General features: G+C 38.0%; 2 protein-coding genes across 4 annotated transcripts; one reads left to right on the top strand and one right to left on the bottom strand.

The window, feature by feature from the left end:
- Nucleotides 1-24,095: 24,095 nt before the first annotated feature.
- ifrd1 (interferon-related developmental regulator 1) lies at nucleotides 24,096-30,575 on the bottom strand. 2 transcript variants are annotated; one of them, XM_084112034.1, is made up of 12 exons: nucleotides 30,322-30,575; nucleotides 28,185-28,289; nucleotides 27,999-28,077; nucleotides 27,759-27,883; nucleotides 27,493-27,650; nucleotides 27,337-27,387; nucleotides 26,302-26,480; nucleotides 26,059-26,167; nucleotides 25,019-25,153; nucleotides 24,808-24,936; nucleotides 24,632-24,727; nucleotides 24,096-24,517 (listed from the first exon to the last, which is right to left on the bottom strand). In XM_084112034.1, exons 1-12 carry the CDS (start codon nucleotides 30,350-30,352, stop codon nucleotides 24,431-24,433), a joined length of 1,284 nt encoding a protein of 427 aa, XP_083968160.1. In that variant the 5' UTR covers nucleotides 30,353-30,575; the 3' UTR covers nucleotides 24,096-24,430. The 2 variants fall into 2 exon arrangements, with proteins under 2 accessions (XP_083968160.1, XP_083968161.1); XM_084112035.1 differs by having other exon boundaries at nucleotides 30,093-30,536.
- A 20,686-nt stretch (nucleotides 30,576-51,261) lies between these two features.
- Nucleotides 51,262-139,893, top strand: dock4b (dedicator of cytokinesis 4b). Of its 2 annotated transcripts, XM_084111467.1 has the most exons (52): nucleotides 51,262-51,436; nucleotides 78,559-78,642; nucleotides 83,720-83,760; nucleotides 83,960-84,015; nucleotides 84,773-84,869; nucleotides 85,120-85,268; nucleotides 86,668-86,752; nucleotides 89,414-89,565; nucleotides 92,732-92,813; nucleotides 92,894-92,954; nucleotides 93,044-93,176; nucleotides 94,027-94,115; nucleotides 96,545-96,670; nucleotides 99,067-99,191; nucleotides 99,404-99,566; nucleotides 100,574-100,680; nucleotides 101,774-101,927; nucleotides 102,174-102,271; nucleotides 102,379-102,462; nucleotides 102,548-102,648; nucleotides 104,896-104,977; nucleotides 105,271-105,441; nucleotides 109,783-109,975; nucleotides 110,449-110,576; nucleotides 111,083-111,217; nucleotides 112,194-112,292; nucleotides 112,382-112,476; nucleotides 112,988-113,063; nucleotides 113,168-113,268; nucleotides 113,574-113,632; nucleotides 113,704-113,852; nucleotides 113,949-114,034; nucleotides 114,795-114,890; nucleotides 115,150-115,210; nucleotides 115,595-115,688; nucleotides 116,564-116,712; nucleotides 117,380-117,466; nucleotides 117,815-117,919; nucleotides 118,019-118,160; nucleotides 119,298-119,464; nucleotides 120,974-121,060; nucleotides 121,841-122,017; nucleotides 124,517-124,600; nucleotides 125,247-125,366; nucleotides 125,447-125,571; nucleotides 126,557-126,677; nucleotides 127,078-127,159; nucleotides 128,859-128,965; nucleotides 129,749-129,821; nucleotides 132,607-132,702; nucleotides 133,831-133,892; nucleotides 137,049-139,893. In XM_084111467.1, the coding sequence occupies exons 1-52, from the start codon at nucleotides 51,394-51,396 to the stop codon at nucleotides 137,469-137,471; spliced, it is 5,862 nt and encodes a 1,953-aa protein (XP_083967593.1). In that variant the 5' UTR covers nucleotides 51,262-51,393; the 3' UTR covers nucleotides 137,472-139,893. The 2 variants fall into 2 exon arrangements, with proteins under 2 accessions (XP_083967593.1, XP_083967594.1); XM_084111468.1 differs by lacking the exon at nucleotides 132,607-132,702.
- Nucleotides 139,894-144,179: the final 4,286 nt, after the last annotated feature.

The raw sequence follows: 144,179 nt of genomic DNA, 5'->3' as shown, positions 1-144,179 counted from the left end.
TGGCTATCCACCTTAAAATAAAACCATGCCTGATGTAACCTATAGTACTCATTTGTATGGTAGCTGAACTAGTCTTTATGAGTGGTCAGGTCATGTACAATTGAGGCACAAGTAATAATAACATTTTATAAATTTTGATAAAAAGTTTGTTAACTGATATTCCATAGGAAGAATGCGGTCATACGGTTAATGTTGGCTGACAGTTTTTCATGAGATCATTTATGTTAATTTGTGGAATGGTTACAATTATGCAGTGTTTTAGTAAAATAAATGAATGATTATTTTAAGAAGTCTGCTTCTCTAACTTATTTATATTATGTCCAACTTAAGAGCACTCTGCAAACTGGTTGGTGAGAAGCCAGACACCTGGGACAATTATCTTGACACCGTGATGTTTGACCTGAGAACAAAAAAACACCTTACAACAAAGTTCTCACCTTTTTTCCTGATGTTTGGAACTGAAGCCCGATATCCTTGTGACGTGCCTGATGACTATAAGGTTTGTTTATAGCAAGTGTATATCTGCACTTGTAACAAATAGGTATACAAATTTAAAGTCTGAATAAATGCTTTTATAGTATATTACATATATTAAACCTCAAGTTCTTGATTATTATTAGCAATATATGCCGATATATATTTTTTTAGCATATAATATTCAGAAGATTTTATATAAAAAAAATATATATATATTTGACCAGTTATAAGGATAGTTACTCACAACTCACTCTCACAACTGTTTCGTTCGACAGATTGACAAAAACATCGAAGATATTATAGAGGAGGAAGTGCTGTCAGAGGATATACAACAGCAGGATGAGATTTTCTACATTGATCAAGGAAATGTTGAAAAGGCCACCAAAAAAGAAATGACACCCAAGGCTCCAAAATATGGACAATGCAAAAGAAAATCCCTGCAGGTTTTTCCTGCAATTGCACATGACCCAACAGCTGCTTCAGATCTCACACCAGCACCAGCTCTCACTACTGCCTCTTCACCAGCACCAGTGCCAGCTCTTGCTCCTATACCACCCCCTGCTATGGCACCAGCCCCCTCAGCTCCTGGATCAGATGTAGCAAGCATTCATAAATGTGTGTTTCACACAACATGACTTCTTCTGAAATGTAGTGCATTTACTGCATTCCTTTTGGCTCTACCAGGGGATAAAGACATTTCAGCATACAAGCTTTTGTGTAATAATCAATCCATATTGTTTCTTTTAGATGTTTCTGATGCTTGGAGTGGGATGAAGGCTAATGTTCTTTTGTCAAAGATTGGACCGTATAAAATGTTTTACTGGGACATTTTAAGAACTGGGCCTGGAAATCAGTTGGAAAGTGAGGTAAAATATAGGTTTGACAAAATAATAATTAATTACAGAGTGAATTGCTGTTTAAAAGATCACATTAAGAGATTAAGAAAATGAACATTCAGGTGTCTAAGAGACTGTTGCTAATACTTTTTAAATTTACAGGTGATCAATGGTTACCTTTTCAACTTAATGAAGAAATGCAATGAAAGCTTGGATGAAAAAGCATTGTACATAGACTCTTATGCAATGACTGGTGTTTGGAATTTGGAAAGTCCAAGATTCAGGGTTACTATTATTTTATTTATTTATTTTTTGTTTGTTTTAAAGTCCATTGCAGTTTGATGTACTTATAAAATAATGTTATATGTTTGAATAATATGCTTCTTTTTTTTTTTTCTTTTTTTTTTTAGTGGGATCCAGTCAATTACAATATTATTTTTGGTGTGGTCAATAAAAACCATCACTGGTTTCTGGTTGTAAGTATTTATTTATTATTATTATTATTTCTATTCAGGCATGGCTACATATAACCAGTATTCTCCCAGGCTGAATATGTTTTACAGTAGAATAAATATTTAATGCAAGCCACATAAACTGTATGTGCAGTATCAGAGATGGGTAAAATTATGCCTTTGAGAATGTATTGCAAAACTTGCATAACTATAACGAGACAGGACTGTACAATTCAATGGCAATAATTAATTAATAGTGCAGTAATTTTAAAATGTTTTGTATGTGGTGGCTAGTATAAGATGTATTCCTTCTTCATTTAGGCAATGTATCCAAGAGAAGAAACTGCTTTCTTGCTGGATCCGCTTGGAGAAACATTAGAAAACATGAAAAAATGTGAAAACGCCACACGGTGGGTAGTTGAGTATGGCCTGTATATCAGCTTACTCAATGAACATTTACTCAATGAAAACATTCTCATATATGGATGGTCAGCTTTTTGTACAGATACCCCTCATTATCTAATCAAAGTGTTAACACTGAACACTAAACACACTTATTCACAAATTCTATCATATAGAACGTGTATTTATTACAATATAAAGAAGGCTTCCTGTGACAACAGTAGTGGTGTTTGTGTATGTAAATACCCATGTAAAGTTACAAGTTAATGTCTGAGATTCAATATATTTTTATCTTTCATGCACTAAAAATGTATTTATTCTGTCCCTTAGAGCACTGATGAAAGCAAAAGGAATCAATGTTTCACATTGGAGATGTAAAACATTGCCTCACCCTATCCAACCAGATTCTACTTCATGTGGTGTCTTTGTAATAAAAGTGTGTAAAAAAACAAAAAACCCTTGCTGTAAACACTGTTTATTACAAATTAATCTAATGCATGAAATAATAATGGCTAGACTGCAATTTTACGTTTTAGAAGTAACTAATATCATATGTTTTATATTTTCAGTTTGCAGAAAAAATTTTGCGGCAGGAACCTGTCACATTTCCTGCAGAATTGACCAACATGGTCGAATTAAGATGGGAACTAGCCACCATGATTCTCAAAGAGTCAGGTACATTTTGTGATTAAACCACAGCAGTAACAATTGGTATGTACGGTGGCTGAGAGAGATCAACGCGCTGCAACTGAAGAAAACGCATGCAAAGAAAAACACCCGCAAATTAAGAAAACATCTTCATCAGTTTTACAACACATGTGTGCTCCAAATACTCACGACACAACCAAATACAGAAACGCACCGCAAAAGTTCACAACGCAACCAAACACAGAAACGTGCTGCAAATAGAACAGAACACATGTTTCCAGGGGACCCCAATAAGTGACAAACCCGGGGGACGTGCTTATAGCTCAAAGTCTACTTTTTTATTTTTAAAGAGGGAGACGCACACTTCGATTAGACTGGATAAACACATGCAGCATCTTAATTGTTAAGAAAATTAAACGAAATGAATAAATCAAGCCTTTATTACATAACACTAGGCTATATCATACAGCACCCCTAGTGAGCATTTACTACTTTAAAAAAATGTGGGTCAGGATGGAAGCGGGTCGGGTATACAATTTATTTATTTATTTTATTTTTATTTATTTTTTTGCGGTCCGAGTTGCGGGCGGGTTAGTTGAAAACGTCGGTCGGGTGCGGGTTGTTTATACATTGACCCGCGATTCACTGGTTTGTGTGCAAAAAACGTACAGATATGACATGACATCTAATTTTGTATAGCCACAATATGTTCAATGTCATCAAAATGTCAAGTGAGAAAAGAAGAGTTAACAATCATCTGAAAAATAAAAATAAAAAGATAGAGAAAAATAACATGAGGGTAAGATTTTAATCTATACATCAGTTGTCATGTTATGTTTAAATAAGTTTCATAAGAAATGATAGGTAATGCAGGGTCCAAAGATGAGACGGCAAGTTTTAAAGTTAAGACACTCACACACAGATATATAACACATATTTAAAAAAAACTTTTTTGTATAAATTGTATATTTATTTGCAACAGTTATGTTAACAGCAATAATAAGACATTTCTGTTGTAAGAACTATTCAGCTGATGGACACTGTGCTGTTGTCATGGGAACATCCCAGGTGAAAATAATGAGGAAATTACGTTGTCTTTCGTTGGTCCCTTCAAGTGCGTTCCAAATGGCTACATAATGGCACACTAGTGCCCTGCTCACTCCATAGTCCCCACTTCAAGGGCTCTGCCCTTCGAAGGGAGTAGGGCATACATAGGGATGCTCACGAGCAGTAAGCATGTCCTAGCCGGGTTCGTCACTTATTGGGGTCCTCTGGAAACATGTCCGTTGTGTTCTGTTCTATTTGCAGCACGTTTCTGTGTTTGGTCTCGTGAACTTTTGCGGTACGTTTCTGTATTTGGTTGTGTTGTGAGTATTTGGAGCACACACGTGTTGTAAAACTGATGAAGATGTTTTCTTAATTTGCGGGTGTTTTTCTATTTGCATGCGTTTTCTTCAGTTGCAGCGCGTTGAGCTCTCTCAGCCACCGTAGGTACATTTAAAGAACTTGCTTGAAAACATGAAAATCAGTCAAGTATGATGATAGTGTCAGTTTAGGCACAGGAGATGAAGGAGAGCAGAGAGGATATAAGTGCAAGTACTCCTTTAATAGATCAAAGATGATCCACAACAGGCTTAATCCAAAACAAAGAAAAAGCTATAGTTAGCACCAATAACACAGCGCACACTAAGACAACCACATACAAAGAACTAAAGGAAACACATGGATATATACCCTGCAGAAAAATCCAACATAAACCAGCATGAATTTCATGCTGGTCCAGGCTGGTTTATGCTGGTTAGTGCTGGTCTAGCTGGCGGACCAGCATTAACATGCTGTTCTCAAGCAAAACAGAGATGGTGGAGCTGGTTTACTAGCATGGTCTTGCGGGGATGAGTCTCAGTAGGCCAGTTGTCTCTATGCAAACAGTGTTTTGGGGACAAGCATTGTTTTTGCTTGCATAGTTCTATTTAACACTTTAATGATGTAAAAGAAAAACAATATAAGATTAAAATATATGACGTATTTTAATATATAATTAGAACATTGTAATTTCTTTTGCTCCCTCTGTTGAAAGTAGAACAGGTCATTTTGGTAGCACTTTATTTTACAATACTTATCCACATGTATATACTATAGCAAATACAGTTACTGGGTATGTATAGGTATAATCCTGAACCTATCCCTAATCCTCTAACCTTAAACCATTACCTTTATATTACCAGTACTTTTTTTTTCCAGGTAACTACACTATAAGTACACGTATTGTAAAATAAAGTGTAAAGTCAAACTTTTAATTTTGATTTTGTTATGATTTTATTATTAAACCAACCATTAAAGAATAATACAAATAAAAAAAAAGGTAAAATGTTTAAAAGATTTTGTCTCCTGTTTCAAACGATCTGTACACAAACCAATTGAAACCAGTTAAATAGAGCTTGTGTACATTCCAAAACAAAAACATGTCCAGATATGAAAACAAAGAAAAATGTCAAATAAAAGCATAATCATAAGCAGTTTGTTCAATGAAAGAGATCTAAAATAACAAAATCTTTCAATGCCATAGTTCATAACAACTTGGTTATGAAAGTTCAAAATTGAAAGTTGCTGTACCTTATGGTGTTGACCAGTAATGCTGTGTTTTTCAGCAGGGTATACACACAATATTCAATGAACCAAACAAGAAACCGGTGCAGGGTGTCATGTTTGGTTTTGGCTTCTGTTACTTTTAGTTGGTATGTTCTTATTTGCTGTATTTAGTTCCCTTGCTTTTTATTGCTACTTTGGAAACCAGGAAACTAGAACCCAGATACAACATGAACAGAATAAAAAAGAGGAACATGAATGTACCGAAGACATGTGACAGATAGAACAAAATCTAATGAATAATGGCTGCAGTATCAGCATGTTTGACTGTAAATATGAAGACCTTATAATGAAATTATTGATTTGGTTCAACAGATGACCTAACCAACCTCTGTCATGATTGTGGGGAGCAAAATATGGACGAAGAGTCCCATGAACACCTGGATTGGGTCAATGCCCCACACCAAACATTTGTTATTGCCATTTATATAATTTCTTTATAATTTCTTTAATTTTGCCACTTTTACTTACAGATTTCATGTGATGCCTGCCAAAGGAGGTTCCACTATGCATGTGTGGGGAAACCTGCATTGGAACAAGCATTCCTGTGTGCAGCATGCTCCAGCTAGGTAGGCAGAAAAGCTTTCTTTCTTGCTTTCTTTCTTTCTTTCTTTCTTTCTTTCTTTCTTTCTTTCTTTCTTTCTTTCTTTCTTTCTTTCATTGTAGTTTGAGTATTAAGTTGTTGTTATGAATGTTCTTATGTATGTTCTTATTAGCCGCTTTCCAACCAAGTAGTTACAGGAACTTAGTTCTAGGAACTGTCCACTTCTAAACAGTTCTAAGAACTACTCTCCCCCAAACTCGGTTTTGCTGTTTGCGTTCGCACTGGCCAAGTGGCCATAGGAACTGGTAGGAGGGGTAAGGGAGTGACGCAAGCACAGTGACTTTTATTTTGACGGCGCGACGGACCTTTATTTTGGCGGCGCTGAGAACGCCAGAGCAAACAATGCTTGCATTCTCTGTGTTTATTAGTTAGCAATCTGTCTTACAGTACTGTTTAATATCTTATTAGATAGAACTGTTATAGAAAGTAGACAGTATATGAAAAAAGGTTATTAGCCTAACGTTATGCCGTGTGGTTGATGTCCAGTGTTGCTAGCTGGGCAGATAAACATAATCATGTTTGGCTTGGTCCCCTCAAAGTTGCGTTGGATTTTCTCTTCAGCATAAAGGTTTAGAGACCCATCTATCACTGTTTTCCATGTTTGTATAGTTAGTTTATGGAGTAAATATAGGCTATAATCTGTGTGTTTACATTCTAGCTGTTTTAAAAATGGCGGGTGCTGGTGTTCCGCGTGCGTTCGGTCAATCAGCGTACACTAACGTCACGGGTAGTTCCTATAGTGCTGGTTTAGACCCTACTCTGAAGTAGGACCTAAATTAGTTCCTACAAATGGAGTTCCTAGAACTAAAATCGTTCCTAGTCGGCGTGTTCGCACCGCAGGAACATCCGGGTACTTTAGTCAATAGTTCTAGGAACTGTGAAAAGGTTCCTCCGGTCGGAAAGCGGCTATTGTTGCTTGTAGGGGAATTTACAGTTAAGACCAGATATGATGAATGAAGACCAGGAGTCAGGGATGCAATCTCTGTTTGTAGGCCTCTTTTGTAGTGGTTCGTAGTTTGTAGTACACACTCAATACAGCAGCAATTATACTCTAACACAGGTCACTAAACTACGTCATTACCCCAGGTTGAATTATTCTGATTGGTTATGATATAAGCCAAGTTTCCATAGACTTTTTGCACTGTTTTGTTATCGACAAAGTAAATAAGCGTTAAAAAAAAAAGATTTTTCGAAATTTGCTGTATTTCACTGTTTCCATTCAATTGGCCTTTTACCGGTAAAATGGTGTGCGTAATGACGTCATCTTTGTTGTATCGCTAAAAAAATCTTCCCTCAAGTCGTTTCCATACATAATTTTACATATTTCGCAAATTATATAGAATCTTTCGCATTCAAAATATTTGTAAAATGCAGAGAGTAATGCCAGTTTACTGCTTACTATTTTCACCAATAATAGGCCTGTTACTAAACTAGGAAATATTACTCTTGTCTTATTACTCTTAGCAGCTTGTCTGACAGGACTGCATGTAAATGCCTTTATGGGATGAAGCCTATGGGTTTGGACACAGGGCAGCTCATTTGTAATGTATGCAAAATTTGTAGGTCCATAAAACAGATACAGTAAAATGTTCGGTTATATAGCAACAATCTTTAATGTAAGCCTGCAGAGCTGTCGAGAATGTCAAGGCGCTACATTATCCTCTTCCATTTTGAAACACAACTTTATTATATATTATTAAATTGTATACACACTTATTTTTATTAACAAATGTCATGTTTTTTTGTACTCCATTATAAAGACTTTTTAGATCAATACTTCATCAATCATCAAGCAATATTCAGAAACGGGTGCAGATGTAGCTATTATTTTTATGAATAACTTTTATTAGATTGTAAAAAAAAAAAAAAAAAAAAAAAGACAAAATAAAAAAATTAGGATGAATGAGGTTTCAGAGGTAACACTTCTTATTCTTACCAATAGTAATAAAATCATTTTATTATAAATAATTTAATAATATGAATATAATAGATTTAATGTGCCTTTGAACTACAAAGAAACAATGCTTTCACTGGAGCAATGCCACATATGCGGAGACTGTATATAGGCTAATTCTGTCATGTGATACAATTTATACCATTTATTTGCATTATAGCCATTTTCTTGACATGGTGTATCCAAACTAGTTTTTTGCGACATTTGAAATTTTGACATAAAACGTATACGCTAAAGTTAAAAGGAAAAAGATTGTGTCGCCATCTGCAAAAAATTATCTATAATTGCCATTTCCATTTGCTATATCGGTAAACATTTTGATGTGCTGAACCTTTTTTCACAGAAAAATCATTGGATGGACACCTGGCTATAGACAAACTTGGAAAATCTCAGCAAATAAACAGTCCTAATTAAGCGTCTCCATTAATTATCTGGATGACAACAAGGATCCTGGTTTAGGCACAAGTGACCCACCAAGGTCACAAATCAGCGTTTATAGGTTCCAGTTTGTCTGAAAGATAGTAATTTCAACTCCCCTGGTTGGCAGTTGTTCACCTCACGAAAGTCAGGACCTGTTACAAAGCATACTCACACACACACACACACACACACACACACACACACACACACACACACACACACACACACACACACACACACACACACACACACACACACACACACACACACACACACACACACACACACACACACACACACACACACACACACACACACACACACACACACACACACACACACACACACACACACACACACACACACACACACACACACAGCTTCTTCAAGGATGGAGTTGGTTGAGCACTAGCTCTGATCAGGAAACTTTCCCAAAACATACTGATAAGATGTACTTTCTCTCAGTAAGAGGTTCAGACAACATTCTTCATTATTCTCTAGTGATTGAAGTAAAGTAAATGCTTTAACTGTGAATTGGTCACGTAGGAGACAGGCCTGAGTAACCCTAGTGACATAGGCTGTCATGGTGTTGGGTGCCTCTCTCAAACAAGGAGAGAGCATGTTGCAGTGAGAACATGTAATTCTCTAACTAAATCTCATCAACTTGAAGTCATTCAAATCGTTTAATATTTATAAGGATAAATATTTATTAAAAACTTGATTACAAACCACTGAAAAGGATATATTTGAAGCAGCTGTTGATTCCAGAATCCACCCCTTCAGTCTTCCATTTTAGACCAGTGTGGGGACCAATACCCCACGTCTGGTCTACCAAGTGAGGCTGCTATGAAAGGTGAGAGTAGTGATGCATGCTCCTCTTTCTGGTTACAATTATATTAAACAGACAATATATTTTCCCTTCAAGGACTTAACTGGAACAGAATATCCTACAGAGCATGTGGTGCATTATTGACCTTCAGGACCTTATACATGTCTTATACAACTATGATAAATTTGGGCTATTTTGGTTGTATGAGAAAATTATTTACAAAACATATTTATTCTCTGGAAGTCTAAGTGACAAACACCCACAGGAACAACCAGCCCAAGGGGTAGACAACGAAATCCAACCACGCATCAGTCAGACCAACCCCACACTGAGTCCACACAAGAACAAAAGACTGCACCGTGTATCAGTACACTCAATACAGCAGCAATTATACTCTAACACAGGTCACTAAACTACGTCATTACCCCAGGTTGAATTATTCTGATTGGTTATGATATAAGCCAAGTTTCCATAGACTTTTTGCACTGTTTTGTTATCGACAAAGTAAATAAGCGTAAAAAAAAAAAGATTTTTCGAAATTTGCTGTATTTCAGTTTCCATTCAATTGGCCTTTTACCGGTAAAATGGTGTGCGTAATGACGTCATCTTTGTTGTATCGCTAAAAAAATCTTCCCTCGAGTCGTTTCCATACATAATTTTACATATTTCGCAAATTATATAGAATCTTTCGCATTCAAAATATTTGTAAAATGCAGAGAGTAATGCCAGTTTACTGCTTACTATTTTCACCAATAATAGGCCTGTTACTAAATTAGGAAATATTACTCTTGTCTTATTACTCTTAGCAGCTTGTCTGACAGGACTGCATGTAAATGCCTTTATGGGATGAAGCCTATGGGTTTGGACACAGGGCAGCTCATCTGTAATGTATGCAAAATTTGTAGGTCCATAAAACAGATACAGTAAAATGTTCGGTTATATAGCAACAATCTTTAATGTAAGCCTGCAGAGCTGTCGAGAATGTCAAGGCGCTACATTATCCTCTTCCATTTTGAAACACAACTTTATACAAACACCCACAGGAACAACCAGCCCAAGGGGTAGACAACGAAATCCAACCACGCATCAGTCAGACCAACCCCACACTGAGTCCACACAAGAACAAAAGACTGCACTGTGTATCAGTTCACAAGAAATGAAGCAGATGTTCACAAAATAATTCTCAAGTGCAATGAAGAGGACAGGAAATGGAAAAAAGAAAGACAAGTCAGATTCAGCATGACTAGAGGCGAAGCAAGGGAACAGCAACCATCTGGTACACATCACCACCCTCAAAACACCTCAAGAAAAGCTGCTATAACAACATTGTCAAGGGAACAAGAGACTGAACCTGAATGACTAGCAACAGAGTCAGAACCTGACCCAACACCTGTCGACTCATGCTATGGAATCCTCCAACAACCAGAGGAGGATGGAACCACTCAAGTACCAGAAAGTGACATCTTGGTTGTCTGTCACCCCTTCAAGCAACAGCAAACAAACCACAACACTCAACCTCAACCCAAAGTCCAGTTCCTCAACTTCTGGGCAACCTCATTGAAAAAGGTTTTGCAAGGAAGTTCTACCTCTTCATCACGCTAGGACACCATGTCAAGCTAGTGGACACGGGATCCAACATCACCCTAATGTCCACTCAGCTTTTAGAAGAAATTCAAGAAGAACCAAAAGAACAAGTGGAACCCTCAGACTTAAAAGTGTACACTCATTCAAGCCTATTCCCACACTGGACTACGGTTGGAGCAGGTGGCCCCAATCCACCTGACTGTCAGACGAATGAGCCTAATACACCGTCTACATCTCGCCATTTAACACATACTCCCTCCTTATCGGCAAAGACCTGCTGAATTGCTTTGAGCCCTTAATAGACTTTAAGCACCTAAAGATATGGGCCCAAGTTCAAGAGACTTTTCAATCACAATGCTCCACAGAGGCACAGTGTCAAGTCACAGACTGGCACTCTGTCTGGCACAGTTCTGGCTCACTGAGTGAAAACTCAAGTCCGAGACCAAGACAAGTCCCAAACTTCTCTTCTGTGCGCATTTGAAACCGCAGAACCAGACTCACAGGGCTCTCAACTGATGACAGCTATAGATATTCAAGACACGACAGTACCTGATGCAGAAAGCCTGAAGCTCTTCAGAGCCTTGAAAAAAAAAAAAAAAAAGGCAAGCCTGAACTGCCACATGCCACCAAACATAATTGCTTCCCTCTGAGTCCATGCTCATCGACCATGATCACCTCCAAAACTGTCTGTGCCTTAGACATGTGCTGGAATGACAGACACCTGAGTCACTACTTCCTCTTTGTCCCCAACCTGCCACACGATACAAACTGTGTACTGTCACTGTGAACAAAGTCATATGGGCTCCTCTGTCTCGCCAACTTAGCATTTCAGTCAACCTCAAGAATCTCCAATCTGGTCAAACCATAAGTCCACCTCAAGAATCTCCAAAGAACAGGAGGGCACGAGACCTGCCTACACCAAGAGTGTCAGCATCCGCCTCAACATGTGACCTGGCCAAAACCTCAACCACAAACTAGGCTTCTTCCAACCTTTCCTAAACTACTTCAAACTGGGACTAACTCTAGAAGCCACACCTCTCATGGAAGTGTCATCTCGTGCTGTGTATGTGCTGTTCAACAACTGATCGGCCAACAAAATCAAGATCCCCCAGAGTAAGTCACTTGGGAGGGTTAGGCTCAACTTTGAGCTCACAGTACCTCTCATAGACCACATACCAGCCCAGTTACTGCCAGAAGAGAGCATTGACCTTAGAGTTTTCACAGCACCCCTCAAAACCATTGCCATCACCTCCATCCTGCCAGTGTCCCAAGAAAACATTTGCAGATCAGAACTTACGGATGACGCACACCTCTCTGTGTACGTCATCGCAACACAACCTGTGATAGAACCAAATGAACAGGTGATTACCACAGGGCCTCTCTGATGACCCTACAGTAGAAGAGCCGTATGCAGGGTTCAATGCTCAGCTCCAACAGATCCTGAACGAGGCAGACACCCTCCATAGAGATACTGACCGGCAGGAACTTCACAAGAGTACCAATGTCGCTGATCATCTGAAGGAAATAGATTATGTTCTGAGCCAACTGACAAATGCAGGTACTAAGATTGCCTTCCACAAAGGTGTAGAACCAAAGTCAACTATGTGGGCTTGTGCATCGGACCTCAAGGTATCGAACCACAATAGAGCCGCACCTAAGCTAACATCAAGACGCCCACTAATGTGTCAGAACTGCACAGCTTCCTGGGTGTTTGCAATTACTCGCGACAATTCATCGAGAACTACTCTGACATTGCTCGTCCACTCACATCCCTTCTAAAGAAGGACCAACCATTTGTGTGGTCAGAAGCTCAAGACCAGGCCATGAATGAGCTAAAACAATGCCTCTGCTCTGCCCCATGCCTGGCCTATCCTGACCCAGGGAAATAATTCTACCTGGAAGCTGGATTCTCCAGCCAATGTCTCAGTGCAGGCCTATACCAACTCCATTTCAAGATGCTGCTTACACCAGAGTTCAAATACTCAGACTGCAAAAAGGCCTTGCACTGTTCGTTGTGGGGCATTCAATGTTTCTCAAACTACACTGGTGCCCAAAAAGTCATCATAGAGACATGCCACCAACCTGTAACCTTTCTTAGCAGCCAGTGAATCAGAGACGGCGTGGTCACCAATTCACGCATAGCCACATGGCTGATGACACTCCAAGGATGTGACGTAGAGTCACGCTATGCCCCAAATCACAAATCATCATTGGGCAATGGACTGGCAGCATGCCAAAACTACTCTGATGACACCCCAAATGTATCACCTGAACCTAAAGAACCCCCACAATCAGCACAAACAAAACACAGATACTTTGAGGAGAATGTGTGTCAAGGGATGCCCACAGCATACGTTGATGGCTGCTCATATAATCACCAGGGCAACCTAAAGGGCAACCCCCCCCACCATCACAACAGTTCCAACTGGGCCCTCACACATCACAAAATGCAGAAATAGCAGCCATCCTCATCACCCTCCAGATTGCTGTGTCTCACGATATCAAAGAATTCCTCATCTGTACTGACTCAAACTATGCTTGACCTTAGCTTTACATTTCACATACCCAGATGGAAACAGAATGGGTTCAAAACATCAATAACAAAACTGTCACGCATCAAGATCTCTTCCAAGAATGCGGCGACCTCATCACAAAACATGACATGCTTGTCTATTGGAAAAAGGTCCGTGGTCACTCACGGCAATCAGGCCCAGACAAAGACTACAATGACCAAACCGATGCCCTTGCCAAAGTTGGCATGCTACATGGTGATACTTGGACTTTTGATCCCCTCCCACCCAACCCATCTGTTGGCCTGGCACACAGCCATGCAAAACCCTGCCTCCGCCCAAATCGGCATCTCACCCCAAATTTCCAATGACGACATCATAACTCTCCAATCTTCAGATGCGAACTATTATTAACCACCTCTCTGACTGACAATCAAACCCCATAACCACCTCTGACCTTGCTGCCTCCTCCAACCTCCGGCATCTCAATGCACTTCTGCACAAGCTGCATCTCAAACATAGCATCCTGGTATATGCCCCTGACAAACTCACTACGCTCAAGCTTGTGGTCCCTCAGTGCCAAATGGGGGTGATGCTAACGTATGCCCACAATGCCCACCATGTGCCGGACACCACGGCGCCAAAGCCACCCATGAAACGCTAAGACAAGTGGCATACTGGCATGCAGCAGGATGTAGCAGACTATGTTAAAGGGTGCCTGGTGTGTTGCCAATTCCAACCGGCAAACCCAAATATGGTCGGACTTTTTATAGACTTTTTGTTATAGAGAAACAGTAACATTGGCTAAGTCACTAATCAAATTACCCAGAGAGCACCCTCACATTTATGAAAGGCTGGTGGGCAAACAAAGGAGGAGTGGATATAACTAAGTTTTGTTTTTCTTCCATTAACTGGATGCATAAAATTAGATGTCCAGAGAACTATAATTTATATAATAATGTTTGAAGGAGAAAGAAGCTATGAGGCTGTCGGTGTAACCTAAGTGTTGAGATCAGAGTAGCAAATTGTTTCAAAACAGTTTTAAAGAAATTCCTTGTGAAAATTTGTATTTATATAGTTATATGGAAGATTATGAAAATTTGTCAGTTCTTGTTCAATTTATAACAATTTTGGTGTGGTGGCAAACCTAATTAGTATTTGATAAGTATCACTGCCAAATGACACGTATGAATGACGGTTTAGCATTTTGGACCAGAGTTTTGGACTGGTTCTAAGCAGTTCTAATTGACAAAACATTATTTGGTAATTTGATTTTGAATGCTGTACTTTTAACTTGGTCTGAGTACTGTGAAATTCTTAAAATGGTCTATAAATGGGAGTGAAATAAGTGGATTTACAATGCCAAACTTTAATCGAGGATAGGAAGAATGCAATTGGATCTAGATACTGCTTTGGATGTGACTAGCCTAGCAAACCCCATACATTGTTTGGTTACGGTTGTAGAGCACATGCAGCAGGGCAACTGGGTGATTGTGAGATGGCATAGTCGAAGGACAGAACACTGTTCCTGAATATTAGATCCCTTTCTACAAAAGCACTTTTTGTAAATTATATGATTTATGACATAACCTAGATGCGCTGTGTTTGACAGAAACCTGGTTAAAACCAGACGATTACATTATTTTAAATGTCTACCCCACAAGATTAGCCTTGTCTGAAAGACAAAGAGAAACTTGTTGCAGTAATTTATAGTAATATTCCAGTATTACTCAGAGGTCAAGTTTCATTTTCTAGTTTTGAATAGACTTGACAATTATGTTGGGATTAGTGGAATTGCATTGGCATGGATCAAACCATACTTATCTGAATCTTAAATCTTAAATCTTAAATCTAGACTTAAAACACATCTTTTTAACCTGGCGTACACATAACACAATAATTTATAACATTGATTTATAATATTCAAATCGGTAAAATGATTGTTAGGCTGCATAAATTAGGTCAACCGGAACCAGAAACACTTCCTATAACACCCAATGCTGTTTAATCGTAAGAAGAATGGCATCTATGCTAATATTAGTTTGTCTGTCTCATCCTTATCCAGAGGTTACCGTAGTCAGCCGGATCCGGTCTATATCCAGATCAGATGGTGGACCAACACCTACATATGACCAAAACACACCCCTGAATTTCAACAGAGACCGTGTCTACTACAGAATCCCCTATAAAGGCCTCGTCGACATGACAGCCATTGGCACAGATCCTCAGCAGAGACTACAAGAACCAGACAAGTCCTCCGCACAGACCCTTTATATCTTTATAGATGAAAAGAACTAATTTAATAATTGACTGAATCAACACTGAACTGACTTCAGCTGAACAACAGCCGAAATGCATTATTTTCCTGTTATCACTGTAAAGCTGATTTGAAACAATCTGTATTGTATAAAGCATTATATATATATATATATAAAGATGACTTGACCTTAAAATTTCAATGTCTTTTACAGGTGTAGTCACATTTGTTCTTCCAAAAAAACTAAAACAGACTATAGAGAAGAAAGTCGTATAATTTTTATAAACATTTATAAAGCAAATGTTACAGTCAACTATCACTATGTAGAAATGGAGATTTAGGGCCCTATTTTAACGATCTGAAACGCAAGTATCAAATGCGAAACACAAGTAACTTTGTTGGCGGATCTCTGGCACTGTTGCTATCATACCGGCGGGACAAATTACTCTTGCGCCCGACGCAAATCTTAAATGGGTTAGTCTGAAGTAGCTACATTACTCATAGGTGTGGTTTGGGCGTAACGTGAAATAAACCAATCAGAGTCAACTCACATTCCCTTTAAAAGCAGGCACGCTTGTTCCATGGCGGCTTGCTATTATAACAGCGGATTTGAATTGACACCACAATGATTTCACTGGCAACTGCTGCGTCTGTGTAGATGAGAGAAGCAAAGTGTATGCGCGTTGTGCACACGCTACATTATGGCCAAGCATGCACCCTTAAAATAGCATCTGAACGCGCCACTGACTTTAGACTATGTTTTCTGGAACTGAAGGCTCTGAAGCTTCTGGTAGGTTATTGCTGTGAAGTTGTGCCTTTCCTCTCTGAAGTATCGTACATCTACCCTTCCAACAGGTGCCACATCCAAGGAAGTAGCCTTCAACCTGGGGATTGTCTTCCTCAATGTAATTCCAGGGGTAATGGTGGCAATCATCCCCATACCATGGAATGTACCAAGCCCATCAAGTGTGCAGATGTTATGGTTGACATTATCGGCAGCATATTGGACAAACTGTGTTAATAGGTCAGGAATGTTAGCTCCATAGAACCTGGCTGCATTTCACTCAGATTGGTGCACCTCCTCATATGAGCAGCAAAACCCAAGATGATGAAGAGTGTCAATGAGGAACCGTGAGGCAAAGTGGTGATGTATGCCCAATTCAAACTGAAGTGGTGCTAACATCGCTCTAGGTCTGGTTGCCTGCATCAGTTCTTGTCCAATTTCCGCTACTTTGGCTTGAGTTTTGGTCCCAACAAATAGTGCTTCCAGCAGCAAGTGAAGAGTATCTGGAAGAATTCTGACGGCAGCCTCCGGAGATTCTATGTCATCAACAGTTGGGTAAGATTCATTAGATAGCTCGATGTCTTTGATATCTTGTTTAATGAGCTTTGCTGCTGCCTTTACAAGCTTGATCTTCACTTCATTTGTGTTTGTTTCCTTCTTCTGTGTGTCATAGTAGTCTTGCAGCACCATCTTAGCTGTTGTCCTCATGGTAATCACGTTTGGTTTTCCATCCATCTGAGTGTATATGATCTTCTCCCCAAAGTGTTCTTCCAGCCTCTTCTTCATATAATTATAACTATATGCTTCACTTTCACTGTGTGCAAGCTTCTGCTGCATGAGGTCAATTAGATCCTTTATGGTGATCTGCTCATCATTGTTTTCTTCAATATACTTTACCACCACCAAGAATGCTGCTGTCCTCTCACCGTGTTGAGGGCGGCCAGTCTTCACCCTCTTTGACTCTTGTTCAGTGTCTTTTATATGCTGCAGGTATTTGCTTCTTTGTACGAAAATTCACACTGCAAGTCTTGTGATATACTGCATCTGCTGCATGTAGATCATGTGCATGCAGAATTTGTACTTTCAGAGTCTCTGACCATTCATCACCTCGTTCGTCACATGTTCCCAAAAGTGTCTCCTTGATATCAATCGTCCTGATTTGGTAAACTTCAGATTCCCATGGCCTCTTTCTCTTTTTCCAACCTCAGCTGGTGTGCCACAAAAGAGGCAGTCAGTATTGAAAGAGAATGTCCCAGTAGTTGATCTTAGTGTTTGTCTCTCTCTACTTGGTTCTGAGTCTTGTTGGCTGGTGTCCTTGGCTATCTGTGGTCGTTTAGTATAAGAACATTGACAGTCTCTGTGTACTTTATCACCAGGTACAGTGTGAATGTTGTCTCTCCTTGTTTCACTGGCCTGGTTGATAGATAAACTTCCCTTCTCTCCAAGTATTGATAATGACCCTGCTCCATCAACACTCTGCCTGCAAATGACACACGGTTCATATTCTTCCATTCCAGAAAATGGACAAAAAAAATCCACTCAATTTAAACCTTTATATAGACGGATCAATCTCACTGATCCATGACACAAAGTAAACATAACAATTAACACTGATGGCAACATACAAAGCATATTCTAAAGTATATATAAATATAAGTAGTCTAAATACAAAACAACAAATTAACATAATAAATTCACAATAAAACCTAAGCCACCTAACCCAACTACAATAATTTAACACTAAAAAAAAACACTACAGTACTAATAACAGCAAAGTCTGTATTCTTGGTATGCTACAAACCAGCTCTAAATTTCAGCAATTCTTTTCACATTTTTTGTGGCACCAAAATCTGCATTTTGATTCGGTCCAGTTCCAGATCAACTGAGTTGATCACTTGATGAAAGTGATCAACTCAGTAATTTTCATGGTGATATCTAAATGTTAAAAATTGTACCCTATTCATGTGAGAAAAAAAAAAAAAGAATAGGCGTATAAATAGGCTATATTTGGGTCTTTTTCTAAACTTTCCCCTAATGGGATTCTTCAGGACTTTTTTTTCCTTTTGAACTTTACTTCAGTATATAAAATGAACTTAAAGTATACTTATTTTTCAGAAAGGTTAGTTAACCAGAAAATTGTATTACCTTTGACTTCAACAGAGGGATCTCTCTGTCATGTGAAAGGCAACGCTTCCAAGAAGAGGAAAGTTGTTTGTGGGTCAAAGGAAGTTGAAGCCATTTTTAAGGAATTTCACATCAGTGCCATTGGTCCCCATTGTGGTACTGTTAAAACCCGGAATGCAATTTGCCAGCATTTTTACTGGCCTGGAATGACAGTGGACATTGATAAAAGGGTGAGTATATATGTTTTTATTTTATTTTTTAAATGCATTTATGCAACTGCAAATCAATATAATATAGTGCAACATAATAATATGCTCCCCACTAACATTGTCTAGGCACTGTAAATCTAACATTTTCCCCATTTAAGATTATAATAATACATTGTTAACAGCTTGTTTTTGATACTCCAGGTTGCTGGGTGTGTCCAATGCCAGACCAGGGCTGGGTCCATAAAGCAGGATGCAGATTACATCCCCATCAAAGTATGTTAAGATTTTCCTTTCGATAATGTTACATGTTTTTCAAATTTACAGTTACAGTGTTCTTAAAAATGAAAAGTTATGTGGGCTCTAATTCCACTCTTAAGTCATGTAGATGAATAAATCTGTGCCAGTTAGTGGCCATATTTAATTGATGAATGGATGTATGGATGGATGTGTCAGTTATTTTAAACTGCTGTTTGTTCTTTATTAAGGTGAATAAACCATTTGAGCTAATTGGGATGGAAATAATTGGAAAAGTTGCCCCGACTACATCTGGCAACCAGTACATTTGTGTCCTGGTGGATTACTTCACCAAATGGAGTGAAGCATATCCCATTCCAGCCAGAACAGATGAAAATGTGATGAATTGCATCCTCAAGTTTAACTACCATTTTGGGGCTCCCAAGCGCATTTTGACTGACCTGGGGCAAGAATTTGTCAATCAGGTATATAAAAAATTATACCTTTTCAAATTAAGTTTTAAGTCAGCATATAAGATGGTTCTGCTGTAAATGTAATATTATATAATACAAATTTACACAATATAACAATGGTTAAGATCAAACTGTGCATTACCACGAAAAATTACAGATCAACAAAGCAGTGTGTGCTGTGTTGGGAAACCAAAGCAGTCTTTGTGTAACCTATCATCCACAGAAGAATGGACTTGCGGGGAGACTAAATGGAACAATCCAAAAGTAAGACAGATAAAAATGTTTTGGAATTAAATGGATAGTCCACCCAAAAAAATATAATTCTGTCATCATTTACTCATCCTCATGTCGTTCCAAGCCTGTATAATTTTTTTTTTCTGTGGAACACAAAAGAAGTTCCAACTTTCAGTCAATGTGCACTGAAACTGTTCGGATGCCAACATTGTTCAAAATATCTTATTTTATGTTCCACGAAAGAAAGTCATACAGGTGTGGAACAACATCAGTACGAAGTGGCTATCCACCTTAAAATAAAACCATGCCTGATGTAACCTATAGTACTCATTTGTATGGTAGCTGAACTAGTCTTTATGAGTGGTCAGGTCATGTACAATTGAGGCACAAGTAATAATATTTTATAAATTTTGATAAAAGGTTTGTTAACTGATATTTCATAGGAAGAAAGCGGTCATACGGTTAATGTTGGCTGACAGTTTTTCATGAGATCATTGTTAATTTGTGGAATGGTTACAATTATGCAGTGTTTTAGTAAAATAAATAAATGAATGATTATTTTAAGAAGTCTGCTTCTCTTAACTTATTTATATTATGTCCAACTTAAAGGGGTCATATAATGGTACATGCACTTTTACAAGTTGATTGTACTGAAGTGTGTGTTGCCAGTGCCTGTAGGGCAATTCCACGCAAAACTGTCACATCCATAACGCCAACACAATGCCATTGTATTTAGTTGGCGTTATGGATGTGACAGTTTTGCGCGGAATTGCCCTGTACACAACCATCACAAAATGATAAAAATCCATCCAGTGTTTTTTTTTTTAAATCTTCTTATATGTGTTCCCCCATCTCAAATCAAGCCGTTCGACCTAGTGACGTCACACGGTCGGATGCCCCTCCCACGATTGTTTGATTGACAGCAGCTTTCAACACAGACCCGCCCTCACTCGTGAGCGAGCTGTCAATCATAGTCCGTGCGGACCGGCGTGGTCATTGTTGATACGGTGGAGCACTGTCTATGAGCAGAATGGCGTCTAAGCGATTGTGGTGTTCTGTTCTTGGGTGTAATAAGGAACACAGCAGTCATGTTGATGTTCCTAAATCCGAACCGCTGAAGACGCAGTGGCTGAGTTTTGTTTTCCCCACGATCAACGTCAATGCTTTCATGTTTGCGCGAATCATTTCACCAGCCTGCTTTACAAACGAGGTCAGTGCTGGTTTTGCTAAGAAGCTGCTCCTGAAAAAAGGATCAGTACCAACTATTCGTGTTCCTGCTGCACCTCCAGAAGAAGAAGTGAGTGTAACATTTTATTCTTCTTTATATTAATCTTTGCAAATCGCTTGCACGCTTCACGATGAATGCGGCTGTTTACACTCAGGGTACATTACGGCATGTTTTCTATGTACGATGTTCTCAATATAATTCATAATCCCACGTTTATAATGAACAACGCTTTATGGTTATTGTGTTACAAACTGTGTACCCACAGAACAGAGGGGCGGGGTGAGCAAAGCTCATTATCATTTAAAGACACATGCACTTGAACGCAGTGCTGAAAACAGAGCTGTTTTTGACCAGGTAAAATGAGTATTTTCTTACAATACTAATGAGAATTTTTAATTAAAATATATTACAAACTTTTAATTTAGACCCTAAAGAATCATATTAGCTTGTACAAAAATGGCATTATATGACCCCTTTAAGAGCACTCTGCAAGCTGGTTGGTGTCAGGAAGGAAGAAGACAGATTGGCTGAACCGACTGTCTGCTATCCGCCTCACATCACAGAAGTCAGATAAATCCCAACACAGAGACTCTTTCACCATATATAATCATAGACTGTGTCTGTTCCCTGAACTAGAAAACAAAAAACTTCCAAACCCATTTAAGGGTAAAAATGTAATTGATGTTCAACTAATAAAAAACAGATATTAATACAGATAAACAAATGATAAAGTTCAGTTTGCTGAATATTAGATCCCTTTCTACAAAAGCACTTTATGTAAATTATATGATCACAGATCATAACCTATAGATGCGCTGTGTTTGACAAAAGCCTGGTTAAAACCAGACGATTACATTATTTTAAATGAGTCTACCCACCCAAGATTAGCCTTGTCTGAAAGACAAAGAGAGAGGTGTTGCAGTAATAGTAATTTTCCAGTATTACTCAGAGGTCAAGTTTCATTTTCTAGTTTTGAATAGACTCGTCGAGGTGTGTCGTCACTTAAGCACTCACGTTGACTTCTGACAGTCTCAGTCACACAAGGGGAAATCCCACCATAGGTCAGATCCAAAAGGGCAAAGTCCAGCCAGGCTTTTGCAGTTCAATAGCATCAGCGACGGCACTCCTAACTTCCCATCTCTATACTCTCTCCCCGCACCCGCTATCTATCTATCTTCATCGCCGGCGGCCCTAACCGACCGCGAACGACACCCCCCTCCCCAAAAAAAGGTGAGTACCGCCGTCTTGTTGTTAACAATGTAACTGGAACCGAGCCTCCTTCCATCGTCTTTTGCGCTCCAAACCTTTTTCCACCCCCAGTCTCTCAATATACAGCTCCCGCCCCGGTGTTTCTCATTTCTCAATCAGTCTCATTAATTCGTTGCCAAGACAATATCCCAAAACGCATTACAATATACGTGTAGGTCTTTTCTGGTGCTTCTGTGAAGTTCACTTAATTTATTAGAATTTAGATTAAATTTTATTTCAGCTCCGTGCCTAATCGGACTCCCATATGAACTAATCATAAATATTGGTTATTTATTAATTTAGCTATTTGATTATTCTCTTACACTTTCAATTATTCGTTCATTAGGTAGCCTACCCGATACGTCGGCTGAGTCATGATTTTTATTTTGGGATTAGCCAGTCAGCTTTATCCCGGTTGCAGATAGTTCAAAATGCAGCTGCAAGACTTTTAACCAGTAACGTTAGGCCTACTAAAAAATGGGACCACATTAGGCCGGTTTTGCGTTCTCTGCACTGGTTGCCCGAACGTTATCGAGTGAATTTTAAAATTCTTCTTTTGTTGTGTAAATCATTAAACGGTCTGGTCCCTCCTTACCTCTCAGATTTATTAGCTGAATATCGTCCAGTTCTGTCTCTCCGGTCGTCCAACCAGAGATTATGCATTCCGAAGTCGAAGCTGAGATGAATCATCACTGTCTGTTTTTAAAGAAGCTAAAAACTCCTTTTTGCAAATTGGCATATAATAAATGAGGAAGTTGAATTGCATTGTTTTTCTTCTTAATTATATTGTATTGTCTTATGTCTTCATTGTGCAGCACATTGGACAACATAGGTTGTGATTAATTGTGCTATATAAATTAAATTGACATTGGCATTGACATCTCACGGACACAAATTCGCCAGTTCTGATCATGCTTTTCCACTGCGTGGCACGACTCGGTTCGGCTCACTTTACTTTGGCTCTGTTTGCTTTTCCACTGCAGTTTAGAAAAAAAAAAAAAAAGTGGTTTATAATGCATGTATGAAAGGGTTGATTATTTATTTAGTTTTAGTTAAGTTACCTATAAAAACCTGGTATGTATTATGCTAGTATTTCTTTATGAATAAAAAAAGAAGAATTTGGAAAAGCATACTTGCATACTCTTACTTTAATTACTTAAAATGAAATAAACATTGAAATAGAATACTTTAAGATAGGCCTAGTTGTCAAGGCAACATTTCTAATTTAGTTTAAGTTAAAGTGCTAAAATATGAAATATAAAATAAGACTGCTTTGACTGTAAAATGTTTTAACAATTTTTTTTCCACATAATGTAAATATAGACAATACACCTGTATATCTCCCAGAATGCAATGCAACAGTAAGTGCATGTTTTACATTAGTTATGTTCAGAATAGCATAATGGTCTATTAAAGTCATTCATAATCATGGAAAATAATCTTTGGGTGGTGATGTGAGGTAATGCTATGTAATCACATACGTTCACTTCTTCGTAGAGCTCGTAACTACAGCTTGTAAAATGGGAATTTTCAGAGCTCCTACTTGTACCACCTGACCTCTGCAGATTCATTTAGGCATTGATGGTGTTGCCAAAGAAACAATTCCCAGTCCGAGGACAGCTCTGAATATAAACGTCACGTGTTGTCATCTCCAGATTACGGTAATTACGACATGGCGTGAACGCAGCAATACAGTGTCCTCGTGTCCATGTCAGTGTGTCATGTGGTGCTGACATGTATGCTTTCTTACAAAACATTGACTGGTTATATCAGCTTGAGTGGATCGGTGTCCATGACAACTGTGAATGAAGCAAACAGACAGCAGAAAGTGCATAGGAGGTTCAAGATGTCTAATTTAACCACTTCTTTGAGAAAGGCGTCTCGTATTATTAAAATGAGCCATCCGTCATAACGACACGTACTGAAGAAAACAAACCAGGACTTTTGAATAGGGGAAATCAACTTCATCTAACTTTATTCATCTTTTTGTGTGCTTGTTTGTTTAATGCACAGCCCTGTAACTACAGTACAGCCCATTGTGACATCAACACAAAAGAGTCATAAATACTGTACAATACATAACCTACTGTGAACCAAACACCACTTAAATACAGACATAAATTAGAGTCTAGGATGAATTAGTGAATTTATGGATAGCAAATATTAACATTTAATGTATACGTACATACATGTATATATATAAAGACTATGTAAGGAATGTGAAGAATAGAAACGCTTAAAATGAAAAAAAAAAAATTATGTGCTTTACAAAACTTGCTAAAACTCCCCAACATCCACCCTTTTGTCCCGAAACTTGTTCCTGGCCTTGGTTCGAGCTTTAAACGCCGCTGCATTGTAGAGGTGCTATAAAAAAAATAAAAAAAGGCATATAATTTACGTCACAAGAAAAAACAAATAAATCTTAAAACACAGTACAGTGAAAAACAGCTACATGTGGAAAAGAAGCCGCTTGCTTACTCTCTCCAGTCTGGAGCTCTTCATGGCTTTCAGAGCGGCAGAATCGATCAACATCGGTGGTCCCAGTTCAAACACATCTCTTATGAACTCGTTGGCCTGCGGTCAGAAAATTACACTTCTAAAATCACTTTGAAGATTCCTTTTTTGGATGTATTCTCAACATCTGAGAGCGTTACCTGTAGATGGTAGTTCATCCCGGAGCCTACAAACTCTCTGAAGGTGTCATAAGTCCTCTTCCTCACCCAGCTGTCGATGACCATTCGCTCTGTGCCGAAGCGGATTGTCTCGCTCTGAAAATCCCCTTCCTGTTCCCGACACAGAAGAGACATCGGAGTCTGAACTACAGCACCCACGAGTCTCCTGTCAACTATTCAGTTCCTATCTCACCTCTACTGCCTTGAGGACATCTCTAAAGACAGATCTTTGCTTCCTCTTATCATTCTTGGCTCGATGTTTGTTGCAGTCAGTGGCTAATGCGTTCAGCTTCTCACACAACGACTCCCAGTCGTCATAATCAAACTCCTGTGAAGGGAAAGAAAATGAGACCAATACCTTGTCATTTGCAAATTATTTAATTCACTGAACTATTAAAATCAGCAAATTATACAAATGTATTAAAATGTAATACATTACATTTTTATTAATAAAAATAATAATTACGCACGCTGCGTGAGAAGTTATCCGAAGCGTGCACACGGAAAGCAGACAAAGAGTGAATCTAAATTGAGTCTTCTTGCGCCATGTTTGCATAATTTTGTGCAACTTTGTCAGAGTATCCCAGTAAACAGTCGATTATGTCTTAAGTAAATGTAAACAGTATCAGTATATTGGATCTGTGCATTGTCTTAAAGTGACAGCAGCCTAATATTCCTGATGCTGTCTGTTTTTAATGTTAATCAAACAGCAAAAGACCAAAGAAAGCACTCATTGCTCTTGAATTAATAACTTTTGTCATTTTAAGAATTAATCTTTATTTAATTTATACAGTGAAGATTATATGCAATATTATTTACATTTGATATAAAAACACCTGAAAAACACCGTTTCATTTGTATCTTTGCTTGTTGTATTTATTTGTGCTATTACTTGTAGTCCTTTTGTTCCTGAACATAGCACATACCAAACCGTACCGAAACTGTGACCCTAAAACCACGATACAAACCAAACCTTGAGTAATTTTAACCGTGACACCCCTAATAAATATCCTAATCATTTAATAAAATAACTATTTTAAATCAATAAATTTTTAATGTAAATAATTTAGCAATATTACTGTTTATTTGTGAGAAATTTGAACTGTTACAGCCCTAATAAATCTTAATCTTAAATATAAAAAAAATTAATAAAAAAATTCTCATGTAAATTTATATTATCACTATTATTTATTTAAATAAATCCAATTCATTAAATAATTACACACAACTTACAGGGTCAACATCTCTGATGAGCTCAAACAGGAGGGCGATGGTCTCCCCAGCAGCAATCCTCATGTTGACGTCGTCATTCTCCAACAGACGTGGAAGTTTGGCCAGATGTCTGCAAAACAGTAGCATATGCTTGTTAGAATAAACCTGGAAGGAGGTTGTATCGTAGTTGTAGGTCCCAAAGTCTCCTGAAAGACCAGTACCATGAAGGAGCGAAGGCATAAAACTGTGTTTTCCTGCACTTACTTTTGTGCAATGTCTCTGATGTGGCTGCTGGTGCAGATGGTAAGCAGTAGAGCCCAGGACAAGAGAGCATTCGTGTGGAGGTGTGTGGTCTGAGGATTCACAGAAGGTCTGCTTCCATCTTCTCTGACGTACGAGTGGGTGAAGAGGCTCTCAAAACACTCCATAGTGGCGTACACATCCTGGAGGTGACAATCATCAGGTCTGAGTCGATCGTGAAACCCTTCAACATGCCTGAGTGAGTGCTTAGAAAAAGTACTCAAAACATGTTTACGGTTAACTCCGGAACCACTTTGACTTGATTATTAAATTACATTTTCAACCAGATTAGTCCAGATTCCAGAATGAATCAGATTTGTCAACCAGATGAATGAAAAGTATTGCCTCAAAACTTTAATAGTTCTCAATGATGTGGTTCTCAAGTTCAGCTCACTGATTCAGAGATCTGTTTTCATGATATTTTAGATTTATATTAACAGACACGGTCAACATTAATGTTCACTGTATGGAAATAATCTGCAAAAAGATTGTCAAAAAAATCTTAAGGTCCACAGAAAACCAATTAGCAGCAAATGGGTTTGAAATTACATGAGTACTTGAATTTAAAAGACCATTCTTTGGGCGGTTTACACGACGTTTTCAACTAAAAACTGAAAACTTAATGCGTTTTGGCCGTTCATCTACTTGTCAACTGCGTTTTGGGGGCCTGAAAACACTGTGACACAATGTCTCCATGTAAACTACAAAAACTCGAATTTGTGAAAACAGTGACATCATGCACATGCGTATTGTGTTCAGGCTATAGGTGCGTAATATTTCTTTACAAAGTGACCTTGCCAACTACTGGCCTGACATGCATAATACAGTGTTTTAGTCGTTTTTCGCAGATCTATGTGAACGGGGATAGTTCGGCAACATTGTAGTCTGTATGCAAAAAAAAAAAAAAAACGAAAGGAAAAGAGTTTTAGTTTTTAGTACATCGTTGTCATGTAAACATGCCCTAAGGCTTTTATTACCCACTTGCATTCGAACGCTTACCATGATATCATCTTCTGCTACAAGAGTGCAGAGGCCTAGACTTGTTGCACACTGGAACACAAAGTCAAGATCAACAGATTGTTAGTCTCAAATTTTCTGGATTGCAGAATCATTTTATCTCCTATAAAGGCGCAGTAAAGGAACACGACTGTTTACCGCTTGTCTGGCTTGGATGTTAGCAGCTCCATCATTGAGGATAGTCTTAAATACAGGTTTAAGGGTTTTAAAAACCTCTTCGCTCTCAATCCCAGAACCCAGCTGGATGCACAGAAGACACGCCAGCGAGGCTGCGGCGCACTGCTCCACTCCTTTACCTGGTTTGCAGACGCAAACAGCCAGCTCAACTTTCAGCACTGATGTCATGGCAACATCTGAAGAAAACGGTTCATTTCCAATTATTCAAAATATCAAATTAAACCAACCTTTCTTCAAGCAGCGCTCAATGCCATCCGTGATGGTCATCCTTCTCTCGGAAATGAACTCGTAGAGGATTTTGGTTGCCATGGCAGTCTTAAGTCCATCAAGGGCACCTTGCCTGGTCTTGGCACTAGAAGGGGAGCATAATTACTCAGTTCAGACCGCAGCAGGAAGCAGAAATGACATCTAGATTATTTAGAGCAATCAACTACAAGTTCGATTCTGAAATCTGAAACACCACAAACCTCTTATCCACTGTGCTGTCGATGTACACCTTCAGTTTGTACTGGAAGTCCTCTTGAGCCATTTCTTCACTTTCACCAGCTGTCAAATAGGATGAGTGATAATCATAAATGTTCATCTCTAATATCATGCCACGAAGTCGTCCACAAGAGCCAATGCAGAAATCTAAGGAGACTGTAAATACGCACCTTCCTCTGCTGCACTGGTTCTTTCACTGAGGCTGCTGCAGTGACTGAGGGTCTCGATAGATGAGTCTTCATCACTGAACGGCTGGACATTTCCCTGTTGTCCCCCTGCAAAAACAAACAGCAAACTTTAACCTTTGTTGACGCCGCCTCGTTCTTTAATAACAACAAATATTGCTGTATTACATAGTGACAGTTTCAGATCAATGCTGAACATGTGCCAATAAAACAGCTACAGTCAGACTAAAATGATCAGGGATCATTTATTTATGCACTGTATAATGCAGGGATATGATGGGAGTTTATGCAGAACAGCATAATCTAACCGAATATTCGGTGTTGACATGTAAATGTATAAATCACAGGGATTATACATTAATGTATAAATTATACAGTGATGCATAAATCACAGTAACAGTAAGTAACTCAAAAAAAGTAATTAATTACTAGCTACTAATTACATCTCAGACAGTGTAATTAGATTACTGTACTAATTACCCTCTCTAAAAAGGATTACTTGTTACTTAAAAACAAAAAACAAAAACATTTGAACAATAAAAGGATAGACAGGAAACTGCTCTTTTGATATACAATTGCATAAATTATTCTTGGACCAAAGTATTTATAGGGAGTAAAACAAATGTAAAAACTATTTTTATTTATTTATTTATTTATTTATTTATTTATTTATATTTATATTTATATATATATATAAAATTGATGTTAAATTAAATCCACTATTGTTGAATTGTTCTAGTTGTATACAGAATTTAATGCAATTACATCAGAAGTTTACCATCTTTAAGTTCATAAGAATAGTGTTATTGGAAAAATATTGTTTAACATTTACAAATACTTTACTTTCACTTTTGATCAGTTTACTACATCCTTGCTGAATTAAAGTATTGATTTCTTTACAAAAATTTTATATATATATATATATATATATATATAAAAAATTCTCTTCTTTTTTTCCCCTCTTCATTAGAACAAAGACATTATTTCACATTTTAGGAGCCCTTAAATGCTGACCAACCCTGTAAATGACACTTACAAAGAAGCGTTTTCCAAATAATTTCATGTGGTAATATGTTGTGGGTGGAGGTCATTTTGATCTTAAAGAACCATCAAGTCTTTAAATGTGTGTAGTGAATTCAGCCAAGTGTTATCAGTCCTGCCAAATGCAGATATCTGCAGAAGGTACAAAGTGTATCGTACTGTTCGGCAAGGTCAGAGGGCACTTATGCAAACAAAACAGCCCCTGTGTGAGATTTCTCAGACAAAAGTAAATATGTTTAGTAGATATAGAAGAGTACAGCAGGTATACAGAGAGAACAACGTGTGGGAAGGAGTACAGCAGGGTGCCAGAACACACAGTCTCTTTCTTCTTCTCAAAGGCTTGTGCAAATCCAGCGAGCAGATGGGCTGAGAACATCTAATAACAGACTACAGACTGATTTATACACGTCTACAGCTGAAAAATGTGGACTTCATGTTCCTAGTTCCTTCTTCCTGTCCTCTATTTGGTCCCAAAACAGGCCTGTGTTACATAAGTGTTTCAGCATGGCCTGAAATAACCTCAAACACACACTGACATCTGAAAGATTAAACAAACAATACAGTAGCGTTTTCCTATTTGACATTTTCATAACAGAAAGATCAATTAAATTTATTTATTGACCTTAAGCACAATTATACATATTTTGAGTTGAATCATCCGATTCGATTATTTTGTTATTAATTCCTCATAGTGTAACGTTACCGTATAACTATAATCTTAGTTCCATCTGTTAATCTTTCGTCGTTTGATAAATGCCATTAATATGACAAGCGGTTTATATAAACCCAATCATTTAAAACTAAACATTACCTTAAAATCAAACATCATATTTAAAAACAACACAAACGTACATTTTCGACCGTCCATGGCTCACACTTTGTATTATTCTTTTGTTTGTGTCAAAAGAAAGACACTCCTGGCTGTCAACCAAACCCGGCTGTGTAGTCATGGAAATTGTAGTTCTCTTCCTCCAATTTCATTGCGATTCGACGCGTAAAGAACTACAAATCCCAAAATCCTTTTCGCGCAGCAGGCCACAAAAAACAACCGGTCATTTGCAGACATTCCCACCCTACTTACCTCTGCCGCTCCTTTTCTTGGCCCGTGGCATCTTGCTTAAATGAGTAGTTCCGCAGATGAAAAAAATCAACCAATACACGACCAGTTTTTACTATAATGTCTTTTCAGTTGAGTATATTCCAGTGGCACAGTGAAAAGGAAAGAATTAAAAGCGATTCCGGTGTTACACTTGGAGCGCGAGCGATACATTTTCCCTGACAAAGTAGGGCTGCGTCAGCGCGCTGCCGCGGAGCACTTTTTATACGACCAGTTGTGACGTGCCTAAATAGGCGTTACCTCACGTGGACCTGGATACAGTAGGACCAATCACATTACAGTATACGCCGACGTCCTCACGTATGACAGATTTCCGCCTGGTTTGTATTGGTTGGTTTGTGCTGTCACGTCCTCATGCGGGTTCATGTGTGCACGTTACACAGAACACATGTAATGGCGGATTATTATTATTATATATATCATAAACCATATAAATATACAAACCAGTAGTTTTTTTTTGTTGTTTTTGTTTTTTTTTAACAGGTTTTATTGTTTTTACCTTGTCCCAAATCCAAATATAATGATAAATCCTCTGTTGATGCATGTATCGACTATTTGGCATTTTACCCATAGACTGTAAAATAATAGATTTTTACCAGACAAATCAAATATACAATTGATTTTAACTTTGTGATTAACTTAGTAAGAGTGTAAAAGATGTGTTTAAGAGTTTATTTTATAAAGTTCACAGGACCAAAAGTGTCCATAGTTGATGAAACATATAACATTTCTGTAGTGCATATGATGAAAGTCTTACAGGATAAAAGTCATGAAGAAAATGAATACTGAATGAATGAGGAAGTTTTCATCACCTCTAACCACGTGCAACGGATGATATAACCACATGGGTTATCAGTGCAACAGGTGGACTCAAGGCAATCCTGACATTTTGACTAGCTGGCTGGAAAAAGCACTGTGACCTTTCATGTCTATAAAGCCTTGTTAAGATAAGTCATTACATAATTCAATTGGAAATGGACAATTCCTATTTTTTATGGAATTTTGCTGTTTTTATTATAAATGATTTAACTATGTTCATCATCATTATTATTTTTTGTTAATTCATGTCTTCATTGTCTTTAATCAAAATAACTTCCCCTCCCTCTTGCGGTAACATCTCTTCTTTTCTCTGATGACACGTTTACTGGCACGAGGGTGGGACAACCTGTCACTCACATGAGATCGACCAATAGCAAACCACAATGATCCAACGATCCAATCAATTCCCGATGGACAAAATCCAAGTCCCACCCTACATTTTTTCTTGTTACAGAAACCATTTCAGTTAGACATACATCACAATAGTGAAGAAAACACTATTGCAACTTTGACTTTAAAAATATTATACATAGCCTATTATATTAGTGTTTTACATTTACTTGCCCAAGCAAAACCCCCACCTTGATGTTTTTTGATGCAAGCACTACTAAATAACTGTCTTAATGCATAAAATCAGAGCAGGATGTTTAAAGGCCCACTGAAGTGCCTTGAAATTTTCCACTTAAACACGAAGACGGGGGCGGGACATATGGAAGTGCTCCTCCCCTTTTTAAAAATAGCCAATAGCGTTTAGTTTATATCACAGCTCGGCCAGAGCCGTTGAGCTCGGTAAAGCTGCAGTTTCCTACTAATCTCGAACCGTTTCTCCTCGTAATCTCCTCCATACCGCTTTAAAATATCATTCTGTGCAGAATCGAAATGGGTCTGATACGTTTTCTAGTCTGCGGCATATGATCCGCTCTGTGCTATCGTGTCTCTGGACCGGAGCTGCGGCGGTTCATGTGACGCTAACATGACACCAGACTTCATTTGCCTCAATGGAAAGCATATTTGCATTGTCTGAATTGTTCCCTGTCCCTATATAGTGCACTATGAACATTCACCATGTAGAAAATAGTAAATGAGTGAAGAAGTGACCGATTTATAATGTAGGGGGCAGAGCTTCAGATTCTAGAGAGCATTTGATTGGACAGAAAATCTGATGAGAAGCTGAAGTGCAGTGTGATCAAAATCATTTATCCATATCGGCGGAAGTGAGAGACTGTAAGCTCTGAATGCTTATATCTTCTAAATGTGACTTCTGTCATTGTTTTGGAGCACTCTAGCTTATAGATAACAGTAAGGCTAACATAATCATACTAAAAGCCAAAAAACTTCATTTTTGATTTCATGGGGACGTTAATGTGGACTCAAAGAAAGGACACCACTAGAGGGTGCTCTTTCAAAATAATTGCACACAATAACACTTTAGAGTGATCTGATATTGTTGCATTATGTATAAAGGGATTTCTTTGATGATTCAAGATCAGTCAAATCAGATTTAGGTGACACTTAAATCGCAATCCCACTGCATCCCAAAACTAATTCAGTGCAGTTTTGGTAACAACATAATATGTAATCAAAAATGTTTCATAATCAGAGTGTTTTTCCATCTTATCTGTGGATTATTTGAAAAAGCCGGCCCAACGAGAATATTGCTATTGCTTTGTCTGACCTTTAGACTTCCTGGGAATTAGATTAACATTGTGTAAAAGGTTTATATTTTCATGCCGTTCTCAACAGGTTGTGCCGCACTGGTAATGATGACGTCTTCTTTTTCACTTTCAAAAGCTGTATATTTATAATTGCATTTTACCGTTAAAATACTGTATTTTACAGATGGCTATAATAGCAAGGTTATAAACAAACATTCTTCTGCTAACATGAATAGAATGATCGTTGAAATTTGTATGTTCTCAAAACATTAGCACAAAAATGTTATTTATACGTCGTTCATGGAGGTTCATCTGACATTTTTTAATGTTTCTATACTTTTTTTCAGAATGTTCATTCAAAAGTAATGCCCCCATAATGATAAAATGGTATGCTTCCTCAAAATTTGCATTAACCAGGAAAAGTTTTGAACGTTCAGAAACATGCAAGTTAGCAAAACGTTCTAGAACACATTTTTGTTAGTTTACAAGCACCACAGAAAGGAACTGAAAAAAGAAATTAGTTATGAATGGGTGTTGGGTCTAAATATATATTCATCCCATATGTAAACTCTGTTGAATAATTGATAACACACCCTGAGGGGCTGCGCAGGGGGGCAGTGAATAACACACTACTGTTAGAAATCAAAAGATGGCTCAGTAACTCAACAAGCAGCAGGTTTGATGTTTTTTATTTATTTATTTATTTTTGGTGCTTTTTTATGTTCATTAAAATCATTTTTAGTCAGGTGTACCTGAAGGCATCTCAGCTGGCTGGTAATGCAATATTAACAATGCAAATTCTTTCAGTTAATTCTATATTTAAATAATCTCTTAATGGCTTTTCCTCTGCTTTTTAAAACAACATTTTGATATTTTAGCACCAATTAGCTGTTCTTTTTCTTTTTAAAATGATGTTTGGTCAAAAGCAGTGTGATGTTTCCTAACTGTATTTATTAGTTCACAGATGATATTAGCAACCGCTATGCTTACTTACCAGAAAACATGATGAGCATGAGGTGAAAGGAAAGAACAGATTGCATGAGGTGTTTGCCAATTCAGTGGTGTGTGAAAGTCTCACACCTCCGCACAGGTTAGGTGTTTCAAATGAGCTGATGACCCATACATCATCCTTTCATGCTTTTAGGCCCTTATCAAATGAATATTTTGACATTACTGTATATCAAAGTGCTTTTAAATATTTTAACACTTGCTGCATCACTGGATGGTTGAATCTCTTCAGAAAGGGCATGGTGTAACAATTGGTTTATGTTTATTAAAGTCACCATGAAATTAACATTGATAGTTCTTCATTTTAATGCAATATTCCAGTGTTTATTATAAATGATTTATCCGTGCATCATTATTATTATTATTTTTTTTAATTAATGTGCACTCGTAATTATTAATCAAAACAACTTCCCCTCCCTCTTCCAGTGACATCTCTTCTCTTCTCTGATGAGGTTTACTGGCGAGAGGGCGGAGTAACCTGTCACTCACATGAGATCGACCAATAGCAAACCACAACCATCCAATCAATTATAATGGGACAAATCTACAGTTTTTCTTGTTTGAGAAGTTGTTTCTCTGGATATATGGCACAAGAGGTAAGAAAAGACTACCATAACTTCCATTTCTGACTTTAAAATAAACCCCATATATAGGGGTTTGATCTGAAACATGAGTCTATTATAAGACTATTTTACATGACTATTTTACACATTAATTTTGTTTTCTGTTCATTCATTTGCTGTTAAATTATTAATTATTAGTCCCTAGTGATGAAAAAAATATATGAGATGGGAGGAAAAATTTTATGTCATCTCGCATTTTGTGATCAAATGCAAAGTTTCTCGGGGGAACGCAAAACATTCGTGAGAGAACGCAAAAGTGTTGACAAGTAAATATTTCTCATGTCATATCTCATAGTTTTTTCCTTCACCATGTCTCTTTAGGGGCTCTATAATTTCTCCCCATTTGATTCTACCAGCAAAAATCAAACATAATGTTCTGACAACCTGATTACACTAAATAAAAATACATCAAGCAGGTCTTTACATGTCGAACACACTGGAGTAATGTACCCTGACTTTTTGGCAAAAGCTGAATGTGGTATTTCGATTTCAAATCTGCTATTGTCGTTCAAGAAATAAAATAGAGGCCAGTGAGATTTTTATTCTCTTATGCTTCATATTTCATCACTAGGGGGCCGTGATGAAACAAATAAAGACCAGCTGCTTTTTGTGCTGTCTGCATGCGAGGCGGTGGCATTAACATTTTCATTGTCTGTTTTTTGTTTTGTTGATGAGAGTACAAAATGTTGTCTTGGCAGAAGGTGAGTCTTGGCAGCATTTTCCCGATCATTTTCCAGGTTCCCACTCCTCATGCTTGTTTTTCCTGGCATTGATATAGACACTTAAAAGTTTGGGATGGACAATTGAATGAATTTCATTTCCTCAACCACTTCCTCCTCCTCTCACATTTTTTTCCCCATTCTCCGTTGATGCCTTGATGTACGTCTGGAACATGTTGCCAAGTTTGGTCTCTAAATGCGTTAAGACTTCCTCCGGAAGAGTTTATTCAGCCACAAGGGTCACAAATGTCAAACTTTATATCAGCAAACCAGGAAGGAGGTTTACTTTATCAGATATATTTTGAGTTTTGGGGGTTTGGATTAAATTATACATTATCATTTTCTTGATAAAGCTCTTTGAGTATGACTAAGCCAATATGCTGATCTCAGTGCCAACACTAAATCAGATTAACCGAGATCATGAGATCTGTTCTCCTCAAACTCCTGAAAGAAGGGGTAAATGGTGGTTGCCAATTTTTCACCGTTTTCATTTTAATTTGAATGTTTTTTCACCGTTTTAATTTTAACTTGAATGTTTTCTGTTTTATTTTGATGTGTGTTTTTTGTCATTTCTACTAGTTTTTGTTTTTTAATATGTCTATATATAAAAATAAAATTATTTAAACAAAAAATATAATATATAATTGAATTTATAAAATTATATAAATTATATATATAATTTGTAGTTATTTTTTACAATTATTTTAGTACACCAAGTTTTAACCAACTGAAATAATTTTTAATATTTTATATATTATTATACATATTCTTTTATTTCAGTTTGTTTTATTTTTGTTACTAAATGTCACTGCTTTTATTTGTGTGAACAGATTTTTACAATATTGTATGTATATAAATCATGCCAATGTAGTAAAGCTTAATATTGATAGAAATAGCAAGGACCACTAAAGGGATTCTTCATTGCTGAAACACTTAAGTTTGGTGTAGATAAACTTGTATACACTAGTGACTAGTCTAAGAAATAGATGCCTTGCCTGGGGGATGTGCATGTATCATGTGACTTCACCATGCTATTATGAATTTGCTCATTCAGTCGGCTGAGTACAGCCTCGGCCGTCTCCTGTCTCTTTGCTGAAGGCCAAGGTTACCTTGCTTTGACTGCTCTGGATTGCGTGACTACCGTCATCTGGTGCAGTTCAGCATTTCATGCACTTCTCTCTTTTTTCTCGTCGCTGCCCTTGTCATGTCTTTCTGCTGACCCACAGAAAAGGGAGGTTTATCTTTGGAGTGAGAGAATGAAAAGGCAGACTGATTGATCTTACAGAATAACCACAAATCTCAGCCACTATGCGATCATGTTCCCCGAAACAACATGATGAAAATAAAAATTACGCAGATCTTAAAAACACGTGTGCTTGTAAAAACAATATTCCACACACATTATGGACATTTTCAGCAACATGAAGTGGTCTGGCTCTGTCGAATCTGTACGTTTCTTTCCATTTCTTTGAATACCACATCATTTTATTACATCTGACAAGACCGCCTGTCTGTAAGTAGACCAAGTTGACCACAAGACTTCTGCGTTCATTCAGATCAGGTCTGTGTCTTCTTCATTGACTTGATGCCCCTGTACTGACAGCACAGAGCAGCCCATCACAATGTGCATCCATTTTTAAAGCGCTCGCCAAGACTGCCTTAAATAATATATTCTGTTAGAGAAGGGGGCTGCATTCTTTCATTCAGACTCTCTACTTACAGATAAAGATGTAGTTTTAAAAATGATTCTAAATATAAAAGCATAGCAGTTCACACCGCAACTATAACGATAACGGCACAGAGAAACGATATCGTTGGAATCGCTTACAGAACGTTTTTCTTTTCTTTTTTTTCAGCTGATAAGCAATAAAAACATTGGGCCTCATTCACCAATATCTTCCTAAGAATTTTCTTAACTTTGTATTTAATAAACTTCCTAAGAAATGTCTACGTCGGATTCATGACATGTTCTTAAACAATAGAATTGTTCGCACCTGTGTTCTTAGGATTGATGAATCCCACGTCTTCGTAATTGAAAGCGTGTTCCTAATTAGCATAAGAAAACGCCCCGCAAATTCCCATATAAGGACATGACACTTCAGGGCCGTGTGCAAGAAAAGTTGGATAATGTCCAAATGAGGCATAATATTTGATTTAATCAGCTTAATTGCTGATGTAAATTGCAGTGTTAGTGTTTCTTTGCATACTATGATTTTTTTAATATTTTTTTTCAACAAGTGATCAGAAATACATTACAGTAAAATACTATCATTGTAAACGACTGTAGAATTAAATAAAATGCAGTAACCAATTATTTGGAGCAAACTGTCATCACTCAAATGTGCGTAAGAGGGCTCTTGAGTGTGCGTAGATTTTGTTCTTAGCTAAGAACAAATCCAAGATTAGAAAACATTAGTGAATGTCAGAATCTTCGTAAAAAGTGCGTAAGTGGGGATTAAGAACACATTTCTTCGAAAGAACGATTGGTGAATGAGGCCCAATGACAGCCGATCAGAATCCATCCTGCTTTAAAGAGCTCACGCATTTAAAGGCACAGTATGAAGTTTCCGCTTTTCTCAAACAGCGCCCCCTAGAGTCGCTGTGGAGTGCTTGTATTTAACGTTACTATCTTTCGACCGCGCTTTCTTCATTTTCTTCGTCGACTCTGCCATGATTAACGTCTGAAATGCGTGCTATGTCTTCCATAGAGGCTGCTTCATATGTTGTTGATGTATGTGACGTCATGCCGTAAAGCAAGTCGTGATTATCATGAGATTTGTCGCCCCATACAACCCCCCCCCCCCCCCCCCCACCCACCCACCCCGCGCTTTGCTATCGGGATGATTCGCCCTACTACAAGTTCGTTTACCATCAAAATGATTTTGAAGCTGTTAAGGTACAAATCTTGCATAGTGTGCCTTTAAAGCTGCAGACGAAAATACTCAGTGTGTACTTATATAAACAGAACGTTGTTGTCCACTGGTGTGGACGATAATATCATAATGGTTATCTTTGGAGTTATCATTCTTTGTGTGAACGGGCCTTTAATCTTGCTGTTTTTATACACAACAAAATTCCTATGTGAATATGACCCCTTTTAAGACATCATATTATGTTGCCTAGCTCTTTTGTCCAGCCAATTAATGTTACCTATAGGAGGGCAGGTCACTAGGTTTTGAAACAGAGCTTGTGTCTTACTACAAAAACCCTAAAGATATGCTTAGTTGTGGCAGTTTTACATCTAGAAAACGTCTATAAAAAGATTCTACTTGACCTCTGAGTCAGTGTTTAAGAAATCAGTGCGAGTAGGCGGGGATCGATGTTTATAGCATTTTCAATTGGATTCGGGGATATCCATTTTGGAAACCAAAAAATTCACAAGAATCTGTGAGCTGTTGGACGGATGTGATGCTTCTTGTTATAGTTTCTGTTCTGCTTCTCTCAGGCCGTGACGTCTGGAATAAACAGCAGCAGGGACGCAATAACTGTTAATTGATTAATTTATACAGCAGTAATAATGGAGAAGAGCATGTTCATTTGTGAATGTTAGTTTTCTCAAGGCCTATGTGTTGCCTGGCAACCTGATTTTACATTTAATATGGAAAAAACTATAACCAAGGATGACATCCATCCATTTAAATATGAATTAGCAAGAAATGTTTGAAAATCTCTCTATTGCTCTCTTCATTATAGCTGATAAAAGTGATGTAAATCTCAAGCAGGGAAAATAAATTGAGTGATGCAGAATTATCTTGGAAACCAAATGTAATATACACATAATGAATATGGTAAAGTGAAAAAGACAATAAAAACCTTATTTTCTGAGTGTTTTTACTTGGAAAACTGTAAGTTATTTTACTTAGGGATCTGATATGTTTGACCCAGTTAATGGTATCACTTTTCCGCTCTCTTTTCTCTGGAATTTTTGTTTTGTTTCCTTATTGGCATGGCAAATAGTATTGCCAAAGTAGCCCTCTGGTGCTCATTTTTGTACAAGACATTTGATCTTCTAACTTCATTTGAATGGTACAGAACTTGATACAGGTTTCAGCACTTGCTATGTGAACAAACACACACACACAAAAAAAATACATGGACATGGACATGATTTGAAAAGGTTAATGGTCCTAAAAAATAGTCACTCTTGTACTCCTCCCAGTCACAAATGACAGAATAGGAAATCAGAATTGGAAACCAATTTCCCTAACCTAGTGGAAACGTTTGGTACTGCGACCAAACAAAATCTTACTGAAAGCTCTTCTTTTTTTTTTTTTTTAGATATCAAGCTCAGATTTGGAACACAACTTGTTTAGATTTATGGCTGTGATCTTCTCTAAGTTTCTTCAGTAATAATCTGCCAAGTATCTTCATTGAAAAGAGACCAAACTTGAGTCATTGAATCATTCACTTAATTTGGAACAATTCATTTACCATTTAAATTTGAACAACAACATTCCTGCTCATGTGAATAATATGTTGTTCATTTCAACGTATTGGTGATATAGATGTTTTTAAATGATCCAGAGAATATTATTGTGAAGAATAATTCTTTGTAGAACATGTCTGAAGATCCATCCCTGTGTGTGTTGAGAAGGAGGGATCATCAACTGTGGGTTAGTGTGGCAGTGATAACTTTAATAAAATCATAGAATAAAATTGAATTGGATCATTTCTGCTCATATGTGCATTTCCTAAAGGCATATTATACGTATTTCCCTTCTACCATCATAATCAAACACTTGTATCCATGCACACCAAATCCTGCGCACCACATGCACAGGATTCCGGACGTCCTTTCGAAATACAGCTGTTTTTTATTTATGTGTATGAAAAGCAAGCTGAAAATAGAACAAGAACCCCATTGAGTGTGTGTGATCCGCCGGAGCACCTGTGCCAATCTCCCGGCTTCAGGACCTATAGATGTGGATCTGCTGTAGGCGTCCTGCGTCTGTGAGGCTTCCTCCTCAAAGCTTAAATGGCCTATTTACTTTTCACACAGGCACAATGCTTATGGAGTCCCTTTCCTCCTTGCAGCTGTGTGTGTGTTTATGTATGGAAAGGAACAATCAAGTGACCTTCAGCCATTCATAATAAGCAGTATGGGACAATACACCATCATAGATGTCAGTTTGTTCTTTAAAAAAAGAAGTTGTGCATTTGTATAGTTTACCATGGAAGTGACATCTCTGAAGTGCTCTAGTTTCAAATCCAACCACAAAAACAAGTCAAACACAGAAAAACAAGGAAGTGAAACGAGTTCTTAACCTTGAAGTGAATCCATCCATCCATCCATCCATCCATCCATATCCTAACTCTCAGAATAGTTTTAACCTGTTATTGAATATAGCAATGTTAATGTATTTTGTCTTGGCAGAGATGCGCTGCTGTTGCAGAGCAAGTATGGATATATTTTCAGAGTTTGAGAGGAACTCTGATTGTTGCAGGACTTGCTTACAGCAAGCAATGAACCAGACTATTTAAATGCTGAGCAAGCAATCTCATTGGCTACAGGATCAGCAGAGGCCAATCAGCTTATGCCATGCGGTAATGAAGTGATTGCTTGCAGATGGCTTGTAAAGGACCTATCAGCCTGTGCTCAGCTACGCACATCATGTCACAACACAATTCACATTAAAGCTGATGACGGGTGCACATCCAGCAGTCAGTCAAGCCTGGCGCTGGCAAAAAATAGACCCGTCAGCTGCCGGGAGCCACGAGGATCCTGAAGGTTATGTCACTGGAGCTGTGATGTCAGATGCGTGCGTCATGCGGAGCTGTATGTCTGTCTGTATCTGCTGTCTGTCTACAGGACACACCACCATCAAGGTGCCACAGAAATGAAGAAAATAGTGTAATTTCTATTTATATCGAGGAGGGAAGCAATTTTCCACTCTGAAGAGCAGATAGAGCAACGTTTTCATACACCATGAGGAAAACAAATTAAGCCAGTCACAATTATTTACGGTCTCTTTGGCGGGTTATGTGAGCACAGTCCCAGAAGCTGTCTGCACCTTTGTTAGAGCGGGTTTGTGAGGTCATGAGGCATGTTGCCGTAAACATCTTACTCAATGATGCTATTTTTATCATTGTTATTTGTGACCCGAGAAACCGTCACCACACACCTCAACACTCGAAAAATAAAGTGCATGTTTGGACATGCTTGACAGTCAATATTTTTGGAGAAAACCTCCTACTTCCTCCCACTCAGTATAGCTTATTCTCACCAGTTACTCAAAGCATGCAGAATCTCTCTCACTGGAAAAGACAGATTGACAGATTTATTCCACTGCAAAACCACTGGTGCCTTTATTAAAAATATCTATTTATTGAATTGATATATTGTCAATGAAGTCATTAATAGTGCATTTATCTAAAATATGTATTTGTTTACGTACGGAAATAATGCCAATTAGGTCATTCGTTTTTTGCTTAGTTATTTATTCCTTCATGTATTTATTATGTGTTTGTTTCTTTATTCCTCTGAGGTAATGGCATTGAGGTCATTACTGGTCTCTTCCACCAAAGCAAATATTAGTATCCAATGTCTCTGTTTGTGGCACTAGTCCAGTGAGTGTGATAACTGTCTGTATTTTCTGCGAGCATAGGGCTGTTTATGAGTTATAATGACTCTGTGACTGTTTGCACTGACAAAGCTCATGCTTTATAATTCATTGATAGGCTGGTTATACAGGTATGATTAGAAATGAGCGGTGTGTGTGGGCTCTTTTTCTTTTGTGAGCATGTGCTGTGGTTTTACAGAGGCTGCAGGTGGCTGTTATACTCATTAGTGTAGTTCATAATCTAGTAAAGATTATTTTGTCTACGGTGCATACAGAAGTTTCAGTTTCAGTCTTTCACTTTGTGATCCTCATCTAGACACTCAACGCTGTATTATTTTAGTACTATGACCAAAACATATGGTATTACCATACATGGTAACTGTATCAAAAAAGCACTGTGATAATAATATGGTACTTTGAAATATACCATGGTACTGAAATTACTAAGAAAAACATGTATAGTACCATAGTTTATCCCATAGTACCATAAAAAATGGTAATACCATAGTACATGCTAAAAAAACATGGTAGTACTATAGTAAATGTCGAAATAGCCATGGTGATACAATGGTACATGTCTAAAACTATTGATACCATGGTGCTTGTGCATCCCCTCCGGTCCTTCTCGTCCTGCTCCGAGCGGGACTCAACTGACGTTTCCGGCTTGGGAAGACCGCAGTCTCTAGTGTCTGTCACTAACAAAATGTCTGTCCAAAAACATGAAAAAATATGTAGCGCTCCAAACAGAAAAAAAGTTATTGTGCTACAGGTCCTTGTACTACAGGTGCGTAGAGCCAATGGCATATAGAATAAACAAGAGGAGTGGCTAGCCGCACACTGATCCACTCAAGACTGTTTTTTTTTTTTTTCTGTTTGGAGCGCTACATATTTTTTCTAGTTTTACATGATTTTTTTGTATGCTGCCCTTCCAATTGAAGATGTCGTCGTTTGCTGAAATCAATTTAATCACAGACTCCAAGGCTACCACCTTCACCTACAACCCTGAAGATTTTGAGAATATCCTTTTTCCTAGAGCTGAAACCAATGTTTTGCATTCAGAGACAATTCAAAACTCAATGAAACATTACAAGTACCTTTTGGATAAAGAGATCCGGTACACCTTACATGGTTCAACTCTAAGTGAATACTGGAGAGCAAGCAGAATTCCCAGAGGTCTCAGAATACAAAAGGCACCCACTATTGGTGGTGGAGATTCTGAGTTCTGCAAGAAATGGTGTGAGATCATGAACAAGGCTTCACTGGACCTCACTCACTCTGAGTTCACACAGAGGGAACTAAAGAAGGTGAGAGAAGAAACTGAAGAAACCAAAGCCTCAATTATAGCATCTCATAGTGAAGTTAATTTTAACCAACAATTGGAATTACTGGACACTTCCTTGGTGGAATTTAAACAAGGTATACAACAGAAGAAGATCTGTAAATTCCGCAGAGACACTTTAGATTATAAAGAAAGTAGAGTTTATCCCTGGCTTAATCGCAACAGCACGTTTTCAAGATCCCCAAGGAGGGTACGGTTTGAAGATGAGGCACGGCATACTTCTGCATCCAGTGGTGATAGTGAAGTGGATTTTTTAGACCATGCCAGCGAGACAGAAAAGCATCTAAGAACGCCACGCAAATATCCACTTCGCAGAAGACCACCACCACCCGTCGTGGGAGACGTGGGAGTAAGAGGAGTCACTCAACAACCAGTTCGGAAGAGGGGGACTCGCCTAAAGACAATCTGATCTTCAATCTTACTGGTCAAGAATTACATCCACATGAAGTAAGTCTTCTGAACAAAGGTCTAAGCTTTGTTCCAACTAAAGCTACAGATCCTTTTGTCACCAAAATTGAACTGTTTAAGTTTTTTCGGACATTAAGATTGAAATGTTGGTACAAAAATGACAAAGTTGATCAATTGAATGTGTACAATCACAATGGTCGAGAGAAATTCAAGCCTAAAAGTACTTTTTGTCCACCTGTGTCTAATCCATCTATTGAAACTTATTGTAGGCTAGTGGAAAGGGATGTGACTAATTTATTTGAGCAGACATCATTTAGGAATCATAAGTCAAATTTGACACATTCTGAAAAAGAAGTTCTTGATGAACTATGTAGGAATAAAGACATTGTCATCAAACCTGCTGATAAAGGAGGTGGTTTGGTGATTATGCCTCGAGCACTCTACAATAATGAGGCTCTTCGTCAACTCAATAATACTGATTATTACCGAGTTTTGCCATCAGATCCTACGACTCGGTTTCAAGGTGAGGTCGAGAAATTTGTTCAGGAAGCACATGCTCATCAATTAATTTCTGATAAAGAGAAGCAATATCTGCTAAATCGTTCTCCGACTAGACCTGTCTTTTACATCTTACCTAAGGTACATAAGAGTTTGGTCAATCCACCGGGACGACCTATAGTAGCAGGAAACAATAGTCTTACTGAACCTCTTTCAAATTTTGTTGATTCTGTTTTGAGACCTTTAGTCACTTCCCTTCCTAGTTATTTGAGAGACACCGCTGATTTCCTGCAATGTCTAGCAACTCTGCAAAATGTTTGTTGTGATGCTATTTTAGCAACCATGGATGTGACCTCATTGTATACTAACATCCCACATCATGAGGGCCTACTGGCTTTAGAACATTTTCTCGATTTGCGCATTGATGATGAGGGTCTTCCGACTAAATTTATCACTGAAATGGCTGAAATGGTACTTACTAAAAACTATTTCTTATTTGAAAATCAATATTATTTGCAGGTTGAGGGCACCGCCATGGGGGCCACTATGGCTCCTGACTATGCCAATTTATATTTGGGTTTTCTAGAGGACCAATATGTTTTCAACAATAACCCCTTCTTGGACAATATTATTTTGTTTAAGAGATACATTGATGATTGCTTTGTCATTTATAAAGGTTCTGCAAGTGATTTTGAAACATTTGTTTTGTACATGAATTGTCTTAGGCCCTCCATTAAATTTACATATCATGTGGGGTTTACTGATGTCAATTTCCTGGACACTTCTATATCAATTGTGGATAATAAAATAGTCTCTTCTCTTTATAGAAAAGATACAGCTAAGAACAGTCTCCTTCATGCTAACAGTGCTCATCCAATGCCTCTAAAACGTGGTTTACCTTACAGCCAATTTTTGAGACTTCACCGCATTTGTTCTGGGAGAGAAGACTTTGAGTCTAAAGCCCAGAGCTTGTACATGGACTTTAAATCACGAGGCTATCCCAACCAGTGGCTTGATACTGCACTTGAGAAGGTTTCCATCCTACAAAAACAGGAGGAGAGAAATTTGACTATGAAAAAAAGAAATAAGAATTTTTCATGCATTTTTAAATCCACATTTAGTCCACTGAGTAATGATATTAAAACCATTATCAAGAATCATTGGCACATTATTCAAAGTGATCCCCAGTTATTGAATGTATTTAGTGAACAACCACTTTTTGTCTCTTCCAGGAGCTCTAATTTGAGGGACAAGCTTGTCCATGCTGACACCCACATCTCCTCTCCTACTACTCTTGTCGATGCCCAGGGTAATTTTCCATGTCACAATTGCTCTTCTTGTACTAAGTATGTCAAATGTAAATCATTTACACATCCTCGTACACTAAAAACGTATAAGATTAGACAACTGATTACTTGTAAGAGTACATATGTTGTTTACATTATCATTTGTCCATGTTCACAACTATATGTTGGCAAAACTACACGTGCATTACGCACAAGAATGATTGAACACACAAGTGCCATTAGGAGACAAGATGATACATCTTCAATTTCTCGCCATTTTAAGTCTGCTAACCACTCTCTGTCTGACATGAAGTTCCTGGGCATCGAGAGGATTCTACCTCACAGGAGAGGTGGAGATAGAGATAGAAAAATATTGCAAAGGGAGGCTTTTTGGATCTTTGAACTTAAATCTTTATTTCCTGAGGGTATGAATGAAGAACTTGAATTTTCTTGTTTTTTGTAAAATACATTCTTTCTTCTTTTTTGTGTGTGTGTGTGTCTGTAATGTTGTATTATCATTGGAAGCTGTTCATTTGAAACATATATACTTGTTTGTAATTCTACTTGAGACAATTGAGATTTTGAGATAATTGCATTCAACTGATTGTCCTTAATTGCTGACTTGCTTAAAAAGGGTGAATGTTGTTTGCTAAATGAGCACTGAAGATAGCAATGTGCTGAAACGTTTGCTGGTGTCTATTCTGTTTTTAACCCACATGCACTTTGCACTTTTTTGCACGATGCAATTTGAAAAATAAAATATGTTTTTGTAGACTTCCAGTCTTGAGTGGATCAGTGTGCGGCTAGCCACTCCTCTTGTTTATTCTATTTGTCCAAAAACATGGTAATGCTGTGCTACAAGTTGAAAAATAAACCCTTTATAGACATAAAATCTAAGTTTTTGTTCCTCTATAAGATGTAGATAAGATTTTACATGGTGTGCTTCAGATGTGCTGAGGGTCTCTGGCATGTTCGCCACATGTTTTCATGGATGCATGAAAGGAGGAAAGAACAAAGATAGCTACTCCTCTCATCCTCCTTACATGGCCTCATGCCCGCATGTGCTGTGCCTCTGAGAATCTGGAGATCCTGGAGATCTGGAGATCTGGAGATCTTCCAGCTTAACAAAGGGCTGCACACATCATACCATTTTCAGTCCAATGGAAGTGTGTATACAACACAGTATCTTTTTCAGAGTTCAGAGTGCCATTATTTCAGTGCCACTAAATAAATATGCGTAAATGTGCATTGAAATGTTATGTTAGCTCTTATGTCTTTCTCATCTGCATGATTGATTGTTTGATTGATTTGTCTATTGATTGATTGATTGATTGATTGATTGGTTGGTTGGTTGACTGACTGATTGATTGACACTGAAATAATGGCAATTAAGTATTTACTGGTGACTATTATAATGAACTATAAATATTTAAATATTTGTTTGTTTGTTTAGTCTCATATTATTTATTTATTCTGTGACAGAAATAATGGCAATGGTGATTTCTTTGTTTATATATTTATTCCTTTTTGAATTATTTATTTGTTCCCTAAACCCTCTGAGATAATGGCATTGAGGATATTACTGGTTTATCCCACCAAAGCAAACATTAGTAACCCACCTTTCATTCCCCATTACAATACAATTAAATCAATGATGGCAAAAAGACACAGCAATGTGCCATGTTTATCGTCTATTTTACAGCTTTTCTTAAGCAAGGTAATCATCCAGTCAAGCACTATTGAGCGATCTACAGCAATTGTATCTTAAATTGTGCCTTAACCATCCGGCTATGGTGCAGGACACTTGTAATATTGCAGATCTTGCAGATAGGAGAGAGCGAGTCCTGCTGAGACAGGAGCAGACTTTAAAGCTCCTGCATGTGTTTAGTATGCATGGCTGGTCGGACTCTGTTTCTTGGATTACATGGTGGTCTCTTCTGGCTGTGACAAAGACGCACAGTCTCTGCTTTCAGACCAATGGAAACATACTTTATCATTGTCCACACGGCCAATACATGCACACCAGGTATCCAAGTCCAACTTTGACCGTGTATTTGAGGATTCAGAAACAACACAATTATCATGTCACAGTCTTTCTGTGGGGCACATTTATATTTTATACAACATGTAGTTTCTCTCCTTGAATTTGATTGGCTAAGCTGCTTGTCTGTGTTTGTGTCCGTCTGTGCATTAGTGGTTGGGATTCATTTTTCATTGAGTCTCTCTGTAGGTTGCATTGTTATGCCAGTAGAAGTGTTTTAAATCATTTAATCAACCTATTTGTTCTGAAGCCCTGATTCATTCAGGAATGAAAGCAAGTGACCATCCGAAATCACATACTGTATAGTAGATACTACATTTGGTTTGAAACTTATTGCCGATTTAAAAAAAAAAAAGTATATTCTATATAGTATGAATATAAGAATGAATAAAATTTGTATGTACTTCATCCGCCATGTTGTCACTGTCATATGACCCACGTTATATGTTACAATTGCGTCGCTTTCTCAGAGGTGGACAGTAACAAAGTACATTTACTTGAGTACTGTACTTAAGTACACTTTTTGAGTATCTGTACTTTACTTGAGTATTATTTTTTCTGGAAACTTTTTACTTTAACTTCACTACATTTGAAAGACAAATATCGTACTTTTTACTCCACTACAATTCTGTCAAGGTCCTTGAGTAGAAAGTAACATCAGTCAGTGGATGATTTTGGTTGCAGGGGTTGCATTTTGGTTGGAAATGAAAGTCGGGTTGACGTCAGAACCCTGCATCTGATTGACATCAGAACCCGACGTCAGATTGACGTTGGATATTGATTGAAAATAAAAGTCGGGTTGACGTCAGAACCCGACTGACATTGGATTCTGACATAAACCTGATTTTCATTTTCAACCACAATACAACGTCTGTCCAAAGTTGGAGATTAACGTCAATCTGACATTGGATTCTGACATAAACCTGATTTTCATTTTCAACGTTGGGTTTGGTCTTCTAAATGTTGACTTTTGTCACTTTTTTGGAGCACACTAGCTTATAGATAACAGTAAGGCTAACATATTCATGCTAAAAGCCAAAAAACTTTAAATAGGGCAATATTTGAGGGAACAGCCATTTGGGTGTCCGAAACCATTGTGGACGTTATTGAGTGCACTTATTCAATCTTACATTCAATCTCACATTCAATCCCACTACTGGAACTGTGTTCTAGAAATAAATTTGATATTGATATGAGGGTAGGTAGGCAGGCGTAGATTCAGAGGCATACGGTACTTTAAGTATTACATACAACAATGCAACAATAATAAAACAATGCATTGACATTTACTTTTTACTTTTGATACTTAAGTATTTTTAAAAATGAGTACTTCTGTACTTTTACTTAAGTAAAAATAGGTCTTTACAACTTTTACTTGTAACGGAGTAATATTTGACCAGTAGTATCTATACTTTCACTCAAGTAAGGAAGTTGTGTACTTCGTCCACCTCTGCGCTTTCTGCCATTCACAAATCCTCTCCCGTGGCTTCATGGGACATTAAAGTGTCGATTGAATGTGCTCTCCAGAATCTTGGCGGAAGTAGTCACTAGTAGGTCATCCGGGTCGACTGGGTAAACCCAGCCTGATCTGCCGGCGATTTGATTTCTCCCTGCAGCTCAGGCTGGAAACCTGTACATTTATATACAAATTTGCGGGAACCAATCACAAACTGGCTTATCCACCTGGCGCGCTATTGGCTGGTTTAATCCAATCCAATTCCAGAGCCGTTATGATGCTCGACGATGCTCAATGGCTTCTTTTTAGCAAACAACTCGCTTGAGTGGGTGTAAATACCTCTAACTTTCATGTTTTTTTTTGCATAACCTGCAAAAATCGCTCGATCCCATTGCTGCCTCTGCAAACCGCTGATCAACATGTTTGGTTACACATTTCCCGCCTGGAGTTTTCGCATCACTCTGCAAAGTACGTCACCCGGATCGTTGGTCTGATTGGTTGAAGGACTATCCAATTGTGTACAGAGTCATTTGAACTATGCCCGTTGATCACGCCTCTTGTGCAGTAGAAAATACAGAGCAGACTCCCCAGACTCATATTCAATCTTCAAAGATTGAGCTTGGTCTGGTGATAGCCAGACTATCATCCAGGTACTTTTCGTCTACTGTTTTTCAAAAACAGTGTATTCGGACATACTACTTTCTTGCCGTATTGTTTTCGCATACTATAGTTGGGAAGTATTTGATTTTGAATGCAGCCCATCTTTAAGAGAGAGTCATTGAATCATTCACTCAACCGATTTGTTTCGAAGCAATGATTAATTCAGGGGAAAATAAGTGGCTGTCTTTATGAGTGAGTCGATGAATCCTTCAACCATTGTAAGTGAAAAGTTTAGAGAATAATATTTTATATTAAAAATAAGTTTAAATTACTAAATCAATTATTTGAATAAATAATACACCTAACAGTATAGTACAATAGTAAGTATAAAATACATAATAATATAAAGTAATAGTAACTAAATATTTTCCAAATAATATTTTACTCATTTATAATTGAGTCTTTTTGCATGAAAATATATATGCCTTTTAAAGGATGATAGTATTTGGGGGTCTGTGGCATCAAAAAAATGTAAAAGGTCTAACACCTCACACAAAGCCTTTGTCCTCACTCTCATCCTATTTTCTTCTCTTTTTTCCTTTTTTGTGTCTCATATCAATGGTTTAACCAGCACTTCTCATGTTTTAAATCTTGCCCTTTCTATGTGGAATTATGTATGTTATTAAACATGTGACTGGGGTTGTGTTTGTATTGAACTGGTTTCTTTGTTTACAGTGAGCTGGATTTCCACCTTGACAGTGACAAAGAACATGAGCATTAAAAACACTGTCATTGACCGACCATCGATGACCTTTTATCCTTTCCATAACAGCTGTTATGTGGTGATAGACACTGTACATGCTGAGCTGTTATCGAAGTACAATTCTTTTTTCCAAGCAAGACTGAATTTCATTCTCAATGATGTATTGAGAAAAAAAGAAAATCTTTTCGCCTTTCTGAAAAGATTACTTGACTCATTTCTGTATGCTCTGTACACTTAGATTTCTCATACAGGAAACAGAAGCAGGTTGCAACATTGGATTAGTGCAGATTATTAGATTGGAAATTCAGATAAAATCTACATTTACCAGAACCCTTTCTCTGTCAATGCACACACATTCATAACACAGACAATACTCTGTGTGAGAGAAAGGTTATGACTGAATATGTGTCTGTATTATAAGTGAGATTACACCTCTCTTGTGGATGGAAATATAAAAGACATTATGCATTTTATTTTGCATATTGTCTTGCATCATGTGTGCAGGCAATAAATTATGAATTATTTTTGCTGAGCCTGTAAAGAGATTTTTGAATTATGCCAGGTGCTTGACGTCTTTGAATGTGTGTAAGGGGTGGTAGGAAAATTTGGTAAACCTGTTTGAAAATACTGATTATTTTGACTATTTATTTTTGAAATACACATTTCAACTTGAAATAAATGAATAAATGAATGCTGTGTAAAAAATATTTAATTCATATAAAAAATAATTAAGAAGCTCATGACACAACCCTTAAAATTAAATTAATGTAGCCTATGTGTATATAGCCTACATATACAAAGTAATGAATAACAAAATATTTCATAAAACACAAAATAAAAAAGGTAAAAATCTTAAATACTGTCTGGAACCTCATTCAGAACAATGACTGAAATTACATGGTTCTCATAAAATAAAAACACAAATAAATATTTACATGTATATCAAAAAATGAAAAAATATTTAATTCTGTCTAAAACCTATGACTTTTAAATCATTAAACCTCTCTGGTCTAATCACCACTGTTGTGTTCCGCGCACGTCACGAAACTACATTTCCCATCATGCTAGCCAGTTCCACAGTGGCCGCGCACTGGTTTATAGAAAAAGCGCGCCGCCGCGTTCTCATCTCGTGCAGCGCAGTTCGCTCGAGCGCTCTGAACAATGACTGCGCGAGAGGATGATGCGAAACTGGAGAAATGCGTGATTTAACACCAATACTGTACATTGCACTGTTTCATACGTTTTTTTCAAAACATACACAATGAATATGTGGATTCCTACAGAACACGAGAAATACGGAGTCGGTAAGTTTGCCGTTTAATTCTTCACGCGACTCTAAGCGTCTGTTACTATTGAATCAGTGTACCGCACACACTGTTTGTTTGTTTGTTTTTGTTTCTGATATGGAATCTGCGTGCTTTTTTGACTGCTTTCATTTATACATGTTTGGTAAAGAAACAAGTGTTTCGCTACTTTCTTTGAGTAACTGAGTTTATGTTGTTTAACGCAGTGTGTTGTTGAGTGGAAATTAACGCATTTGATCATACAGTATGTCCTGTATATTGCATTTCCTCTGCTAGATTTAACGTGTTCACCATTTACTCTTCTATTTAACAATTCAGACTGTTGTGAGTGCAACACAACAACTGTGAGAATGTGAATGTGTGATCTGTTGTCATTCATATTAAAACATATGTGAAATGAATTATGTGTTATCCTATGACATTCATGCCAGCATGATTTGAGTTTCGTGAAGTATTGCTCTGCTGAGATTTCTGCGTTTTATCTAGCATATCTCAGTTTACAGTAATGCATGATCACTGTGGTGGCATTTGGTGAGATTAGGTCAAGTAAGGTTTTGCACCATGAAGATAGTTAGTCTATATAAAGGGAAGTATAGATTGCATACAGTGCTAACTGATGACATGTAATCTGGATTACGTAATCAGATTCCAAAAATTAAAGGTAGGGTAGGTAGGATTTTTATAAAAAACTTTTTTTCAAATTTGTTTAAGCTGTCTTTATATACCAATACATAATTAAAATGTAAGTGCTCTGAAAAAGAGAGTTTAAAAATCGAGTGACTGTAGACCTTTTAATCTGCAATAAACACAGCTCATTATTTCCATTCGGGACGAAACAATTGATTGGTTTGGGCGACTGTCACTCACTCTCGCAACCATGGCTACCACCACTGTTGCTAGATCTGCCCATATGCGCGCACCCGTTTGATTTGAGGAGTGCAAGAGAGGCGCGGAACCTACGAAGAGTAAAATTATGGCAGAGAAAGAGCATTCAAAATTCAAAGCACCTGCATATGCAGTCAGCGAAGGCAAACAAAGGCAAAAACTACTTCCTCGGACCCTGGTTGCCCGCACTCTTGAACGACCTCCTCTGCTTCGCCCTCGACCCCGGACCTGTCCTTGAACCGACGATGCGGTACTTGTCTCTGGAGTGTAACGTTAGTCCTCATCAGAGTCAACAATGTTTTCATCATGGAAACTCTTACATGCAAAACACCGTATATGTTATGACTCTTACACGAAATTCACCTTCATCGCAGTGTAACTGATGGTAATGGAAAAACGTGTATCAATGCAACCTGTTTTTAGCTTTGCCTTATAAATATAGCTCTATGCCTATGCTTGTATACGTTCAGAAGGTCTTCCAGGTTTGTGGAATTGCACATGCACACACAGACCAGCCACTGAAAACTGAGACCCACACTGGATTTACAGAAATCTTTTCACTTTTAAGGAGTGTTTTCTCAATTGCATCTAATCAGTCCTGACAAACATTGATTATTATTTTAATTATCACTCAGTGAATCATTTAACCACATATCACTGTCTTTGGAAGGCTTTTGTCTTTCAAACACATTAAAATGTACAGATTCTTGTAATTTCATATTTACATGTAATGCAGGGATTCCCCAACTTTTTTTTGTCAGCTGAATCTCTTTGGCCTAATATACTTTCCTGAAGTACTAGATTTTAAGTTAATAACTTGTTAATAATAAAATGTAAATAATTAAATAATAATATTAAATAATAAAATTAAGTCCATGGTTCTAATGGTCACATGACATGCAGGTAAACAAATAAAACACTTTTTTTTTTTTTTTATTAATGTTTTATTTTGATTTGTTATTTAACAAAACAAATTGTGTGATTTAATTAGCTTTTTATTTAACTCACAAACCCCCTGCAGTTCCATCGTGAACCCCAGTCTAGAAAACCTTGACATAATATAATATTTAATGCACTTCACGTTAAGAATCAAGTCAAGTGCCTGCATTAATGGATAGAGTGATTCTTTACCAATACTTTATTTTACTTAATCAGTTAAAGTATTGGTATCAGTCTATCTGCACTTTGAAACTGTGAAGGATACAACTCCAGAGAAGCTGTAAAATGATTGGACTCTCTCTGTCATTTCATGCCATTTGATTCTCTAGAGTGATGATAATGCTCATTTGAGTTTAACCTGATATGTCAGATTGTGCCTTAAGGGAGGTTGGTTATGTTGATGTAGTCACCAGGCTATCGGTGTCCTGTTGGTTATTTGACAGCTGTTGAAGGAATTCATCAGTGTGATAAATGTATTCAAAGCTTTGCAATGAGACCCAAATCTGTGGGCAAATAATGCTTGTTAGCGTGAAACCAAATGTTTTCTCTTCATGTATCTTGTCTTGGGTCATAGGGTTTTCTCTGAGGATTTTGTAATTTCGCTACGTCCGTTACTTTAAAGTGGGACTCTCATCCCAACAGGGATTTTGGATTTTATATCCAGTGGCTTCACACTTTTGCTTTTGATCTTTCTCCAGAAACAAAATCCATGTTTTAGTGTTTAATTGGAGGCTGGCGAGTGGTGCTTTTATGTAGAGTAATGAAGAATGACTCTTGGCCACTGATGAAATATGAATGAACCCCCACAGTCACTGCAATAAGACGCCAATTAGCCCTCAATTGGATTAATTACTGCTAATTAAATCAAGGCAAAGTCATGTAAGAGTCTCAATGGCCCTCCTTCTAGGTTTTTTTTTACCTGCTAACAGGAACTATGAGATGATCTTTTTTGCCCTAATGTTGTTTTTGACAGTCGTGGCATTTAAGGAAACAGACGCAGACGCTGAATGGGTGGAAATACCCACATTTTTGTCGGAATCTTTTTTTGTGCATTTCTTCCTTTGCTGTCTTCATTTCGCAAGACAAATGTGATTAACTACAAGCCTGAAATAGATCGAGGGTGGAATATGACTAACTTTTAAAACTATTTAAGCTTCTATGGATATTTTCTATGAATCAGCCTGCCTAGTTTTACCAATTTTTAGAATTGCTAAAAAAAGACCCTGTGCCCCCTCATTAGATTTTTTTAATCCACACCATTGTTGAAGCTGATATGTTTTCTCTCAGGCATGACGAAGCACGTCTAAATTTTCTTTTATTGAACTGCTTTGAACTTAGATTTATGTGTGAATAACTGTTTTTCATGCTCTGGTCATATTTCTATAAATTTCATAATGAAAAGTATGAAAATGAAATATAAGAAACAAGAAAAAAATATACTACATTTTGTGTGAATAGTGAAGTTTGAGTAAATATTATACAATAAGTGCATATTAGTTGTAATTAAATTGCAATACAAACTATATATATCTATATATATATATATATATATACATACATATATATCTACATTCCCCCCTCTCCAAATTCTCATAGTGCAGAACAATGTCTGTAAAACAAATACTTTATTTAAATTTAAAATATCTATATATATTATATAATTTTGTTGTGCAGAATTGAATTAATGCTGGAAAAAAAGTCCAGGCTGGTAATTTTGATTTCTGTAGTATGTTAACTTTTTTCATGACAGGAATTTGGGGGTGGAAATGCAAAAAATCCTAATGGTCCCCAAAATAAGGACAATTTTCTGGTAACACTTTAGTTTAGGGTCCAAATGAACCAGTTGCTTATTATCATGCATATTAATAGGATATTGACTGTTTATTAGTACTTATAATGTTTATGTCTTATTCTGCATGACCATGATGTTCTACATCTCTTAAACCCAATATCTAAACTTAACAACTACCTTACTAACTATTATAAAGCAGTAATTACGAGTTTATTGAGGCAAAAGTCATAGTTAATAGTTAGTTAATAGTAATAGTTGGACCCTATAATCTAAAGTGTGACCCATTTTCTTTATGCAGTGTTTAATATCACTTGATTTTTGGTGAGACGTTTCTTTTTTTGAGATGAACCCAGTGAAAAGTGAATGATTTGTAACAGAGCCACCAGAGGGTTGCTGTCTAAAGTGCCCTTGAATGCTCAGTGAGCCCAGAAGAGCTTTGACTGGGATGTTCTGGCGTGTGTTTTCATGGATGTGTATGTGTTCGGCCTGGGGCTAGCCATTGTTTTCTATAGTATCCAATCCCCCTGGGAGAGTGGAGCACGTGATGGGGGTTAGTGCTGTGTGGAAGTGGCACCCAGGGTTAGTGGCCACCCTGCGTGATTCCCTGTGGGATTTGCAGGTTGTTGTGGAAGTGCAGCGAGCCATTCCTTCATTATAGAAAAAATTCTCTGATGACCTGAGCCAAGGGATCTGAGTGGGCGGGGCTCCTCAACACCTCATCACATGTAATTGCCTTGGGGCCACGCCCCCAAAAGAGCTGACACAGTGATTCGGAAGGACCCGCAGGGAGGCCAGGACACAATATCCCATTTCTATCATGACTCAGGCTCCAGATGGGGGAGCATGCTGGGTCTGGAATAACATGCATTCATGTTACATACTAGCACATGGATAACACACAGCTTCTGTGGGATTAGCTAGTGGAAAACATACACTTTTATTCCAATTTGTATCCTTCCAATGTTCTGGCATTTAGGTTTTCCTGTGAAGTTTAAAGGGGACCTATTATTCCCTTTTCCAAAGTCGTGATTTTGTTTGTGGGGTTTGTTTTTGGCTCGGTCCTTTAAAGAACACATTATTTTTCACATATTTAGCAATGTTGCAGCACCTCTCTTCCCAGTCTGTCAGTAACGCTCTGTTTAGTTCCTGTCTCTATGAAGCCCCTCCTTCAGAAAAGCGCAGTGTGATCTGATTGGTCGGCTGGATCCATGTGTTGTGATTGGTCAAGTGCTTCGAAAAGGTCACGCGCCTTTCCATAACCGCAAGTTTCAACACTACTGACTCAACTCAACCAGGCCCGCCCCTTTTTAATGTATACCTTCGGTGGGAATTATTTAAATGAGGAATATTTTGATGTGTGCGTTCCCAGAAGAAAATTCAAGACTACAATGGAGGCATTTCAGCGAGTTCAAAAACAGTGCGCACTGATACAGAGAATAACTCCCTTTGGAGTGACTTTTTGCTTTGTAAATTTGCAGACCTTTTGCATGCTCAAACAGCAACATCACACTAATGAAGGTTGAAAATGTAAAAAATCCTTATAGGACTCCTTTAAGAAGCAGTGTGAGCCTAGAGACTGTAGTCTTTAGCTTGTAAGCAACATCCATCAGCCTTGTTTTTATTTCCACCAAGTGAAAATATGCCATCTACCTGACTACAGTCTATTAGGCTTTATACAATGGAAGCTAATGAGCTGAACTGCGGTTATGGATACATATGCAATAATCAGAAAGGAACGGACTCACTCGCAAAGACAAGATCTTTTCTGAAAAAACAAAATCCCCCATCCTTTGAAACCGAAGCCTAGCTCTTTGTGCAAATCCCGTTATTGATCCTAAACCAGGCACAATCCCCCCGACCTCATAATCCCACTGACCTTTGACCTCCTGTTCAGGGTGCACGCAAACAGGGAGATTATTAATATGCAATTGGTGGCTGGAACGTGGATGTAATTAAGTGTGCTGCAGAATGCCTCATTAATGCAGGTTAAAGGCTTCTGTGTGAATAGGGATCATGCATGAGGGAGAGATGAATGTAAAGAGAAGGACGTTCGTTATCTGTGCTCTTGGCAGGAACAAGAGCTGGTGTCTGGCTCAGACAGTGCTATTGATATGGCTTTCACAGACATCCGTTTAAGGACTAGATCATAATAATAATCAAAAATAATCATTAGTAAAATCATATGACTTCAGGAGACTTTTAATAAAGCAATTTTAATCACTTCTATGATTCTTTTTTAAAATGTATTATTCATATACTTCATTATATTGATAGAATTTTCATGGTTTGAAGTAAACTGTTCATTTCCTAACCATCTTTCTGCTTCTTTTGCTCCCCCATTTGTCATTGTTTGGCCAAACAGGGAGTCCCTCCCCAAATTCACACTATCGGTTCATCTAGAATTCAACATGCTGTGTTCTCTTTGTTGTTTAAGACTTTTGTTGTCTGCACTCAGTTTGAGAGTGTGTTTGAGGATGATAAATCCAGTTGTATACCCAGAGCTGCCTTTAAACCTGCAGTGGCGGCGTCCTAGCAAGCCATATGTTTAGATGCAGGATGTCGAGCGTTCGCCAGCTCTTCCGTGTTCTTCTTCATACCCACTGAGTTGCTCCTCATTAAGTCGCTTTCCTCACGGCTGACACCTGGAGTTTCCTGTATCCCACTGGTTGTTCTTCCTCCGTTCAGATGGTCCTGTGATCTCTGCTCACCTTGACCTTGGTGTTAAACCACTTATGAGAGACGATGTGCCATAAACATGGGCTACAGAGGTGCTGGGGTGTCATTATGTTGTAATTTTGGTTTATGTCAAATGATACGTATGCGTGTAGTGTTTTTGCCATGGGTGTGTACGTAGGTGATGTGTAATAATATATGTGCTTACACACTGTCTGATGTTAATGGAATAGTTCACCCAAATTTTTTAATTTGCATTATTTATTCCATGATGTTGTCCACCTACAGCACAAGTTCATGACAGTTTGCCAATGTCTGACAAGCTCCAAAAAAGCATTAAAAAAAAGGTCCATATGATTTGTGCTCTATATTCCTAGTCAAAATCTCTATTTTTGAGTGAACTATTCCTTTAATAGGTGGTCAGTCTTTCCTTCTGTTCCAGTTGAAACAGATTGGACAAGTTTTTTTTATATATATATCTTTCGTTCCAGACACTTGCACACATGTTCATGTCTCGACAGATTTTCTCTGCTCTGTCCGTAGGGAAAACGAACTGAAAGTGGACCTGAGAGGCCATTAGCTGTTATCTAAGCTGTCAGGCGGTGCGATACAGCATTCGAGTCCTCGCCTGACTGCTGCTGTCAAGGCAACCGCACCAAATTCTCTGCTTTAACATATCTCGCTAAGACTAGCTGCCATACTTTCTCGCGGACTTGATATATCTAGATCACTTTACCCCCTAGTAAGGCCAGGACGAGGGTAATACTCCCTGTCAGGGATGCTATGTGAGTGCAAACCCCTTTTTCCCACCTATACTTAATGCACATCGTCTTACAAGTTGACAGCAGGGCTAATTAACACCCCGCTGATTGTTAATGCATCTCTTCCTTGCCGCGTGGACCCATATTGAACTTATTGATTCGAGACTTAGCAACTTGTGCAATTTCTTCAGTTTATGTACCTTACCGAGTGGAAGATTTGGGAGAGAGTAAATATCTTAAACATGATATCACGTGAAACCTCTTATATTCATGGGGTTTTAACGCCATTTTATAAAGCGGATGGTTTTGACTTTTTTGTTTGGCTTCAGATGTGGTTCATCTATTCTGCAAAGCCAATAACCACATGTAGCACATTAAAAATGGTTATTAAAAAAATGCCCCATGAATACAGTTTACCGTGGTCAGATTGTAACATGATTTCTTGTGGCTTATTGCTGTGGTATGACTGGTATGATGATTGATATATTGATCAAACGTACTCCTTCACTGACTGCAAAGTTTGTTGTTTCTCTAACTCGTGTTTTCTTATGGGATTCATTCGCTTTTTAAATGATTAGCTCTGTTGAAGCCCTATATGCAAAGAGATTCTGTTGGATTTCAAGTAATCCAATAAATCACTTTAATTCCCTTCTCATTATTTGAAGTTAGTTCGTCCAGAGAGGCAAGTTCTCCTTTCTCCTTCTCATCATTGATTGAATGGGGTCTGCTTAGCATTCAGATGGCGGCATCCGACACAGTTTACGAGCATTCAGGGATTTCCTCCTTTGCTTCAAGCCCTTTTTTATGTTCACACACTTTCTTTTGCCCTTTAAACACTTTAATTTCACAAACGAGGCCTTTCTTTGTAATTCTGAAGAGAAATATTGTCAAAAATTTTAGCATGACACCGATTTGTCACATTCCATTGCTAGATTGCCTCAGCGGCATGCATAAGAATCTGTGTTGGGCCCGTCCTTTTGGCCGTTACAGAAAGCAGCCTGGATCAGCTGGAGACCCAGAAATTTGGGGCAGCTCTTCGCCCCCTGGTATTTCTCCACCTGGTGTCCTTATTTGACTTCCCTCAGGGTGCGAATTAAGTCTTAAATGAAGTGCCACTCAGCGACGGCGACTGTAATGGATCTCCTTTGTGTGGCCAAGCGGCTGAATTGGGTTCGTCCTACCCGCTGGGAGACGATGTACAGTGAATAAATGCAGACGGATCTCTTATAATGACGACAGGAGCCTCAAACGTAATGGCGTGTCTTCTGCTGTGTCACGGTTTTACAGAAGAGATAAGAACCAGAATTAATCAAAACAAAGTCAATGGGCTTTTCACCCTTGAAATGGTTAACCATGGGTCTAAACTCCGGGTTATCTTGCTTCACATTTCACACTGCTCACAATTTACCCAAGGTTAACAATTAATCCTGGGTATTCATAAGCCTACGTTTCAAACTGTTCTTTCCTAAACCCTGGGCTACGTTCTTATTTGCATATTTGTGTGGTGTCAGTGTCTTTGATTGGATGTACTATAGTGTTTATAATGGATTTTTCTAACTATACAGGTAAGAATGAAAGCTTTCAGTCAGAATTTGATAGTTTTCCCTCTCAAACACCAAATTTACTATACAATGTGCCGTGTTGCATGACTGTCCAAAGCACGCAAACATGAGTACACGATAGGTTGTCTGTTGCTAAGTATCTAGCTGTGACATTCTGACACAGCATTGTTTCACACTGTACTAGTTTGGCACTGCAATGTTAATCCGGGGGAAAAAAGTGGTGCTAACCCCGCTTCTAAATTACAAGTGTGATATGTTCTTTTACCTGGGGTTAAAAGCGGTGTTAGAATGACGTTAATACGGGGTTAAGCACAATGTGAAAAGCTTTTCTGTTTTTAGGGTAGAAGTGGATTAATTTTACAGAGTAATAGTCAAAAATTAAATTAAAACGTAAACGTTATAGCATATTACAATTCAGAATACACATTTATCCATCCTTAAACTACACAGTACACAATCTTGTTTCAAAAAAAACTAGATTAGTTCTTCTATAAAGATGACAAAGGGGTACTTTTTCCAGGTGATAGTCCACAATGAAACTGTCTAAAGAAAGAAAGAAGCTCACTAACTTGTTTGTCTCTCGTTCCCTGCCGGTCTGGGCTCTCGGGTAGAGTTTTGTGGCTGTAAGCACTAAGGTAGGTTAGCATAATGAGCGAAGATGCTATAAATACTTGAATGTAAATGGGGCACGCTGCATGTCACATACGCTTGACATCTCCAAATAACAGTGGTGCAAACCACAGTGCATTTTGTTTTCTTTGAAACAACTGTTAAATTTAGACCACCTCAAGCAATGTCTTAATTTTGCTGCAATTATATCTGTGTCATATTTTATTTAGCTATATTCAAAGTTTTGTATTAAACTTTGTATATGGATTGCAATTTTCTTGGTTGATTCCGTTTTTGTTTTGTTTTTTTGTAAGTGTGACCAGCCGATACAGATTTTTGCTGATTCAGATTTTCTTTCCCAGAACTAAAATTGATAGCATACAAACAAAAATCTACTTTTCTTCAACGCAAAGTTTTATTTTGAACATTACTATTATGCTTCATGACCACCCCATACCCTCAAAGGGAAATATGTGTTTGGGATGGCCCCTACCAAGCATTACCTGGGACAATCCTAATGGATTACAGAGGAGAGACTAACCACAGCTTCCCATCTGGACGTGGAGTGTTTGGTTTCAGCTGCCATCCTGACTGGACTATAGGTTAATTTGGCATTCTAGTTCATTGCCCAAGAGGAATTCTGGGACAGTTGGGCTTTCTGTCTATCTGGGCAAAGGTCTGGCTTTGTGAAACTAGCCCAACCACAGCTGTTAGTTATGCAGTTTTGGGTGTTTTGGGTGCACTCACAGTACATTAGCTTACTAAAGCTCTAATTCCCATAATGCACCAGGTCTGGCCAAGGTGAAAATGCTTGCACAGATGAGGCTTTGCTGTTTTATTTGTGATGGGAAGGAGTAAAACAGCCCCCCCAATTTTACACCCTTCACACCTTGCCTCTCAGGCTCCACAGTGTTTTCTATCAGCTTTATTTAATTACAGATGTGTTTATAGGGTATAAATGGCTGCTGTTGACCCACTTTGGGCCAGAAACTGGGACACTTTTTTTTCAGCCTTCATTTGCTCCTCTCGATCAATTCAGTTCATACAGAGGCTAGGATGAATAAATTAGTCAAGCTAGTTGCATTTGAATGCACCGTCGAAATTAGGCCTGCAGAAACACAGTTTAGGGTAGGGTCAGAAATTCACTTTCAAACCAAGCAGCTTTCTGTTGGTCAACCTGGCAAACTCACATGAAGCTTTATCACCCTCGTGCCAAAACTCACAATTGTGTGGATTCCTATTGGAATGACTGGATTTCACACACAAAATTTTGCAAAGCAGCCTAAGTTTCTATTTAATTGTAATTTGTGATTGTACATTATGAAAATCACCGGGGCGAGTTGTCACACTTTCTAATATGATGTTATTTATTTGAAAATAAAATGATGCAGGTGGGCACTGCCAATGTGTGCTAAGGTCTCTCATTCCCTGATGGAATCAGGAAATTTGGTCACTCAGGGGAAAAACGAGCGCTATCAGTTTTTCGCCATACATAGGCTGTGCGTCGTTTTTCAACCTTGTGCAGTAATCCTACATGATCCATAAACAGCATATGGCGCTTGGCAAAACAACCAGGCATTCAAACCTCTCAGCTTGAGTGGAATTTGAAACCACGTGCATCATTCAGAGGTCAGCTTTAACATGCGCTTGTTTTCATCTGCTTACACCTTAGACTCATTGTTTCCTGCCACTTTCGGGAAAGGTTTGATAAACAAACACTGTGGGTTTCATGTATGCATAATCCCGAATCAGATAGATTTGTTTGGAGTGACCAGGCAGGAAATGTCCGTATTTGCCCGTTATGTTATTCCTGCACCCCAGAGAGCTCATGAAAATTATGCCGTATAGGAGTCTGGAAGGGGGCAGTTATTGATTCTCTTAAGCTAAAGCAGATGTCCCGGCCGCTCCTGGCGTGCCAGTGGCTTAGGACTCGATGTGGGATGAAAATTTCTCCACAAAAGGGAAAAAAATGAGCGCGTGTGAAGTCCATTAGGCGTGCTTTTAGCACCGCTCCTCTTTACAGCTAAACTTGGAAAAGAATAAGATGTTTTGGACGCAAATCCGCCTCGGAATGCCATGGTGGATGACTGTGGTGTTCCTCTCGGAATTTGTAGGAAACTTAAACCCAGTGTTACATATTTAGCCCAGATATACCAAAAGCAGCTGCCTATCAAGCGTGATAGTTGTGGTTTTACATGTTTATTTCACACTCTTTTTCCCCCTTTTTTGCCTTTTTGAAAATATGCATAATACATGTTTTTATTTTTGTATATAATAATAATAATAAGCAATTTTTTTATAAAATCAAGAATGACAACAAAACAACAACAACAATAATTTTGGGTTGTCTAATTGATTGTAACCATTTAAAAAGTAGTTAATAATCCAAACAGTAAAAGTATTTTTTTATCTGTGAATAATTTTATTTGGTGCTTTTCAGACTAAGTTGTGTCATTTATCATTAGACATGGATGTGTCCGAAGCGAATTCTGATTTTGGAAAGGAGATAACGGGTTCTAAGGAGCCCCTAAAGGGACATGGTGAAGAGATGGGAGGAAAAAATGTTTTAAATGCTTTTGCATTCTCTTGCAATTATACAGTTAAGGTAATTATATTGTATATAATTTGCGGTATATCAATATGCATGGTTTCGAATTCGAAATCACGCGCACTCTGTGTATAGAAGGAGTGTAACGGTTCTCTGTAAAATATTGAACCGTACTGTTCTTCCCCACTGTATGGCATGCACTTGCATCACTGTTAATCTCAGATCTGCTGATTCATCTATGGTTTGTTGAAAAACAACAACGCCTAAACAGGCAGACCGAGTTTTGCTGATGTATTTTGATAGAGACACTGCCTGCGTCATATAAATATCCTGTCTGGGAACATTCTGGCTTCCCGATACATTACAACAGTGTTTGTCAAAAACTTTTTGAATACTTTGTTCGATGCGAGTGCCGTATGCTATAACATGACCAGTCATTTACGCCGTCATCACCCGGGTGAAGAGACAGTGTGCGAGCGCAGGTGAGACCGAAACATCACACACTGCATTCTGTTTACAGGCACTCAATGTTAATTCGGACAGGCACTGGGCAGGGCTTGACGCAGTAAGGACTGCCTGATGGCCCGGGGACCGTTGATGGGACTGTCACTGTCTCGATCAGTGCCGTTCTGCATCATCACAAAAGTTTATAATTTGCACGTTTGTGTTTTTGTTAAGTCTTGCCAATTTAAACATTCAAGCACGAGCGCACACATTGGAAGCATACACACAGAAAGCCGTGTCTCTAACAGCATGCGAATAATAAATTGTTCTCCTGAACATAGCACATACCAAACTGTACCGAATGTGTTACCCTTAAACCGTGATACAAACCGAACCGTGAAAAATGTGAACTGTGACACCCGTATAGGCTGATGCGAATAGACCACACATTTGACAAGATAAGATATTTGTCAATAACCAAAATCCTCTGCCATCCTCCTGTCAGTCATCTCTCCTTACTCTCTTCACATGATAAGTGAAATCTGATGCACTATACTTTAACCGACCACCACAGAAAGCCTAACCATGTCCCTTTATGGGCTCCGTAGGGTTTTCTTGCCTTTCCGAATTCGTAATTCAGCTTGGGGCACATGCTATGTGAAACACATTATCGGTCTATTTCTACACCATTTGTGCTAATGATATGACATTAATGTCATTCTTTACCATCTGTTGTGTTCAGTAAATGTAAGTATATTGTTTTGTATTTATTTGCATGCCGGTACGTCACTCTGTTTGTAATTTTTGTGCCTTGTTTAGACAGAGCGGAGTCCTCTGATCCGTATCGATCTGCAGAAACATTTTGAGCCGGCTGTTTTTGCCTGTGCTCCGGACACTTGCACTTCTTCCTGACAGAACGAGCGTGTAATGCCAAAACAAACAAATGCTGAACGGGCGTTCAGTAGTGGGCGGATCACATTGTGATAATAGCTGATGCGTGACTGATGATGCTTCATGTTTTCCCTCTCTCTCGCTGTTGCTCATGGATGGGTAAACAGCAGCACGCGGCTGTCTGATCATCACTCTGGAAAGGCCTGGAGTTAAAATATACAGATAACACAAATTACAGCTGCCAGCCAACCACAAAACACTCATTCTGCCTCCCTTCCTCCTTTACAGGAGTTTGTGTGTCACTGACTACCGTTATCTTTGTCACAACAGAAATTGAATTACAAGTCTAGATCCTTCTGCACTGGGGGGTTTTAACTTTAGTAGTAGTATTTGGCTTCTTTAGGAGTTACTTCACAACTTATTTTCTTTAGTGAATATACAAATCTAGATATGAAGACTTCAGATGCAAAAGCTTCTAAATGCCATCTGATAATTTCTTCTAGAATGATCATTTTGATCAAGCTTGTATGTTTATGTTCAGTTATTTCACTTTAATGGCAATGAAAATTACCTATTAATTGTCATTAAAGTGAAATTACTGAACCTAAATATACGAGCTTGATAAAAATGCTCATTTTAGAAGAACATTTCAGATGGCACTTCTGGAAGTCTTCATATATTACTTAAACTGTTGTCTATCTGCATGCAAGTATGTCGCTCTGTTTGTTTTTCAGTCATGTTGACGTTGAAAGTGTATAGTTTGCTCTGACCCATAACTGGGGCAGCTGTCCTTAGAGTAATTGGCAGTGTTGCAGTCCAAACACATGCCGCCCGCCAGCCTCACAACACCACACTGGCTGTGCGGTCTGTTGCTGGACATATGGACGGCCGAGCGCTTCACATGACTGATGAGTTCACCTGTTACAGCCGTGCTCCACACCAGCAGCCTCGAGTCCGACTAGTGCTAGTGAATTTGATTTGAGCTCACTGGGCCACCATGTTGGCTTGTTAAAGAGTCTCTTGTTTTGTTGTCCAACAGCATGGACGATTGTGGTTTTTTTTTTTTTATAATCACAGATTTGTTCATTTTGGAGGCTTATTGCGCTGATGATTCACGCTCCAGCGGGTCTCAAGGCCTCCGCTGTGAAGTCTCTGTGCTGTGGTCCACCATCTGGGGCTTAGAGAGAGAGAGAGAGAGATGCTGTTCAGTGCTGTCTCACTCTACTCTGTCTTTTGCCTTTGGTTTTGCGCTGCTTTATGAAGCGAGTGGCGTGTGTTTGTCTGGATTCAGGTGTGTGTTTGTGAAGTGAATCTGCATCACTCATCAGAGGTTTTTTGTCTCTTTCTCTTTTCCTTTCAGTGACATCACTCTACTCTACAGCTGATTGGATATATAGCTTGTCAATCATTTGTGTGAACAGTTTGATTGGCTCAATCAATTCTGATTTTGAGGGTCATACGTTGCATCACAGTATCATAATTAGATTGAGATTGATCGCTTTTCTTTCATTTTTTTATGCCAATCACCCTACACTTTCTGTTTATATATTTTGTTGATCAGATCATTATTTCATAGCACATTAAAATGCAGATAGAAGTACACACAAGATGCATTACTTTTAGACTTCCCTTAGGAAAAAAAGCTGTTGTCTGGCGTAGAAAGCCAGTTAACACGAGAAAAGTCATGCGAGTCCTCTGAGGTGTCCCGGTCCTGAGGCGAGGGTCCCAACTGAAGGGTGTGTTACTAAAACCCTTATATTAGATTTCTGCTTCCTAATTCTTTATGGGCTGCCATAGACACCTTTAGACACTTGACACAAATGCTCAAATTCTCAGATTTTATTATTTTATTTTGTTTTATTTTTCAATATTTTGTTTTATTTTTTTATCTTTTTTATATATTTTATATATTATATTTTATTATATATTATATATTATATTTTATTATTTATTATATATTTTTTATTTAATTTAATTTTATTTAATTTTATTTTATTATTTTTATCAGATGACTGAAAACACCTTCAAAGCTGGTTTAGGGACAGATTCTGACCACAATGAATGGTGTAAATACAATCCAGCTTCTTTCTGTATATGATTTTTTTGTGTGCAATTTTGCTTAATATTTTAACCATAAAATGTGTATGTCATTTCTCATGATGGGCATTCATTTGCTCTTCAGCCCTCTGGGTTGAGACAAGTCACTGATGTTTGTAATAATAGAGGTGATCAGATGTGATGATAAAAATGGTGTTGATAATGACTGTGAATGACAATGATTATAAATGGATTCCTTCCTCTGGTTAGTGTTTGTGTTAACAGCTTAAGGCAGTGTGGGGAGGGGGGTTTAATGAGAGACGACTGATGCGGTCTGTATTCTCTTTCACATCTCCGTTTGGGTGTGGCTGTCGCTCTGGTTCATAGATGAACGCGTGTTAAACAAGGTCACCACAGTGGTGGAAATGTTTCTGGTCATAGTAAAACATTTATTATGCCAGAAAGACTGGTCTGACCAATACCGAAGGCCACATGAAAGCCTTAAACCTTTACTTTTTAGCCTTCCCTTGGTAAACAAGCCTGTTGTCTGGTGCGGAAAGCCTGTAAACACTAGAAAAGTCATGTGATTGTCAGTACTACTGACCGTATGAAATGGAGTTTGGCCTCTGCAGTGTCCTGGTCCAGTGGCAAAGCTTTCAACGGGATGAAAGTGTGTGACGCTGAAACCCTGAGGGAGATTTCTGCTTCTTGAGTGTGTACGGGCTGCCACAGTTTGAAGTTGAACTTACATTATTTTGGCGGTCTTGTCACTAATGCTTTTAATTTAATTTAATTTAATTTAATTTAATTTAATTTAATTTAATTTAATTTAATTTAATTTAATTTAATTTAATTTAATTTAATTTAATTTAATTTAATTTAATTTAATTGTTTGTTTGTTTGTTTGTTTGTTTGTTTGTTTGTTTGTTCATTCATTCATTGATAAATATACCTTTTGAAATCTGCTAGATAAAAGTACTGAAAAAGTATATAAAAGTACCAACAATAATAATAATACTTTTCTATAATTATTTTTTTAATAATCTGTTTACTGCATGCAATATGGCCCTTTAATTAATCAGACTATTGATGAAAGGAAGTATTGATTGTTATTGACTGGTCAGGGAATGTTTAGGAAATATATGTTAAGGAAATGGACAAGTCTGTTTGACTGTACTTAATTTAGCATCTCTCACAATCCCTTAACTGTGAAGATGAAGATGAAGATATGGTTTGTATGTTTCTCCAGCTGTTGTGTTAAGCATGTTGCTTACTGTCTGGTCCACTATTTCTGCTGCTGGAGAGATGGTGATGTGGCTTCAAAATTGGTTTAATCTGTATTTCAGGTCTGAAGACATCAGGGTTTCGTATGGCTAGATTTCTCTTATAATAAAGAGGACAAGTATCAGGAGGGTGTTGAGGAAAATAGAAGAACAGAGAACCGAAACCATTTGCACCTCAATTGAAGGAACTATATGAAGAAAAACGGCGTGAGGAGGGATTGGTTATTTGAGCTCTTTGTCAGAGCACAGTGACTAAACATCACGAGAAAAGCACACACAACAATGACAGAGGATTCTACATAGGCCATAGTGAGTTTAGATATGAATAAAAAAAACTCCACTGTGAAATCAGGATGAATTATCCAGCAGTGCTTTTCCAGCTCTAAGTATTTAAAAGCTTTTATCTAACATTACGGCAGCGGATCGCATCGCAATCCCTACACACACACACACACACACACACACACACACACACACACACACACACACACACACACACACACACACACACACACACACACACACACACACACACACACACACAAACAGGCGCACATATCTTTATGGGGACTCTCCATAGACGTAATGGTTTTTATACAGTACAAACTGTATATTCTGTCCCCTTACACTAACCCTACCCCTAAACCTACCCATCACAGAAAACTTTCTGCATTTTTACATTTTCAAATAAATATCATTTAGTATGTTTATTAACCCATTTCCCTCATGGGGACCGCTGGCTGGTCCCCACAATGGAGGTGATCTCAGGTTTTACTATCCTTGTGGGGCCATTTGGTTCCCACAATGTAATATAAACAAAAACACACACACACACACACACACACACACAGAGGTGGACAGTAACAAAGTACATTTACTTGAGTACTGTACTTAAGTACACTTTTTGAGTATCTGTACTTTACTTGAGTATTATTTTTTCTGGAAACTTTTTACTTTAACTTCACTACATTTGAAAGACAAATATCGTACTTTTTACTCCACTACAATTCTGTCAAGGTCCTTGAGTAGAAAGTAACATCAGTCAGTGGATGATTTTGGTTGCAGGGGTTGCATTTTGGTTGGAAATGAAAGTCGGGTTGACGTCAGAACCCTGCATCTGATTGACATCAGAACCCGACGTCAGATTGACGTTGGATATTGATTGAAAATAAAAGTCGGGTTGACGTCAGAACCCGATTTTCATTTTCAACCACAATACAACGTCTGTCCAACGTTGGAGATTAACGTCAATCTGACATTGGATTCTGACATAAACCTGATTTCCATTTTCAGCGTTGGGTTTGGTCTTCTAAATGCGACTTTTGTCATTGTTTTGGAGCACACTAGCTTATAGATAACAGTAAGGCTAACATATTCATACTAAAAGCCAAAAAACTTTAAATAGGGCAATATTTGAGGGAACAGCCATTTGGATGTCCGAAACCATTGTGGACGTTATTGAGTGCACTTATTCAATCTTACATTCAATCTCACATTCAATCCCACTACTGGAACTGTGTTCTAGAAATAAATTTGATATTGATATGAGGGTAGGTAGGCAGGCATAGATTCAGAGGCATACGGTACTTTAAGTATTACATACAACAATGCAACAATAATAAAACAATGCATTGACATTTACTTTTTACTTTTGATACTTAAGTATTTTTAAAAATGAGTACTTCTGTACTTTTACTTAAGTAAAAATAGGTCTTTACAACTTTTACTTGTAACGGAGTAATATTTGACCAGTAGTATCTATACTTTCACTCAAGTAAGGAAGTTGTGTACTTCGTCCACCTCTCACACACACACACACACACGCACACGGGACGAAAGAATCAGAGAGCCGATTATGGCACAGAATGAGGAGTGGGCAGCTTAACATTATGGCACAGAATGAGGAGAAGTGGGCAGCTTAACAAGTCTGACCTATATTCGCATTTAATCAGAGTCATATATGATTTACTCTGGCCTGCGGAGACACTACTCGCTTCGTCTCCTTCACTTATAGCGCTTTTAGACTGAAAAACACAAGTTTTACAGCTTCTGCAAGGTGGCCGTCTCTCCTGAATCAAGAATGAAAGATGTGAAAGGCTGAAAGGGAATTTAAAGCTTCAGTGTTTTAATTAAATTGATTAAAGTGTATTTTTTTATATATATTGATACTGTATGATTGACTGTCATTTTTTTCCTTCTCAATAAGTGTTTCACTTTCATTCAGGGCAGAAAAATAATATGATGCACTCGGTGGTCTTCAGATATTTCTGCTTGGAGAGGTACAACGCATACGCTCAAAACACTGCTCATCTCACGCTTGACTTTTTCTCCTCATCCGTCTGTGTTTGAAGAAAGAGGAGACTCTATGATAATTCTCTTTGTGAGACACCAAATGATATTTCTCTGACCTTTAGATATCTGAAACATGGATAACAGGCAAATCTCAGCCAATGGCCCACACCAAATGGCTTCATTTATTTCTGAAAAAACCACCAGAGCAGATCTATTCTTTAAGGCCCATCAATGACACAAGCACAATGTAAAGGGAGCGTGTGGTGTCTTTTGAGTGAAGGCACGGCTTACAAAGGTGCCCAAAAACCTAATGTCTGGAGGAGTGCTGAGAAGTGTGGAGTCTCAGGAGGGCTGTGACTCAGATTATTGCTAATACCAAAAATGTGTGTGTGTGTGTGGCTCTGTCTGCATCTGTTGTCTTGATGCTGTGAAGCAGTTCATGAGCTACTGACAGGCAGACAAGCTCTGCTGATTTTAAGTGTTGTGAAGCTCAAGATTTTATTTTATTATATTTAATTAAATGTTTTAATTACATTTATTTTTTATTTTATTTTAATTATATATTTTAGATTATTTTATTTGACCCTTTATTATATTTCATTTTTATTTTATTAAATTTTCTTTAATTATCTATTTTAATTTTTATTATTTTTTATTTTACTCTTTATTTCATTTATTTTTATTACATTTTATTTCATTTTTATTTTACTTTTTATTTCATTTATTTTTATTACATTTTTCTTTTATGATTTCCATCCATCCATCCATCCATCCATCCATCCATCCATCCATCCATCCATCCATCCATCCATCCATCCATCCATCCATCCATCCATCCATCCATCCATCCATCCATCCATCCATCCATCCATCCATCCTACCTTTCCCTTATTCAAACTACTCTACCCCATCTGCTAACCTTCTTGTAGCTCTGTTTGAGATATTGACATTTTAATTTCCACCTCTTGTAGCTTTCAATTATCCTTGCGCCTTCAGACCGAAGGGTTAAGTGTGTTCTGGTGTCACTGTCCAGGCTGAGGAATGTCTAAATGAGCTCATTAATTAACAGACTTGCTCTCTGTCAGCACATGAATCCATCACTTGCATTCACATTACCATTAACAGCGTCTTCCTCTTCAGCAGCTGCGGTAATGAATGATTTCCACAGTGGCCGCTCCTTTGGCACAAGCGTACCAAGAGCCGTGCCAAAGAACCCCGAGCTCCTGTTATGAAGCACAGATGAATTGCTGGTCTGACAGACTGGCGATAGAGTCAGATTCTTACATCATACAGTGTGTATTACAGTGTGGTTGAGGCTAACAGCGTTGATATAGCTGTGGTGAGATTCTCTGCATTGCTAAGAATGGGAAAAGGTTTTTGATTTTGCATGTGGAAGAGCTATTTACATCCGTATCATAAGTCATTTACTGTGGTTGAAAGGCATTTTGGGTTGTGTTCAATTTTCTGGATTGTAATTGCACATCCTTGGTCTCTCAAGTCTTGGAGTGTATCGAATTGAATTGCTTGTTAGTATCACAGGCGATTACATGCCCTAAATCCTGTTTTGTACAGGAAGAAAACGGTTTTACTTGTAATAAATGCTTTAGTACAATCTCTTGCCTAATTGTTTTGCAACTTCTTGATCCCCAACAAACAAAATATTCCCAGTTTCTGCATAATTTATTCGCTCTACGCTGCAGGATGCTCAATGTTTAGACCTAAATATTGTGTTAATAATTCAGTCTCATTTGGCAACACAGTCATGGACAACACAGAACCCAGTGTATATTTGCATATTAATGTGGTAATGAATAATTAATGAATCTAGAGGTTGATTAGCTGTCAGGTTCATGGGTGGATCACAAATCAGCATGGGGCAAGGTTGGTTTAAGTGAGGTTAAATGCACATTAGGGGCACAATTTTTAGTGAACTGCATGTTGATACTGTTGGAATAGCATCAGTTATTTTGGGTGCACGATGGCTAATGGCCGATATTATGATATCTATTTTTGCTGTTTGAATAGTAGGGGCTAAATAATCTATGTATTTGTATATTTTGCATACAGTTAATTATATAGGATAAATAATTAAAGAAACAAATTATAAAATATTATAACATATTTTATATTGCTATTATTATATATAGTATTCTAATAGTAATATATTCTATAATTGATTTCATAATTGCTAATGCATGTTAATATATTTGAGTATATTTACTGTTTTTATTTTAATTTTATTTTTTACTTCAATCAGCTTTTTTATTTTCATTCTGGCAGAAAGAATATTTGATACGTATATATTTGTGTATATTTGTGTATTTTGTATTCAGTTTAATTATGTAGTTTACAGTGAAAGACAATTAAATTAAATTTATTTGTATAGTTTGGTTTATACAAATTATTGTCATTATTATTATTATTATTTGATATATTATTTAAAGATAAATTTTTACATTTTTAATAGATTTTTGCCTTTATTATGAGAGGTGGGAGAGAGGGCTCGAACTCGGGTCGCCCGATACGCAACGGCGCTATATGTCGGTGCACTGCCCACGAGGCCATTGGCGTCAACATTTGATATATTATTTGATATTTTTAATATATCGGCAGTATTTTGGCCACCGTACTGTCTAGGTATTGGCATTGCCGCTGAAAATGACTACTTTGAGCATTTAAAATACGTTTAGGCTACTTTTTGAAACTGTTATTGTAAATGTAATGCTATTACAAAATTGCCTGCTTTTGATTAGCATGTGATATTTAGTTGTTTTTAAAAAAGGTTTCAGTCATGTTCTCTTTTATAATTGGTCCTCGCACTGTAACGTTTAATTTTGTTCCGGCTCCAAACCATCGGATTCTTCCACACTCCACACAGTAAATCTTCTGAGCTCTGTTTCTGTTTCCTGGAAGCACTGAGGCAGATACACATGTCACTTGGCCAGAACTTGAGCGGCGAGGGTAAACCCATCATCCTGAGCTCTGTGTCGTGCTGTAAAGAGCTTAGACTACCCAACTGTAGCATCACACCCTCCGCAGACCTGAAACCAAGTAGCAGACCTAAACCAGATCTGCAGTTAATCCGCACAAACAGTGTCTTGTGTTGAGTTCTCTATTTCGATGTCTGAGCCAAAGGGATGAGGCTTGCTGTCGTAGGACTGTGTCAGCCCAGCGGGATTATAGGATGCGAGAGCATGGCACCCTGCTGAGGATTGGACTGTGTGTTTGTTTCTCTGCCACATTCCCACAATGCACATGCCATCAGTTAAAATCAAAGTTGCTTTGACTTTGCTGCCAACTTATAAAAGATTTTTATTAGGGCTAAGCACCGACACACATTTCACGATTCAATTCTGATTTTGATTCAGATCAATTCAAAACGTATTCATTTGGATATATAATGTACAGTACATGCCAATTGTTCATTTTTCTAGATGACCATCTGATGGTCATCATCAAGCTATAGACATTGAATAAGAGGTAAACATAACGTTACGTGACCTATTGTTCACAAGCTGTTTTATTAACGTCTTTCCGTTGATTGAGCCATTACATGTCACATGATACTTTTCTGTAAGTTGTACTGTATCTTTCAACATACCTTCTGATGTTCATTTTATGTTTATTTCGTGCTATAACTAGCAGTAAAGAGAAAGAGATGATTGGCTCATATGAAGTGGCTACTTCATTATGTGGCTATTTCATAATAAATTGACAGAATTTGAAAGCCAATACTTTGTTTCATATCAAGAGTATCAAAGCCCAAAGCTTATTGCGATTTATTGGATGAGAGGCGGTACAAATCATGTGAAATCAAGTGAAGTGTTGTTCACATCATAGACTATACAGCATAGACTAAAATTACGATTCTTGGGATTTAATAATAGATATGAGTTCATCAAAAAGAGAATGATTAAAATCAATATTTTCAACCCAGTCCGAATGTTTAGGTATCATACACGCACACAAAGGCTCCTTCAACAGTGTGCAAAATTGTGCAACCTTACAAAATATATTTTAGGACAAAATCTAAGCATTTTATTTATCAGACAATCCCAGAATGCAGTGCAACACAAAATGTTTTATGCAAGATGAAGAGAAATGTGAACTGTAAAATGAAGTATTATAAATAAAATATATTAAAATTACACATAAAATATTAGTATAATTGAATAGTAGTGTGAAAATGTATTCAGAGATGATTTTTTTCTTCTTCTTTTTTTCAAGACACTATGGGCTAGTGTCCCAAACACAGATTAGGGATCGTGCTAAAAAGGATTTTCAGTGCAGAATTACTGATGAGATTGTAATTTAGTTCCAGGGTTAATCTGTGTCTAAGAAATCTGCCACTCTACTATAAATATGGATTTACTTATAAATGTTGTGAAATATTATTCATGTTTTTAATGAATACATTGTGTCATCAACATACTGGGTTAAAGTAAAGAGTTATTTAAAGTTGAAATAATCACTGGATTTGCCAGAGTTTGGCAGCAAATCGTTAAAAATATACTATTTTATTTGAGGGACTTGGTTGCAAGGAAACTAAATATCCATGAGCAGAACTGCAATTATTAGCTTTCTCATTTATGGCTGTGACAATTATCAGTTTTGGACCAACAAGTCTTCATACATCCAATGAAAATCTACAAAATTAGTTTACCTTTTTGGAGAGGTAAGGGTGTCTCTCTTCCTCACATTCTTTCTTCAGGTAATTAAAAACCACCGAAAGTATTTTTCGGTCACTGAACAGGTTTGAGCCTCTTTGGCGATGCTCCAGCTCAGTTAACAGCTGCCGTACGGTTACCGGGGAAGGATTTGAGCTCTGTCAAGGACTCCGCATCCAAGATGAATAATTTAATGTGCTGCTGCCGAAAACCTGTATAATTAATTCAACGGACCTACTTTGTTATTTTGCCTTCCAAATTTTAAAGTCAAATCACACAGATAGGATATACAGCTGCCTTCAAAACTCAGGGACAACTTGGGTTGTGAAGCTGTTTGGATGAGCTGAAATTTTGGACATTGGGATTGTGATTGGATGAGGGTTTCAAGGAGATGCACTGAACTCAAGGACGGTTCTAGATGTCATTTCTGAGTAAAAATATTCAGTTAGATCCATGTTTTACAATTTTAGTGGTTCAGTTTACCATATTTACAAAAATGTGAAATGCAATTGTACATTTGAGGAAAATATGAGTGCTGCTTGTCTGTGCAAAACTCCTTTTCAGTGGTTGCCAAGGTGTTGCGATGCGGTTGCTAGGGTATTCTGGGTGGTTGTTATGTGTAAGGATGGGAATTGTAAGGAATTATGGCCCCTTCGTTCCTTTTTTTTATACATACACACACAAAAACTCCTAAGACTCATTCCAATCAATCATAAGATTAGATTTCCTTTGTTTTTGATTCACTCAAAAGAATCAACTCATTGGATTCATTTATTTGGGAATCAGTTACACACTGGTCACACTCTGTGCTTTTGATTGACTAAGTCAACCAACCTATAAGACTCATTTGGTGTTTAGTTTACATGATCATGTTGAATGTTTTAGATTCGCTAACAAGATCCGACTCGGAGTTATTCTTTTGGGACTGCACCGATTGCTATGTTTTTGAATCACTAGAATCGACACATTGAAGTCATTCTTTTGGGAATCGCTGGAATACACTGGTCAAACTGAATCTTTTTGATTCACCAAAAAGAATCAATTCATAGGAGTCATTATTTTTTTAATCAGTTGGACTACACTGATTTGACTTTGTTTTTTGATTCTCTAAAAATAACTGATTGCCAATAATGATTTGATTGGGAATTTGTGAGTGTTTCTGGGTGCTCTGTGCATCTTAGTATGACTAATCTTTTAAAGTCTTACAACCCACACACAGAGGTTCTCAATTGGGTCAGAGGCTCTTTGTTAGTATCACAGATTGGCCTATGTCCCATAAAACTATGAAATCCACTCCACAAATCATCTCTGATTCATCTCAGGCAGGTGAAATAACCTGATTTAACACACATATCCCATAATCCCCTGTGAGTGGAGTGGGCAATGATGACATCATTATAATAGATTTGAGAGCTGTCATGGTGGCTGTTTGTGTGAGGAACGCTGATTACAAGACATATATTATTTTCTCTCTGCAGTTTCTTTTTCATCATTTTCCAGTCTGTCACTTCTTCTTTTCTTCTTGTATGTTTTTCACCATCGTTTAGTCTCCATATTCTTAATTTCTGCTCTCTTTCTTTACTTTTCTTGGCTCAGGGAGCCTTGACTTCTTCAAAGGCTCTTAGCGTACATGCTCATCAAAGCGAGTCTCTTCAGGTGAGTCTCTCTGTTGAGCGCTTAAGGAAGAGAGACACGTCACTTTTATTAAACCTTCCCACGGTGCTGAACTTCAGAGCAAATCTGGCAACCCTGCCCTTATGAGCTTAAGCTGAGGTCACGCTAGGCTTTGAGCATCTGAAATTACTTCAAACCCCACAACACTGCAAAAAAGACAGCTTTTGTGTTTTTTTTGTGCGCTCTTTGAATTCAGCCAAAAAGGTTAATCTGTGACGTTTACATTCTATAAATCAAATGTCTTTGCACTATGCAATTTTGCAGCACAGTGTTTGCCGAACTTCAGCTTTGGTTCATAGCTGATCAAATGTGTATGAATGGAAGAGAGTGGAGCAGTTTTTTTGATTAAATTCATTGTATAAATGTCATGACATGGTTTGAAATGTCACCAGTTTTATTTAAGTGTAATTGAGATACTTTTTGTCCTTTTTATTAGTTTTTAAAATATATATATATATATATATATATATATATATATATATATATATATATATAGTTTTTTATATTTTTATTTCAGTTTTAGTTATTTTAGTACATCAAGTTAAAGGTGCAGTAAACACATATTTGAAATCAACCCAAACAAACACACCCCTCCCTTCATTGCTCCGCCATCCAAAATGCACGAAAACACAATGCATTGGATGTCTCTTTATCATAGCTGAAGCGAAGCAAAATAATACTTTATGAAAAGTAAAGCAAAGATGAAGGACGACAAGGAAGAAAATAAAATGAACATACAGTACACAAGAGTACAAGCAAGAGTTGGTTGTTAATCACCTGCAGTGATTCTGGTTATGTGAAACATAGAAAAACCAATGTTACTCACATATGGAGCAGAAACAACACAACCTCTGCATCCTTTTCTAATATATATGAGTCCTAAAGATATTGCCTGATATTCCTCTGATTCTCTCTTTTGTAAAGTCTCTCAGCCATCTCTCTTTCTACAGTCTTTCTTCAAATCTCCCTCTTGATCACTCTCTCTCCTCCTCCATCATGAATGGACACTCCCCCTACTGCTGATTGGCTCACTCTCTCTCCTCCCCCATCATGAGTGGACACTCCCCCTACTGCTGATTGACTCACTCTCTCTCCTCCCCTATCATGAGTGGACACTCCCCCTACTGCTGATTGGCTCACTCTCTCTCCTCCCCCATCATGAGTGGACACTCCCCCTACTGCTGATTGACTCACTCTCTCTCCTCCCCTATCATGAGTGGACACTCCCCCTACTGCTGATTGACTCACTCTCTCTCCTCCCCTATCATGAGTGGACACTCCCCCTACTGCTGATTGACTCACTCTCTCTCCTCCCCCATCATGAATGGACACTCCCCCTACTGCTGATTGGCTCACTCTCTCTCCTCCCCCATCATGAGTGGACACTCCCCCTACTGCTGATTGACTCACTCTCTCTCCTCCCCTATCATGAGTGGACACTCCCCCTACTGCTGATTGGCTCACTCTCTCTCCTCCCCCATCATGAGTGGACACTCCCCCTACTGCTGATTGACTCACTCTCTCTCCTCCCCTATCATGAGTGGACACTCCCCCTACTGCTGATTGGCTACAAGTGTGTTCTGCTGCTCTGTCCTATCCACTCTACACAGCGTTTTTCAGAAATCGCTTACTGCACCTTTAAACTAAATGAAAAAGTAATGTAAAAGTAATGCATTGCAATATTCTGTTTCTCCCTAAAAAAGTAACTAATTACAGTACATTGCTTGAAAAGTTAGTTGAAAGTAATGTTTTGTTATTTTTGTCTGTTCCGATGTATTCATGAGTGTGCATGTTTAAAGACATTTTAATTCAGTAGTTTTAAATATGTTTAAGCAAAGTAATAATATTGAAAAGTAATGTTCGTTACTTTTCTAGCCCAAGTAATGTTCATAAAAAAGTAACTCAAATATTAATGTGTAAATATATAAAGTAATGCGTTGCTTTACTCGTCAAAAAAAGTAATCTGATTGCATAAATGTAACTTGTAATGCATTACCCCCAATACTGACAGTGGAAAAGACTGTTGAGTTATCGTTATATATGATTGTCATTTTTTGTGTTGCAGTGCTGGCCAGTTTTCGAGGAACGGTGCAGCATGGCTTGCCTTTGGAGATCGGTGACACGGTGCAGATCCTGGAGAAATGTGAAGGTGAATACATGAGTGCTGATGCCAGTCACTGTCGTCAAAAACTATCTTTTACATTTATTTCATTAGTATAAACCCCAGTGTTTACACCAGTTTTGACCGGCTTAAATTGCAAAATGGTTAAGATGGACCATGCTGTTCTATTACTCGCACAAGGTGGTTATTGTCACAGGTAAACTAACTTGCACAACATGAAAGTGCCCAAACCTTACATTATTCTGGTAATTCAGTGATAGTTTTAACAGGAACATGAAGCTGATTTAAACAGGCTTAGCTGGTATAGGCTGTTTTTGCATTTCAGCAGGACTGCTTGATGATAATGTTGGTCACCGGTATATGTTGTTTTGGATGATGGTGTGTTCCCACCAGGCTTCTTAATTAGCTTAACCCTCTGAGGTCTGAGCTGTTTTCTGGGCCCTGGAGGTGTTCTGACATGCTCTGACATTTCTGGTTATTTCTGTTACTTGTGACATGTTCATGGCTAAAGTCTAATTACACTGTATTCAGCACAAACTCTGCTACAATAATATATCAGCAGCATGTATGTAAAAGTTTGTAGTTTTGAGATAATGACATTTATGCGTGGTTTGTGAAAATACAAAAAAAAATTCTCACTGAAATAAGGCCATGAAACCCATACTGATTATTTCTTCACAAGACTTTTGAAAATTGTATGACGTAGCCTAGAATATTTGTTCTAAAACTATGTGAAAATCACCCTGACTGCTCATTCAGATAAGACAATATATTGATTTAAAATTTTTACGACGGGTTTTGTGTGAGAAAGCTCTATGCGGAGGTCATTAATATGTAAGCTTTTCACACCTGAGAAAGACAAAGACCCTCCCCTAACGGCCCTATTAGGAGCTATCAGGCCCTGTCATTCTGAGCAACCTTGCACAATACTGTAAATGAGGAGATTTAAAAAAGAATGGCTTTTAAATTGTTTGGATTTATTTACAACACAACATAATCCAAAGATACACAACAAATCTGACAAAAAAGCACTGATCTGAACAGATCAGACAGACAGAGACCTTTGTGCCATTCCTAAAAACATTGTACATACCTTTCATTTCCAAGGTGTTTGGTTTTCACTTTACCATGTTCATGTACAGAGACTCATGTGAATGTTGAAGTCAGCTGGACTCAGTAGCATCTGGGCCCTGAAAGAAAAAAAAAAGTGAACATACTGATATCAAGAGAAAGGCCTGCACGATTTTGGAAATAAATATTAGATTTTTCTGGTTAAAATTGCTTTTTAAAATTCACAGAATACACACACACACAAATGTTTCCAACAATATATAATATAATGAACACCAGGTTTGTTGTGCCTTGTAGGCATAAGCTATGCGCAGTGCTGGATAAAATAATAATAACAATAACCTATAGCAGTATAAATCTTCCAAAAGATTTCAGTAACAACTAAGCTAGAGAAAAATATATTGATTATCATGTTACTTCAAATGTTTCCATTCGTTATGATGATATGAAATGAGATTTGGTGCGTTTGGTGCGTTCTGCTTTTCAAACGCGATCGCGATCCAAAATATGATACATTCAAACGCGATCGCGCTTCAAAATATGATACATTCAAACGCGATCGCGCTCAAATATAAAACATTATGGTTACCATATACTGTACATATCTACGTTTGAGCAGATATCCACAAACACAGTAACAGTAAACGGGTCTAAATATTATAATATTCCCCATATATCTAGCAACAGTTCAACTGCAATGTGACATTTATGCAACAATAACAAACTAATATGTAAGAATTTCTTACCTTACATCTTTCTTGTCTTCAAATCGCGTTCTTCTTCTTCTTCTGAGGTAAATCCAATGTAAGCTCAGGCGCGTCTTTCAAACTCGACGAAAACTGAAGTGTTTTGGTGTTTTGTTGTTGAGGTAATGAGCGAGTTCGCGTTCCATGTGGAGATTTGCATGTGAATCTCTTTTGCGCGAGTGGGCGTGGCCAAATTAAATATAATGAGCAAGTGTTTGAGAAGCTGGACATCTTGTTGGTTTTATACAAATTACTTAAACAGAGAATATTTGTTTTCGTTTTGAATCCGATCATTTAAAAGTACACACTTAAATGTTTATAAAGGTATATGGCTCATAAATGTGTGACAAGTATTCGCTGAGTTTTGTTTCAGTTTATAGACGTGCTCAAGAAAAAAAAATTCACCGCGACGGAGAGGCAGAACGCACACCCTGTTTATTTTCTTTATTTTACAAAAGCACAATGTTTTGATTTGATTGTAAGTGGACACATACAAAAGTAGAAATATCACAGATTCTTTTTTTATATTTCTTTTTTCTGTATGACCATAAATGACGGAGTAATTTAAGTTTATAGTGCTACAATGTGGAGAAAATCCAGCAAAACGCGCCCGCGCGTTTGCCGACCTCAGAGGGTTAACCAGCAGGACTTCCTTTTCAAACTAGCTTTACCAGGAAGTCCATGCAGTTTCAATGGCTTCATAAGCTAAGTAGGGCTAAAACTAACAATTATTTAGATTTTTGACTAATCTAAAATAGAGTAAATCTGAACTGAAGGTTCAACTGAAATAAAATTAAACCTATATAGTAATAGTAATTGTATTCTAATAGTATGCTGTAGTATCCTAAAATACCACTGCAATGAAACCAATTTATGGAAATACTATTCACTGACCTTCAATGAACTACATACAAATCTATTTATATGAGAGGGTTTGTGTATGCAAAGTTAAAAAATATAATAGAATTAGCGAGAAACCAGCTATAACAAGTCAAAATAAACTAGCGTGGTAAGTCATTCTAGTCTGAGATGGTCTTTTCACCAGGTTTGGCTTGATTTGATAAACTGCTGACACAGACACCTGTACTACCTCTGAAACGGGATGATTTCAAACCAGACTTTTTTTGTGACCCACAATCGACTCCTTCGTTTCCTGTTTCCACCCTTTGAAGACACACTCCTTTGTTCTCTGGGTGCACTCGTTTCCTGTTTTTTTGAGTAAGAAAGCCGGTTTCGGTTGGAAAACACCCAGTAACATTGTGATGGAGAATCTTAAACAGTAGATGTGAAACTACATAATTATTAGTTCCTGACTGACTATAGGTGCTAATTATCAGACGAGGGGTCATGTTTCTGTATTTAGCAGCTATCACACTCTTTACCGAAAGTGCAGAGATGATGCAAGCCCCCTGTTTTTTCACACCTTCAGACTGTGCTTCTCGGCTTTTTGCCAGGAAGCACATTAATGTGTGTGGTGGTTTGCAGTGGGCAGAAGGTTCATCAGTGCTGGAGATGATTAGATGACAGTGGTAGAACAGGACGTCAGTGAGTCAAAGTGAAGCTGATGTTGAAAGTAACTTATTGGTCAAATCATTGCTTAGTCTCAATACACTCTTAAAAGTAAGTAACCTTAAAGGCATCATGAAATCAAAATGTACCTTATTTACTTTGTTAGCGCACATTACTGCAAATTAATAAACAGAAAAAAATTAGTTTGTCATGGTAATCTTTAATCATAATCTGACCATTTGCATTCCTTCTGGAATCGTGTTCCTTCTCTGATGAAGTCAGTTTGACGGCTTGGGTTAAATATCCTTAACCCCTCCCCCCCCAACCACCTAGTTTTCTATGTGCGAGGGATGGAGAGGAGGTGCACTAAACTGAAACCCCGCCCTCTATTCAATATTCCGTTTCACTTGGAAATACGCCAGAGCACTGGAGAAAAGTCGGTTGCAACTTCTGGTTCACGGGTGACTTTAAAGGTTCTGTCAGGCACTTCGTATATAGAACCTTTTAGGGCTTCCCATCATGGGATAATTTATGATTAATTATTTTTGTTTTAATTCTAATTAAATTTTATGAATTTAGCACAGAACAGCCCGTTAAACATGAACGTATTATGCAACCATTTAATACATTTCTCCTTATATGAATCTTTTGGCCTAAAGGGTTCTTTGAACACCTAAAGAATTCTTTAAAATTGAATCAAGAACCCCTGGGTTCTATATAGAACCACACTGAACCTTTTTTATGAAGCCAGTCTCAGACTACAGTAGTTTAGCCTGATTTATCCCCAATTTACCCCTCCCAACAATCTGAGAAATAATATTGTCCAGTATCTTGGGCGGTTATGATGTTCGGACCAGATTATCTATGCGAGTCGCTTACAGATGAAATCTTAAACATGTTTGATATTATCGGTTTGGCCCCGATTTGTCTGTGAGCACGTCAGGGCCAACCCGATAATATCAAACATGTTTAATATTTAGGATTTTAAATCAGGATGATTATGACTGATTACTTCAGTACTTTGTACGTCAGTACTTGCTGTAAATTTTTTCCCTTTGTGCGTGATGCAACCAGATTTAAAAGACAAAGTTAAATGCCTAATTGAAATTTGGGCTGATTAGCATTTTTCATAACAACGGTCCAAAACACATAAAAATACAGGTGTTTAGGGAGCATCTAAAAAATATAGGCTTTAATCTTCTGATTTAATCCTGACGGATGACATCTATGAATGGGAACAAAAACCGGTCCGGTGCACTCTGACCAATGAGAGGACAGTTTACTTTCACGTGACTTGTATTAACAAATCTCATTGCAACATTGTTACAATTTTAAAAAGCTGTTTTGGAACAAACCAAACAATCTACAGGTCTTAAGATGAGACCAAGTTCAGTGGCGTAAATGAAATAAAATATGCCACCAAGTTCCTACAGTATGTGATAATAAAACATGTTTAGAGTTGTGTCTATTGTACATGGTAAATCTTAAGCAAAACAAATGCTACAATTGCCAATTTGTTTCTTAAGATGCCGTATTCAGTGCTACAGAATATGATTGGACGTTTGATATTAAATATCTATATCTGACTTTCAGTGGAAATAAGAATTTTAAATGTTGTTTTCACTGCATTTGCACATACATTTGTCCTTTCTTTCTAAGAGACCATTTCCAACATTTCCTGCTGTGTTTTGTTAGATAACGTCCTTTGAAAAGGCTTCAGTCAAGACACATTAGGCCGATATTAAAGATGAAAGTCACAGAAATGTTTTGTGTTTCAGGTTGGTACAGAGGATTCATCCTCAAGAACCCGAATGCCAAGGTAAGCAACTGTTTCTTTGTCTTTTATCAGGTCTGTCAGTGTCGGATGCTATTTTCAGTTGCCGAAATATCACAGCGACACTGTCAGACGAAACGCACGGATCAAAGCCAGTCTCTCTCTTTATTTCTGTCTTTTTGTTCCCTTGATTATTAGTAGACTTATTCACTTTATTTTGATTTGTTTATCTCTTTCTTTTTAGGGCATTTTCCCAAGCAACTACATCCATCTAAAGAATGCACACATCAAGAATAAGGGGTGAGTTGAAGGAAAGGATGGCAAACATTCAGACCCTCCAAATAGCAGATAATTCAGCTTGGTTGATCTGCTGTTTCTGTATTTACTGTTGTAAATCTCCCCCTATGGAAACTTTAAACTGGAGTTTCAGTGATATAAATAACATTTGCGTACTCGCAGATATCCATCATCTCTGTATAAAGTGCAAACATGCACATTTACACATATGTTCGTTACTGCAATAAAGCCACCTGAACCATTTGCAGTCTGCAGAAAAAGTAATTCCAATGACATTTGTGTTGCACCATTAAACCGTCCGTTTTCACATGACATGATTTGAATTTTTCAATGAGAAAACGTTCAGTGTGACATATTAGATTGACAGTATGTTAGCTTGATTACTGCATTGAGTGCAATCCTTTGTGTTAGCTTGTTAATATCAGAGTGAATGGCAATCAAACCTATGAGAACTCATGTAATTCATACATATCTGGCAATGTTATTGTTTTGCCTACTTCTGTATTCTGCATCCATGCAATATAAGCAAAGTTTGGTTTTCTAGATTTTATGACTTTTTTTAATTGGTGTACGGATATCTGAGACTGGGCTGCCTGAACATAATGCTAAATGAATATAGCGACGGCGAACAGAAGGAAAACGCCAGCGCTCCACTATACATCTGCTTTTTCCTTTGATTAACGTACAGTATAACAAGCGCAGCACCAGATGAGGTGTATCTCATATCTGTTGTGCTGTGTCGCCCACATTTGACTCTCAGGCAGTTTGAGACGGTGGTGCCGACTGAAGACTCTGTCATTACGGAGATGACGTCCACCCTGAGGGACTGGGGCGCCATGTGGAAGCAGCTCTTTGTGGTAAATACTGTTTGGGCAAACACAGCAGTCCGCCCACAGCCACACACTGCCTACGTGAACTCTGGGTACACAGATGCTGATGGGCGGAATATATTAAATGTATTTTAGCTGCTGATGCGGGAGAAACTGTATTTGAATTATTTCTACACCAGGTCATTATATATCAGTGTTGCAGTATTATAGCCCATTATTAAAGTTGCAACTTCAATATTTCAGTGGCTCTTTCCTTTCCTTTTGTTTACGCTAATAGAAAAACGAAGGAGATCTGTTTCACAGACTGTGGCACGTGATGAATGAGATTTTGGACCTGAGGCGGCAGGTTTTGGTGGGTCACTTGACCCACGATCGCATGAGGGATGTCAAACAGCACATCACTGCACGTCTGGACTGGGGCAATGAGTGAGTACAGCATCACCTGTGTGATGCAATAAAGCGACAGGTTGAATCTCAAAACACCCATCATGAACATACTCAAGTCATATTTCACACAAATATGAATTATGTTTTTTTAATATTTTATTCTACATGAAGAAAATAATTGCTTTAAATTTCTCTTACTGTAATTCCCCCCAAAATGTTATTGTTACCATCATTTTTTTTAAAAGTAATATATTTTTATGAATACTTATAAATCAATATTAATTTCCCTACTGTTCAAAAGTTTGGGGTCTGTAAAAGTGTTGAATATTTTATTTAAAGTTTCTTATACTCACCAAGGCTGCATACAATAAAAATAATAAAATACTGTAAAAAAATAATAAAATACAGTAAAACAGCAATATTTTGAAATTTTATTACAATTTAAAACAAGAGTTGTCTACTGTATTATATTTGAAGATGTAGTTTATATATAATGTATTCCTGTGACCAATGCACAATATCATTGTTTATTATAAGCATGTGTTGCAGGTTTGTCATCTGCCTTTTTAAAGTTCAAGCTCTTTAAAGCAGGATGTATTCTGATTGGCTGTCAATGTTTTTATTATTCATCAGTTGGAAAAAAAATCATTCTGAAAGTGATTCCAATGATATTATTTCTCTTTGGCATTATCGTTATAATTGTGGTCTGGATTCTGCTATGCTTTTATATTTAGATTTTTTTTTTTAACTATATCTTTGACCCTGTGTACACCTGGAATTAAGATGCATTTTGGTTGATTGGATCACAAGTGGATGACACTTTGTCGGTTGTCCGCTCTCCATCACTTCCATAGGTAGTCAAAAACGGATTCGACCGGATTGCTTTCATAGTGTAAACGTTCATGTAGTCGAATGCGTTCGAACAGCCACAAAAGACCGCCTACTCTCCGCCTACTGACCTAATGTGTAAACATTATGGGAAGCACTCTAGCCAGACGGGATTTAAACTTTGTCGGCTGAAGACCCAAGTTTGGTTTGAAGAGCTTACCAAGCACAATGTCCTCTCACCATTCCTGATTTTTACCTGATTTTTCAGCTGCTGCTCTCCGTATGTTTTTCCGTCGTCACCTTGCACTTTCATATGTAAATTGCGTGAGCTTATTTTGTCCATTAAATCGAAAGATCTGAAAAAGTCCATAGATTTACCCGCCCATAGAACCTCCCCTCGAAGAAATCAGGACAAAAGTGGTTGAAAGTGGACAAAGGAGTAAACGGGAATGTGTCCGATCGACCAAAATGCATCTTCATACCAACTGTAAACAGGGCCTTTATCGTTATTGTTATAGTTATAGTTATCGTCCTTGCTGTGAAAAGGCTTTAACATAGAAATATGTTGTACGCAGTCTGGTAATGCTGTATGGTTTCCGTCCTTTCACAGGCAGCTGGGTTTGGACCTGGTACCCAGGAGAGAGTTCAGCATGGTGGACCCGGATGAAATCAGCGTCACTGAGCTCTATCGACTGGTACGTCTGTTTTGCTGCGTTACCATACGACCACATTCCTGACTCAAGAGTTTATCGTCTCTGAAAGTTTCCCGATTTAGCCACTTAATCCCGTTCCATTAAACGTAAGAGGCACGTAAGATGAAAGCCTACCATCATCTCGAGTAACAGGCCCTATGGGGAAAATGACAGTAATTCTGAGACACGCTGGCAAGATACGCCGCAGACAATTACAGTCGTCATGGATGTGGAAGTCTGGTTGCCAGCCGGAGGGGTTGTTGACAGCGGGGAGTCTCTGCTGTGATATAATTGAGCTATGCGAAGCACATTGGAGCATTACTTAGGCTAAATGTGACCTGAAATGTCCCCATACTGTGTAATGTAATGTAATAACCCTCCGTTGCCAGACGGACTCCATTATGTTTATTATGGTTTATGTGGCGGGCACACACACTTTTGCCATCAGCTGCGTGTGAGATGAAACACAAGGTGGATGTTCGCAACATGCAAATTGCTGACGGCCCAACATTTTTTTAATTGAACACGAATCTCAAAAAGTTGTAACGGCTTTATTAAAAGATCTTTCAGGTTTTATTTAAAATTAGAACTGGTGTTTATGATGAATGACTATCGAAGCTAAAATGGGTTGTGCGGGGGTAAATGAGTTCTTGGCAACAGTTATTGATTTATTTGGGTTATATTGTGCTATGATGGTCTAGTTTAGCTGTGAGCCTGTGATTGAATAGCAGGCTCAACAGGATGGCGTTTTGTGTGTGTTTAGACGGAGCTCATTACCTTTGACACATACCCAATGTGCTGTGATGAATAGTGTGGGAGTGAATCAGGTCACCCAGTCTCACCACACACACTTTAATTAGTCTTGAGGATTTAGACATTACCACAAATGTGTGTGTGTGTGAAAGAAACTGGGAGATTGGGAGTGGGAAAACTCAGCCAAGAACAATGAATACACAATAAACTGGACAATCTTAGTGGCTTTCACTTTTTAATGCCACATTGTCATTGAGTTTGTCCTTACTCTTTGGTTTAGTTTGGTTGATTGTTCATGATAATTATTACCCCACACACGCTTGATCAGGACACAGGTGCTCTTTGTTTGGAGTTCTTGATGTAAAAGTAAGCGGTTTAAGAAGTCTAGAACCTTCCGTAATCTGACCTGACCTGCCAAACGGGGAATAAAGTCTTTATTGAAATTCCTGTGCTTTATCTTTTTAGCCTATTCATTCCCATTAAAAGCTTCGGTTCATGTAATTTCTTGTAAAGGAGGAATTGCTGCTCTCTTTGGTTCTCTTTCTTCATTTATTAAAGTTGACATGAAAGGGAAGTTGCGATAGTCTTTTCTTCCCTATTGTGACGTATATCCGAGTGAAATGGCTTCTCGAATAAAACAAAATGTAGGGCTGGACTGGCTTTTGTCCATTGGGAATTGATTGGATGGTTGTGTTTTGCTACTGGTCGATCTCATGTGACTGACAGGTTGCCCCGCCCTCGTGTCAGTATACATGTCAGAAGAGACGAGAGGAGAGGCTGCGAGAGTGAGGGGAAGTTGTTCAGATTAAAAATTATGAGGGCATATTAATTAAAAATAATGATGTGCACAGATAAATCATTTATAATAGATATAGTATTCCATACATTTTTTATCTTTTCCAATTTCATGGTGACTTAAATGTACTTAAATGCTTCTGTTTTAAATCACACATCACCTTACAATCAGTTGAAACCCAATTTGTGGATGCAATTGAAGTATTTAACATTTTTACATACCATGTATTGTAAAAATACAACTATTTCACGTGTTAGCATCTCGCTAAATACATTCCCTTAAAATGCATGATTACTTTTATGTTCATGCATTTAAAAACTACTAATGTAGCTACAACTGTAAAAAAACAACAACAACATTGTACTTATTTGAGTAGGTACAATGTACGTCACCTTAAAATAAAGTAAAATAAATTCTGTTTTCAACATGGTTTGTGAGACATTAATTGGAAATGACTGCTAATTTACTTGAATAATTGCTTTTAAAACTTCCAATGCTAATTAAGTGAGGAATACTTAAAGGTTACATCATTAGTATTATACGTTTTTAAATTAAAGTGTGTTCATTAGTGTCTATCTATGTCGTCCTCATGCATACACACAGCATCACAGAGAGAGCATATGCACTGTCCCGTTGGCCCTTTTATATTTCACATCACACCTGTTCACACCTCGGTGTCCTCACACAGAGTGCGGTTCAACGACTACTCAATCCCAAGTGAGAAGTGTGTTTGTTACACAACAACGGTGTGAATGTCCACTTAAAATTAGCGTGTGTGCAGTGATGTGCGTGCACGTGTGTTTGTGTGTGTGTGCGCATTTGACATTGCTCTCTGTGGTCTCTGTGTGCTAAGAAAGGAGCATAATAACTGAAGCAAATTAGATTTGGCCGGCTGTAAAGGAGCCGTGCTGTGAACATGGAGCTACTGGAATTCAATGGAATATTCAATGCATTTATGCTTATGTTATGCACAGTTTTCCTTGCTTTTCTGGGTATTAAAAAGACATAATGCAAAGTTAGAGCTTTATTTGGTGTTTACATGCTTTTTTTCTCTTGCTCTATTGAAAAATGGTTGCATCACACATGTAATAATCTCTATGTGTTGGAATGCATAGATGGAGCATCGGCACCGGAAGAAAGAAACTCCGACTCCTGTCAGCACACATCACATGTTTGTCCATTTGAAGAGTCTGATGAGCTCAAACCTGGGTGAAGAACTGGAGGTCTTCTTCTTTATCTATGACAGTCGAGAGAACAAACCGCTCAGGTGAGCATCTAACTATTCATTCATATGGTTGTGCGATTTGTCAGCTCATACACTACCGTTAAAAAGTTTGGGGTTTGTACGATTTTTTTAATGTTTTCTAATATGCTGATTTGCTGCTCAAGAAACATTTCTTATTATTACCAATGTTGAAAACATTCTTTTGTGGAAACCATGATATTTCTTCTTCAAAATTCTTTGATAAATAGATTTATTAGTTATTTATTTGAAGCAGTTTTTGGAGCGTTGTTGTAAAGAAAAGTCTTCCTTTTGTGGAAAAGTGTCCTGTTTGTGTCCTGAACCAGGATGTGCTCTTCAATCATAACCTCATTACACGTGCTTCCTCCTGTGTTTGTCCCGGCCACTGCCAGACAGATGAAAAACAAATAAACAGTTTTCATCAGGGAAACACACCTGCAGTTGAGGCTGTGAGAGCCTTCAGATGGTGTGTGTGTGTGTGTGTGTGTGTGTGTGTACCTGTTTATATCATCTAATGGTTAATTACAGTCTCTAACCGTTTCAGCAGCTGCTCTGTGGCGTTTGCTCACACACATTGTCTCCTTGTTTTCCCTCTGTTCATTGATTGGAGTTTTTCCATCAGTCTATAGTCATGAAGGAGAATATTAATGTGGCCCTGATCCATCAACGATTTCCCTACCTGGTTAGATGGCTGATTTCCAGTTAATTAATTAGTTTTTTTTTGTTTTTTGTTTCCATATGGAAGGGTGGCTCTCACTTTTTTTCAGACTAGCCTTGTTCCTGCAGCTTCAAATCTGCTCAATGTCCAGCGATGACAGGTCCTGTGGATTTAATCACAGTGCTGCCCAGATTCACACAACTGCAGTGAATAGGGAATCACTGGGGCTGTATCCCAATTTACAATGTAATGTGCTGTTGATGGAGAAAGTACTCACTTCTGAGTATGTAATAAAACTATATGAATATATTTAAGGATATACCATGTTGTTGCGTACTTATATTTTATTTACATGTCTGAAATTAAGCATTTTGCTAAAATAATACTTTTTGGTTAATACATTTAACATAATAGTAAAAAAAAAAAAAAAATGTTTTTACATCCTTTGGCATTTTTCTTTAAAATTATCACTGTCAAATGTCAAAAATCACAAAATGTTTAATTTTTTTAACTTTTTCTATGATTTTGGATGCATAATCCTTGCAAATCAACTATATGGTTTCACTGCACATGTAAATGTATTATTTTATTTAAATAATAATAATAATAATAATACAGTATATGGATACAGAATAATGATAATAATAATAATAATAATAATAATAATAATAATAATAATTATTATTATTATAATTTAAAGTAATTTTTTTCCAACACAATTTTTTTTTTTTTTTTTTTTTTTTTTTTTCCTTTATTAATTTTTCATGCAGCTTAACTTGTACTGATCCCACAGCATTTCTTTGAGTCGAGTGATTCAGTATCAGTCCTGGTGTTAGGCAGCTCATGTTACCAGTTATGCCCATTTTGTCTATTGTTGCACGGACAGCGAGCGCTGGCACAAAAAGACGAGGTTGCTGTTTGTGTTCAGTTTTCTTTAGACAGTCTGAACGCTGCAACCAAAAGCTTTTATGTGTGTGTGTGTGAAGCATGTGGGAGAGAAAGACTCTATCTGTGTTTCTCCTCATTTCTGCTACAGGACATGTACAAAGTGCTGATTGACAGCCTTCTGGGTAACGGCTCCCCCTTCGTTCCCATGGGACCGTTTTGTGGCGTGGTTAATTTACCCAGCCAGACATACAGGGATCACGTTTCCATCCGTGTCGATTTATCCAGCCGTGTCCGGAGGGAGGCGTGGGGGTCGTATCGGTGTCCCATTTGAACTTGTGTTAAAATCCCTGGCATCAAGGGAGGAAATATCAAATTCTCTGTGATGTTCCAGGCGAGAGTGAAAGAGGGCCGCCCGTCTGTGTGTCATTGAAATGCTGGCGTGATGTCTGCAGATAGGAATATCCCAGTGTCCACAGACGCCTCTTCAGAAAGCAATCGCAGCCCTGCAGCTGTGTGTCAAAGGCCGAAACAGCCTTTGTGCTCCTACCTCTGGTGATGGGACGCTGTGATCGCAACAATGCTGAGTTAATTAACATGGTGTTTGTGTGAAGGGCCGGTTTTATGCAAGTGTGTGTGTATGAATGCGTGTATTTTCCTGAGCGGATTGTATGCGTAAGATTTGTTCGATCTCTATTGCCAGCTATTGTTCCTGTTGGGATACATTATAGGGCCGCTCTTCTTTTTATCATGAAGCTGTGAAAGTCATGTAACTGGATTATGAGGTCGGTCGGTTACGGACACACGTCTGTTCCATTATTGCCTTGTATTGACAGCTGGCAGATTCCCTCATGGTTTAAACTACATTTATTTAATTTGCTGGATACATATATTCAAAAACACAGCAGAACTGGAGTTACTTAAAATAAAGCATCTTGATCAAGGGCACGATGGTGTCACCTCGGGAACCACACAATTTTTATTTCATTTTTACAAAAAGTACTGTGACACCGTGGTTGTATCAGATGTATATACCATGGTACATGTCCCAAAAAAATTGTGTGTGGTGGTGTTTTTTATGTTTTTTTTTTTTTTGGTTAATTTAAACATGTTTTGTACCTGTTTTGTTTTTGTATTTTTAAAACCCATGGTACTTTTCCAAAAAAAAAAAACATGGTATTACTATGGTAATGCCGTACATTTTATTTTATTTGTACACATCCAAGATCATGATAATGCCATTGTATTTGCAAAGAACATAGTATTACCATGGTATACATGGTATTATTGTAGTACATAGTTAAACATTTCAATGGGACAAAAGCATGGTATTGCATGGTAATGTCTTGAAATATTTATTACATTTTTTGTTTTGTCTCGGTTTCATTGACAGTTCAACATCTGTTATGATGAACCGTTTTATGTATGAGATATGCTTGGTAAATATTTGATTAGGCAAAGTGAATTTGTCTATTTAAAATGTTTGAATCGGTTCCAAAAATGTTACACACTGTATTTTGTCCTTAAAAATCTAATTATTTGTGTTCTTTTTCTTTGAATCTAATTCTTTGTGTTTTTAAACTGCATTTGTACATAATGTACTCAGTGTTTAAACTGAAAGTGTTTCTCTCTCTCTTTGTTTTGCAGTGAAAGGTTCTTTGTTAAACTAAATAAAAATGGTCTGCCCAAGTTTCCCGAGAAGACCGAGAGACAATGCACACTTTTTGTGGTGAGTGTTGAGATTAAATCACTCCCAGACTAATCATGCGGAGTAATCGGTGTTGATTAAATTTTCTTTGTTTTATTCAGGATCTGGGGAGCGGCGACCTGAGAAAAGACGTGTATATTGTTGTACACATCATTAGGATTGGTAAAAGCCGATATTGTCTCCACAGAATAATTACTGATTCCAAAGACCCTGCAGGCATGTGATGAGCGCTGATTGTTTCGTGTGTGTAGGGAGGATGGGTGCAGGAGAGAAGAAGAACACGTGTAATGTGCAATACAGGCGTCCGTTCGGCTGTGCTGTGGTCAGCATCGCTGATCTCCTCACTGCTGACTCCAAAGACGACCACCTGCTGAAGGTCTATGCGTAAGTGACCCTACACACACACACACCATATAACACCGAAAGACAGTGAAAACAGCCAAGCCTGGTTTCAGACCAACTCTTTTCCCTGATTGGTTGAATTGGTTGAGGTTGCCTCGTCACCATCATTTTAATATGCTCTACCAATTCATTTCTACAATATAACCCTATAGTTATAAGGGTATTTTAAAATGTTGATTTCCAGGCCTAAAAATAATAGAATTTGACATGAAAATAGTCTTAGAGGATGGCATGAAACACCTAAATAAATTAATAAATAAAGCTGTACATAAATAGCCATGTACATTGCTGAAGAAGTCAGAATTTTATTTTGTTTTATATTATATTATATTATATTATATTATATTATATTATATTATATTATATTATATTATATTATATTATAACAGAGACCCAAAAAGCTGATTTCCCCATTCAAATTATATTATATTATATTATATTATATTATATTATATTATATTATATTATATTATATTATATTATATTATATTATAACAGAGACCCAAAAAGCTGATTTCTCCATTCCCCATTCAAATTTGAGGACGTTTTCTGTGTTTTGGGAAACATTTGTATGCTTTAAAGTATAATGATTTTTATCTAAAGAATTGGTGCCTGAAATACAAATGCAATAGTGTGGCCTACTTTGCACTGGAGGGCAGACACAGACAGATGTGTTTGGCTCTAGATCTTTGACAGTTGACACTCACACATTATCAGCTGGCTCGTGGCCAGTCCTTTGGGCTGATAATGTGATTGCTGTTCTTTATATCTGTGTGGCTGTGTGATTGAATCCAGTACGCTGATTGTCCTCTGTTGTTTTGTTTTTTTGCAGTTGCAACACAGAGAGCGATTGGAGTCAAACTCACGACAACATCATTAAAAAAGTCAACTCCAGATACAACCTTTCAGGCTCCAACACAGGTAATGAAGCTGTCACAACCTTGAGATTGAGTCAAGTCACTTATTGAAAACAATTTGCATAAACGGATCAGAAATCACCATTGTAATGACATAACTACAACCACATTAACATAAGACTGCCCATGGTTACATATCAACATCTAATTTAATGTCCAGCGACTTGGTTGGGGACTCACGTACATACAAAATAGGTTAGCCAATTATAACAGAAATTATAGCCAAATATAACAGCCAATTTACATAAGAGTCTTAAAGGGACAGTAACAAAATAGCCTTTAAATGTCAGAGAGAGGCTGGAAAATGGTCATGAAAACCCCAATAAAGACTGTTTTTGGCGCATGAAACTTTGATAAACAAATAACTAATGATCTTTGCAACGGAAGTGAATCGATCAAAACTAACTTTAGCTGGACAATAACTTTATTCTAGAGCTGCTGTAAAGCCAAAACAATCTCTGTTACTTTAATTTCCTATTATCACTGTAAAGCTGCTTTGAAACAGTCCATATTGTCAAAAGCGCTATATAAATGAAGGTGACTTGACTTGACTTGACTTGACTTTAGGGAAAATAAAAACTTCAAAAGTGTATTTTCCATTAAATGAAATAACCCCATTTTCAGCGTAATGCTTGTGTACGTGGTTTGCCAGCATATCTGCCGGTGGTATAAAGATGCTTGGCTCTCCCAGAAACCTAATTTGCATGATGACTTCGAAGTTAATAATTTTAGATCTAAAGACGCATGAAAAGCCCCTCAGGGTGGCTTATCCAAAAATGGTAATACATTTCATTTCGGCAGGGGAAAAAAAAGATTTGCACATAAAGAAGCACAAGTGTCCAGATGGTTGATTTGCAGGTTTTTTTTGCGATTTGTGCATTTTCTGTGAAGAGCTCGTAATTGCACGCAGCACCTCCGCATCCGTTAGATGTTGAGTAATCACACTGCAAAGCCAGGGAATACATCAATTATTTCATTTATTTGTCACGTTCTTCAGCACACCAGACAATGAACAATAATGCTCACAAAAGTACCATCTTGCTAAATTTTATCTGAATCAATGAAGATATGATTTCTTCTTCTGTTTGTTAAACGATTGCTCATTCACTGAGAGACAAGATCACATCCTGACTATGATACACACTCATCAGCCATGCTGTTTTTTTAGATTAATCTCTACAACATCAGTTATGCAGAACAGGACAAAGAAACAGCTTTATCAGGACCATTTTAATTGAGTGATTATGATAATGGAATTCAACTATAATTGGACTATAATTAAGGTGCAATGTTACATTAGAGATCAGTAAATATATAGTGTCTAGTGCTTGTCAAACTCCCATTTTATTTATTTATTTATTTTATTATTTTTGATTTTATTTTAAAATTTGCATTCGTTTTATGTGTAACCTTGACACCATTAATCTTGCTTATTTTGTGACTAAAGTTGTATTAATCATAGTCTTCTAATCGCTGCAAAGTGTGTGCTGGCTATTGACGTAACATTTCTATTTGGGTAGGTTTAGTTTGGCTCAATTCCCATGTTCACGGTCTGAATCTGTCTGTGTGATTAATGGAGACTTTGTGCGAGCTCAGTAATGGAATAATTCTCCAACAGCACTTCTCTGACCCTGTGCCATCAAACAGCGATTATACAACATAAAGCCATTGCCATTGAGTATGTGCCAGACAGTTCATGATCAACCTCGGCACTGCTTCAGTACATCATTAAGAGCGGCAATAGCACAGAGCCTGATACACATTTGCTTAATCATTGCACTGTCATGTACCGATGGGCTATTAAATTGTTTTCCATCCTAAGCCGTCTAGTTCTCCAAAGTTCAGCAAAACTCTAAACTGGGCAGAGAAGTCAAGTAAGCTTTTGGAAAATTAGGAAAATAGGTTGAAGGTGGTTGGAAATGACTTGTGAGATGATGATACGATATGTATCGTTTGTATGGCAATATGTATCGATTTCTTTTTCATGTGGTTAGAAGTGTGACAGAAAGCAGATTCTGGACTGATAGTGTGTTTTTACAGTACATCACATAACTATAACAATACAATTGTCTCAAAAGCAGAACTTCTGTTTACCGAAATGCAAACCTCTTAAATGTGAACCAGAAACTCTGCCAAATCTCACAAAAACATTACACAAAATTGACATTTACCATCACACCCTGTCAAACTGAGAGAGTAGAATGTGGGAGGATTATTATATCCAGAGCTTTCTAATGAATATTCATCATATCCTCTTCAGTGAATACCTGTGAATATTCATTATGTGAAGTTTTCTCAGTGTCAGTCTGTTGGGTGAAGATCCATTCTTTAAGTGATTTGAGAAAGCTGTGAATAATCATCTGTAATTATCTCATATTATGCTCTCTTTGTTTAAGAATAAATATGAATATGTGATGTGTGTGTTGAATCCAGGTCTGGCGGTGGCGCTCCAGTTGCTGCACGGCGACATTGAACAGCTGCGGAGAGAATATATGGTCCTTTTCTCCAGAGGAGTGTCCATAACCAAAAAACTGGGCTTTTCTGATGTCATCATGCCAGGTGAAAATAAACTCATTTACTTACAGTCATTATATTCTAGAAAGGCTCTGTTGCAACAAATCTCAAACATTTGCTGCAAGCGTTTGCCTGCCTTGCTGATTTGCTCTTCTTGGCATGCACAGTACTTTGACAAACGTGACTTTTCTTGTCAGACTGATAAAATCCAACACACCTTGACTCTCAGAAATTGCACAAAGCCAACCAATCAGATTATAGCTTGCAAGTTTGAGAAGCTCTTGCTGTGTTTTGTGCAGCATGCATCAGACAGTCTGTATGTGTCTGAGACTATTTTCACTCTCCGTCTTTCCACAACTGACCCAGATGTTTTGGTTGCACAAGCAGCCTGTCTCCTGGATGAATGTGCCATCACTGGCAGTAACTGTGCCTTATGGTTGCCGGATTTATTATTAGTCCTTTGCTGTAGGCTGATATTCCCTCTTTTTTCAACGCGCGTGGGTTCTTGTCTGTGTGTGTGTGTGTGCATATTCCAGGTCATTCTCATTCACCAGTTCTGTTTCTGATCTTCCAGGAAACTTACTGTGATTGTTTTTATATATCTGATTGTTGCCACAGCAACTGTCATATGGACATTAGCTGGCATGACTACTGGTTTGAAGTTGCATCGTGAAATAGGACTGCACACACTTAATTGCATTACACACACACACACACACAGGAACCCAGACTTCCTCCGCTTGGTGGTTTAGGTGGTGGGAGCTCTTTGTCCCCTTTATTTGCAAAAGCTGCAATGCTTTAAAATGTGTCCCACAGTTCACAGTGTATTTTCAAACCACGCTGCCGGGGACAAATCATGCACCTTTTCTAGAGTTGAGGTCCACAAAGTAATCTAACATAGTCTCAGGAAATGTACTTTTTGTATTGTTTCTTCTACATGGGTGAATAATAACTGGTACATCATGAAATGTGGTTGTGACCTACTGTTGGCCATAACATTTGCATTTCTATAAATGTGAAAATGTGCATGCACATGTGGTTGTCGAGGCACAGACGGTCGATGAAAAATGACAAGGTGCAAAAATGTAGTTGCATTTCCTGTGTGATAGAGAATTTGTGTGTTTTTGATAATCATTCATTAGCGGTCTTATCCACGAGTCTCAGGATGCACCTGCTGAGGACGTTTGGCAGGGATGAACTTCATATGAGTGTAGTTGTGCTCCCGTGTCATAATAATGATGACACTTTCCATGTTTTATCTTTAGTCTGTGGTGCTTTTCCACAAACACCCAGGCCTGGTTTCACATTAAGCCAGGATTAGGCCATAGTTAAATTAGGAAATTTCAGTAGCTTTTATAAATGTGCCTTAGAAAAAAAAACATTACCGGTGTGCATCTTTAGACAAAACCACGACACTGACATATTTTAAGATTGGTATGTCAGTGCAAGTTGTCAAACATGCATTTTAGTCTTGGACTATCTTTAGCCCTGCATGTGAAACCGGGGGAAAAGGTGTTATATTAAACCTGCACCAATTGTGCTACGACACGAATGATACCTCAAATCATGTTGCTTGTTGAGGAGAGAAGTGCTTTTGCATTTCTATTCAATTGATGTCAAAGAGAATTTCCATTTCAGGATCAATTCGAGTTCCAGAAACATGAGAAAAATCTTATTGGTCTGTGGGTTTTTCTGCTGAGCAAACAACATTAAATCAATGTACATGGTAAAAAGTCATTCGATCTGTGTGAAGGCATCTATTGGGAAACATTGTTTCATTTTAACATTGAAAATCCATGCCGAAAAATGCACTCTTGGCGCAAATCTTAATGTGGGATCTAGATTGCGAAAAGTTGCAGGTTTGAACCCAGTTAAAGTGAAACTGAGAGTTAAACTCTAAGAAAAACTTTTTATAAAAAATGATATATGTCATCGCTATCAGGCGGAACCTTGTGTGTCCAAAACTGCTACTTTACATTTGACTAAAATCAAGCTCAAACGGAGTTACAAAGTTTTTGGATTAGTAGTGTTTCTTGAGTAAAGAAAATGCTGTACTTGTTGAAAGAACCAGTTCTTTATTTACCCTTGCATTGCAAACAAGCAGAGACGGTCCAAACTGTGTGTGGCACTTAATTCACAATAGAGGTGGGTGGAGTTATGAGGTTTAACTGACAGTTTGAGGATCCAATGGAGATGTGAGGTTTAGTCACATTTTTTTGTAATACTTTTCATTGGTTAATAATTTGAATATCCCAAGTACAGATGTAAAGACTGACCAATAGTAATAATTTACGGGGAAAAAAGCTGAAATATGGCGATACAAGGTTTCTGTAGATTACTGAGAAGCTTCTTAATTTTTTTGGATGGATTTCTGGTGCCCCAGTTTTTTTTTTTTGCGTTTATGGCAACATAAAACTGTTCTTTCTTTTCTTTTCCTAAAGGTGAGATGCGAAATGATCTATACATCACACTGGAGAAAGGCGAGTTTGAGAAGGGAGGGAAGAGCGTGGCGAGAAACGTGGAAGTCACCGCCTACGCGCTGGATGCCGATGGACAGATTCTCAAGGTTTTTAGACTGATAAATGTTCCTTGTTCTACTTGATTACATATAAATAGACATGATCTTGGGTACCAGGTATTATAAAGTGAACAGGTAATCAAAGTCTGACATAGATTGTTTTCACACAAACAGCCATCGAGGTGGAGAGGTGAGAGGTGAGAGGTCTGTGGTTTTCCTTATCTTCACTCACTCCGTGTCTGTTGACTCTCTCTCTGCAGGGGTTTGTGGCCGTGGGTTCGGGTGAGCCGGGTGGAGACGAGTATCACACGTTCGTACTTTACCACAACAACAGCCCGCGATGGGCAGAGCTAATCAAGCTTCCCATCCCTGTCGACATGTTCCGTGGCTCTCACGTCCGCTTCGAGTTCCGCCACTGTTCCAGTAAGTCCGACACTGCTGAGAAAAGACATTGTTCTTTTTGTTCCTCAGTTTATGATGCTTTTAATATTCACATAATACATAAGACTGAGGCAAGATGGTATTTCCCACACTTAGTAGATGCAGAGCTTGAGGGAGGAAGTTAAATTAGCTGAATTTCAAATGAATAATGAAAGTGCTGGAGAATTACACTGAACTGTGTGAGTCAGATCACTAATGGGCCCTTAAAATGGGCAAGTATAATCACCAAGGGGTATTTTTGATAAATATGGGACTTTTTTGATGCAAATACATCCAAGTTAAGCATAGAGATATGTGCTTGAGTCAGTGCTTTATTCGTCAGATGTATAGACTTCCTGTACACAAATACACCTCAAATCATCTGCAAGAAATCTATTGATCTTCCCTGCTGATAGACCAGTATGTCTTTCCCATTCTGGTCCAGACTGGTTTATGCTGGTTTTGGTGATGGTGTAGGGTTTAGAATCAAAAGTTGGTTCTTATTAAGAATATACTGGAGCCGAGCTAGTGGGCGAGTGTGTGAGTGGGCGAGTGTGTGAGTGGGCGAGTGAGTGAGTGGGCGAGTGAGTGAGTGGGCGAGTGAGTGAGTGGGCGAGCGAGTGAGTGAGTGAGCGAGCGAGTGAGTGAGTGAGCGAGCGAGTGAGTGAGCGAGCGAGCGAGTGAGTGAGCGAGCGAGTGAGTGAGTGAGTGAGTGAGTGAGCGAGTGAGTGAGTGAGCGAGTGAGTGAGTGAGTGAGTGAGTGAGTGAGTGAGTGAGTGAGTGAGTGAGTGAGTGAGTGAGTGAGTGAGTGAGTGAGTGAGTGAGTGAGTGAGTGAGTGAGTGAGTACGTATGCTTGTATGCAATCAGCTTACAGTGTAAGGCTCGTCACTTTCCATTGTCAATTGCACTTGTTCCTATTGCCTGTCCTCAATCTGGCAACCCGAGTGAGCATCGAGTATGTTTTAAAAGAATAAGTTGACATGTAATGTACAGTGTTTGTGTTCTCCAGCTAAAGACAAAGGGGAGAAGAAGCTCTTCGGATTCTCATTCGTTCCTCTAATGCAGGAAGACGGCCGGACTCTGCCCGACGGCACCCACGAGCTCATCGTTCATAAGGTACAGCTGTCAAAATGTCTTGTTGACTTTTCTGCAACAAATGCAATTTCAAGAGGCACAGTGTGTCAAATGACAAATTGCCCTGGCTGACATGCATTTCATTCTGCATGTTCCTTTGAGCCTAATAAAAAGCCTTGGATTTAAAAAGTGCTTCCTTATTAAAAAGTGTAAGAGTTAAATAACCGTGTCGGAGAACACATCCCTGAGGCACACCCAATTTAAGAGCATGCTTCGGGCACAGCTCTGGTAATTGCAGACTGTTGGAAGTGTTTCTGCATTTAACAGGCTTAAAAGAGGTCACAAACACACATGCACACGCAAAGTGCATCTGTTATTTGTGTCATGTTGTACTGTCACCCCTCACACTCCATTAGTAGTTATTATAAACATTAATTAATTCAAGAAGCCTCTGAATGAATAAAATACATGTATTTTAACGATAATACAATAATGATAATGTTATGACAATTTCCGAAAAGTTTAGTAATGTTTATGTTGTCTTTTATTTAAAAATAGCAATTCAAATCCCATTTTCTATATGCCCTATTTAAATCTAAACATGTAGAACACATGCAATAACTTTTATTAGTATATATGAAATAATATTTGAGAGGCTTAGTCCATCTATACGGGCCCAGTATGACACTAAGAGCTACTCATGGCCTATTTACACACGCTAAAATAGGGTGGTTTGTGTCAGTGTTTACACAAAAGTCTCAATGCAGCACAGTAGAGATCACTGCTGTGCAGTGTCACTGGTCATGTACAGCATACGGTCCTTGTGCATTTGCTCACAATTCTACTGACCACTTGCGTGTCGCTCTTTGAGTAAGATAAATGATAAAAAAGAAATAAGTCAGCTGTTTGCATTTCCGCTGGAGGCAAAAGAACTGCTGACTGAATGTGGAGTGATTGCATGACGCTAGTTAAAGAAATGGTCCACCCAAAAATAAAACTAATGTCGTAAAAAATTTTTTTTTTTTTCTTATGACTTTATGCCTTCTGTGGAACACAAAAGAAGATGCTTTGCAAAATGTTCAAGCTGCCCTTTTGGGTGAACTAAGTAGTATCTTTTTTCATGCATGTTTTACAGTGTGAGGAGAACGCTAACCTGCAAGACTGTGCTCGCTACCTCAAACTGCCCTTCTCGAAATCTAATCTGCCTGGCAACAACCAAACTGTGAAAGGCACTAAGGAATCCCTGTGGATCACTTCATTCCTTTGTTCTACCAAACTCACTCAGAACGGTAATGTGTGTGTGTGTGTGTGTGTGTGCGTGTGTGTGTGTGTCTCGCAATACCGGGATACTTTATTATTCCCTGTTTGGAAGATTTCATGGCATAATAGCTGTTATACAGCTGATATGTAGCAACACCCAACCTGATGCATCACAGAACATGGGAATATTTGGGCGGTTGCAAGCAGGGTTTGGCAAAGTCTGTTTCCTGACAAAATAAAATGGCATGTCATAACAATAATATTTTTTCCTGCAGGTGACATGCTGGACTTACTGAAGTGGAGAGCCCATCCGGAGAGAATCAGTGACAGCCTCTCTAAACTCAAAGAGATCGATGGCTCAGAAATAGTTAAGGTCAGCTGCACTTCAGAGCCATGCTGTTGGTTAATGAACATGTCAATCATAGTAACCTTTGCCCTAATTGGTGCACTTTACTAATACAGTCAAATATCTTTTATCAGTTTTTACAGGATACACTGGACACGCTTTTCGGCATTTTGGACGAGAGCTCACAGAAATATGCACTTAAGGTGTTTGATTCTCTGGTAGGTAAAGACCCTCATTTCTGGCACAATACAGGACAATGAAATTACATTTTGCTTATTGTCCATATGCATTTTTGTATTTTAGGTGCACATTATAAACTTGCTCCAGGATAGCAAGTTCCAGCATTTTAAACCAGTCATGGACACCTACATTGAAGGCCACTTTGCAGGAGCCCTGTCATACAGGTACATTAAACACTCAGTGTTTCACTCTGTCCAGAAATTTGAAGCATTAAACTGTCAGGATCATTGTTGGGGAAAGTTACATTTAAAAGTAATGTTACAATATTGTGTAACTCCCTAAAAAAAGTAGCTACTTATGTTACTTAGCAGTGGATTCATTAAGTCTATATAACATACACCTTAATTGTCTTTAAAAACCCCCCACACATTTAGAGTATTATTACATTCTGTCTACTTAGAATATTTCCTGATCCCCTAAAGCTATGTATGCCATACAAAAGATCTCTTAACATTATGGGTTATATTACCCACTGTACTACTCTTTTTATTGAAAGTTGAATGTAATGTGTTTCATTTATTTTGTTTGTTTTTTTTTATGGAGAAGAGAGAGAATTTTAATACAGTAGCTTAAAAAAATGTCTAAGCAAATTAATTATTTCCCCACCATTAGTTTCCAGCCTTTCTTGGCCACCAGAATATTATAACTAAATAGAATATATAACATGCAATATATCAAAAGAAAGAAATTTTTTTTTTATTCTAGCTTCATGCATGCTTTTTTATCAACACTTGATTGTGGGAAAGTTTCATAAAAAAGCAACATTTTAAACAAAAACTGAGAAAATCAAAAAAAAAATCAAAGACTACAATGTGCATAAACAATGCTTTTATCGCTTGTTTCTGCTCCTTTTGATCTAGATATTCGTACGCTTTCAGGAGATGCGTAATAGCGCCCCCTACTATATAACAGTAAAAAATGTAAAGCCAGGAAAATTCCATCAATGGCGGCGAAAGAGTTAATTAAACAGAATCAAAAAAGTTGTCTGATTACTCAATGCATGTTACTTGCATTACTTGTTAAATTGAAACATAGATTTATGTAAATACACTTAAAATGTGAAAATCTCACATATGTTTTTGTGAAATGCTTGTGAAGTGTGCTTGTGCTGTTTTTTATTTAAACAAATGACACTTGGTTTGATATTTTGTTATGTTATGCAAGATATTTGATAAATGTGGCTGAAGTGGCCAAATACTTTTTTAGGGTCATTGTATATTTTGTTTTTGTCCACACACAGAAAACAGGACTTTTTGTTCACAGCTCTTGAAACCTGACTCTCAGCCAGTACAGCGCTGATTCTTCACTCGATAAACACTCAATTTTACTGTATGTTCATTCATCTGGGTTAGAGATCAGCCAACATCACTGCCTACACAGTTGTCCAATATGCATATTATGCAACCAATTAATTTCTAAACTGGACAGGATAAAACACAGCCATTAGATCACAAAATAAAATGAGACTGTACATTTAAAAAAAATGTATGTGCAAAAAGTTGATTTTGTTATATAGATTAGCTTCAAAGCTAATAGACATAGACCACAAAGCTGCAGTTTCATGGGGTCTTTAGATGCATCTTTTTATTTATAGTTTTTCTTGCTCACTGGTGCAAATGTGTTGCGTCATTCTCTTTCGTCTAAAAATTCTTCCGTTCTGATTTTCAGTTCTCCTTTTTGTTGTGATTTTTAGTCTCTGAAAAAGCATGTAACCGCATACTTGCAGAACCTTAGAAGATCAGCACAGGATCTTTCTTCTCATACTTAATTTGCTCCACTGCAGTGGACGTCACTGTCTTTCTACTTCTCACTGCAATGCTAGGAAATCGCAATGGAAATTACCAGGGATCCCGCCATATGATTCTATTCTAGTACTTTTTTATTTTATTTTATGTGTTACGGTACATGAGCTATTGCGATACACTGTGGTTTAAGAAGTTTATTTTATTTTCCTGCAGTATCATGGCATCACTTAAAATTGCATTTTATGTGTTCCTATACGTACTATTAATTATTTGAAATCCAAAATTAAGCCAAGTGCTTGTCTAGAATGCTAATGCTTTGAAAAAAAGACACAAAACACGATTGATGCTTATCAGACCCATGGCTTAGTGGTTGCACTGAGCTGCGGTGCTCATACAGACAATGCAAGTTTGAATCCTGATTGCAACATTTGCTCATTGCACCCTACTTCTGCTTTCTTTTTTTTTATCCATAAAAATGGCAAAAAATCCCAGTTGTTATAGACCTAGTACAGTAGTTAATTTGCCAATAGCGCAATAAATCCTATTCAGAAAAAGGTCAGATTGGTTTCCATTATGAATCTCTCCATAAATGCTTTCAATTATACCAAACAAACAGATCTATGTACTGTAGATGGTTAGTTTGACACAACTTTGTGTTTCTGCCAGGGATCTGATCAAGGTGTTGAAGTGGTACGTGGACCGCATTATTGAAGCGGACCGTCAGGAACACATCCAACAGGTGCTAAAGGTGAGAGCCCTTGCAAAATCCTTCTCTACTTCAGACTACACGTCTTTTCTCGCTCTCTGCTTTTCATAATGATATTTAGAGTCTGTCATTACTGTCTTCCATCTCCTGATTTTGTGCAACCATAAATACAATTTATATTCGTAATGTACTGAATATTCAATTTCCCAGGAATGGTTAGCTCCGGGCTGCTACGACTTCAACATCACATTAGTTCACACAGCCCATGCATTCTTAAATACACTGCTTTTATGTTGCGCTCTGTGCTCAGATCTGCTGTTCTCTTGGTTTCCTAGGCGACAGAGTATATTTTTAAGTATATTATCCAGTCGCGCCGGCTGTTTGCCCTCGCCACAGGCGGACAGAGCGAGGAGGAGTTCCGCTGCTGTATGCGTGAGCTTTTCATGTCCATCCGCTTCTTCCTCTCGCAGGAGAGCAAGAGCTCGCGGCCCATCACACAGACACAGGTGAGAGAGAACGCGATCTGTTTATATTGAAAAACTATTTAAATTGTATAGTTGAGCCATGGTTCGTAACATGCTCTGGTGCTCATGTGGGTGACACAGGTTTGAGTCTAGCACGCAACATTCCTCATTCTTTTCTTCCACCGATACATACAAATAATTAAATAAATGAATTTTATAATTGAGTAAAAAAATAAAATATTTTTAATTATCTTTTTTTACTATTAAAAAAAATAATAATTTATTACTTTTATATGAAAAAAATAAAAAATAAAATTATTTTTATTCTCTCTACTAAAATACCCCCCCCCCCCCCCCATACTTCACTAAAAAGTATTTTGGTGGGTATTGAGATATACTTGTCTAGATGAATCCAAGAATGGAAATGTCTGGTTTAGCATAAAAAAATCTGAGATCATTTTATCTTTTGGCCATTATTCTGTTCTTTAGAGCCGGTAATTTTAGTCTCACGTCTGAAGCATCTTCTTAAATCATTAAGTGTTTAGAAGGCAGATTTGCTGTATTAAGCATTTATTTGCTAGAGAAATGCCTTTAAACCCTCATCCTTCCCTCGGGTCATTTTGATCTGAAATTAATTGTAACACATTTTTTTTTTTTTTTTTTGACTATAGAACATGCCCAATGCAAAACACACTCATATGCATGCATGCACACACGCACACACACAGACACACCTAGGAATCCCATTAAAAGTGTTTTTTTCTCAATTTTTTCAAATAAAAATCAGTCAGTCACTATGCAGACTGCACACAGATATGAAATGGTTAGATATGAACACATTTTCAATGCAGAGCAAAAAAAAAGAATTGCATTTAAAAATAGAAAAAAAATATTATCAAAATGAAATGAGATAAGCTTTCTGGACAAAAAGAAAAGAAAAACAGAAAAAGTACAATTTCAGGCCGTCGGGTCTTTTTGACCCGGGAGGGAAAGATTTGCTACGAAGTGCGAGGCAAGGATGATTTTGACAAGACATTTCACCCATTAAAGTTGGGTCATTCATATTTCATGGAGAATGTCGTCCAAACGTGGTTTTGAATGCTCCCCCCTAAATTCAGGCAAAGCATTTGAAGTCTCCCTCAAATATTTCCGACTTCCCTGAGCTGAATGGGAGAGCGCGTTCTATTGGCCGTCACTCTGGCTTTTGTTGGAGCCTTGGTGTGAGTTTGTTTTGATGTTCTGCCGTGTTCTACAAAGAGCCTCAGACTGTGGACGGCAGCCCATGCACACCCTTTGAAAGAGAAAGACCAATACATCCAAAGAAAGGATTGCTTTGGGATTTAATGAGAGAAAGAAACATTTTAAATTAATATAGAGGATAAAGATGAAAAGAATGAAGTAAGATGGAAAAAAGTGAGATAATGAAGGTGCAGCAAGATTATAAGAAACTCTAGGGAAGACTCTAGATAATAGGGAAGTGGGAAAAACAGACAGAACTGGGGCCTCATTTATAACCGTCACGTACGCACAAAACAGGCCCTGAAAGAGGCGTACGCCACTTCCGACGCATAAGTTGTGATTTATAAAAACAAACTTGACGGGAAAATTTGCGCACCTGCACGCAAACTCTGACCCATGCGTACGAACGTTTTGGAGATGGAGCAGTTTGGCGACAAAGATGGTGAGCTGGAGTTAAATGTCTTTTTGGTCAAAAATTAAACATATACAGAAAGATAATACAAATATAATTTCACTCACCAAGCCTGTCACTTGAAGCAAATATCCATCCCTTCTTAAATGTCCGCGCCAGCGAGCGCGTTGGGCCGTTTAGTGAAACTGATGCAAATAACAGTTTAAATAAATAAAATAATGATTTAAACTATGTTTTACTTCTGATATAAACATTTAGATTAAATATGCCATTCAAATTAATGGAGTTAAACACTTAAACATGAAATCATTACTGAGAAGTTACAAAATTTTTTATTCAAATTCAATCAATAGAAATATTTGTTGTGGATGCGATGTTTTGAACACTTTTCCTGTAGCGTGCTGTGTTTTAATGTTTTAACCACAGAGATAATTGCTTATCAAGATAATACAAGATTGTCTGAGAAAATAGTTTCGTGCAAATAATGCCCAATCTGTTTCCATTAAAAATATAAATCAATTAAAAATACAATTCGGCCAGTGGAAAAGATGAAATGTATTTTACACTATTTGATGTGTATTCAAAAACAAGACAAGGATAGGCAAGTACATGATTTTTATTAATGTAATGTGTCTTGTACCGTTAAACGTTATCACGTGGATGAATAATCATATGCAAATGATATGCAGATGAGGATATGCATATTAAAACTAGGCGTTGTAAGCTCCATATATGGATATTTCGGGGTGGAGACGCATGTGCGCACAATCTTCCGCTGACTGGGATTTTTTAAAGTGAATTCTGCGCAGGTTCTAGCGTACGAACGGTTTTATAAGTCTGAATATTTTTTTGCGTACGTAATTTTTGGCTTTCAGGCGCACGTACACTTTTAGTAAGGTTCCTACACACAGTTTTATAAATGAGACCCCTGGTCTTTTTTCCACAGCATCAGTGAATGGGACATGTATTGCACGTTTTGGCTGCAAATCCAGCTTTCAAAATGTCAGTCTGCTTTATTTTGTAATTTCACATAGCCAGACTTTTGACTATCAGCATAAAGTCTGGCCCACTTGGCAGCTTTTCCTGACCAAGACCAGTGCACTTACACAGAAATACTATTATTTAAAAGATGTGTAAAGCAACCAGTTAAAGTTTGTTTCCGTACACCGGTGTGAAAAAAAAGTAAACTTATTCTGCAGTGTCAGTCGCAACCATCTGTTACTTTTGCCAAAGAATTTGATGGTAATGTGTGTGAGCAGAAGTTCTGCTGATTATTTCACAGATGTAACTTGACAACAAAGTGTAAAATACAGTTCTGCTCATGCATGTCTAGTTTACTTGCTTGTAGCTACCTTAAATATTTCACTATACTTATACTAATTTAGTATAAAAATATTAGTAATTTTTTAATGTTCGATATCACTAACCTTACAAAGTTTGACAAATCTGGTGATAAATCTTTGTCAGACTTGCTTGAACAAACCTGGCAAGGTTTTGTTTCTGACACGCACTGTAAGTGGTAGACCAATCACAACAGACTGGGCCATTTGACCAATCAGAGCAGAGTATCCTTTTGGAAAGGAGTTTAGAGAGACTGAATCCTTTATCAAATAGTTTCAAATACCTTTCTCTTTGAGAAAAGAGGTGATTTTTAAAGTGTGTTTGACCTTGGATGCATGTAAACCTATTGAAGGAGCAAAATTAGAAACCTTTAAAATAGCATAATAGCGAAACTTTAACTAGTTCTAGCCATCAGTGTGCAGTATGCATTAGGTGGTCAGTGGAGAGATGTTGAGAGATGATCCATAGGCTAAATCTAAGACTTGTATCATTTAACACTCTGGATTGTCTCAAAATGAATAGTTAATACAGCTCAATAGGGTATTATACTGCAGAATGTGTCTATAGATATATATTCATCTCACACGATTCATTACCCTGTGTTTGACTGACTGCCGTTTGGAGGTTTTAATCTTCACGGAGAGCAGAACAAAGGCAGTGAGAGAATGCAGGCCAGAGCTGTTCTAATCCCCCATAATCCCTCCCGTCCCTCTATAAACTCCACACTGGCCCCTCACAGCAGGATTATGTGTTGAGGGTCGGCCCTGTTCTCTCTTCAGTCTTCAGGCCATGTTCTTCTTGTTTTTGAGATTCCTTCATAGGCCGTGGGTTAGTGGTAAAAACGGTTACTGGCTGAGAAGATAGACGTGTCACAGTCAATGTATGCAAGGTGGTTGAAACAGGGCCGATATTTACAGTTTTAGTTGACATTGTAATTTAATTAGACTTTATTTTTTACATACTTGCCTTTTTTTTAATTATAGTTAACCATTTGTGTCGTAGTCGCATTATAGTTGCTGTCTAATTCTTGTACTCCAAATTATGTTTTGTATTTTATTTAATATATTTTTCACTGGTTTTCATCATTGTATTGCACATTATATTTGCATGCAGTTTTTTTTGTACATTTTCACTGGTAGGTTTAGTTGTTGCTTGTAGTGTGTAATATAGTGGCAGTTTAGTTCTGTTTATTTGCATTTTTTATATTAATGATTTTTTCCCCACTGATTTGTATTGTTCTGCATGTTACTGTTGCTGTTAGTTTTTATTTATTCACAAACTTTTTTTCTCACTGGTAGTTTTCATATAGTATGTGCAGTTTTGTTTTCCCATATTCTGTTTATTTTTCCCATGTGATCAATTGCTGATTGTTTGTGCACTTGAATTCACAGGCGGTGTTTCTGCAGCAATTCCCGGCAGTGTACGGGGAGTTGTTGAAGCTCTTTACGGTCAGGGAAGTGGCTGCGTTTGTACGGGAGACATTAGGCAGCCTCCCCACCGCCTCTCAGCCAGACTGTCCCCTAGAGGCCGTCAAGCTGCACTGCATCACGAAAACCGTAGAGAGCCAGATCTACATCAACCCTGGTAAACACGTTCACTTGAGGATGATGATGAAGATTGCTATTCCTAATTTTCGAGGCTGTTTGTTTAAAGGATTAGTTCACTTTCAAAAAATGTTTTGCTGATAATTTACTCACCCCGATGTCATCCAAGATATCCATGTCTTTCTTTCTTTAGTCGAAAAGAAATTAAGGTTTTTGAGGAAAACATTCCAGGATTTTTCTACACAGAATGGACTTCAGAATGGATCGTGTAGAGACTTTGAAGCTGCATTGAGACGGACATTTGAACCTTCTTTGAACATTGGTATAGTTGGTTGCCATTGAAGTCCATTCTGTGTAGAAAAATCCTGGAATGTTTTCCTCAAAAACCCTAATTTCTTTTCGACTGAAGAAAGAAAGACATGTATATCTTGGATGACATCGGGGTGAGTAAATTATCAGCAAAAATGTTTTTGAAAGTGAACTAATCCTTTAATGTTTGTGTGTTTGTATCAGAGTCTAGATGTATTCTGCTCCCAGTGGTATTGCGTTTGCTCCAGGCTCACCTGCAGGAGCAGCGAGACCTCGTCATGTGTGCTCACATACTCACCTGCATGCTGTCTCTCCTCAAGAAGGACGACGCGGTAAGATAACACTCACACAACTCTCGGACATGTGCCACCAACTGTGTGGATGAGATTGCCAACAGAATTGGACCCTATAATAAAGTGTTGAATATCTCACGATTCCTCAGAACGTGATCCTAAACGTGCCTAATTATGCAAGGCTTCCTGAGGATCGTCTTGTCATTCAGGCAACCTAGAAGGTTTGCACATCCCTAATTTGTGTTGACTTCTGCTTTGAAGTAGACCACGGGAAACTTGTCTTATGAAAATGCTGATGCTGGTCTAAATGTAGACATCCTGTCTGACCTTAAAGAAGTCAAATGGCTGTTCTCACATGCAGAAAAAGACCAATGTGCATCAGCCACACTGGTTTCCTCCTGCACATGTATAAACTGAAATGACAGCTGAACCTTTCATGACTGCTTCACCCCCCTCTGCCATTAGCACCCTGTCAGAAAGTGTGCATAAAATCACGGTTGACCTCTTGCAAGGCCGTACCCTTACAGATGTGCCTGTGTACGCAGGAGCCGACCGCATCCGAAGAGGTCGATCTGATCGTGGAGAGTGTTTTGGCTGTGTTACTGCGGACCATCCTGGAAGTTGCTAACCGGCCCCAACCAGCAGGACCTACACTACGACCCCAAGTTCAAGACGTTACGGTAAGAAGAAACGAATAAAAAGAAGGCTTTACAAAGAACAGAAGCAAGAGTGAATTTTAAAAAGTGAAACGTGTAAAAAAGCATCAGAAAAAGACAGAAACAGGCCCTGAGGGCGAGGTAATTACAGCCCAGCAGTCACAGCGTTTTACACATCAAAGTCTCTCCACACAAACAGCATGTGAATTCTGGCAGCATTCCTGCAAGATGTGATGTATTCCCCAGCGCCCCAAGGCTTTTGTGGATGCAAACCTTGCCGTACCTCTTTCCATTTTCTCACATACTCAGATTTATTAAAGGTTTCATGAGGCGAATCAATATGGGAATGAAATATTCTGTGATGTATTTTTTTTAATTAAGTGCTATGCAAATGAATTTATATGAGCAATGTACAGCTAGACCCACATGAAATCAGATTTTTGGATGTTTTTGTGCTGATTGTGGAGAAAATATATGTTGAAAATTCTGAATGTAACTATTAAATATACAAGTTGCATTAAAGTACCCCTATTATGCTATTTTAAAGGCTCCTAAATTGTTTTGGAGTCTCCCACATGCATCCAAGGTCATAAATCACTTTAATTTTCTCATAATATACTTTAAAGCATCATCTCTTTTCTCACTGTGTGTGAAACGGTTTCAAATAGAATACAGCTATTTTAAATACCGGTAGTAATAATATTTGTCAATATTATTGTTTTTACTGTATTGTTTTTATCAGATAACGTTTACATGAAAGTGTTCAAATTAGTCAAAGTTATTCTAATTTTACCTACTATTTGTGCAAATTCAACTATGACTTTTTCGAAGTAAAGTTCAAATGAAATGATTCAAAATCACATTTATGTCAGAACAATCAATGAAATGAACACACCAGTGGAGGGATTTATTGATTTTTCTGTATAAATATGTCTTTTTTTCTTTTCTTTTTTTCTTTTCTTCTACGTATAGCATATGTTGAATGTGTCTTTTTTTTCAGGGGGAGTTTGTCTCGTGTCTTTTGGCTCTGTTGAGGCATATGAAGGACAGACACTACCAGCAACTCCTGCAGAGGTTCACCAGTAAAGACGACCTGCGGGTGAGTCGATTATCAACTTTGTCTGATTGGCATCAGTTCTTAATACTCACTAAGAAACATGTGAAACATCCTCTTCTTCTCTCTCACAGGACTTTCTCCTGCATATCTTCACTGTGTTTCGGATCCTGATAAGACCAGAGATGTTCCCCAAAGACTGGGCGGTCATGAGGCTCGTCACCAACAAGTTAGATGCTTCTTTCCTCGTCCAATTTTACATGGTGGTTTTTAGAGTCAAGGTCGTAATTTTCAATTAAAAACATCCATATTTGAAAAAAAGTTGAGAGTAGTTTGCATCAATGGATGTTACCATCGGTGGTTTTAACATTTAAAAGTTAAAAGTTAGAATGTTTCACTATTTACATCTTACCTTGGACGCTTCATGCTGGAATTCACGCTCTGCTTCTGGGAACAGTAAACCCCACCTACTTTGATTTTAATTGGCCATCTCAATCATTTTGACATTGACGAGCGTTGTTAGACTGCTGAGTCAGACTAGACTAAAAATGTTACTTTTCAAGATTTTTGTCATCCTAACAATATACAGGGTGCTGCGTAATGGCAGAGCAGTGCAATAAGCTCAAATGGGGGGGACAATTTGGCCATTTCTAATCATTGGACGGGACTTGTCCCCCTCAGTGTCTGCAGTACCTTTTTAGAGTATTGAAATGTGATGTGTGATCATGTTTGATTTACAGCATCATCATCACCACTGTGCTCTACCTGTCAGATGCTTTAAGAAAAAACTTCCTCAGTGATAAGTTTGACTACAAGGTTTGTACTCTGTCCGCTTCAGTTTGAATTCATCAGTAAAACATCACAGTCGATCTGTTTATTTTCTCTGTGGCGCAGCCTCTAAACTCTCTGTTTCCATGTAGGTGTGGGATTCATACTTCTGCCTGTCTGTTATCTTCATCAACCAGCCCTGCCTTCAGCTCGAGACCTTCTCTGCATCAAAGAGGAAGAAAATCCTGGAAAAGTGAGTGCCTGCAACTCCTCTGAATTTTAATACTTCTCTACTATATACAGTAGTATGCCAAAAGTCGTACGTCAAATGAATAGCATGTCTGAATTTATAAGGCTATAATGGGTTTGAAATTTTTAGTTTTTGTTTCATTTACAATTTTTATTTGCGTATTTCATTACTGGTTCTTCATCAAATGCAGCACATACTCGGACAGTACATGATTTCAGATGTGGCTACAGTGTTTACGCTCTTCAGGAAGTCGGCCTACAAATGTCTCAGTTATATTTCGAACACTAAACTGCTTTGTTTGTGTTTAGGTACGGAGACATGCGTGTCATGATGGGATGTGAGATTTTCAGCATGTGGCAGAATTTAGGTAGGACATTCCCAGTTATCCGAAAGCTTTACACTTCCTCGTATGGGAGACGAAAGTTTCTTGTCTTGCAGGAGAACACAAGCTGAACTTCATCCCAGCAATGATCGGCCCGTTCCTGGAGGTGACGCTGGTGCCTCAGCCGGACCTGAGGAACGTGATGATCCCGATCTTTCACGACATGATGGACTGGGAGCAGCGCAGAAGCGGCAACTTCAAACAGGTCACCCAGCGCCCCCTTCTGGTCACTTATAGGACATGCAGTTATCTGACTCCAGAGCATGTGAAATATATTTGACATCATTTTTATTTGTAATAGGTGGAGGCAAAACTTATCGACAAACTGGACAGCCTCTTGTCAGAGGGAAAAGGAGATGAAACGTACAGAGAGCTCTTCAACAGCATGTGAGTGAGAGGACACATACACAAATAAACAGATAAGCAGGTGCAGTCCTTTGTGGGCTGAACGTTTATTGAGTAAATGTTAGATTAGAGCAAAGCAATGAGACGGTAAGTATTTATGCAGGTCAGATCTCACTCATCTGTGTGATAGTGAGTGGGCCAACCTGCAATTGTGTTCATGTGTGGTTTTCCTGGCTGTGTGTTTGGGTTTGTGTGCGGCCGTGAAAAAGTGTTTGCTCCCCTTAATCTGAATTCAAATTTATGCACATTTTTAACATTGTATAAGGTCAGATTTCAGATTTGGTGGTAAAATGGACATATAGGTTTGGTGTGTTTTTTTTGTTTTTTTTTTGTTGTTTAAAGTTGCAACTCTGCAATCTTCCATCTTTAAATAAAAATATGAAAGATGCATCTCATGTTTTTTTGTTCGTGAAGGGACACTTTTGTGCATATCATGATAATTGGTGTAAAAACCGAAAATCAAACACTTTTTTCACTTTTCTGCTTTCTACTAACCATACTAACTAACTGTACTAGCTGAGTCTGAGTGGCTGTTGTTGACATTAATCTATTAATATGAATTTGTTTTGTTTATGCTGCTCTGGACTAGAATTCCTCTGTTCGGTCCATATCCTAGGTAAGATGATCAGTAATCACTGTTCTGCGGGACAGCTGTGTGTCTGTGAGAGCGTGCAGGGCATGATGGGTCATATGGTGGGCAGCTGTATGACTCGTTGTCTGCTTTGTTTGTTTTCTCTGTCAGTCTGTTGAAGAAGATCGAAAGGGAGACGTGGAGAGAGAGCGGGATATCCCTCATAGCCACGGTCACGCGGCTGATGGAGCGACTGCTGGACTACAGGTGACACGGAGCAGATGCACACAGAAACACAGCAGTTGGAGACTGTAGCCAGACAAAACCAAAATGCTGCACATTGATTTGTGGAAACGCATATCAGTGCTCGAAATATATTGGCTTCTTAATGCTTCTAAAAAAATTCGACCTAACCTAAAGTTCTTCCCACGTTTAAAATGAATAAATTGTCAGATCATGATGCATTTTTACACTAGTCACTACTTTGGTCATATGGATAAAAATTACTCTTTCTGTTGTTTAACAGAGACTGTATGAAGTTGGGAGAAGTGGATGGGAAAAAAATTGGCTGCACAGTCAGTCTCCTGGTACGTTTTATTTTATTTTTTATAATCTTTTATGCCATTCTTTGTCACTTCAAGTCAGTATTATTCACCCTGTACCTGCCGGTTTACACAAGCTGGTGGTCTGTTTTGTGAATAGTGTCTGTTTGGTGCTTAGTTCAAGGCTGGAGTGTTAACAAGGGAAGTGATTTATCACTTTAATTGGCGGAAACACTAAAGTCTTTTCAATGCTGAGGGCTGTATTGAGGACGACCTAGTGCTGAAGTGATTTCTCTTCTCCAAGTCTCCTTGGATTAGCCGTATGAATCCGTTCATAGCAACCAGAACGACACTTAAAATAAGTGCTGAAAAAAGCACTTTAAAGCACTTCATATCCACACTCCACCACTCTTTGTCTCTTTTCTGCAGAACTTCTACAAAACGGAGCTGAATAAAGAGGAAATGTACATCCGCTACATTCACAAGCTGTATGACCTGCATCTGAAAGCACAGAATTACACAGGTACTTGAGCTTGACATGAACTAGATGTAGTTCAGGGCTCCAGACTGCGACCAAATGGTTTGAGACAAAATTTTTCCTTCCGGTGCAACTAAACCAAATTTGCCCAACTGAGCTGCCTTTTCTGTTGCATATGAGAAACATCAAATGACAAACGAAATGAAAGCGTAACGGAAATGTGGTATCTGTTTGAGCTGTGTTGCGTGGATCATTTATCAGCTCGAACCAATAATAGACAATTATAAACCATAGAAATCAGATATTTGGAAAAAATTATTATTATTTATGAATTAATAAATGTATAAATTACCACTATAACCAGTAGATGGCAGCAGAGGAGCACTTATTGACTTGTTAGCCATTTCCACTCCCTAATAGTTTTTCCCCCCGCATGTTTTGCTTTTAATTTATATTTAGATATTATTAAATCCCTATAATAAAACAAATCATCAAGAAATACATTTTTGTCAAAGTTTGACACTTTTTGTACTGAAGTATGAAAAGTCAAGAAGTCTCACGAAAAACAAGAACTTTAAATTGCAAAGAATTACACAGAAAGCAAGTAAAGAGCACTCCTTTTATTATCACCGAAGTGCAGGATGATACTATAGAACAACAATGGTACATTTAATAACAGTAGAATATTAAAATTTTGTTGTTGTTGTTCAATTTTTTTATCTGCAGCTCAGTGCTTTACTATTTATTTTCTAAGAAATAAACTTAATATTATTAGTAACTGCACTTATTAATGCAAAACAATATTAATGTATGATTAAATTGCCTTTGTGATTAACAACTCTAATATGTTACTGTGGAGCCCTGTAGTTTGAGGCTACGGTTATCGGATATATTTTCATCATGTATTTCTGTGTGTGCAGAGGCCTCGTATACACTTCTGCTGTACGACGAGCTGCTGGAATGGTCCGAGAGACCACTGCGGGAGTTTCTGAGTTACCCTATGCAGAGCGAGTGGCAGAGGAAGGAGTACCTGCATCTCACCATCATCCAGAACTTCGACCGTGGAAAGGTCTGAATTTTCTGCTGTCTCCCCCTGTTTTTGTTTCATGTTTCCAGGCCCCTTTGGTTTCTCCTCACGTTGCTCCTCTCAGCCCTCTATCAAATTATCAAGGGTGATTGTGTACCGAGTAGTTATCCTTTTCGACTAAGTGGTACCTCAATCACTTAATCACTTGATGAGAATACAAATCAGTGCGTTTGTTGTCTGCTCTCCTCATGGCTGGAGCCATCTGTTGTACTGGTGGATTTAGATGGCAATGGGACTGAAACGAACCCACTTAAGAAACGATATGCCTCAGAAAATACATGGATATTTGACAGATGACATGGACAGTTTTTAGACGATATATGTCGCAGTTAAAAGCATAAATTAATACAAAAGTACAAAAATATAAATATATATATATATATGTATATATGTATGATACATATTTTATTTTTTTAACAAGAATACTACTACATATTTTATGCTTAATATATACAGTATATGCAATATGTGTACTGTTGGGCCAGACATTGAAGAAGAGCAGCCAGCAAATCTTTTACATTTGATCCTTCCAAATCTTTGATATTTGACTATGTCCTCGGTCCTCAAAGTGTTGATGATGCTCTAGTGACTCCTACTGTTGAGTTATCAAACTGCATGTGAATTAAAGTACACCTCTCTACCCCCTCAGTGTTGGGAGAATGGCATCATCCTGTGCAGAGAGTTAGCGGACCAGTACGAATCCTACTACGATTACAGAAACCTCAGCAAAATGAGGGTGAGTTATAACTCTTTATGTGATATGACAGTTCTTTGCATTTTGCCAGTTCTTAAAGGGGTCATATCATTAAAAGCAGTCTCGTTAACATAAGGCAGTGAACATTTACATGTCAATTGGCAACTTTAGGTTATTTTCATAACTCTTAAAGGTACAACAAACTTTTTTCCAATTCAAATTTTCTGAGAAAATCATCCACAATTAATTTAATAAATTTTTTAGTGCAAGAAACTTCCACTTTCAGTTGATTAAACGCTACAAATGTGTAGAATATGGCACTTTTAACTGAAAATCCAGATATTTACATGTAAGTGTAATTGTTGCTAATAATATGATTTCAAATCACAGATGATGGAAGCTTCATTTTACGATAAAATAATGGACCAACAGCGGCTGGAGCCAGAGTTCTTCAGAGTGGGCTTCTACGGCAAGAAATTCCCCTTCTTTCTACGGGTATGTGTCATCCTGACACCCTGCAGTATATTAGACTTCACTGTCAGTAACTCTGAAGTCCACTTGGTGTCAGTATTAACCAGAACGTGTGTTGTACAGAATAAGGAGTTTGTGTGCCGTGGTCATGACTACGAGCGTCTGGAGGCGTTCCAGCAGCGCATGCTCAATGAGTTCCCTCATGCCATCGCAATGCAACACGCCAACCAGCCTGACCAGACCATCTACCAGGCTGAAGCCCAGTGTATCCTCCAGATATCTCTTGTCTTTCCCAATCACTCACACACTAGCATGCCAAAGAGTCCTACACCTGCAGGCTTACATTTGTTCTCTTGCATTGTATAGATATTGTCCTAATTCCTCATTAGTCACATCCATTTGCCCTTACTAACTGATCTACTCATTTTACTATTAGCGGTATGCATGCATTTGTCACCATTATTACTATTGCATATACTTAGTTACGAATTTGAACAATTCCCTAACACAAAGTATTACACTTTAGTGTGCACAAACTTTTCCATTCAGTAAATCTGTCAGAATCCTGATGATTTAGGCAGTTTATGCATACAATTTGTGGTTTAAATTCCATTTGGGGTGAATTAAATTAGCATTTGGATGCAAATGTGACACCCTAACTTGTGTAAAATAGATTTCATGACGAGGATGTTAGTAATAATTCTTAATAGCACACTAACGATGAGTATTAAAAATGTATAAAAGTAAAAATTCAGCGTAGTAACCACTTTTCTATGCACAAAAGTGGTTTTCAATATGCTATTTTCTATAATACAGTGCCGTAACAGTATCGGAGTGAAAGCACTACAACATGGTTTTTCAGAACAAGCACAAGGCCAGAGCTTACCCACTTTAAAAACACGTTCGCGTGGCTGAAAATCGATCCCCAGAACACACATCAAGCGTAGAGACGGCGGGTCACAGGAGAGCGTTTGCTCAGTTGATGAGACATGTACCTGTAGGCCAGGCGCTCAGTGAATATGTGACGTCCTCTTCAGCACAATTAGAGCAGACAGGGCCGGTCAGACTACATGAGCACAGCGTTTTGTTATCCAAGCCAGCGATTAATCATTGGCCTTCTTTGACGTCTGGCCTGTTTGATTCATATTTATGTGCTGATGAGACCTCATGTCTGTAAGGCACAAGATGTTGGATATTTAAACATTTGTGGAGGATGATTTCCTACTGTACTGTCTGCATTTGGACTGGGTGTGAAAATAGCAAAGTCTGTTTCATTTAAGTTATACAGTATATCATCTCAAATCAAACATCATATATCATATCATATCATTATAGTAATGTTATTCAAATGTGTTTGTGTTCAAACGACACGTTGCTTGTTCCTTGACCAACCTTCATGCAGATCTGCAAATCTATGCTGTAACACCAATCCCAGACAGCCAGGACGTCCTGCAGCGGGACGGCGTTCCCGACAACATCAAGAGCTTCTATAAGGTCAACCACATCTGGAGGTTTCGCTACGACCGGCCGTTTCACAAGGGCACCAAAGACAAAGAGAACGAGTTTAAGGTGAGTTCTGTCATCACTTAGTTCTTTCATCATTTATTAACCTTTATATCATTATAAAGCTGTATGGCTGTCTTTCTGCTGTGGAACACAAAAGGAGACGTTTTGAAGAATGTGCTGGTTGCTGTTTTCCATGCAGTTTCCATTAATGCTTAATAAAGCTTCGAAATAAGATACAAAACCACCATAAAGGTACCATTAAAGTTGCTCATATGACTATATTCCAATTGTTCAGAAGTCATATAAGAGCTTTGTGTGATAAACAGACCTCTAGTGAACTGCAGCAAACTATGAATCAGAGAGTTGAACTCAAGAACTGGATCATTCTGATTTGTTCATTCATTAATACCTGTTTTTTTTTTTTTTTTACATCACTACATGAACTCTCATGAATGTACCAAGGAAATCTGGGCCGCTTACAAATAGTTTCAGTGAATAACAACTTAAATTTCCATCTGATTCTTACACAAAGCTATTTTTTGACTTTTTAGTGTTTGTAATTTAGTGCACAAATCGTCATATGAACCACTTTTATGGTGCCGTCCATTTGAAGCATAAATGCTTCTGTCTACGTTCATTGTAAATGCACGAGCAAAAATGACCATTACATTCAAAATGCGTGGATGGTAGAAAAAAGTCATGAGGGTGAGTAAATAATGTGCAAGTTTTTCATTCTGGGATGGATTATTCCGTCTTTTTGTTCTCATCTCTTGCGTATCACTCTTCTTCTTCTCTCTTGTGAATTCATTCCTTCACTTCTAGCGTCTGGCGGCCATTGTGTGTGTGTGTGTGTGTAGAGCTCAGGTGTTCTCTCACATGCTGCATTATTCACAGCCTCGGTCCAGAGAGGCTAATTAAAGTTTTAGGAGCTGAGAGACCCACTCCTTCCAAATATCATTTCCCTTCCCCTCTCACTCAATATATTCAGCCCAGACAATCACAGCCTCGCCGTGGATTCGATCCACCGCAGGGTTAGATTTCCCCCGACCTCCGGTGGTTACCGTGTTTGAAATAAACTGTTTAGCCTGCCAGATATTATATTTTCAGAGACACCGGGGGTACTCACCACCCCGGTCCACTTACCGCTTAGTAATAATGTCTGAAAATCTCATTTAGAGGTAAACTTCGGCTGAGACGCTATCCAGATGATATGATTATATTGGACTGAGGTGGTTTTGAATATCACAATCAAGCATCTGAAGTTCTTACAGAGCTTCCTCCGTTATACATGCGCCAGCTCAGGTTAATTCTCAGGCTGTGCTGGATGGGAAATGAATTTATGAATGTGAAATTTAATATGTGGAGCAGTCTGGGTTGATAAGCAGACTATGTTCCTGAGAATGAGCTGTTTAAAGTGTAGATTAAATGATATGTATTATACATACTGAAGGAGGAAAGTCACTCATTCCTTGGAATATGTTGTTGCTGCTTTGCCTTATGGGATCTCTTGGACTTTCTGTGACGGGTTTGAACTCTGATGTGTGTCAATGAGCGTTTGCTTTTGAATTTCAGAGCCTGTGGGTAGAAAGAACGACATTAACGCTTGTTCAGAGTCTCCCAGGCATCTCCCGCTGGTTTGAAGTGGAGAGGAGGGAACTGGTAAGGAGATCTCCCATTAAACTTTTCCTTTTGTATGGTTCTCACACTCACCGCTTTAGGTCCAAGACAAACTCTAGCAAATACTCAAATGCTTAGCCAATGGATTTTGTGTGTGTGGTCTTGTACTTATTGTGCGTTCTTGGTAGAAAAACACAATACACTGGGGAGCTGATAGAGTTACCTTCAAAGTCGACATAGACTATTAATTGTTTGACTGATATTTTTTTATCAATATTCACACTTTTGAACTTAATTAATTAATGGTTCTACCAATAAATGACACCATTTGGTGGGTCACTAAGCAGAACCTTAACTTAATGTATTGCAAAATAAACATATTTAATTAGATCACAAAATGACTCATGGCACTACTACTACTACTACTACTACCACCTCTACTAATCTATAATAATAATAACCTGCATCATAATAAAAATGCATAATGTTTTATGAAACTTACCCACATTTAAGTTTTGATAAAAAAAGAATGCATGAAGCTAGAATAATATATATATATTACTTTTGAATGGTAGTGTGTAAAAAAGCCAATGGAAAAATTGGTTCTGCATATTACTGAATTTAAAATAGGTAATCAATAAAAATCGCAATAATTTTTTTAACTAGAAGCTTTTACATTCCCATGCTTGAGCAGAGTATGTTTCAGCCGTACAAAATAAATTTGTTGCTCTTCCAAAGTTCTCCAAACATTGAATGAACGTTTTTTTCAACCATTGTGTCTTGGCTTGTTGGTGAACTTCCCTGGGGTTTTTTTGGCCACAGGTGGAGGTGAGTCCGCTAGAGAACGCTATTGAGGTCATCGAGAACAAGAACCTGCAGTTGCGGACGTTGATTACGCAGTGTCAAACACGGCAGATGCAGAACATCAACCCCTTGACCATGTGTCTCAATGGAGTCATCGACGCAGCTGTCAACGGAGGTCTTGCTCGCTATCAGGAGGTTTGTTTTCTTGTATTTTTGGTCATATGGCACTAATTCACTGTATATTATATGTATTCCATATCCCCACCGATGCAAGATCACCACATGTTTTAAAATATGTATACCCACTCTCTCAAGGTTGTCTCGCGGTTTCCTCTGTCAGAGAACACAGAGCCTTCAGATGGCCGAAGGGAATTCTGGAATACCTTAAGAGTTTAGCTTGTCCGAAAGGAAATATCTTAGCCATAACTACAGAAACAGCAGCATTGAAAAAAGAATCATTCCCCTTGTGAAACCCTGGAAAAAAAATCTATATAATATCAAAGAAGTCACATGCTGTGCGAATACAACAGATCTTTCCAAATTGTATGAATGCTTGTTGCATAGCAACCTCGCTTTAGTGTCACTGCAGTTTTTACCTTGATAGACTTGGAGAGCAGCTATAAAGAAGATGGTCGACTGTATACATGCAAGGTTTTTTTGTTTGTACATGTTCCAGAAAGTACATTTGCGTTAAATTCTGTTCATGTAGGCTGTTCAGATACCGCCCTCGCCGAGTGTCCTGAGGCGAAGGGTCATGGGATGAGCAGCAGTTAATGTATTTGGATCGCAAACATGACAGAATTACCAATTAGTTGTTTATTGAGCTTTCCAGCTGTTGGCATTAATATTTGCTTGCGTTTCTGCACTTTAAGGTCAGCCCTCAAAGAAATTCCTCTCTAAAATTCCTCTCAATTACAAGATCTACCTCTGAATTGGCTCATCCCCTACCAGTTTTTTAAAACTTTCTTGACATCTGCATCTTCTTTAGAAGCTCAAGGAAAGATTTGTTTTAGTAAGGCAGAGGTATGTATATTCCATTCCTTAAATTATCGCAAAAACAATTCACAAGTACACCTGTAATTGCTCCTGAGGTGTTCGCCTACTGGCGATCTGCAGGCATAGCAGGCAGCCACAATTAAATCTTCTCGTAGCGTTTGGTCGGTGTTAAGGTCAGAGAGAAATTTGTGTTCAATTTTGTGTTGTTGCGGGCATACGCTGTGCGATTTCGGACACTCCGGAGGCCGTGAGCCATTGTACATGTTGTGAGTCAGTTAACATGGTAATCGTGTCGAAGCAGCTGGTACATGGCACGGCTGTACTGCACGGCAAGCCGGCGGCAATCGTGTAACGTAGGCCAGTAAGTGCTGTTGGTGTAAACCTCACTCCTCTGGTCTCAAGAGGCACGCTAGCAACTGACGCTAAAGGCTGGATCCTACGCCGGAGACTATGGTTCGAATCCCTCTCAGCGCGGGTCGAGTAGGAGCGGTTACAGTTGGTGCCGTGACCCGGATGGGAGCGAGGTTTAGGGGGGTGAGTGTAATGTAAGCGAGTAAGTGATGTGCATGTAAATCTCATTCCTCTGGCCTCAAGAGGTGCGTTAGCAACTGAGGCTGCGGTCTTTAGTGTCCTTGTTAGCATGCCCGCCTCCCACTCCGGAGATGCCGGTTCAAATCCTGCTCAAACACGGAGACTGGCACTTTCAATATTGCTGGTTTAGCTTCGGATGTGTATTTGTGTGCATGTATGCGCACGTTGTGGTTGCAGCCACATGGGCTGTAATAATAGTCATGGATCTAACGTATGTGACATGATTGTGTATGATTTGGCCCATGCACTGGTCAAAACTGGGCTGACTCCCTGAATTTGTATAAAAATTATCAGGGGTTCAGGAGGTGCTCGTAACTTGCTCGGCTCGTAATTTCTCTTACACAATGCGAAACGCGACCATACGAGCATCAGCGATTTCCACGTGATTTCTCCAGAGAAAAAAAAATTGCCTGCAAGCTTGTGCGACATCAAAAATCATACTGTGTATGCCTGGCTTTTGTAAGCCTTTTTTTAATTTATTTTTTATTTTTATTTTATTGTATTTCATTCCCTTCCTAAAAACTCACAGACGTTTCTCAAAAGATCCCATAACTCAAATATGCTGGTCCCTTTGTCGCTAAAAATCACTGTCAGCATGAACTCCTTCAGTGATCGGCAGGCATAGCGTGCATCTGCAATTAAATTGTGCATCTGCCGGTAGCGTTCGTCTGGCCTTAAGGGCAAATGTCATGTTCAGGGCAATGGGAAAATCTGCATGGTGGATTCTTTGAAGTCTGAGAGTTTCCCTCCTAAAGCTTCTGCTCTCCCACTGTCTCTTTGGAGATACCAGCACATCGTCCTTGGAACAGATCGGACACAGATACACCGTCTGTTCTCTCTCCTTCCCCCTTTTCCTTAGAAGATCTGAAGACATGCATGTTTTTATAAGCTCATATTTTTTGCACTTTATTTGTTTGCAGCTCTTCATCCCCCATTTAACTGAAAACAGAAAGTTAATCAAGTTATAATTTGACTAATCGGTGAAATTATGCATGATATTGTTTGCTGAAGTTGTCGAGGTAAATGTAACTCGCACCACAAAATATGTGGAGGCTGGTGAGTCACAACACATTATGGTTAAACAGCGCAATTTTGTGTTTCTCATAGGCGTTCTTCGTGAAGGACTACATCATGAATCACCCCGAAGATGGAGACAAAATTGGTCGTCTCCGGGAGCTCATGTTTGAGCAGGTTTGTTTGAAGAAACCAAATCTAATCTACACCAGATTTCACACAGATTTATGATGTTTCATTGTCATCATTTCTCCACTCATGTTTGGCATTTAGCCGTTACGTTCTACACAAGCTCGGTTTCTGTAGGTCTCACTTCTTCCCTACATGCTCGTGCTGCTTAGTAACCAGAAACTCTCCAGAGCCGAGCACATGATGCTGATGTCTAGACAGTAACCATGGATATAAGCCAGTTACAAGCATGAAAGTGAACTTTTAAAGACTGAAAGGGGAAAAATATTTTGCTGATCATTTAATTATGAAGCAAGCAGTTTTAAAGACAGCTTGTAAGAATAATGGATGCTATTTGCTTCTTTAATAAATGTCTTTCATCTTATTGCTCTTGATTCATCAGTATGTTATTTTAAAGAACATAAAACATTTTTTATAGTTTTCAATCAAAATGTAGCGACTTTTACTGTCCTGCTGATGTTTAAACCCCAAGTGCATGGGCAGGGAAGAATATTAGCCAATAATAGATCAAATCAAGTCTCCTCCCTATATTATTCAGCACTAAATATTCTGTTTTACTGAAATGCGTCACATTACGGAGGTTAAATGCATTGTGAGTACTATTGTCTTTAAAGGCTCATCGTTTCTCCATCAGGCTCACATACTGGAGTTTGGGTTGACAGTGCATGAGAAGTTTGTACCTCAGGACATGCGGCCCCTGCACAAGAAACTGGTGGATCAGTTTCATCTCATGAAATCCAGCCTCGGCATACAGGTACAAATCAGAGTTCCTACAGTCGGATTCCCTAGTCGTTCCTTGTGCGCTCATCTTTCTCTCTTTCCCACTGCCTGAAGGAATTTCCGGCCTATGTGCGAGCCAGCCCGATTCACTTCACCAACGGAAGCCCTCGAGCTGGAAGAAACTCAGCTCCCAATATAATGAGTCCAGAGGGAGGAGCTCGTGTGGTGTCACGCCGCAGGTGAGAAACTCTTTTCAGGATTACACTTCATTTTGATGGCCCCCTTTAGACATTTTGTTGATTAAAAGTAACATTACACCTACGTCAATTAACTCTCATTAGAGTATTAGACTATCTGCTTAATAGTAATTTTCCAAGTACGTATCAATGTGTTCTACTAACCCGAACCCTAACAGTCTACTAATATACTAAGGCGAGTTAGTTGACATGTAGGTGAAAAAAAAAAAAGAGTGAACAGAATGTCTAAAGGGGACCATTAAAATAAAGTGTAACCCTTTTCGGGTCAACCACTAGGGGTTTTTCATTGGTTAGTGCTGATATCTAGGGAGCAGAATGGCTAATAGCAGCCATAATGTCCTTATGTAATATAATTAGAGATGTAAAAATATATTTAAATATTTTTTTCTCACTTGCTGTGGATAGTATTATATGCTCATATTTGTTCCACTGACTCCTCTTTATTTATTTATTTATTTATTCGTTCATTCATTCATTCATTCATTCATTAGTAGTACTAGTAGTTATAATGAATGAATGAAATACTGATAGAGTATTTATTTTATTTTATTATATTTTGTAGTATAATGATGATTTTATTATGTAAAAAAAAAAAAAAAAAAAAATTGTAATAATAAACAATTTAGATTTTTTGTCTTCTTAAACTCCCAATTATAATATTTATATAAAACATTTTATTATAATGATGACACGGACAACTGTTTTGCAATTAAACCTTTGTTTACATAAAATTCATTCAAAATATTTGAAAGCAGAAAATGTTAATTATAGAAGTTGATTTTGAAACTAATAATCGACCAGTCAATCATGATTACTAGCACATGTCGATAATGTCAGAATATTGGCTGATTGATGACTAATGTCTTTCTACTAATCTTCTAGTAAATTCTACTCTTAATTTTCACCAGAAATTGATACTACTTGTTATGAAGTCATTCTTATTGTGTTTTTATTGTATGTGATTCAGTCCCCTCAGCTACCCAGCAGTCAACCGCTACTCTTCATCCTCGCTGTCATCGCAGGCGTCCAATGAAGTGAGCAACATCACGGGCCAATCAGAGAGCTCCGATGAAGTCTTCAACATGCAGGTGAGTGCACAGGACCGCCACTGTCTCACACACACACACACACACACACACCGGCAGAACCTCTATTCTCTCTCGCTGACTTTCATATTTCCTCCTAATCTCCTTCTTTTTTCTTGTTCTTTTTCCTTGCTTCTTTTTCTTTCCTAATTGCCCTCTTTCTGTTTAAATCTGTCTCTCTCACATCCCCACTTAATCCTTCCTGTCTCGCTCAGTCTTTTCTCTCACTGTGAGAATCGGATTTGTAGGTGAATTATAGACTGGATGGACAGATCATTTCACTTTTTTCTTTTATCCCAGACCGAATTATTATTTTACAACCTGTTAATGTTATAGACCATCAACAAGGTATAGAAAACTGTGAGCTCTTTCTCATGTTTCTCACGTTTTCTTCTCTTTTCAGCCAAGTCCGTCTACCTCAAGTCTCAGTTCCAATCACTCTGCCTCTCCCAACGTGACCAGCTCGGCTCCGTCCAGTGCCAGAGGTGAGAAGAGTCTGTCGGCTCTCAGAGCAGCCATGCCAAACCTTTGCTCTTTTGGAATAAAAGCTTGATGTATATATACTGCAATGTTCCTACAGCGAAGCTGCTGAGGTTTGATGCGGCACAGTAACACAATAACTAAATATTCTAAAAATGTTAAATATTTACAACGGACTGTGTGTGTGCTTGCAGTGCACTGACCAATCATTTTCTTTATTTTTATACTTGCATGAAGCATTTTTTGACAGGGTTAGAAAGGGTCAATTTAAAACTAAATTTTTTTATGCAAGATGCCTTAAGTAAAAATGTATAAGTTACAGAAGCCGTTTTCCACCAGAAAATAAAGGCAATTGTGATTATTTCTCATATTTGAGACATTCTATTTCACAATGTGAAGCTTTTTATCACAATTTGGACTTTATTTATCATAATTGTGACTTTATTTCTAGTATTTGAGACTTAATATTTCACAATGCAACATTTCTCCCTTTTGTAACATTATATTACAATTTGGACTCATAATTGTAAGTAAATTTCTCATAATTGAGTCTTCATATTTCAACATATTTCAATTATTTGCAACTTCATATCAAAATTTAAACTATATTTCTCATTTTCGACTTTCTCATTATAATTGTGAATTTTGGTTACACTTCATTTTAAGGTGTCTGTGTTACAGTGTTGCATTATACATGGAAGTACTGAGTAATAATAATTAACTACATGTACTTGTACATGTACATTCCTCATAACAGAGTCATTGCGTAATTGGATTTGTGACTTTAAAACACAATTTGGACAATTTATTTTAATTGCGTCTATTTTTCTATTTTTTTTGTAATTATATTTCTCAAGTCTTAATATTTCCTGGTATCTTATTTGTGGTACCGGTATGTTTATTTCCCGGTATGTTCAATCCTGGTAAATTATGATTGTTCTTATTTGCTGTAATTGCAACTTTGACTCACTTATTTTAAGCATTCTCTTACAATTACCTTTTATTATTTTTTAGTCTGATTCAGAAACAGGCCTCCATAATAAACAGATTTCTGAGTTAAAAATAAAATGCTACAGAAGTGATGTTTATGGCCCATTTAATGCTGTTTTACTGTAGGATACAGAAAGCTGGTGTCCTGATATATTGCAGAACTCTCCCCTCTATTCCTCTCTCTTCTCCGCTCTTCCTCGGCCACTTATCTCCCTCCATCCAGCATGTGTTTACTTGCGGACACAGGTCGTAAAAATGGGAATATGTATGGAGACATTTATGTAATCTTATAGTCTCCCCTTGGCAGCCCTTCTTGCCTTGCATAGAGACCCCCATAAAGCAGCGGCAGACAGGAGGCGCTCCTGAAGGCATAAAATGCTGCTTGAAGAACTCTAGACTGATGATAGCTTTCATAAGGGAGCCGTGGCCTTCTGTCCTGTGCTGGAGGAGGATGTTAGTGTTCTGAGCAGGTTCAGGCCTGGCCGTCCATCTCTTCCCGCGAGATAGCCGTCTGTCACCCCAACAGAGCAATTCTCGCCCTAGCAGGAGGGAGAGACGAGGAGGAGCCTTTATTTCATGTGCTGGCTGGTTAGCAAAGAAATGAGTGCAAGATCTATGTCTTTTTTTATGTGTGTGTGGGGGCACATATTTGAGCATTCATATTGGTTTGTTACAGAAATCACACCCTTGCTTACACCTCCTCACCCTTCACAGGTTCTCCACAGTTGTCAGATAAACAAAAGCATTCCCGAGAGAACTGCCTCTCGCCGAGAGAGAGACCCTGCAGTGCCATATATCCAAACCCCCTGGATCCCACACAGGTATGAAGATGATTATAGTATCAGTGTTTGTAATATTCCTCAGATGCCAAACAGTCTTCGGTTGAGGTGTATTGGTGGGTTTACTTCTCATATCCTTCTTCAGTGTAAGATTTGCGTTTACCACATCTTGAAAAACGACTAGATGAAACTGGTTTTGTTAATGTGTCCCAGGAATATTATTTGTCAAGAAATGAGAAGTGAGGTAAAGTATCTATGCAGAAGACTCATTTCTCATACATCAGTACATTTTAATAGGGTGATAAATTACACACTAATGTAAAATCATCATGAATGAAGCATATACTGGGTAAGAAGCTTTCACAATCGTATCTATTATGAACGTTAATGTCTAATATAAACATATCTCTGTTTTATAGTAATGCCACCTATAGAAGATTGTGTTTAGTTTATATATTTTTTTCATATTTAACCACGGCCACCAGGGTGGAAGAAGACTTTCCCAGAATGCATCTTTTTTTTTTACTGTTCTGTAAATTTCCGTTCTTGTCATCACACTATCCAAATGCGTGTTTAAATCCAGTTAAATCCAGCTTGAGTCTTTTTTCGGCTATGAATAAAGTGGTAAATAATGATAGCAAAAGTGTATCTATATATAATTTAATAATGTAATTTATGTAAAATAGAAACAAGAAAGCAATGTAATGGATATTTTCATTGTAAACCAACAGCCTATAGCAAACCTTTAGTAACCTACAGTAATCACTGAACATTTCCCAGTGAGAAATCTCAACCGCACTGATGTGATGTGAATGTCTTTCACAGAGGCCGGTCCCACACCCAGCGGGCGATGCCTCCTTGCCTCGCAGTGACCCCAACATCTCTACCCCCGACAAAGGTGAGCATGTGCATGTGAGCGTATGAATCTTCAGTCTGTCGTCCCGCTGTGAAGAAGGTGGTCTGGAATGACGGGGGTCTTGCGGTCAGCGCGCTAGATCTGATGCTAACCGACAGCTCACCGCTCTTGTGTGTTGTGACAGCTGTGACTGGACCACCAAAGAGCTTCACAAACAGACTTATGCTTATTCTGATTGACAGGGAGATGTTGAGGAGGTTTCATCATCTGTTCACCCAAGTTATTTAAATCTACGGGTACATTGACTTGCAAAGACATTGGCAACTTTTAGTTTTTCCTTCCTGTGATTTATTTCCAAAATGTATATATGCATGGTGTTTTTGATGTTACTGCTTCATCTGAGAGGATTTGATCATCCCAAAAAAATGCCCAGTGAGTTATTGCAATATTAAAGGGATAGGTTACCCAAAAAGGAACATTTTGTCATCATTTACACAACCTCATGTTGTTCCAAACCGAGTTTCTTTCTTCGGCTGAACACAAAAGAAGATATTTTAAAGAATGTTGGTAATCAAACGGTATGACTTCCATAGGGAAAATAATACTATGGAAGTCAATGGCTACCGTCAACTGTCTGATTACCGACATTCTTCAAAATATCTTCTTTTGTGTTCAACAGAAGAAAGAAACTCATACAAATTTGGAACAACTTGAGAGTAGGGGTGGGCGGTACACCGGTGTCATAGTCATCACCGGTGTGACATTGCGCCACGACATGGATTTTCTAATACCGTCAATACCGTAATAAATCAATTATGTTCCTTGAACGGCTGCATTTACATTAGGGCTGTAGTCAACCAAAGAAATGCTTAGTCGACCAAAGTCCTGTCCTGCACAACGATTAGTCGACTAAAAAAAATAAAAATAAAAAATAAAAATAAAAAAAAGACGCGATGTTTTGCATTTTGATTGAACATTTATTAAACAATTGTCAGAGCATTTATAAAACAACAACGAAAAAACGTTTTTGTTTTTGTTTTATTGACACCTGGGATCCCCCGCGAAACGGTTCTCATTCGCGCTTGAATAAGGCCGGCGACACACTGGCTGCTGGCGTGAGAGTCTCAGCTGCGTTGGGTGTCTGTTTTTATTTCGGCTCCCATGTTAAAAGGTTGGAGTTTGCACACTGCCTGCGTGAGACACGCGTCTCAGGCGCGGCTCGAGCCACGCGGAAAACGCGTGCATGCTAGAAATAGAACCGAGGCCTGAGTGTTCCTGCAACAAGAGTGTTCTCTGGCTAGAGCGCAGAACAGCGGAGTTTGTATGAACCGAAGTGCATGCCTGAGCTTGTATTGCTGCTGTTGCTTTGACATTGTGGAAAATAGAATAAACAAAATGTATTAGACTTTTTACCCGTTATTATCAATCTAAATTAATCTCGTTTTTAATTTAGGCAAACTTAATTTCGTTTTTTCTTTATTTAAATTTCGTTTTTCTTTATTTAAATTTTGTTTTTTCTTTATTTAAATTTCGTTTTTCTTTATTTAAATTCCGTTTTTCTTTATTTAAATTTCATTTTTTCTGTATTTAAATTTCGTTTTTTTCTTTATTTAAATTTCGTTTTTCTTTATTTAAATTTCGTTTTTTCTTTATTTAAATTTAGTTTTTCTTTAGGCCTATTTAAATTTCGTTTTTCTTTATTTAAATTTCGTTTTTCTTTTTTTAAATTTCATTTTTTCTGTATTTAAATTTCGTTTTTTTCTTTATTTAAATTTCGTTTTTCTTTATTTAAATTTCGTTTTTCTTTATTTAAATCTACCCTTTACTGTGTCAGTAATTTGTTAGTCAGAAAAATATTAGACTACCTTAAAAGTATTGCTTAATTAACAGACTGTGTGCGTTTTATATCACTAGTGCAGTGTCCGTTCTCGGAGAATATAGCCGCCCTGCTCGCGTGAGGTGCGCCGCTTCCCGCTCGCGCTGTTCTGTAGTTTACTATTAATTCTGAACGTGTCGCGTCTCGCGTGTCTGTCTATATTGCACCAAATGCGACACTGCACTCCCTTGTGAAGTCGATTGGATGAACGGTTCTCGAAATAATCAAAATGCAAACGGACAGACAGACACATAGAGATTACTACCTATATTCCTTACTGAGCACGAAGCAGCAGTGCAGCCAGCCACAGGTGCGGTTCCCGAGTGTTCTACGTGGTGCGCTAAACTGTGGCGCTGTTACAAAATAGCCTAAATTAAAGCATTTAAAGTTGTGGATAAAACATAGGCTAATTATATTTAGAATACAGTAATATATAACTGCTTATAAAGGAATAAATATCAAGGAGTAAATCAATGAAAATTTCTTTATTGGTGAAAAAAAAAAGTTATACCGTGATATTATACCGTCACCGTTCAAAAGATGAAAAATACCGTGATATTAATTTTAGGTCATATCGCCCACCCCTACTTGAGAGTGAGTAAATGATGACAGAATTTTCATTTTTGGGTAAACTATCCCTTTAAACTTGTTTCATTTTAGAGGGAAAAAAAGGTCTGAAAGGCTTTGGATATTGAATATTTCGATATTTTGTTCTGTATAAGATATTAAAAATATCTGCTAAAGATAGAAGAAACACAATTTTCTTTCCTCAGGTGGCATATTTCCTGGACAGGAGGTTGTAGTGGGACAGTGTCCATGCTTTTACACCCTAGTCCTCCCGCTAAACCCTGATTTGCTATTTCCTATTGTCAGTCATACAACGCTACTGGGCATTGTATTTTGAGTTGAGTTGACTGAATATACCTGAAATGCATGTTTTGTGTGTGAAAGTGGTGAAGCCTGCACCTAGTAGCTGGAGTCTAGACATGCCGCTCTCTGATTTTAATGGAAAGGGCCCCCCTGTTCCTCCTAGACCAACGCACACAGGTAAAGAAAGAAATCTGCTTCGCCCGATCCTACAGACTGACACAGATGTTTCCAGAGCCTTTTAACTCTCAGATCTTCCACTCTTCTGCTCTAAAGTCTCCTGGTTTCTTGCTCGTCTTATTTTCTACATCCCACTGTATCATGAGGGCTGCCGGTCGGACGCATCATTGGATAATGAGAAAAGTAACAGCGGGATCCTTCTCACACACTCTTTTGTTTATAATCATTCTTGATGAGCTTTCTCGCTGCATTTCTTTCTTTAAACTGCATGACGTGTCTTTAAACCTCAATCTGCACCATTGCTGCTTCATTACCTTTTAGATGTTGGTCTGCATTCTCTTTTCTGCATTGTCTTTACTATCATTTTTTTATTTTATTTTATTTATTTAGATATACATTTATTTTATTCTTCTACATTTTATTCATTTTAATATAAAACACTTTTATTAAGTAATTTTCAGAACTATAATTATAACTAGTATGCTGACTATATTTTATAGATATATTTAAATAATTACTATTTTTGTTATGTGTGTGTGTGTGTGTATATATATATATATATATATATATATATATATATATATATATATATATATATATATATATATATATATATATATAATATTTACTGTATATAAGTAGTGTATTTATTTTATATTTGTATTCTTTTATAATTTATTAAATTGTTTTAATGTAACCTAATCAATTATTATTGTTTTTGTTTTTGTTGTTAGTATGAAGTAACTTTCAGAACTACAATTAAATTAAATTAAATTAAATTAAATTAAATTAAATTAAATTAAATTAAATTAAATTAAATTAAATTAAATTAAATTAAATAATGACTCTTTTTGGCACTCCAAACTTCTCTAACATTGTAAGTGTACCTCAGAGAACAAATTGCATAATAAAAATGTATGAAGTGACCCTTTTAAGTGTGTCCATCAGTGGACTGTAATTGAGGGTCTTGTCCTGGAAAAGAAATGGTAGCGAATGGTTAAACTGTTTTGCATTAGCCGACCGACCTTGGCAAAGCGTTTCCCTGATTAATAGACAGCCATGACCATGTTTACTGTCCCAAGCTCCTGTATCAAGTGAAGTAGATTGACTTTTTGTGTCCTTTAATAGGATCTCCTGCCAAGACTACACGATCACAGTCCCCTGTGATGACATCACGCTCGCCTCAGAAGGTATGACCTTTTCTTGTTGTCTAGGGTGTTTTGTGAAGTGACCTTTGATGTACAGTGTTTACTGTAGTGTCTCGGGACTCAATCCAGGATGTCTAAACTGGGTCAGGCTCTAGTCAATCCAACTGGGCCCATGATTAGACAGAGAGACACTGTTTGTGAGTGTTCGCTCCAGTCCTGAACAGCTCCGTTGGCTCACGTACATGGCAGTGATCCGGTGCAGAATCCACTAATCGATCTCAAACTCTTTCTTCTCAATGGTGGCACAATCATTTTACTGCAAGATTGTGTTTATCAGATAACTCTGGTAACAACAGTGGAAAGCAACACAATATTTACACTACCATTCAAAAGTTTGGGGTCAGTAATTAATTACTTTATTCAGCAAGTACACATTATAAATGTCTTTCATGTCACTTATGATCAACTTAGTGTTACAAAAGATTATTTTTTTCAAATAAAAACTGTTCTTTTGAACTTTCTATTCATCAAAGAATCCTGAAAAAAATACTGTTTTATCATAATGTTGAAAGTGTTTTCTGTTTTCAAGCTCCAAATCAGTATATTAGAATGTTTCTATAAGGATCATGTGACACTAAAAACAGATATGTTAAATTGTAATACTTCACAATATACTTTTTTTACTGTATGTTTTATCAAATAACCAGCCTTAGTGAGCATAAGAGTCTTACTGACCCCAAACCTTTGAATTTCACCCGTCTTATCTCCCTGGATCATTATTTTTGGGTCCAACACTGTGCATATATACAATACCAAACAGTTATACCATGCATACGATGCTCAAAAATGTTAAAAAAACAATAAATGTTTTTTGATATTTTCTCATATAGGCTTTTTTGAAGCAACATAAACCATTTATTTAAACAGTGACATTTTATATATATAAATCTTTACTCCCCTAACTTAAGTACAGTAGTGGTCAAAAGTGATGTCCAGCCAAGGTAAATTGACATCTTCATGCTTTATTCAAATAATATAAAAAATTTAAAAAGATTTTGTAAGCATATTGTGTAGTTGTGCATGGGGTCAAATGTTTTATTTGTGATAATGCAATGAAACATGTCACATTTAAAAACTGATTATGTTGTAGTCAATACATGCTTTATTTTTGTTATTCTATGCATTTTATTTTATTTTTGCATCGTAAAATAAAATCTGTAGCTGTAGTTTGCCTTTATTTGCCAAATAATATTCAGATAAATACCTTAACCAAGGCCTATTTAAAAAATATAAAATATTGTCCTTGTATGGTAATGGTTTAATTGAACTTGTAGGATCATTAAAAACAAAAATCCCCTCCGGGCATCACTTTTGACCACTACTATATCTCTCATCCAATCTACATATTTTACATGATTATTTTTTAAAGAATGTATAATGCATGTTTTATGATGCCTTATTGACCAGCTTTAGTGTCCTGTATGTTATTAATAGTGCATTTCATCATTCAAGAAAATATTAAACATATTACCCTCATGCTGTCAGTCCAACTGAGCTTTACTTAAAATTCAGGTGTCCATATTGCAGAGTACCAGAAACCACAGTATTTTTCTTTCAAAGGGTATAATAGGGAATAAAAGGGTCACAGACCTTGAAAAAGGTTGGAGCTGCAGTCATCAATGTACCTTTATGCCTTTTCTCTTTTACGTTGCAGTGAGTGTATTCAGGTTTAAATAAAAGCACATTCATTCAAAGTAACGGCCCTTAAAGCCGAGCAGCGCTCTAATGGCTTCTCAGAAACTCCTACTCAACGCTGCCTCATTCATCGCATCTTGTTGACAATTGCATTCCTTGCCACTTCCTTGAATTCTCGTCTCGTGCCACATATCGATTCGTCACCTAGTATTCAGCAAAGCACATGCGTTCCAATCATCTTATAAAACCAAAAGAGTCCAAACACTTTCTGTTTTCATTTAAAGACTGAATAGAAATCAAATCATTACTCCTTCCGGAAATCGGAAATGCTGAAATCTTTCAAGCTACTCAGGAGAACAAAGCGGAGAGCGAGTTTCTGATGGGAGGAGATCTCAGCACTAGTGCTGGTGAATTTCCTAAAGGAAGTGCAGTCAGCGGGTCAGAAAGCAAAAGCCTAACCTGCGTGACCACCTGTGTACGGTTGTGTCCCAGAAATAGTCTCATGCCTGAAGCTGGACCGTGTGACACATCGCACACAAGCATGACCAGGCACACACATGAATATAGATTCCACAGTCAGTTACATCTGGCAAAACCAGCTTTAAACAGCACAAATTATCATTCTGGTCCATGCTATTTTATGTTATCCAGTAGTGGTATACAATCTATGAAACATGCATCAAGTTTAAATTTTATACAGCAGGTGATATATGCAATCTGATAACAGTGGAATCACACATTTATAGTAAACTGCTGATTACTTATAATCACGGCTGCTAACTGATAAAATGCCAATATTAAAGACTAAATTGTCTTTTGTCAATTTTATTTAGGCATCACAACAGTAATATGTACAGTATTAAAATATATATTCATTTTGAGATTAGCATTTTACAGTGATAAAAATGTGTGTTTTTGAAAGAAAAATAGGGATTAAAATATCCAATATACATCCAACATCAAATTATACCAACAAATTTTCAGTTTTAATATTGGTCAATAACCAACTATCTGCTACCAATATATTGTCATCCAAAGAAATGTATCTTTTTCAGTAAAAATAAAAATGTAATGCAACCTCACTGTTACTGAGGTCCACCATTATCAACTGCACAAAATGAAAATCTTAGCGGAAATGTTGTGTTTGAAGTTCTCTCCAGAGTGGAATCAGATCAAATATGCTTTATTCAGTGTAATGAAGTCCTAGAAACAGCTAAAGCCTTAGCTGTGGATTTAATTGCTTAGAAATAATTTTTGTAATGAAAAGAGACAGTATTGCCTCAAAATAATAGAGCCAAAATTGCAGAATATTGTGCTTTGGCCTTCCAGTGTACCGATTTGATTTTGAGGCAGGACTTTTGCTTCTGTTGTAGCTGATGGCTTAGTTATTAAGAATTGCTTTATTCCTGCTAGTAGATAGAGGTAACTTATCTTGTGCTAACTGCATTGTGGCCCAAAGCTTCATCTTTTCTCTTTTGATCTGTATGTGTTTTGTATTTGTAGGCCTCTGCGCCTCCGTTCACCCCTTCGCCCACAGAGTGCCAAACTACAGGGTTGGTGTCAAATTCTCCGGTGCTTTCTGGAAGCTACAGCAGCGGCATCTCATCTCTCAGTCGCTGTAGCGTATCTGAGGCCTCAGGAACTGAGAACACACCCACCGACCACGCCCTCCCAAACTCCGCCTCCAGCGGCTCAGACGAGCTCATTCGACGGGAGAACAAGACCCCGCCTCCTTACAGCATACATGAGCGGAACAACCCCCGCAGGCAAGTCCCGCTTCCACCGGGCTTGTCGATTCCTCCAAGCATTGACGCGCCACCCATTCCGCCCAAACCACACCAGATTCGAAGACAAAATACTGAACCACGCCGACCCGACCAGTTTCCCAGACCCCGTCCCATTCCTAGGAAAGTCTCACAGCTCTAACGCTGTGCCCCTCACACCAGCCCCACCATTTGCACTTTTTACACTTAACCTCTATGGGTTTACGATTATTCCCTAATCTCCCAGTTATAAAATAAATAGACTGTGGAATATTTTTAATATATAAATATATATTGAGTGAAAGAGGGTTTGCAGGGGTATGACTGCATTTTATGCACTTTTTAGGTTCGAAATTATAAGTTCGCTTGTCAAATTACCCAAGCCCCTAAATTAACTCTAAACAGAACTTAGTACTATGGTATTTTCTCAGATTTTTCATAGATTTATCAATGCTAATGTGTATTTATAGTGGTTGATACAAGACATGTTTTGCCTTAAGAGACTTTATATCAGTGACAAATGCACGATTAAAAGTACTCTGTACTTTTAAATAGACAAAGGTGCTAGAAGTCCTCTATATTAATGCTAGCACAAAATGTTCAAGGTTACATTTTCCTTTGAGTATAAGGCCTATTCACACCAAATGAGAGAGAAAATATATGGTAAAATAATAAGATATTAGAACATTACGAAAGTGGTTTGAAAAGGAAGTACAGCCTCGTAAATCTGAAGCTTTGGAAATTAAGTCCATAATGTGTGGAGGAAATTTTATAGATTGGCATATAGTGCATGAGGCGATTTAAACAGCACTTTTGCACAAATTTCTGTCTGCCCTGTGATATTATTTTTATGCACATGTATTAGATATGCACATATTTTATTAGTAGACTTTCAAAAGAAACTGTGTTTATGTCTGTAGTACAAAGGGTTAATGAACTAGTATGTCATTTTGCAAAGATGTACAAAGACGACATTAGTCCTATGTCCAGTAGCATTACACCGGTTAACTAAATGTGCTAAACTGTGCGGGTGCAGCGGTGGCTCTGGAAACAAAAAATGCTTGTATCATTGACAGGTCAGTTTTCTTTGCAGCCCGAAGGAAAAAAAAAACTGCTTTGTTTAAAAAGTTTGCACTTGGTGTGAATAGGCCTTTAGAAAGGTTGCTGCTTTTGTAAAACCAAATTACCATAGTCTCTGAAAATCCACACGCAAAGAGCTCTCATGGGTTAGACAAATCTGAAAACTTTCACCATATGAACTGCCACCTTTGCATTGACTAATGTGAAATTAATGTGAGTGTAATCAAGAGTAGTACCTCCGTCCCATTTGTGTAATTGGAGCGCAGTTGTGGGCGAGTCTATATGGGATTTTCGGAGCCCTAAAGCATTGATAGTTTTGTTTGGTTACTTTGGAGTTTGGGGTCTGAATGATTAGAACCTGTGTAGGTGGTCCGAATAATTCCTAACAAGTGCACATGCCCACGCAGTGTAAATGGAGATATACTTTTGTGGAGTTTTGCCAAGTGTTGTGCCAAAGGAGCAGGTGGGCTGTAAGGAAAATGGATGTCTTGAACTCGAAGATGCTTTATTAGGATGCAAATGGAGCATTAGACATCCATTGTAATAGACTTCACTGTAAGGACTCAACGGTGCACCGGACCACTTTACGGCACTGCGTTACCGTACGGCTGCTGGCTGTCTGAAAGACAGTGAGACAAAGTGTTATATCCTGGTAAAAAAAGCTTCATATAAAAGGTACTTGATCTACCTAGGGCATTACAGAGACTCAAGCTGCCATCAGGCAATAAGGGCTGCCACTTTTAATCTGAATTGATGCGTTCCAGTCGAATCTGGATTGGCACCTCTGGACTGCACCTTCCCTGACCTCATGTTTCATTTACCTGTACGAAATGGAGGTACAGTGACCATCTACAACCTTTTTTAATGATTATTACACATGCATAAACGCTTCTGTAGATTCCAACACAGTTGCACGGTGCATAGCAGTGTAAAATCTGCAGAAGTGTTTAGAAATGTTTGTGCATTTTGCATGCTAATTTCATTTGTTGTCCAAATGTTGGCAAGTTTACAATTCTGTATGGCCCTGCAAATGAAATCCCAGCGAATATGGAAGTGGAGAGACCAGCTATTGTTTTGTTTTAGTGGAAAATGTGATCGTCTAACGCAGTACAATGTCCTCTTTCTTATTAATTCTTAAATTAACTTGAGTATGATTTTTATTTTCTCCTTTTTACGGTCACATTTTATGAGACTCGGATTTGTTGTGAAAGCCAGGTGATGATGATGGCATTCACAAAAATCAGTTATTGAGAAAACTGTAAATTAAATAACAAAATTGTTGTAATTATGCCAAATGCAATATCTTGTCTATTGTACATAACATGTTTTTAACAGAAGAAGTGTAGCTATAACAAATTTACAGCTTTGAATGTTTGAACAGCAAATTAAGATGATAAATGTCAAATATTTATGTATTTTGTGAGCGTAGGGAAAATGAGGTTGAGAAAGCACCTAACACATTCACATTCTAATGACTTCCTGTCTAATAAACATTTCCAGCAACATTTTGATTCAACAGCTCATTGCGTTCCTTTCTCGAAAGGTTAACTCGTGTCTGTATGGAACCAATTTCCCTTTATTCAGTGCAGGTTAACAGGCTGGATATGCCAACAAACCAAGTTGTGTATATTCTTCAGTAGTGTTGAAATGTAAATGGAGCTTATATATGTATGTAAAGAATGTGTATTTTACAGATTAAGCTCTGTGACAGCCAATTGGACCTCTAATAAGGATCATAACGGCAGAAAAGTAGGAAGCTCATTGTTATTCCTCCAGGTGCAGTGAGCCGGCTGCATTATTCATGTGTTTTTTCTCCGTTCAGTAAGAACTGTATTTGCGCACGTAATGCAATCTTGCTGTGGTGGGATGTTTGAAGACTCCTTGCTGTCATGGTAAGTTTGTTCCCAGTCTGAGACCTGAAGAACCAAGGATTTTTCCAAGGAAATTCACAGTTTATATGAAAGGTAAAACCGCAATTGTAATTAGGAAGTCTTCCGGACCAGGGAAAAAATTTCCAAGTCTTTGCTGTTCCATTCTTTTATGTTCCCTTCAAGACTTTTGCAAACTGTTCCACCAAAGTGTGCCTCATTTAGATGCTAAACACCCAGGGAATTGTAAATTTATTGGCAATGTCAAAGGCTGGGGAAGGAGAAAGGCGGGACTTAATGTTGCCTTACCTTGGCTGAGCTTTTCATAGCACAAGCTCAAGGTGTTTTTCTGCTTCAGGAAACTCTAAAGAACACAGTTTCCATCTGGGACTAAGGTTCATCGACAGAGACAGATTTCAAACAGTTTATGGATAATAGATTTCCTGTTTCATCCCTTGATTTCCTGTATCACTGCTGTTCGACTGATAGGGATTTGCCCATCGGCTTTACCCACCTTCTCTTTCTCTCTGTTGGTTTGTTGTTTTCTGTGTTATGACCTCGTAGAGGACTCTTGCAGATGTCGTATGGGGATTTTCCACAGAACATCAAACGAAGGATTGATGTAGGCAACCGTATCTCACACGCCGTCCTCAATGTGAGAACCTTTGATTTGAACTGTGTGTTTGAACTGGGATGCTTCGACTGCTGTCCACACCACAGATCATCAGTGATCTAAAATGATTTTTTTTTAAAACGGTAAACTGCATGGTATACAAAACAAAATGTGTAAACATCCTAGAGCACCACCAATCCAATTGAAAGTCTAGCGTTATCTTTTGACCACCGAACGTGATGTTATATTGTAGGTACTGTATGGGGCTCAGTTCCAGGAACTATAGTGAGCTGTTTCAGGCGTCAAAGGTACGTTACAGACAAAAGGTTTGTTCCAAATGGTAAGCAGCAACATTTTAGCCAAAATCTAAAGCAGCATGTATCTCTCCAGGAAAAAAAAAACAATCCCGGAATGCATTGCATTTATCCAAGATGGCTGACAAGTCAAGAGAAATTCTCTTTGAGCTTGGATGCTGTCTATATAGGCAGCCTACTATGATTTAGACCATCTCCAATGCCCTCTATGTGATTCCTACAGGGACAGGGACAGAGAGAAATCTGCTGACCAGGCCATGACATTGAAACACTTGAGTGAACTGCCCATCATCAGGCTGAGTGGAAACGCCACAGTAATGTGGACACTCACAGTGAGGACACTATTGTGCAATCGATTGAGGAATTACAATATAACAAGGGTAAAATTGAGGCACTTGAGTCATGGTCCATTATGTATGCCAATAATTTAAAGAGGCCTTCTTCATGCTTCCTTCAGTTTTGCATGTGCAGACATTTGAATGAACCTCCTCAGTGTGACCTCAAGCTGCATTAAAATGGCAATTCTTTTGATGCCAACTCTTCCCTCAAAGTTGTGGACTAGTTATTTAACAGTCGGCATTCTTGCCTTCCTAAGTGTTGATCTGTACTTCACTGCCAGTGGTGGGTGGTTGTCGGTAGAGAATGCTAAAGGTTGAAGCAATTCGCCTTAGGCGGCTCATATGCAACCTCGACGGCATGCATGCACTTGTCAGCGACTCCGACTCTTAACAGCACGTCCTCCACGGTCATGCTGGCATTTGATTGTTATTTCAACAGCAGGATCTTTAGCTCAGTCTTTTTTTTCTTCCCGACTGTTAGTGCAGAGGGTCTGTTATCTGCAATCATACTCTTACCACGGTGACTGAAAGTGTCGCATCTCCTTTCTGCTAAATGTAGCAGAGATTTCACGGTATGCATTTCCAAACAAACAATGGATAACACATTACTGTCTGCTGACAATCATTTTGGTTCAAAAGTGAATTGTACACATGGTCATTCTCAACATCAACTTGAAACTTGAAATATTTTTGTTTCTGCATTGTATTGTTAGCCTAGCAACACATGCTAACACCAAACTATATTGTAAGGAATTGATTTGCTTTCTCAAAAACAAATATGACACTTTATCGGACAGGATTTGTTTGTAGGCAGTAGACAGCAGACTAAAGCTAGAGTAGACTACTTAGTGTACATGGATTAAAGCTACAGTTAATGAGTTAAAAGTGAGAAAATACATAAATGACACATTTGTGTGATTAGGATTCCTAAAATATATTAGGTAAAGTAAAATTGAGTAAATGTATGTAGAAATATCTGTCTGGGCCATATTTCAACTTATACAAGATAATGTATGTCCATTTATGCATTATATACAGTGTACACAGATGAGCCAAAACATTATGAGCATCTGGTCTTTTTTGTAAAAAAAAATTATAATAAACATTATACAGTCAATGTATAATACAAACAAGTTTAGCTCAAAGTGAAGTGTCTTCCTGCCTGAAGGCGTTGTATAATAGTGACTCTGGTTGTATCTGCTGACAGAGACAGTGACTTAATTCATTTCTCTGTGGGTATTACCACGGTATGGAGTAGGCCTATCTGTGTTTGTGAGCACTTCAGGGAGCCACCTACACCACTCATATTGATTTTCTGCTTTCTGGCCCATGTTGTGTGGTCAGAATCATGGCACGTCAACGGCCTTTTTTCCGTCTACATCCTCGTGAGATTTTTATCCTTGTAAATTCCCGCCACCAGCTGTGACTGCGGCTGTACCTGAGCCTTATTGTTCTTTTCTTGAATTCTCTCACTAATTAGAGGATAGTCTTGTCTGTATTGAGTCAATACTGCCTCTGTTTTCCCCGCACTTGAATGCAGGAGGTGTGGAAGCACTGAAGCTGACTTATAATTACACAGGCAGTCAGCGAGGACCCGCAAGCCTGTCTGTGGAAGATTCCTCTTCTTAATTAAGCACACATCAGCCTGAATCAATCCGTTCTGCTCTGCCTCTATCCCTCTCTTGCTCCCCCGATGTGACCGTGAGATCGATCCCGTATTCACACGAGGCGACTCCATCCGTCCTCCCCGTCGTTTGTCTGACTGCCGAGGACAATGCCGCCTTGTAACTTGATGTCATTTGTGTTGATATCAATTTGCCATTGGCAGCCCTCCTAGGGCACGAAAGAGCAAATGAGACAATCTCGCTGTGAAGAGCTTTCATTAGTGTGCACCACTGTAGAGAAAACCCTTAAAATGCCTTTTTTTGTTTTAAACTTAATTATGTTTCTCAGTAAATTACTCAAATATCAGACACTGTGAATTAATGAGGATGCAGCGATTTTTGCTTCGGCTTTCATCTATGATAATGGGAGTTTTTTTTTCTTTTCGGTTTCCCTTTTCTCAAACTTTTTTGTCTTGTTTTGGAACAGTGGAACAAAATAAATGGCAGTTTTTCCTTCTTTTTTTTGTTAGTGTTGAGTATAAATTTAGCACCCTGAGGCATATTTTCATTATTAATGTAAGGGCGTCCGATCTCAGATGAGCCTGTAAGAAAGAATACTTAATTCTTCCTTAATATCTCAATAGTTCATCCTAGACAGAATTGCAATTTAAATGGGGAGCAAATGAAGCCATTTTTAATAGCTGTCTGGAAACGGAAGTTGTGATAGTCTTTTCTACTCTATTGGGATGTATTTCTGAGAGAAACGGCTTCTCAAGCAAGAAGAAATGTAGAGTGGGATTAGATTTTGCCCATCACGAATTGACTAGATTGTGGTTTGCTATTGGTCGATCTCATGTGAGTGACAGGTTGCTCCGCCCTCTCGCCAGTAAACGCATCATCAGAGAAGAGAAGAGATGTCGCTGCAAGAGATAGGGAAGTTATTTTGATTAAAGATTATGTGGGCACATTAAATAATTTTCTTTTAAATTAAATTAAAATATTTAATGGTGACTTTAAAGGTGAAGTGTGTATTTTTTGGCTTTGTCATTCAGTA

Source organism: Abramis brama, assembly GCF_963993115.1.
Source record: "Abramis brama genome assembly, chromosome: 4".
NCBI lineage: Eukaryota > Metazoa > Chordata > Actinopteri > Cypriniformes > Leuciscidae > Abramis > Abramis brama.
The sequence above is the reverse complement of the archived record's forward strand: the minus strand, read 5'-3'. Positions and strand labels throughout refer to the sequence as shown.

Coding starts and splice junctions, on each gene's coding strand:
- dock4b (XM_084111467.1), top strand. CDS start 51,394: ATGAATATGTGGATTCCTACAGAACACGAGAAATACGGAGTCG. Junction 83,761..83,959: donor TCAAGAACCCGAATGCCAAG/GTAAGCAACTGT, acceptor CTTTCTTTTTAG/GGCATTTTCCCAAGCAACTA. Junction 92,814..92,893: donor GACAATGCACACTTTTTGTG/GTGAGTGTTGAG, acceptor TGTTTTATTCAG/GATCTGGGGAGCGGCGACCT.
- ifrd1 (XM_084112034.1), bottom strand. CDS start 30,352: ATGCCACGGGCCAAGAAAAGGAGCGGCAGAG. Junction 26,168..26,301: donor ATCAGAGACATTGCACAAAA/GTAAGTGCAGGA, acceptor ACTGTTTTGCAG/ACATCTGGCCAAACTTCCAC. Junction 25,154..26,058: donor TCATCAGAGATGTTGACCCT/GTAAGTTGTGTG, acceptor TTCCCTTCACAG/GAGTTTGATTATGACGACTG.